This window comes from the organism of the source record quoted next, unplaced genomic scaffold (assembly GCF_019419815.1).
Source record: "Pyrus x bretschneideri cultivar Hongxiangsu unplaced genomic scaffold, Pyrus_bretschneideri_v1 Contig54, whole genome shotgun sequence".
NCBI lineage: Eukaryota > Viridiplantae > Streptophyta > Magnoliopsida > Rosales > Rosaceae > Pyrus > Pyrus x bretschneideri.
In genome coordinates this window covers 223377-367555 of record NW_025999792.1, presented here as the reverse complement: position 1 = coordinate 367555, position 144179 = coordinate 223377, and the positions used below count along the sequence as shown (strand labels likewise).

The 144179-nt window shown below is 39.3% G+C and overlaps 2 protein-coding genes and 1 non-coding gene across 4 annotated transcripts in view; 1 reads left to right on the top strand and 2 right to left on the bottom strand.

Annotated features, from left to right (window-relative positions):
• Positions 1–60170: 60170 nt before the first annotated feature.
• On the bottom strand, positions 60171–85659 carry LOC125470887 (protein REDUCED CHLOROPLAST COVERAGE 2-like). Of its 2 annotated transcripts, XM_048570643.1 has the most exons (23): positions 85320–85659; positions 85011–85221; positions 84612–84673; positions 84033–84125; positions 83501–83573; positions 67499–67810; positions 67344–67408; positions 67130–67261; positions 66978–67019; positions 66356–66880; positions 66112–66269; positions 65404–65917; positions 65256–65318; positions 65057–65158; positions 64433–64753; positions 64221–64313; positions 64038–64139; positions 63706–63944; positions 63440–63623; positions 63221–63352; positions 63011–63123; positions 62774–62849; positions 60171–62679 (listed from the first exon to the last, which is right to left on the bottom strand). In XM_048570643.1, exons 2-23 carry the CDS (start codon positions 85078–85080, stop codon positions 60586–60588), a joined length of 5565 nt encoding a protein of 1854 aa, XP_048426600.1. In that variant the 5' UTR covers positions 85081–85221; positions 85320–85659; the 3' UTR covers positions 60171–60585. The 2 variants fall into 2 exon arrangements, with proteins under 2 accessions (XP_048426600.1, XP_048426599.1); XM_048570642.1 differs by having other exon boundaries at positions 85011–85659.
• Positions 85660–104189: 18530 nt separating this feature from the next.
• On the bottom strand, positions 104190–104296 carry LOC125470911. The gene has a single exon (XR_007253281.1). It is a non-coding gene; the product is annotated as a small nucleolar RNA R71 (small nucleolar RNA).
• Positions 104297–143666: 39370 nt separating this feature from the next.
• Positions 143667–144179, top strand: part of LOC125470890 — a 2647-nt gene continuing 2134 nt past the window's right edge. The window contains exon 1 of the mRNA XM_048570646.1: positions 143667–143820. Coding sequence (XP_048426603.1) covers positions 143667–143820 — 154 coding nt within the window. The remainder of the gene's footprint in view (positions 143821–144179) is intronic.

Below are 144179 nucleotides of genomic sequence, written 5' to 3'. Positions count from 1 at the left end.
TGTTGAACTATTGCCCATTGTCCGTGATTATCGCATTAGGAATGCCAAATCTGCAAAGGATGTTTTTCCATACAAAGTCTTCTATTTTTGCCTCAGTAATGGTTGCCAAGGGTTCTACTTCGGCCCACTTTATGAAGTAGTCAACTGCAACGATTGCATAGCGGACCTTGCCCTTTCCTGCAGGCATTGGGCCGATCAAATCAAGTCCCCATTGGGCGAAGGGCCAAGGGCTGATCATAGGAGTAAAAGGCTCGGGAGGGGAGTGATGAATAGTTGCGTAGCGTTGACACTTATCATATGAGCGGGATATTCTGATGGCATCTTGGTGGAGTGTTGGCCAGTAATATCCTTGGCGAAAAGCCTTATGTGCTAGGGATCAAGATCCAGCATGATCTCCGCAGATTCTTTCATGTATTTCTCGAAGGACAATTTCCGCTTCCGCAGGTGTGAGGCACCGTAAGTATGGTAGGTTGAAACCTCGCTTGTAGAGTTGGTCATTAATGATCAAGTAACGAGTAAACTTGTATCGAATCTATTTAACTTGTACTTTATCATTTGGTAGAGTGCCATGAACAAGGAATTTGTAAATTGGGGTGATCCAACTATCCCCTTGTTGCAAGTTGCACACTTCTGTGACCATGGTGCTTGGTGTTGCCAACAATTCAACATGAATTTTTCTCCCAATCTTGTCTTCCACTGCTGAGGCGAGGCGAGCCAAAGCGTTTGCATGACTGTTTGCCGCTTGAGGGACTTGGGTGATCTGGTAGTGGAAGTGCTTGAGCAAAAGCTGCGTTTGTGCAAGATACGCTTCCATGAAGTTATCCTTAGCATCAAAGTTGTTTGTGACCTGGTTAACCACCAATTGGGAGTCACTGAAGATATTAATTTGTTTAACTCCAAGGTGTTTGGCCAAACGTAAGCCTGCTAAAAGGGCCTCATACTCAGCTTCATTGTTTGACGCCTTGAATTTGAAGCGGAGAGCATACTTCATTGCCACTTTGTCGGAGGTAGTTAGGACTAGTCCTGGTCCACAACCCTGTTGGTCGGATGAGCCATCAACATATAGAGTCCATACTAGGAGTGTTGGTTCTACCTTCCAGGTTTCCAGGGGTAATGAAGCCGCTACCTCAGGTGTTGGAGAAATGTCAACGGGATAAGTGAATTCAGCAATGAAATCTGCAATTGCTTGGCCCTTTTCAGCTAGCTTTGGGTTGTAGGAGATGTCAAACTCTCCCAGTGCTATGGCCCATTTGATCATTCGCCCTAAAGTGTCAGGACTCTGAAGTATTTGTCGAAGGGGGTGATTGGTAAGCACGATGATGGAGTGTGCTTGGAAGTAGAGGCGAAGTTTCCGAGTAGACATGATTAATGCTAGAGCTAATTTCTCAATGTTGGAGTATCATGTCTCCGCATCTTGTAGAGCTTTGCTAGCGTAGTAGATAAGTCGTTCAATACTACTATCCCTACGAATGAGGACTGAACTAACTGCTGAAGCTGACATAGATAGATAGACAATTAGGGTGTTGCCAACTTCAGGTTTGGAAAGCAGAGGGGCTTTACTCATGTACTCCTTGAGGTTCGTAAATGCTTCGGCACATTCATCGATCCACGTAATGTACTTCTTACTTCCCGTAAATGCTTTGAAAAAAGGAGCGCATTTGTCTATGGCCTTAGAGATGAACCTGGTCAAGGCTGCCACCTTGCCAGTAAGGCTCTAGATGTCTTTTGAGGTTACTGGTTCTTTCATGTCCATGATTGTTTTGATCTTCTCGGGGTTAGCTTCAATGCCTCGTTGGCTAATCATGAAGCCCAAGAATTTTCCAGAGCCCACACCGAAAGCGCATTTGTTGGGGTTCAACCTCATTCGATACTTCTTCAGGATGGAGAAGGTTTCAGACAAGTTGGCAATGTGTTGGTCAGCATGTTTGCTTTTGACTAACATATCATCAACATAAACTTCCATGATTTTTCCAATCTGTTCAGCGAACATTAAATTGACTAATCTTTGATAAGTCACCCCTGCATTCTTTAGGCCGAATGGCATGACTTTCTAGCAATATAATCCTTTATCAATAGTGAAGACCGTGTGTTCTTGGTCCGAAGGGTTCATGAGGATTTGATTATACCCTGAGTAAGCATCAATAAAGCTTAAGAGTTCACACCCTGCTATAGAGTCTACAAGTCTATCAATGAGAAGAAGGGGAAAGCTATCCTTCGGGCATTCTTTGTTTAAGTCGGTGTAGTCAACACACATTCTCCACAAGATCTTTTGAAGTAAGAGACTTTCCTTGTTCGAATTTGTAACATCCCACATCACCCAGGGGAGTGATCCTTATATGTATATTCCCATCCCTACCTAGCACAAAGCCTTTTGGGAGCTCACTGGCTTCGGGTTCCATCGGAACTCCGAAGTTAAACGAGTAGCGCACGAGAGCATTCCCAGAATGGGTGACCTATCGGGAAGTTCTCGTGTGAGTTTCCAGAAAAAAAACCGTGAGGGCGTGGTCGAGGCCCAAAGCGGACAATATCGTACTACGGTCGTGGAGCAGGCCCGGGAAGTTTTCCCCCCCGGGTCGGGATGTGACAATTGATATCAAAGCCTAACCCTGGCTGCGTGCGTGCCGACGAGGACGTCGAGCCCCTAACGGGGGTGGATTGTAACATCCCACATTGCCCAGGGGAGTGATCCTTATATGTATATTCCCATCCCTACCTAGCACGAGGCCTTTTGGGAGCTCACTGGCTTCGGGTTCCATCGGAACTCCGAAGTTAAGCGAGTAGCGCGCGAGAGCATTCCTAGGATGGTTGACCCATCGAGAAGTTCTCGTGTGAGTTTCCAAAAACAAAATCGTGAGGGCGTGGTCGGTGCCCAAAGCGGACAATATCGTGCTACGGTGGTGGAGCTGGCCCGGGAAGTGGTCCCCCCCGGGCTGGGATGTGACAGGATTTTTCTTAACAAGGACCACATTTGCTACCCACGTTGGATAATTGACTTCATGGATAAAGCCTATGCTTTTAAGTTTTTTAACTTCTACCTTCATTGCTTCATATCGTTCAGCATCATAAGATCTTCGCTTCTGTCTCACCGGCTTGGTCTTGGGATCAATACTCAAGCGATGATAGATGATATCGGGAGAGATGCCTAGCATGTCCTCGTATGACCAGGCGAAGACTTCAGTGTTCTCTTGCAAAAAAGAGATCAATGCCAACCGAATGGGTGGTGACAAAGTGGTGCCAATCTTCACTATGCGATCTGGATAATCTTTTGAGATAGAGACCTTCTCCAACTCTTCAGCAGGTTGTGCTTGCTGGGTGAAACAGTCATCTCGAGGATCGTCGGGTTGACTGTTACCACCGTGAATATTCAAGTTGGCTTTGTCCGAGCTGGTATTGATGACTTGGTCATATATAGAAAGTGTTTCTTTGGGTACATGCAAGTGTTGTAACATGATCGTGCACTAAGTTGATCTCCTCTGATGTAACCATTGCCATAGAGGGTTAGAAATTTCATCAACAACATATACGTGGATACCATGGCCTTGAGATCATTAATGCCTGTGCGCCCAAAGATGACATTGTATGCCGTTGGGCAGTCGACCACCAAGAAGTTAGTGGTGATGGTAGCTGTGTACGGGCCTGTACCGATGGTGAAGGGTAAATGTACACTCCCTAAAGGTTGCACGACATCACCAGAGAAGCTTATCAGAGGAAAAACCGAGAGATTGAGCAAGTGTTCAGCTACATTAAGTGTTTTGAAAGCTTCAGCAAACATGATATTGACCGACGCCCCCGTGTCTACCAGGATTCGTCATACATCAAAGTTGGCTATGTGAGCCTCCACAATCAGTGGGTGGTTGTGAGGATAGATGATACCTCTTTCTTCTTCAGGGTAGAAACATATTGGATCCCAGTTAGGCTTTTGATACTTGTTTCCCTTGATGTTTTCCACGTGAAACACTTGGTGGCCAAGCTTCAACGTTCGTTCATTGTTTTTCATGGCCCTGTTGGAAGATTCAGATATAGGTGTGCCACCGTTTATGGAATATATCACATTCACTTGGCGTTGGTTGCGATTATCCTTTAGAGGGTGAAGGAGGAACTGGTCAATTTTTCCTTCACATGCCAAAGCTTCAATATGATCATGGAGAATGATACATTTCTCGCCGTCATGGCCATTATACTCGTGGTAACCACAAAACATGCCTGTGTTCTTTGTGGACTTGAAATTTGGCTCCCTCGGCCTTGGCTTTGGTATCAAGTGAGCTATACTAGGGTAGATGGTCGTGCATGTGGCATTTAAAGGTGTGTATGTCTCATACCTCGGGGTAAGACCATTCTTGACACATGTTTGGCCCACTGCATTGACCGCCTGGGGGCGGGTATTATCGTGGTGATACCTTTGGTTATCGCGATAGTGCCCCTTACTTTTTTTATTAAAGTGAGACTGGTGAGGATGGAAGTCTTTCCTCTTGCCCTGAGAATGATACGCATGTTGACTTGGCAAGATATTAGGTAAGGCAGGGGGAAGCATCGCTGCTGTTTGGAAGGTTGAGGTCTTCTCATTTGGTTGGATTTGGCTTCCACTCCCCATTTGCTGATAAGGGATGGCTGTATGAGGTTTCCCTTGATATGTCCTTGCCTCGGTGGAGGCATGGTTATAAGCCTGTGCCATTACCTCAGAGTAAGTCTTCCAAGTGTTAGCATTGATCATGTACTTGAAGAAACAGTCGCGTAGGCCTGCCGTGAAGGCTTTAAGAGCGGTCTTGTCATCTGCCTCAGTGCAATGAGAATACTCATGGCTGAAGCAGTCGGCATACTTTCGTAGTGACTCATCCGGCTTCTGGCAAATAGTGTACAAGTCATCTGCGGAATGCAAGCGATCTGTCTGGAAGATGTGTTGAGAGACAAATAATTTCCTCAGTTCCTCAAATGAGTCTATTGTCTCAGGTGGAAGACGACAATACCAATTCAGAGCTCCGCCAGAAAGGGTAAAGGAGAAATGAAGACATCGTTCTTCGTCAGTGTGCATCCGGTATGCCATGGTGGACTCAAAGAGGTTAAAGTGTTCAATCGGGTCCTCCCTTCCAGTGTAGAGTTATAAGCCAAACTTCTGCTTTGTCTTTGCTTGGAGGGGTGTCGAGGATCCTCCTTGTAAGAGGGTCAGGCCTAGGTTGGTTCCAGTCAGGTATTTCGGCCTGACGTTCGGCCTTCAACTTGTTTACTTCCTCAAGGAGTTGTAGGACAATGAGGTCCTGAGTGGAGTCAGGTACCGCTGGATCCTTCTTTCGTAAGTCTCCATCTCCTTTTGGAAGTAGGAAAGCTTAGTCAAGGGCATGGGATTTTTCTTTGGACTCACCGTACTAACTTCCAGGGCAAGCCTGTTGAAACGCCCCCAAGTCCCTCGTACCTTCATATTCCTCTAGGACATGTTGCTCATTCCCTAGATTGGCAATTGGCTTGGGGCATGGAAGAGGACCGAACCTTTTAGAAACCCTTGGATCATTGACCTTCAAACGTATGTGGATGGGGTTCTCTCGACGTTTCCTCAGGAAGTCCCGACAGTCACGATACACGGCTTTTGATCCTTCTACCCCTTCTGCAAAAAGGTGCCTTCCTCTACTTCTCCCGCTTCGGGTTGAAGCAGCTGGATCGAGAGAGGTCTTATGTTGATCAAGACCTTGATGAGTAACTCGCTCCCTATTAAGGATATCCATGTTGAAGGCAGGTGATCCCCCGTGTTGGGGGACACCCAGGTGGTGGTTGACTTCCCCGGGGGCGAAGAGTTTGTGTGTTTGAGTATGCCTAGCTTCATGAAGCATTCCAAAAAGCTTCTCATACTGCTCCTGGAGGATCTCATTCTTTATCGTTATCTTGTAGTTCTGAGCCTCTAGCTCATCGACTTTAGCCTGAAGAGCAAACCTTTTTCATTCCTTCTTTCGTTGCTTTGCACTAAGTGCGAGAACCAGCTTGACAAAGCTGGAGAGGGTAGGAATAAGTGCGATTCCCACAGACGGCGCCAAATGTTGATGCACAAAATCGACGAGGACTTTAGTACAACAGAAAGTGTCAAATTTGTGACCTTCGCTAGGTTGCTCTGGTCATTAGTATGGATAAGTATGTAAATGAATAGAGACAGGGAAGCAAACAACACAAGATGTACGTGGTTCACCCAGATTGGCTACGTCCATGGAGTAAAGGAGTTCTTATTAGTTGTGAAGGATTTACACAAATACATAGGTTCAAGCTCTCTTTTAGTGAGTTCTAGTGAATAGTTTAGTACAAATGACATTAGGGATTATTGTGGGAGAATGATCCCCTTTTATGGAAGAGAGTTTTTAGCTTTGTTTTGACATTGACACGTGTCGTGTTGTGATTGGCCTCTGATATCGACACGTGTCGCGCTATGATTAGCCTCTGATATCGACATGTGTCGTGTTGTGATTGGCCTCCTGGTTGGAGGAAAAGTCTTGTGGATCCTTGACGGTATGTTGTTGACCAGTGCTTAGTAGTTTTAGGATTGGTCAAGCCTGCAGGAGCTGGAACATTCGTTTTGACACTGAAATCAAATCATTTGGTTTTACTCAAAGTGAAGACGATAATTGTGTTTATCAAAAGGTGGTTAGGGTTGCAGTTGTATTCCTAGTATTATATGTAGATGACATATTACTATTCCGGAATGACACTGCAGTACTTTCTTTTGTAAAAGTGTGGTTGTCCAAAACCTTCCTCATGAAAGATTTGGGAGATGCATCTTATGTGCTTGGGATAAAGCTTTATCGTGATAGATCTAGAAAATTAATTGGATTATCCTGATCTATGTACATAGATAAGGTGCTAAGTAAGTTCCAGATAGAACAATCTAAGAAAGGTTTTCTTCCTATGAGACATGGAATTCACCTTTCTATGTCCATGGGACCTAAGACTTCTGAAGAAATACGGCAAATAAGTGTTGTTCCTTATGCTTCTGCCATAGGAAGTCTCATGTATGCCATGATATGCACAAGGCCAGATATTGCATATGTTGTGAGCATTACTAGCCAATATTGATCTAACCCAGGATCAGAACACTGGGCAGCTGTCAAGACGATCCTTAAGTACATAAGAAGAACTAAGGACATGTCCCTCGTTTATGGAGGAGCGACGGAGTTGTGAGTGGAAGCTTATACAGTTGTAGATTTCCAATCTAACGTCGATGATAGAAGTTCCAACTCCGGATATGTGTTCACTCTAAATGGTGGGGCTGTCAGCTGGAAAAGCATGAAACAAGATGTAATTGTTGATTCCACGATGGAGGCTGAATATGTCATTGCAGCTGAAGCCGGCAACAAAGCGTTCTGGATGAAGAAGTTCATTACTGAACTTTGAGTGGTTCCAACCATTACATCACCAATAACTTGGTACTGTGATAATAGTGGGGCGATAACTTAAGCCAAGGAACCCAGGGCTCATCAAAAGAACAAGCATTTTGATAGATGCTTTAACATCATTAGAAGATATGATGCCGAGGGGAAGGTCAACATCCTTAAGGTTGCCTCAGCCGATAACATAGCAGATCCACTAACGAAGCCAATATCTCAAATCCAACTTAACCGCCATATGGAAAAGATGGGTATTAGATACATGGGAAGGTGGCTTTGCGTGCAAGTGGGTGATTGTTGAAAGTATGCCCACAAAGCCACTCATTTGATGTAATAGCTTTTGGAATACTTATTGTGTTAAACTATCATATGTTTAATGAAGGGCAAAGCTTATTGTTAATCACTATTTATTCTATTATGTGTTTAAGCAATAAGGGAATCCAAGGAATGTATTTAATATAAGAGAGAAGTGATCTAAGTAAGTTAGATTAACGAGACCTTTCTCTTATGTTCATTCCTAAAACGTTCCTAGCCATAGGATTGTCAATTGAGCATTGACAATCCGCTAAGGTTAGTATGCCTTATGTTAACTCAAGCGTGAGTATGACTAGTCTCAACTCATTTAGTGTTGGACATTGAGACAAATACATTGGTGCTCAAAATGGTAATCAAGTATACTGAACTACGATCAAAAGAGAGTTCGAACATACATGTCATGTAAGAACTCGTAAGTTCCAATATGCAAAGTAGTCCTTTGAGCTGAGGCATCATAGATGTCTAATGGTTAGGTCCTTGATCTTTGATCATGTCAAAGGCATTCCATCGAGAGTGTCCACGACATTGTTGGGGTCAAGCTATCTAGTCATGTAGGCATATGAATGCACAACAAGGGATCTCTAACCTTCCATGGTGGAGGGAGAATACTCTGAGATATGATTCGGGAGTCTTTGGCAAAAGCATACGAATATGACTTAGGAAGTTTTTTCCAAATCATATTCAATTGAATCATATAGAATAGTATCACATTGGATAGTAGACATGAAACAAACTATCACTCAAACAATGTGATTAAGAGTATTGTATTAGAGAAGGACCGTATTGCATTGTAATTGTAACTGGATAGGTTCTCCAACCACTTCTACTTAGCTTGGGTAGCCATGACATACTTCTAGATGTCACTCATGGTTTGTGGAAGCCCTGAAGATTAGCAAACACTAATCTTCATCAAAGGGAGAATTGAAATGTAGCTTCAATTCACGATCGATCATTAAGAGTAACAATCGCTCATTGCCTCACTAATTGGACCCTAATGGATCGTACATCGAGAAGGGATGAAAGTGAAGAAATATAAATTAGATGGATAAGGAATTAAATGGTTTAATTGAGAATGGTCAGGATTAATTAATTATACAAAAGGTTCGTATTGGGCTTTCAAGTTTGTTTTGCGTCTCAGGATCCAAAAGGATTTTGGTCCACAAGGCGCATTATGTTTAAGTTGTATGACAACCAAAAAAAAAAGGGAAAATAGCCCAACCCAATGAAGGTGCTTTATTGGAATATTAGGGGCATTGGCAATCGTCCAACACGCCGAGGTCTTCGTAGTATTTTCAGTAAATATTCTCCAGATATTATTTGTATTGCCGAACCATTTGTTACTCTCAATCGAGTTCGTCCTTACTTTTGGAGGTCAATTGGTATGACCTTACTAGGGGTTAATGATCGTGGCCTTCAGCAGCCTAACTTACGGATTTTTCATTCAGTGCAAGTCTCTTCTTCTAAGGTAGTTTGTGCCTTAAATCAACATGCTTTTGTTCATTTTAATGTGAATGGTATTACTCATGGTATTTCCTTTGTTTATGCCGCTACTACTATGGTGGAATGCCATTCTCTTTGGCTTTCACTTACTTATGATTGTTCTATTTTTGCTGGACCTCACCTTATTTTGGGAGATGTTAATGCTGTTTTGGGTGCACGTGAAAAAATTGGTGGCATTCTACCATGACGTTCTTCTTGCGAGGAATTTCAAGCAATGGTAGATACGTGTGGTCTTTTATCAGTTGACACTAAAGGCTCCCCTTTCACATGGACTGATGGTCGTGGTATTTCTTTGCACATTGAAATGCTTCTTGATCGTTGTTTTTGTTCTTCCTCTTGGTATGACACTTGGCCAGTTACTAGTTGCTCAACTCTAGCACGTCATTCTTCGGACCATAATCCACTTTTAGTCTCTTTTCAACAATACGTTGCGCAATTTCCCACACCTTTTTGGTTTCAGCGTGTTGGGTTGGACCACCCGGATTTTATCAATTTTGTAAAGGAGGCTTGGGGTTCTTTCCAGGTTTTTGGGCGTCCAATGTATGTTTTGTAGGCAAAGCTTAAATTATTGAAGCCTCTTCTCAAAGCTTGGAATTCTAATGTTTTCGGTAATGTTAATACCGCAGTCGACTTTGCTCGGAATGCATTAGAATCCATTCAGCTTGATATTTCAACTTTGGGGTTTTCCGAGATCCGAGATTCGGCATGAGGCTGAGTTACTAGCGCATTCCCATCTCTCTCATGCTTTAATTGTTCAGGAAAAATTTTGGAGTGACAAGGCTCGTTTAAAATGGTTACAGGATGGGGATCGAAATAGGAGTTAAGATTGCTTAAATTCGTAACGCTCGTAATTTTATTTTGTCTCTGCAAATTGGATCGGACTAGGTGGAAAATGTTGATTCTTTACGATTTCTCCTATGGTTTCTGCCTCTGAAAATTAGTCATTACTAGCAGCCCCTACCTTTGATGAAGTTCGTTCCATAGTATTTTCTATGGATCCTAATAGTGCTCCTGGTCTGGATGGTTTTGGCGGGCATTTTTTTCGTGCCGCTTGGGATTTTGTTGGTGTTGATGTTGTGAGTGCAGTTCGCTCATTTTTTCTGTCTGCTTATATTCTCCCTAATCTCAATTCTAATTTTGTGGCTTTGATTCCGAAATCACCAGAGGCTAATAATATCTCCCAGTTCCGCCTAATCGCTTTGGCAAATTTTTCTTTTAAATTATTACCAAGATACTTGCTAGTCGTCATGCTCCTATTGCTGCCAGAATTATTTGCCAAACTAGTTTGCTTTTCTCAAGGGCAGAAATATTTCAGATTGTATCTTATTAGCTTCCGAAGGTATTAATTTGCTTGATAATAGGAATTATTGATGTGATATAAACTAACACACAAATTAAACCCTTTTTATGTAGTTGTAGTACATGAAAGTAGGGATTGTTCTAGGCCAGAGATTGAAAGGGATGCTAATCTACTCAAATTAGACTCAAAAAAACTAAACTAGACTCTAATGACTTAAAACAAATTAGAATGACTCAAAACAGCACAAAACAAGCAAATTGACTCAAAACAAAAACTAAGGATTACTTTGGACGAATTCTAACTTAACTTTGACTCAAAACACTAAAAGAAACAAATTAAAACAGGTTCTAACTAAGTAAACACGAAATATTAAAGGGGGGATTGGTTTTGACAAAATTAAAGTAAAAACAAACAGATTTAAAGGCTCTAAACAATTTGGACGAAATTGGGTGTTTAAATGGGTGAATGGCTAGCTAGAGGGTTCATCTCCACACATGACACATATGCATATAAATCGATTTCCAGTTATTATTCCTATAAACCATGAATGACAATGCCCCAAATTAATCGTGAATTGCACAAATTAACTCTTAGATTTTCCGAAATTCATTGAATTGGACTCAGCGACGCAATCAAATTATTCTTATCAAGTTCCCTATATGAACTGCATAATAGAGATACATATCAAAGATCATTAAGTTTTAAGAAAATCATAAGCATTGACATAACATTCGTAACTATGAACTGCATGATACTCCTACCATAGATTTACTTAACGCGATTGTGACTAGGAACCTCCACTACTTCTAAATAAGTTCATAACGATTAGGTGAAATTCCCTTATATTTTAGCATCAAATTCATGCATGCAAAGTAGGCCTCCTTAATGAACATACAAGAATAAGCTATCAATCAAACAGATAAGTAAATCGCATTCATGTTTTATGAAACAATAACTGGAGGAAATCAATTCATATCACAAATATATTCATGGCTTTGAATCCACCTCTATCTAAAACGAGATTAGTTCCTCATGTTCGCACTTAAACAAAGATAACTTAAATTAAACATTGAAAGTAAAAGATAGAATACACCTAAGAACGTTCCAGCACTCCAAGCTTGAATGGAAGAGCACGGCTCCAAGGTTCTCGTCTTCTTTCTCCTTGCAAGGCTACGGCACAATGAGAGATTTATGTGTATGATGGATGTGTGGTGTGAATTATGGTGAGAGATGAGTCTTTATAGGGCTAAGGGGACACGGCAAGGTTGTTTTGGAGAAGGATTACACACCCCAAAGGTTGTGTTGGAAAAGGATTGCATAGCACAAACTAAAAGGGACAAGGATCCAAGGTGTGGCAGATTCTTAGGGGAAATGGGTTGGTTGTTTGCATGATTTTAGGACTCCTTAAATCAGATGGGAAGTGGTTTAATGTGATAAGGAATCCCCCTTGCAGTTGGAATTAAGGTAGGAAAAGATTAGGATAGGATAAGATAAGATAAGGTTGGATAAGTTTTGGATAAGATAAGGTTGTTTGGATAATGTTTCCTTCTTTATAGCTCATTCCTTATCTTCAATGTCTTGAATTAATTCGTCTAGATGTTAAGCACATTCCTAGCCTCTTTTGATCTACAAAAACATCCATCCACCTTGCTCCATGCATGTGCTATCCATTCTAAGCCCAAAACTGTTTTAAAATGCTCCAAATTGCCTTTTCTTGCCAACTTTGCCATTTGGACCTGCAAACACATGAAAATAGCTTAAATCACTATAATAAATAGAAACTAACTAAGTAAAAGCAAGGAAATAGGCTAACAAAGTTGCATAAATATGCTCCTATCAAATTCCCCACACTTAGCTTTTGCTAGTCCCTAAGCAAAACGAACAAAACAAAACACAACCTAAACCTTCCAACAATTGCCTTAGGGATTTCCAATGAAACACAACATGTTAAAAATCACTACTCCCAAAGATTTTAGCTATCCTTATCCTCGAGTATACACTTAATCGCAGTCAACACTCACTAGCTCGCATTTAATCAATTAAAAGAACATTTTGAATGTAGTAACATGCCTTAGACAATCTCTCAAATCCTCACCAGATATACTCTATATTTTCACACAGATTTTCTGACTACACTCCCTACACTAGGTATATGTGAGAAGATTGATGTAAACATGTAGACTAGCACTCACATAAGTATAATCAAAGACGGCACTTTCTGGAATTATTAACATGTATATGATCTCATGAACGGAATGCCACTACTTAGACACGAGAACCAGGGATACTGTATGCTCGTACCAATTTCAAACTCCACATATTGAAACACATAACATTCAAGATAGAAGTCTAAGGGTTGTAACGGGGCTAAGGTATTGGCTAACAAAGAAAGGTAAAGGATAAAGAAGGGTTCTTAAAGCGATAGTAAGCAAAGTAATGAAATAAACACTTAGAATTCACTCTTGAATGCAGAAATCAACTTTAATCACAAGGGGAAGATTTAAATAACTTTTAGGGCCAGATTCAAACTTTTGGACCCTTTCTTCAACAACCAATACTTGTGAGTTCATTCTCACTTATTTCTCAACTCTTTTCCTTTTCTTTTCTTTTTTTCAACATTTTCTTCTTTTTTCTTTCCTTTTCACGTTTTTTTTTTTTTTTTTCAAGGTCAGATTTCCAACGAAAACCTCCCCCACACTTGTTTTTCTGCAAAATGTAGATCAAAAGGAATTCCCTCTAAGTCATGCTTCACTATCTTGTAAGAACAAGGGTATGGATAGTCCTATTATAGGCTAGGTAAGGATAATGTGGCTAACAAAGGAAATTGGCTAACTAAGGCTCAACGGGGTTAAACCTACAATACAATGTGGCTAACAAAGGAAATTGGCTAATTAAGGCTCAACGGGGTTAAACCTACAATACATATGCAAAAGGGTAAGGCTTTTTAGCTCTGGTTTAACTAAACAGCTTCATCTTGTTGTATGTTATGCACTCAATATCGTGCTTTGAATGAAACGGGCATGAGTTCTAGTATTTGCATCTATAATGATGAAAACGCATTCTAAGTAGCAACCAAGCAAAGAAATAATGAGATCATGCAACGACTTTAGAAAACAAGAAATCATAGATTAATAACTGTCCAAACAATGTTTAGGCTCAAGTCTCTCAAGGTTGTAGCGTTAGTTTGAGTTCCTTCCTTCAAGCATGTTACAAAAAACTGATTTTTTCCTTTGTGATTACATGTGAATTCCTAAACGACAACTACAACTAAGCATAAATCAAAGAGCAAATCAAACTTCCATCCATGTTTGTAACTTTCTTTAACAGTCATGCAATTAAAAACCAAATCCTCATCATTGTGTTGGAAGGTACCCTAAGACAAAAACAAACATAAAAATGACTCTTTTGGGTTTTTTCAAAACTTTTCAAACTTTTTTTTCAAAATTTTCGGATTTTTAGTTATAGGACACATTAAAACACTTCAAAATACAATAAAAACACTTAAAAACAGTGAGTAACAACTTTTAGAAGTAATAGGTGACACACCCCGACCGCGATCAGGGCATGCTGGCCGTCACGTGGAAGTGACGTAGCCATGTGCACAGTGCGGAAGCTAAAAGAAGTAATATAAAAGTACGAATAATTTAAAAACTAGCATATGTAATGTGATAAAACAAGTGCTAGCGTAAGTAAGACACTGAATTCAGAGCATAAAGACTACAGCAGTCCAAAGAAAATGATACGACAGTAGTACACCCGAAGGTGACCCTACACTGGTGAGTGTCTGTCAGAAATGCCGAGACGCCCTCTGGGAAAACCACCGAACCCGCTAAGCTACTAGAACCTGGAGGGGCGCAAAACAAAAGCGTGAGTGGGCAAAAACAAAGCTCTTTGAAAACCATTTAATAAAATACATTCTAACCCCTCACCGTAAAACCTGTATACTTCCCAGAAATAAATATATATACGTAGGTATAAATATGCCAATCATGCTCAAGGGTATGCCATGTCAAAGCCTTATAATGGTATGCAAGTGCTCAGGTATAAATCACATCAATAGCATAACATCTGGCAGCCGGAGTCCCCTAAGTGACCTGCATGGCTGAATCTAGAGCTCAAATCTCAATCTCAATCACTAAACCTGCCCACGAGTCGGAACCACCTATAGTGGTCTGTACGACAGGCCTGGGTGTAATACATATAAACGCTCTAGTGCTACGATCACGTGAAGGCTGTGCGAATAATCGCGGGTCACCTACGAGTCGGAACCACCTAATGTGGTCTGTATGACAGGACTGTGCACCTAACTTGGATCCAAGCTGAGTGTGTGGTGCGGGAGGTGAACATCACGTGAAGGACTGTGCCCTACTCTGGGCGGGAGCACTAACACCGGGGGTGCAGGTTATGAGCTCTCTAAGCACCTCTAATCACCATTTAATGCAAAGGTCAAATAACACTTACCTGGCACTTACCTGCGCCTCCACAGCACCAAATATAAATATGTATATGTATGCCACTACTAATGCATATGATAATGCATAAACAATAAAGATATGGTGCATGGCATAAAACAAATGACCCTTTTTAAATAATTTTTGGGAATAAAAATGTATATAGGTATATACGGAAAACCAAAAGCCCACTCACTGGTATGTGGAAGGGTCGTAGCCCCCCTGCCTCGCGTGAGCACGCTCGTCCTCGGGATACGTGTCACCTATATGCGAAAATACTATAAAAACGTTAATTTTAAAGCACATAACCTTCCGTTCAAAATAACTTCTCATACATTGCTCAAAATGGACAATTGAATATACCAACGTGCTCTACACAACCTCAGGATCACAACCATATTTTTAGAAAAATTTTCCATCGCCGCACGGGCTGCCACGCGCCGGCCACGCGCAGGCACGTGTGGTGCACACGGACGGCGTCAACTGATGCCATTAGGAATATTCCGTCAACACTGACAGATTCCGTTAACGGCGTCAGGAATATTCCGTCAGAATTCTGACGGAATATTCCGTTACCTTCTCCTGCGAGACTCCGGCGCCGTCGCCGGAAAACCTGCAAATCGTGTTTTCTCGTTCGTTTTTCCACCATTTTTCATGAATCTTGCACCAAATTGAAGCCCTAAGCTAGTAGAACACGTCCATACAAGTTTCAAAGGCTAAAACCTACGAAAACTCACCTGTCCACAAACTTCCAAAACCGGTCAAGCTCGAACCAGGTGATTCCTACGTCCAAACACTTCCAACGAAGCACTCCGAGGCTCTTTGGGACCTCACTAAGACACCTATGAGGTTCAAAATCCCAAAAACGTGGTGAAATAAGTTTGCATGAATAGTGCTCAAATCGGAGCTTGTGAAATCGACGTGAAAATGACTGGTTTCTCACCTGAAAATGATATGATCGTGCTCCCCTCGACCTCACGATCACGACTGTGCCCTTGGTTTCCTCGATCTGTGATGATTTAGTGTAGTTGTGTGTGTGTCCGTACGAGTTTGAAGGAAGAAGAAGAAGGATAGAGGACTCGGGAGAGAGAGAGAGAGACAGGGAAAGGGACAGGGAGGGGTGGAGTGTGTGGCTGCGTGTGTGTGATTCCAAACATGCCAACAAGGCACACAAACAACCAATAACGTAAACGAACTAGCTAGGGGCAAAGTGGTCATTTCACATGTACGTTTCGATAGTTTCGGGACGGGATATCACAATAGGTGATAAAATTCGAAAATAAGTCATGAAAAGCATCTATTTACCCCCCCCCCAACCCCCCACAATTAAACCAAACATTGTCCTCAATGTTTGAAACAAAGACTCACACTCAAACCATCAAAATAACTCAACTAACAAATACAACTATCATGGCAAAGTAAAAGCAATAAAGAGTAAGGTTTAGGAACGCAAATCTGGTTGTGGATTGTTGGAGATTCCTAGGTCTCTTTATTTGAATGCATGGGTTGCCTTCCAAGAAGCGCTTACTTTAACGTCTTCCAGCCGGACAATACATCCTTTTAAGCTCCATTAGGGTCCACGACATGGAATTGATCTTTGAATGGAAGGTGATACTTGAAATGATTTGACAATGGTTTAAATTCTAGAGTGGGTGCTCGAAGGTGGCTTACCTGTGTGCTCCGACAAGAACTCAAGGACAAATACCACTTCTTTGAAAGTTCCAAGAACTTTGCACTCGGTCAGGTTTGGTATTTTGAGGGTAGTGGTGTTTTCCTTATGCTCTACTCCAATTCCTTCGTTGATGGTGGTTCGAATTACATCCTTCTTAATAGGTGCTGAACGTTCCTGCCCTAAATTTTTAATCACATCTATGGCAAAACAAGAATGAAAATCATTAGGATTCTTAACAGATTCAAGGACTTTGAATTTAATAATATCACCACAAAACTCCATTGTTAACGCTCCCTTAGCCACATCAATCTTGGTTTGGGCTGTTTTCATGAAAGGTCGTCCAAGTAAGATTCGCAATGGTGTAGAGTGGGCTGAATCTTCCATCTCAAGCACATAGAAATTGGCGGAAAGATAAAATGATTAACCTGCACCAAAACATCTTTCATCATTTCTTTTGGATATGCATTAGCACGATCGGCTAATTGAATAATAACACCATCATTTTTAAGCTCTTCTAGATTCATAGATGCATAAACAGAATATGGCATGACATTAATGGAAGCACCTAAACCTAGCATAGCCTGTTCAAACCTTGTATTACCAATTACACAAGGGATAGTGAAACTACTTGGATCTTTGCATTTAGGTGGCAGCTTCCTTTGCAACATTGCAGAGACATTTTCACTTACATGTACCACCTCTTTCTCCCGAATTCGTTTCTTTGTTGTACAAAGCTTCTTCAAAAACTTAGCGTACTTTGGACTTTGCTTTATTGCATCAAGAAGTAGGATATTGACTTGTTCCTAAATGTCTTTAGAATGTCTTTTTCAATCTCTTCATTCCTAGATTGCGTAAACCTACTAGGAAAAGGCACATTTGGTGGAATAACATTAGAATTAAGTGAATTTGGACCTAACTTACCTGTGTTAGATGGCTTAGGGGCATTGAGTGGTTGCAGCAAGGGTTATTCTACCCTTGTCGTGGCTTTGGCATCCTCCTCTTCCTTGATCAGCAGCTTTTCGTCCTCCTTTTGACTTGATTTGGACGTTTGTAGGGTGGTTCCCACTTCTTTGCCACTTCTCAAAGTGATGGCATTGGCGGTTTCAAATCCTCCCCTTGGATTCACAATGGTTGAACTAGGGAGTTTGCCTTATTCTCTAAATTGTCCCATGAACTCCACTACTTGCCCCATTTTCTTCTTCAATTTGTCCACCTCTTTAGCTTGATTTTGCATCTCTTTGGTGTGATTTTGCATCTCTTTGGTTTGATTTTGTACTCCATGTGTCAAAGAGGTGAGTAATTGAATAACTTTATCATTATCTAAGGACATACCTGAATTGATTGGAATTGTTGTGGGGGAGGCTGTGGTGGCTGCATAGGGCTTGAATAGAACTCCTCAAAATGCTACCAATATCCGTCTTGTTCAAATTGTTGAGGTTCCTTCCACATAAAATTTGAATAATCTGTCCAATCTAAATTGTCATTGTTGGAAAACAGGTTGTTCCTTGATTGATTATGGCCTTGATAACCCCAGGCACCTCCATTCTTCGTTAATTGAAGACGTTGATGAGTTTGATATCCTTGCCTATAGGACACACCAAATGTAGGGACACTTTGCATTGTGGTCCTTTTGATATACTGCGACAACTGAGAAGTAAGATTCGCAATTTGAGCTTGCAAACTAGCAATTGCCATGTCTTACTTCTCTAGTACCTAAAATCAAAGAAAGAAAACTAAATCAAATATCGAAAGTAAAATAAACAAAAAACAAAGGGATTAGAAATTTTACTAATCCCCGGCAACGGCGCCAAAAATTTGATGTGATATAAACTAACACACAAATTAAACCCTTTTTATGTAGTTGTAGTACGTGAAAGTAGGGATCGTTCTAGGCCGGGGATTAGAAGGGATGCTAATTTACTCAAATTAGACTCACAAACACTAAACTAGACTCTAATGACTTAAAACAAACTAGAATGACTCAAAACGGCACAAAACAAGCAAACTGAGTCAAAACAGAAACTAAGGATTACTTTGGACGAATTCTAACTTAACTTTGACTCAAAACACTAAAAGAAACAAATTAAAACAGGTTCTGACTAAGTAAACACGAAATATTAAAAGGGGGAATTGGTTTTGACGAAATTAAAGTAAAAACAAACAGATTTAAAGACTCTAAACAATTTGGACGAAATTGGGTGTTTAAATGGGTGAATGGCTAGCTAGAGGGTTCATCTCCACACATGACACATATGCATATAAATCAATTTCCTGTTATTATCCTATAAATCATGAATGACAATGCCCCAAATTAATCGTGAACTGCACAAATTAACTCTCAGATTTTCCTAAATTCATTGAATTGGACTCAGCGTAGCAATCAAATTATTCTCATCAAGTTCCCTATATGAACTGCATAATAGAGATACATATAAAAGATCATTAAGTTCTATGAAAATCATATGCATTGACATGACATTCGTAACTATGAACTACATGATACTCCTGTCATGGATTTACTTAACAAGATTGTGACTAGCAACCTCCACTACTTATAAATATAAGTTCACAGCGAATAGGTGAAATTCCCTTATATTTTAGCATCAAATTCATGCGTGCAAACTAAGTAGACCTCCTTAATCAACATACAAGAATAAGTTATCAATCAAACAGATTAGTAAATCACATTCATGTTTTATGAAACAATAACTGGAGGAAATCAATTCATATCACATATATATTCATGGCTTTGAATCCACCTCTAGCTAAAATGAGTTTAGCTCCTCATGTTCGCACTTAAAGAAAGATAACTTAAATTAAACATTGAAAGCAAAAGATAGAATACACCAAAGAACATTCCAACACTCCAAGCTTGAATGGAAAGGCACGGCTCCAAGGTTCTCCTCTCCTTTCTCCTTGCAAGGCTGTGGCACAATGAGAGATTTCTGTGTATGATGGATGTGTGGTGTGAATTGTGGTGAGAGATGGGTGTGGTGTGAATTGTAGTGAGAGATGGGTCTTTATAGGGCAAAGGGGACACGGCAGGGTTGTTTTGGAGAAGGATTACACACTCCAAAGGTTGTGTTGGAAAAGGATTGCACAACACAAACCAACATGGACAAGGATCCAAGGTGTGGCAGATTCCTAGGGGAAAAGGGTTAGTTGTTTGCATGATTTCAAGACTCCTTAAATCAGATGGGAAGTGGTTTAATGTGATAAGGAATCCCCCTTGCAGCTGGAATTAAGGTAGGAAAAGATTAGGACAGGATAAGATAAGATAAGGTTGGATAAGGTTGGGATAAGATAAGGTTGTTTGGATAATGTTTCCCTCTTTATAGTTGATTCCTTATCCTCAATATCTTGAATTAATACTTCCAGATATTAAGCACATTCCTAGCCTCTTTTGATGTTCAAAAACATCTATTGCCTTTTCTTGCCAACTTTGCCATTTCGACCTACAAACACACGAAAATAGCTTAAATCACTATAATAAATAGAAACTAACTGAGTAAATGCAGGGAAATAGGCTAACAAAGTTGCATAAATATGCTCCTATGAATTATGGTGGGAATGTGGCAATTAAATTTGATGTGGCTAAGGCCTTTGATACATTAAGCTGGAGCTTTCTCACAAATGTTTTATCAGCTTTTGGGTTTCATGCAATGTTTGTCAAGTGGATTGGTGCTATTCTTGCCTCAGTACGTTTGTCTATTATTTTTAATGGATCTCGAGTTGGTTTCTTTGGTTGTTCACGAGGGATTCGTCAGGGGGATCTGATTTCTCCTCTTCTTTTTTGTCTTGCTGAAGAGGTTCTTAGTAGAGGAATCCTTGAACTTCGTAATTCAGGCCGTATTAATTTTATTTCTTTTCCTCGCGGGGTAGTGGCTCCATCACATGTTCTTTTTGCTGATGATATCCTTGTGTTTTGTAGCGGTGATAAGAGAAGTTTACAAAATCTCATGGCCTTCATGGATGAGTATGGTGTTAACTCTGGTCAATTTATTAGCAAGCCAAAGTCTCGTGTTTACATCGGAAAATATGCTCCGCCACATCGTTCTTTAATTGTTTCTTGGTTGGGGATTTCTCGTGGTGAGTTGTCTTTCACTTATTTAGGTGTTCCTCTTTTTCGTGGGATACCCAAGCGTTCTTTTTTCCAGCCTCTAGCTGATAAGGTGCGGCAACGTAAGTCAAATTGGAATGGTCACTCTCTATCTATGGCGGGTCGTCTCACACTGGTTAAATCGGTGGTAGTCAGTATGTTATCACATAGTTTTTTCAATTTATTCGTGGCCTGCTTCTGTTCTAACTCAAGTACGGTCTTGGGCCTGTAATTTCATTTGGACTGGTTCTGCGGGTTCGTGAGGGTTTTCAACAGCCTCTTGGAAAAAGTGTTGTGTTTCTTATAGTGAAGGGGGTCTTGTTATTCATAATTTTGCTTCTTTAAACAAATCATTTCTTCTTAAGAAGTTTTGGGACATTTTGACCACCTCCTCTATGGCTGTAATTTTTTTTCAAGGCCACTTTATTAATTGCTCGGGATTGCCTTGTTTGACTTATAAATGTTCCTCCATATGGCCTGGGTTGCACCCTCTTTTTGGGGATATTGTTTCTAGATCTCATTGGATTATTGGTATCGGTCACAAAGTTTCTTTTTGGCATGCAGTTTAGTTAACTGAGCCCATTGCGGATGCTTTGGATATTCCCATGTCTATGCGAAAGTCATTGAAATCTGAAGTTTATGATTTTATATATAATGGCCACTGGTGTCAACCTGCTTTCCTCCATAATCGGATGCACTCAATATGGAATCAATTGCTCTCTATTACTTTGCCTATGGATCCTGGAGTGGATGACCTATTGGTTTGGAATGATGCTACTGATGGTCATTTAACACTTACTCGGGTTTATGATTTTAAAAGAAGTAAACAACCTCTGGTTACTTGGGGCAATTGGGTTTGGCGTTCTTGCTACCGTCCTCGTAATTCAATTATTTTATGGAAGTATATGCATGGTAAGCTTGTCACAGATATTCTTTTGCAAGATCGAGGATTGTCTTTGGCGTCTATATGCTCATTCTGTCGCTTGGCAATTGAAACACCTTCTTACCTCTTTTTCGGTTGTAATTATTCTCGACAAATTTGTTCTTCATGTTTGCGTTGGTTTCAGGTGGACATAATTTTTTATGACATTTTAAGTTTTCCCTATCCTCTTGTGTCACATCCCGGCCCGGGGCGGATCACTTCCTGGGCCCGCTCCACCATCGTAGCACGATATTGTCCGCTTTGGGCCCCGACCACGCCCTCACGGTTTTGTTTCTGGGAACTCAGACAAGAACTTCCCAATGGGTCGCCCATCCTGGGAGTGCTCTCGTGCGGTACTCGCTTAACTTCGGAGTTCGGATGGAACCAAAAGCCAATGAACTCCCAAAAGGCCTCATGCTAGGTAGGAATGGGAATATACATTTAAGGATCACTCCCCCAGGCGATGTGCGATGTCACATCTTGACCATGGTTTTGGCTCTCAAGTTCAAGTTTTGTGCTGGGTTTGTTATTCTATTTGGGCGGCCTGGAATGCAATGCGTTTTGAGGAATTATCTCCTCAGGTTTCCAATATCGTTCGTGATATTAAGTTGCAGCTGATTGAGATTGATTCTTTGAGCACTGGTACCATGCGATACTCTGTGTCTGATCTTTGTATTCTTCGTGCCATTGGAGTTAAGGGTCGTCTAGCTAAAGCTCCTCGTATTCATGATGTTCTATGGCTGCCACCTCCTATTTCTTGGATTAAAGTGAACACTGATGGTGTGGCTCGTGGTGCTCCTGGTTTAGCGGGTATTGGGGGTATTTTTTGAGATCATTTTGGCAGTTGTTTAGGTTGTTTTGTAGCTTCCATTGGAATTGCTTATTCTTTAGAAGCAAAGTTGCATGCGGTTATTCATGTCATGGATTTGGCTTGGGTTAACAATTGGAATTATTTGTGGATCAAATGTGATTCTTCTTTAGTGGTCATTTTTCTTTCTTCTACTTCTCACAAGATTCCTTGGCGTCTACGTGTTTGTTGGATTAATTGCCTTGCTCTTCTCTCTCATATGTACGTTCGTGTCACTCATATTTTTCGAGAGGGTAATGCAATTGCTAATTGTTTGGCTAACTTCGGTGTGGATCATTCTGGGAACTTATATTGGGACTCTTGTCCTCCTTGTGCAACTTCTGCTTACATTCATAACCTTTCTTCAAGACCTAATTTTAGGTTTTGCTAGTTTGGTCCTTGATGGTTACAGAAGTTTTAAGTTTCATTGAGGCGGTTCATGCTGGATTTTGTGCCTGCGGCCATGCTCGTGACTTTTAGTTTCATCTTGTTGATTGTTTTCGTGGATGTTTCTTTGTTTTTCCCTTATCGGGTTTTGGCTTCGTCCCCCCGCTTGTATTGTTTACTTTCACACAAATTTTCTAACTACACTCCCTACACAAGGTATATGTGAGAAGATTGATGTAAACATGTAAACTAGCACTCACATATGTTATAACAAAGAAGGCACGTTTTGGAATTATTAACATGTATATGATTATGATCTCATGAACGGAATGCCACTACTTAGACGCGAGAACCAGGGATACCATATGCTCGTACCAATTTTAGACTCCACATATCGAAACACACAACAATCAAGATAGAAGTCTAAGGGTTGTAACAGGGCTAATGTATTGGCTAACAAAGAAAAGTAAAGATAAACAAAAGTTCTTAAAGCGATACTAAGCAAAGTAATGAAATAAACACTTAGAATTCACTTTTGAATCCAGAAATCAACTTTAAACGCCCATGGGAGATTCACATAACACTTGGGCCGAATTCAACTTTTTTTCTTTCTTTTCTTCATGTTTTTTTTTTTTTTTTCATGCCCTTGTCGTTTTTTTTTTGGCACACTAAACGTACAACCTCATAGAATTCCAACGAAAAACCTTCCCCCACACTTGTTTTTCTGTCTAATTGTAGATCAAATTCCCTCTAAGTCATGCTCCACTATTCTTTAAGAACAAGGGTATGGATAGTCCTATTCTAGGCTAGGTAAGGATAATGTGGGCTAACAAATAAAATAGGCTAAATAAGGCTCAAAAGGGTTAAACCTACAATACATATGCAAAGGTAAAGGCTTTTTGGCTCTGGTTTAACTAAACAACTTCATCTTGTTATATGTTATGCACTCAATTGTATGCTTTGAATGAAATGGGCATGAGTTCTAGTATTTGGAACTAAAATGATGGAAATGCATTCTCAGTAGCAAGCAAGCAAAGAAATAATGAGATCATGCAACGACTTTAGAAAACAAAAACATCAAGCTTAATAATTCTCCAAACAAAGTTTAGGCTCAACTCTCTCAGGGTTGTAGCATTAGTTTGAGTTCCTTCCTTCAAGCATGTTACAAAAACTAATTTTTTTTCCTTTTGTGATTACATGTGAATTCGTAAACGACAACTACAACTAAGCATAAACCAAAGTGCATATCAAACTTCCATCCATGTTTGTAACTTTCTTTAACAATCATGCAATTAAAAACCAAATCCTCATCATGGTGTTGGAAGGTACACTAAGACACAAACAAACAAAAACAACTCTTTTTTTTGGTATTTTCTCAAACTTTTTTGAATCTTTCTCAAAATTTTCGGATTTTCTGTTATAGGACACATAAAACCACTTCAAAACACAATAAAAACACTTAAAAACAATGAGTAACAACTTTTAGAAGTGATAGGTAATAAAATTCAAAAATAAGTCATGAAAAGCATCTATTTACCCCCCCCCCCCCCAAACACTTAAACCAAACATTGTCCTCAATGTTTCAAACATAGACTTGCACACAAACAATCAAATAACACAACTAACAAACATGACAATTATGGCAAAGTAAAAGCAATAAAGAGAAGGGTAAAAGAGAGCAAATCTGGTTGTAGGAGCCGGATAGTCCTAGGTCTTCTTTATTTGAATGCATGCGTTGCCTCCCAAGAAGCGCTTGCTTTAACGTCTTCCAGCCGAACGATACCTCCATTCAAGCTCCATTAGTGCCCACGGCATGGAGGGGTATATCCTCCACGACATACTCCTCAAAATACTCACAATAAGGCTTCAAACGATGTCCATTCACTTTGAATTCATGTCCTGTTTTTAAACTTTGAATTTGGACTGCGCCATAAGGAAAGACATTAGTAACAACAAAAGGACCAACCCACTTAGAATGCAACTTACCTGGAAACAATCGAAGGTGGGAGTTGGAAAGCAACATTTTCTGCCCTATAGGGAACGTCTTACTACGAATCATCTTGTCATGGAATGCCTTCGTTTTCTCCTTGTAAATATGAGCGTTCTCATAAGCCTCGTTCTGAATCTCCTCAAGCTCATTCAATTGAAGCATCCTATGAAGTCCAACCGCATCTATGTCCATATTGAATGCCTTGACTGCCCACGACGCTCGGTGTTCCAATTCAACCGGAAGATGGCAAGGTTTCCCATAGATGAGCCGAAATGGGGACATCCCAAATGGTGTTTTGTAGGCTATATGATATGCCCACAATGCATCATTTAAACGCAAGCTCCAATTCTTCTGAGTTGGCCTAACTGTCTTCTCCAAAATCTGCTTGATTTCTCGATTAGAAACCTCGACTTGCCCACTTGTTTGAGGATAATAAGGTGTTGAAACCTTATGCGTGACGTTATACTTCTTGAGCAGCGTCTCAATGGTTTGATTACAAAAATGGGAACCCCCATCACTTATAAGTACTCTTGGCATTCCAAACCTAGCAAATATGTTAGTTTTGACAAAATTTGCAACCACTTTGGAATCATTATTACGGGTGGCTTTTGCTTCCTCCCATTTCGATACATAATCAACCACAAGCAAAATATAATTAAAACCATGAGATGAAGGAAAAGGACCCATGAAATCAATACCCCAAACATCAAAAATTTCGACAGAAAAGATAGGGGTTTGCGGCATTTGATCTTTTGCACCTATATTGCCCGTTCTTTGACAACGATCACAAGTCATACAAAAAGTTCTAGCATCTTTAAAGATAGTAGGCTAATCAAATCCACATTCTAAAACCTTAAGTGTTGTTCTTTGAGTGCCAAAATGACCCCCACATGCATAAGTGTGACAGAAAGTTAAAATTGAATTAAACTCAGATTCATGCACACACCTACGAAGAATCTGATCAGGGCAATATTTCCATAAGTACGGGTCATCCCACGCATAAAACCATGCATCCTTTTAAGTTTATCACGTTGGTACTTGTTTAGGGTGCTTGGAACTTGTTTAGACACCAAATAATTCACTAAATCGGCATACCATGGCTCACTTACCTTAATGGACAACAGCTGCTCATCTGGGAATGCTTCTAAGATGGGTAATGGCTCCTCATCATGTACCAAATGGCTCAAGTGGTCAGCCACCACGTTTTCACTTCCTTTATTGTCCCAGATTTTGATATCGAGCTCTTAGAGGAGAAGCATCCAACGAATAAGCCTTGGTTTGGCCTCTTTCTTTGTGAGTAAATACTTCAAAGCTGCATGATCAGAATAAATGATAACTTTAGTTCCAAGTAAATAAGAACGAAACTTATCTAAAGCAAACACAACAACAAGTAGTTCTTTTTTAGTGGTGGAGTAGTTCAATTGAGCATCATTCAAGGTCCAGGAAGTGTAGTAGATGACATGCAGCTGCTTGTCCTTCCTTTGTCCCAAAACAACCCCTAATGCATAATCTGAGGCATCACACATAAGCTCAAAATGAAGACTCTAATCTGGTGGAACTATGATGGGCGCTGAAGTAAGCATTTACTTGAGGTGTTTGTAGGCCTTTTCACATGCTTCATCGAACACAAATGGCACATCCTTTTGTAGGAGTCGGCATAGAGGTGTAGACATCTTCGAGAAATCCTTGATAAAACGTCTATAGAATCTTGCATGTCCAAGGAAAAAATGAACCTCTCTCACCAAAGTGGGATAGGGTAAGAAGCGTACAAGATCTATTTTTGATTTATCAACTTCAATTCCCTTCTCTGAAACGATATGACCTAAAACTATGCCTTGTTTTAACATGAAGTGACATTTTTCCCAATTTAAAACAAGATTAGTTTCAATGCATCGTTTCAAGATTAATGTGAGATTAGTCAAACAATCATCAAACGAATCACCAAAAACACTAAAATCATCCATGAAAACTTCAATAATCTTCTAAACAAAATCTAAAAAGATACTTACCATGCATCTTTGAAAGGTGGCCGGTGCATTACATAAACCAAATGGAATTCGACGATAAGCAAAAGTACCAAATGGACAAGTAAAAGTGGTATTTTCTTGATCATCTGGAGCTATAACAATCTGATTATATCCCGAATAACCATCAAGAAAGCAATAAAAAGAATGACCAGCTAACTTTTCAAGTATTTGATCAATGAACGGCAAGGGGAAATGATCTTTCCTTGTGGTGGCGTTGAGCTTCTTATAGTCAATGCAAACTCTCCAAGTTGTTTGGATGCCAGTGGGCATAAGTTCATTCTTTGCATTCTTTACCACGGTGACTCCAAATTTCTTTGGAACAACTTGAACTGATGAAACCCAACGACTATTCGAAATTGGATAAATCACTCCACAATTAAGAAGCTTGATAATCTCCTTTTTCACAGCTTCCATCATTGGAGGGTTGAGTCGACGTTAAGCCTCTCAAGTTGGTTTAGCCCCCTCCTCTAGAAGTATGCGATGCATGCATGTTGTAGGACTAATTCCCTTGATGTCGGCTAAAGTCCATCCAATGGCCGTTTTGTATTCCTTCAACACCTGAACTAGTTTTTCCTCCTCCAATGTCGTGAGTGATGAAGTGACTATGATGGGCAAAGTCTCTTTATCTCCCAAGAAGACATACTTCAAATGATTTGGTAATGGTTTAAGCTCGAGGGAGGGTGCCTGAATCACTAAGGGTAACAACTTATTAGTAGAAACGAGAATTGGAATTGGGATTGGGATTAGAGGCTTACCAATATGTTGTGGCAAGGACTTGAGGGCAGCCACCATCTCCACTTCTTCACAATTGGGCACGGCAAGGGAATCCTCATTCTTGGCATGAGTGCATAGGTTCTGTCCCTTGGTCTTTGAGTCTCATTCCTCTTGTAATGGTTGTTTCAAGGGCATCCTCATTTAGGCCGTCAAGGTATTCCTGTGCCAATGAATCAAATACATCAATAGAAAAACAAGAATGATTGTCTTTAGATACCTTATAGTTTCATAAATGTTAAAATCAATAATCTCGCCATCAAATTCCATTGTTAACGTCCCATTGAACACATCTATCTTGGTACGGGCTGTTTTCATGAAAGGTCTCCCAAGTAGGATCGGCAATGATGTAGAATGGGCCAAATCTTCCATGTCAAGCACATAAAAATCTACTGGAAATATCAAGTGGTTAACCTGCACCAAAACATCTTCCAAAACTCCTTTCGGATATGCATTAGAATGATCAGCTAATTGAATAATAACACCATCATTTTTAAGCTCTCCTAGGTTCATAGATGCATAGATAGAGTATGGTATGACATTAATGGAAGCACCTAAATCTAGCATAGCATGTCCAAACTTAGTATTGCCAATAACATAAGGGATTGTGAAACTACCTAGACCTTTGCATTTAGGAGGCAATTTCCTTTGTAAAACCGCTGAAACATTCTCACTTACTCATACCACTTCCTTGTTCGAAATCCTTTTCCTTGTTGTACAAAGCTCTTTCAAGAATTTAGCATACTTTGGACCTTGCTTGATTGCATCAAGGAGCGGGATATTGACTTGCACCTTTCTAAACGTCTCAAGAATGTCCTTGTCACTCTTTTCTTTCTTAGATTGCATAAATATACAAGGGAAGGGCACATTTGGTGGAATAGGGTTAGAATTAATTGCACTTGGACCTAACTTACTTAAATTGGACGATTTAAGATCCCTAGGTGGTTACGGCAAGGGTTGTTCTACCCTTGTCGTGGCCTTGTCCTTTTCCTCCTCCTTGAGTTGTAGCTTCTCGTCCTCCTTTTAGCTTGATTTGGATCGTTGTGGGTTGGTTCCACTTCTCAACATGATGGCCTTGGCGGTTTCAAAACCTCCCTTCAGATTCACAACGGTTGAACTAGGTAGTTTGCCTTGTTCCCTAAATTGTCCCATGAATTCCACCATCTGCCCCATTTGATTCTTCAATTCGTCCATCTCCTTGGCTTGGTTTTGTAAGCCCTACGTCAAAGAAGTTAGTACTTGAAGAATTTTATCATTATCCAATAGCGAACCTGAATTTGTTTGGGCAGATTGTGGTGAAAGTTGTGGTGGTGTGAATGGCCTTTGATAGAGTCCCAGAGGTGGTTGTCTATATCCGCCTTGTTAATGAGTTTGTTGAGGTTCCCTCTACTTCATATTGGGATGATATTTCCATCCTGAATTGTAGGTTTTAGAGAATAGGTCATGCCTTGGTTGATTTTGGCCTTGATATCCTATTGCATTAGCATTTTCCCATCCTCTATTCTCTATCAATTGAGGACATTGATCATTGGAATGTCCTTGCATAGTGCACACGCCACAAACACTTGCTCCTTGCACTTTGGATCCATCAACGACCAGTGACACAAGAATAGTGAGATTAGCCAATTGAGATTGAATTTTGGAAATTGCACTTACCTCATTCACTTGGGTTTGCCGTGGGGGGGTCTCTTTGTCCAACTCCCTCGTATTGTTGTGCATTCAAGGCTCAATTAGCTATGAGGATCTTGGCAGCAACTGAGGTTTTGTCAACCAAAGCACCACCTGCCAAAGCATCTAGCATTTGTCTTTCAATTGGAAGGAGTCTTTCGTAGAAATATCAAATTAAAAGCTCTTACTTCTTTTGATGTTGTGGGCAAGATGCAACTAAAGTCTTGAAACGCTCATAATACGCTAGAAGGGATTCTCCTTGGCCTTGTTGAATTCCACTAATTCTCTTCCTCAAAAGAATGACTCTTGAAGTTGGGAAGAATTTCTCTAAGAATGCTTTCTTCATACTTTCCCAAGAAGTAACGGTTCCAGGTGCTAATTCAAAGAGCCAATCCTTAGCCTTTTCCAAAAGAGAGAATGGAAAGCTTTCATCTTCAAAATATTGCCATCCACATTGATTGGTGTCATGCTCGAACATACCACTTCAAATTCCTTCAAATGCTTGTTTGAATCTTCCATGGACAGCCCATGGTATTTGGGAATATGATGCAGCAAGCTAGACTTCAATTCAAACTCATCGGTCTTGCCTTGAGCTGCTCTAGGGTATTGAATGCCAATAGGCACGGCATTGTCCAATCCCGAGGCTGAAAGTTCCTTGATTGTTCGATTGTCCACCACCATATCTTGTTCTTCCTCCTCTTCTTCTTCAAATTTGGATTCAAAGCTAGAACTAGGTGGATTGGGTTCTGGTTGCATCCTCTTCCTTTTCAAAGTTCATTCAAAATCATCGTCAAACTCCAATATGTGTGCACGAACAAGTTGAGAACGTCGAGTCATAAACTAGTACCCAAAACAAAGAAAACAAAACAAAAAGAATCAAAAACACAAGAAAAACAAAAACAAAAACAAAGGGGAGATTAGCAATTTTGCTAATCCTCGGCAACGGTGCCAAAATTTGATGTGATATAAACTAGCACACAAATTAAACCCTCTTTTTGATAGTTGTAGTATGGATAAATAAGGATCGTTCTAGGCCAAGGATTAGGAGGGATTGCTAATCTACTCAAATTAGACTCAACTACACTTAACTAAACTCTTACGACTTAAGACTAACTCAAACTACTCATAACTACACAAAGCAAACAAATTGACTCAAAACAATGTGTATGGACAAATTCTAACTTATGTTGACTCAAAACACTAAAAAGAAACCAGTTTGAATAGATTCTAACTAAAAGACACGAAATATAAAGGGGGAAGTGATTTTTAAAAAATTTAAAGTAAAAGCAAACAGATTTAAAGACTCTAAACAACTTTTGACAAAATTGGGTGTTTTAATGTGTGAATGGCTAGCTAGAGGGTTCATCACCACACACGACACATATGCATACAAATCGATTTCCAATTATTATTCCAATAAACCATGAATGACAATGCCCCAAATTAATTGTGAACTGCACAAATTAACTCTTAGATTTTCCTAATTCCATTGAATTCGACTCAGCGACGAAATCAAATTATTCTTATCAAGTTCCCTATATGAACTGCATCATAGAGATACATATCAAAGATCATTAAGTTCTATGAAAATCATAAGCATTGACACGACATTCGTAACTATGAACTGCATGATACTCCTGCCATGGATTTACTTAACACAATCATGACTACTGACTTCCACTGCTTATAAATATAAGTTCATAACGATTAGGTGAAATTCCCTTATATTTTAGCATCAAATTCATGCATGCAAACTAAGTATGCATCCTTAATCAACATACAAGAATAAGTTATCAATCAAACAGATAAGTATATCGCATTCATGTTTTATGAAACAATAATTAGAGGAAATCAATTCATATCACATATATGTTCATGGCTTTGAATCCACCTCTAGCTAAAACGAGTTTAGCTCCTCATGTTCGCACTTAAACAAAGATAACTTAAATTAAACATTGAAAACAAAAAATAGAATACACCTAAGAACATTCCAACAATCCAAGCTTGAATGGCAGGGCACGGCTCCAAGGGTCTCCTCTCTTTTCTCCTTGCAAGGTTGCGGCACTAGAGAGATTTCTGTAAATGATGGATGTGTGGTGTGAATTATGGTGAGAGATGGATGATGTATGATTGCTGCGGCACAATGTATTTATAAGGAGAAGGGAAGGCACGACATAGGCTGAGAAGGAGGGGAATCAAGACTCTAAATCAATAAGGAAAAAGGACACTTGTCATTCAGATTCCAGGGAGGAAAAGGAATGATCCTTGCGGCAGGAAACATAACTTCTAGAAGGGGTAGATGTGGCATAGATTTAGGGATACGGCTTGGTTCTAGAAACCTAATTTGTAGGTATTCTAATGTCATTTAGATGTCCTCCTTGCAGCTGGAATTAAGGTAGATTAGGATAAGGTTAGGATAGTGTTGAGATAAAACAGGAACGGATAAGGTTTTGGTAATGTTCCTTCCTTTTAGCTGATTCCTTATCTTTTTTTATCTTGAATTAATTTCTTTAACTCTTTAGCATATTCGCAACCCTTCTTGAACTTCAAATTCGTCCATCCATATTGCTCCATGCATGTGCTATCCATTCCAAGCCCAAAACTGCTCTAAAATGTTTCCAAATTGCACTTTCTTGCCAACTTTGTCATTTGAAACTAAAAACACACGAAAATAGTTTAAAACACTCTAATAAGTAGAAATTAGCTATGTAAACGCAAGAAAAACAAGCTAACTAAGTCGCATAAATATGCTCCTATCATCATTCATGGTTTATAGAGAGAATAACTGGAAATCAATTTGTATGCATATGATTCATGTGTGGAGAAGAATCCTTTAGCTATCCTTTCATCCATATTTCATTCACAACTTAATTTACTTGCTGCCATTTACTTTTGTTTTTATTAAATTCATCCAAAATCCCCCAGTCATTGTTTTGTTGTTAGTTTAACTTAGTTTTCAGTTTTATAAGTTTAATTTGTGTTGATTAGCATCCCTTCTAATCCCCAGAATAAAATGAACCCTACTTACTCATACTACGATTGCATAATTTATAGGGTTTAATTCGTGTGTTAGTTTCTACCACATCGATCCACCGACTTCGTTTGAGCATCTGGGTGATCATATCCATAACGGAGCTATAACTTGGAATAACACCTTGTCGACTATTGGAGAAGCCGTCTTTGTTTTTCTACTCATTTTGTAATACGACTTTGTAGCCGAATTCTTCCTTTAAAGAAATACAGTATTCACATTTTTGAATTTGCTCTTTATTCTTCAAAGTGTTGTTTTTTTTTGTTAATGGTGTGACTGTACTTGAAGTTTTGAAGTTTCAAGTTGCCTACGTACCCTGGATTAATGAAGGATCAAGTCATGACGTAGTTCAAATGAGTGATGGATTGTTTCTTTTTATGGTTTTGGTGGTGATTTTGATGATGATTTTGATTTTTGATTTTACTGTACACAGTTTATGTTCTTACGAGCCCAGAGCGTTAAGTGTCGCCTTTTAAGCTCATGTAAACAAGGAGGGTTGAATGTCACCTTTTAAGCTCGTGCGAACAAGGAGCGTTGAATGTGGCCTTTTAAGCTCGTGCAAACAATGAGCATTGTGTCGTGTGTAGTTTAGGCTCATACAGGGGAGGAGCATTGGGTGTTTCCTTTTAAGCTCGTGCGAACAAGGAGCATTGAGTGTCACCTTTTAGCTCGTGCAGACAATGAGCATTGGTTGTCGCCTTTTATGCTCGTGCGAACAAGGAGCATTGAGTGTCGCCTTTTAAACTAGTGCGAGCAAGGAGCATTGTGTTGTGTATAGTTTAGGCTCATGCAGGTGAGGAGCTCTGTGTCGTGTACAATTTAGGCTGGCGAGGAGCATTGCTTGTTTGGTTTAACGGTAGTAGCACTTCAAGAATCTGTCGTTAATGGGGCGGATCTTTAAGCCATCTTCTACCATGATTAGGTAAGCGCTGTTGGTGTAAACCTCTTGTATTACATACAGTCCATCCCACTTTGATGTGAACTTGCTTTTTGTTTTGTGAGTTATGATGATGGGCCTTCGTAATGCCAAAACAAGATCTCTAGTTTGGAAAGACCTTGGGAGGACCTTCTTGTTGAATGCCTTGGATAGCCATGCTTGGTAGCATTCCAAGTGTTGTTGAGCTTAAAACCTCCTTTCGTCGAGTGCTTCCAACTCTTGAAGTCGTAGCTTTGTATTTTCCTCTTCAGTCAAACCTTCTTGTATAGCCATCCTTAGTGAGGGGATTTGACTTTCAAGCGGCATAACAGCTTTCATGCCATATAGGAGAGAATAAGGTGTTGCTTGGGTAGGAGTTATATGTATCATCCTATATGCCCAAAGTGCTTCACTTATTCTTTCGTGCTAGTCTCTCGTTGTTCAGCCGATTACCTTCTTCAGAAGGTTGCACATCATTTTGTTGAATGCTTTTGCTAGACCGTTGTTAGGAATGTGCCCTAAAGCCAATCATATGATGATATTGTATAGATATTTCACATGTTAAACTAATCTAGTTTAATATAAAAGGCAAACATTATTGTCTAAAGCCGTCCAATATAAATGTTATATGCTTAAACAATAAGTCCAAGGAATATGTAATTGGGAGAATGTGACCTAAAGAAGTTAGATTCATGAGACCATTCTCTTTTGTATACATATCCTAGACGTTCCTGATCATAGGATTGCCAATTGGGCATTGATAGTCCGTTAAGATCAGTACGTGTTATGTCTTCTCTTAGGGAGAATTACTGCTTTCGAGTCATTGGTGTGACTAACACCAAGACAAGCATGTAAGTGCTCAATAGAGAATGAGTCCATTGAACATGATCAACAAGGAGTTCTCATACTCATGTCACATGAGAACTCATGGTTGGGATAATACAAGGTAGTCATTTGACCTGAGGCATCTAGTTGTCTTGTGGTTAGGTCCTTGATCTTTGACTAAGTCAAAGTCACTCCGTTAAAGGGTGTCCATGGCATAGTTGGGGTTAAGCCACTTAGCCATGGAGGCAAGTGAATGCACAACAAGGGATCTCTAACCTTCAAACCATTTAAGGAAGAATACTCTATGATATGATTAAGAATCTCTAGCTAGAGTATGAATGAGATTTAGGAAGTCATTCCAAATCACATTCAAGGTAATCATATAAGTAAAAGAATCACATTCAATAGTAGACATGAATAAACTATTAAACCAAACAAAGTGGTTAAGAGTATTGTATTAGAGAAAGACCGTATTGCATTGTAATCCTAAACTGAGTAGGTTCTCCACCTCTTTTAATTAGCTTGGCTAGCCATGATATACTGCTATGTGTAACTCATGGCCTGTGGAAGCCCTAAAGGTGTATAATCACTAAAGGCAAACTTGAAAGTACGTTTCAATTCACAATCGATTTGAAGAGTTCTAATCGCCCACTGCCTCGCTAAAAGGAACCTAATGGATCGTAATCTGTGTAAGGTAGAGATTGAAGAAACAACGGAGATGAGTAAGGATGATTAAATGGTTTAATTATTTATGGCTAAGATTAATTAATATGTTAATTAATCAAACAAATAAGTTCATATTAGACCTCGAGTTAGTTTTGGGCCTCAAGGTCCAATGGGATTTGAATGTCAAGTCCAATAACTCAAGTTGTATGACAACTTGAAAACACAAAGGACTTGAAAGCCCAACAAACCCATCAAGGCCGGCTATAAGAGTGAGGGGTAGTGAACTTGGCTTAATTGCAAGTTTGTCACTCAAATGTAAGGTGGTATAAATGCATCTTTATAGTCATTTCATCATGAGGGTTTTCTTTGAGGAAATTGGAGATAACACAAGCTCTCATTTTCTCTTTAAGAGGCCGGCCACCCTAGAGGAAAATAGCTAGCAATCTTTCTTCCTCTAGGTCACACATCTCTTCCTTAATGATCTCCTTAGTGTGGAGACTTGGAGGTTCCTTATTTTGGGAACTTGGAGAATCCATTCCTTCATCCATCCAAAAAGTCATGGAGCCAAGAAGCAAAGTTCCTCCATCCACATCCATGGAGTCAAGGAGCAAGGAGACTAGGTAAATATCCTTTGCTAAGCAAAGAAATGCTTCAAAGGTATAAAAGTTTCTCAACTCTTTTCTTTAAGATTTGAGTTGAGTCTTGGTTCACCATAATTACTTTGCCTTGAATTTCATGGGTAAAGTTTTGTTTTTGAGTGCATACAAACATGATTCCACCTTTTAATTGTTAATTGCATGCATAGACGTCGCTCAAATGAACTTGTTTTCACAAATATTTCCTTCAACCGTTGGCCGAAACATGATACATGAAAGACTTGTGCTGCTTGAACTTGTATTTCTCGCAAAGCTCGTCCATGAGTCAGTTGGAGAACTGTTTTCTATTGTCGATGATGATGTACTGAGGCACACCATATCAGTGGATGATATGTTTCTTGATGAAACGGACGACAGTTTCCTTCTTGACTTCCCTTAGGGGTACGGCTTCAACCCAATTGAAGAAGTAGTTTGTTGCGGCTAGGATGTAGTGATAACTCATATATTTCATACATTTATGCCATCCATTCCTAGTCCCTTTGTGATATTTTTGAGTTAAACTAGTTGCATTTTACCCTCTATTGTGTTAGTGTGCAGCTAATCGTATTTTGGAGTTCAGTTGAGGACAAATAAGGCAAAATGGTGCTAAAAGTGGAGAATTGAATAAGGATGCTAATGTAGACAAAGAACTAAAAGTGGAAACTGAATATGGTGATGAATATGGCTCTTTATAAGACCAATAACAGCAAAAAAATGTGGGAATTAAATGCCCAATTACTAGGATATATTGGCAATCTGTAACAGCTCTTTAACATCATAAAACCTAGCCTTTCAGCCACTTTTACACACACCTTTCATTCTGAGCAAATTTCACAACTCTAGTCATTATTTTTCTCTCTTTTCATCCACACTCAAAACTCCACCCATTCTATACACTCCAACATCACCAAAGACTCATCCCGACAGGCTGTTCTTGGAAAAGTTCAACATTAGAATTGCTTCCAGGGTTTCCTCTCTCTTTGATTTATTTTCACTCATGTTGTGTATTTCCAATTTTATCTCTGTGAACATTATGTGTAACCAAATTCATACCTAGGGATTTCGATGTAGCCTTGCACAATTGATCCATTGTTTTATGTTAAAATATTCAATTCATCAATCTGTCTCTTGTTTTATTCACTGAATCATTTGTTAAATTTGACTATTAAATGATTGATTACCATTAGGATTTCTTGTAGATCATTTGACCAAGATTATAGTAAACATCATGCTTAATCTTAATAAACATGTGAATGAATGAAGAGAATGATATGCAAACATCCTGCCATGTATTTTCTTTGGTTCTTTAACATTTTCTTGCATGCTAAAGACTTTTAATTTGGAACCAAAGTTGAACATCCCAATTAGGTTGTAGATTAGGAGAATTTGATCAAAACCACACATCATATGGCTGATCATATATATGTAAAACGAACTCTGGAAACAGGTTGGTAATTGAATATGGTTTAACTTTATAAACATGGAATTGGTTTTGTAATGGTGAACTCGAAATCCCTAGACCCATCCTTATCGTTTCTCAATCAACTTACCATTCGTTGTTACATTTTTCTTGCATTTTTAGTATTCTCATTAACAGCACACAACCTACATTTAATTTGTTATTTTCATTGTTTAGTTAGGGTTCTTTCAAGGCTAATTTATAGAGGTCTAATCAGTCCCAGTGGTTCGACACCCTTACTTGTGCCATTATACCAACCATATTTTTGCACTAGGAATAAATGATTTTGGTGTGATTGGTCCCACGACATCCAATCCCCATGCATCAAATGGCCATAAAGCAATCGTAGGCTGTAATGGCTTAGATGGTTGATGTATGAAGTTGGTGTGGAATTGGCAGGCTTGGCACTTTTTTGGCTTACTTTAGGCAATCCTTCACCATGCTTGGTCAACCATTCTTTTAAGTTAGAAGTGTAGCTTCGGTCCAGGCTGATACGCTCCGTATACGCCTGAGTGTGCTTCTTTTATAGCTTGATTGGCTTCTTCCTTACTTAAGCATCTTAGAAGTACTCCTTCAAAAAAACGTTGGTAAAGTATTTCTTTGTAGTAGAGGAAGTGAGATGCTCGTCGACGTATTTCAAAGCGATGTCTAGGATCGTCAAGAAGTTTTTCATGCTTCAAGTAGTCAATCAGCAGTTGTCTTCATTCTTCAGTGTCAACCGAAAGTACTCAGATGATGTTTGTCTCATATAGTAGGATTTCAGTGACGAGTGGGATCACCCATCTTCGGCAAACTAGCACATCCGCAGCTTCGTCTTCTCCTAGTGCCATACTTGAGGCTAGGTTAACGAGAGCGTTCGCCATTTGATTTTCTTTTCTTGGCACATGTTCTAGCGTTACGGCCTCAAACTTTTGTAGCAGTTGAGTTGCTAGCCAAAAGTATGGGACAAGATCATTTTTCCTCACTTCAAATTCAGTCAAGAGTTGATTGATTATGAGCTTGCAGTCACCGTACACTTCTAGCGTTGTGATTTCCATGTCGATCGCCATTTGGAGTCTAATAATCAGTGCTTGGTACTGAGCGACGTTGTTGGAGTATAGCTCGCTTAGTCGGAAGAAATAGGGTAGTACTTATCGTTATGGTTACATGAATACTACACTTGCCCCCACTTTGTCTGTTCGTGTGGATCAGTCGAAGAACATTGTCCGTGTCAAGAAGACGTCAATGTAGAACAGCTTCTTGTTGGGCAAGTGGTATGAGATTTTCCAATCAATTGGGATTAGATGATCGGCAATGAAGTCTGCTAGTGCTTGTCCCTTGATGGCATTAGCTGGGACATAGTGTTGGAAATGTGCCCTAAAACCAATCATATGATGATACTTTACGGACATTTCACAAAGTTAAACTAATGTAGTTTAAATGTAAAGGGCAAAGATTATTGTTTGAGCCGTCTCATATAAATGTTATATGCTTAAACAATAAGTCCAAGGAATATGTGATTGGAAGAATGCGATCTAAAGAAGTTAGATTCATGAGACCATTCTTTCGTTGACACATCCTAAACGTTCTGATAGGAGCATATTCATGCGACTTAATTAGCTTGTTCTCGTGCATTTATGTTGTGTTTACTTAGTTGTTTTAGTGTTTAAGGCCACTTTTGTGTATTTTCAGATTATAAGGCCAAAGTGTGCAAGAAGATGCAAATTGGAGCTTTTTGGAGCAAAAGAGGAATGAATGAGTTGAAGACGTGAAGAAACGACGAATTCCTACTCCAACGATGAATTCTCACCAAAACGAGGAATCCTACTCAAACAAGGTTTCCTATTTTAGGAAAGTTAACCCTAAGTTTCCTGTTTTGGTAACCTTTCCTAATCTTAAACGTCCGTATTTTCTAGCCACTTTGAAGTCCTTGTAGGCGCTTTAGGACACAAAACGAAGGCCCTAGGGCCCTTAACACCCTTTGCCGTGGGCTTTAGCCCAATTCCCTTCCCTTGCCGTGCAAGGGGGGGCATTTTAGGCCCATTCCATGCTTCTAAACCCTAATCCTTAATTCTAGCAGCCTTTAATTTTATTTTAGTTAATTATAATAAGCTAGGGTTTATTTTCTGAAACCCTACATATTTTACAACTTAGCCGCAAGTCCCCATTCATTTTTTTCACCCTAAGCATTCTAAATCCCATATCAGCCTTACCTAATATTGACCCTAAAGGCTATTCATTCATATCATTCAACAGAAAAACCTAATTACCTTAAAAAAGCCGTGGCCCCCCCATTTGATTATTCACCCTAAAAAGCCTAGCCGTCACTTCCCATTAGCCCATTCTTTTCCATTTAGCCGTCACTTCCCATTATCCCATTCTTTCCCATTTAGCCGTCATGCATTCTAATTGATGCATCCTAATTCTCATTAATCCCACCATTCCATTTTTCTCTCCTAATTCACTCCATCAATCCGTGCATTTTTCCATTAACCCTAATACAATAATCAGCCACACATCCACCATATCTCATAATTCTATGCCGTGGGATCCCATATTGATTCCAGCCGCATATTTTCCCAAAACCGTGCAGCACCATCCCATATTTTTCCCCAACCGCCGCAGCCTTCCTCCATTATTCCAGCCACCATACCAACCTTCCTCCATCACTCCACCACCTTGCCGCACCACCACACTTCCCTAAACCCATCCCTAAACCAGAAAATCACCCAAAAACACAATAAACCTTCTCTGCCGCAGCAAGAAGAAAGGAGGAAGAGGACTTTAAATCGCGCAGAAATTCAAGTGGATTCGTTGGGCGTTTTAGGTGTAATCAATCCTTTGTTCTTTATGTTTAAATTCAATTGTATTTCTCTTTTTGCAAACATGAGAGGCTAAATCCCCCTAGTTAGCTAGGGGGTGATTCGAAACCATGTTTATGCTTGCAATATGAATTGATTATATTTGGTTGGAATTTCATAAGTTGTGGATTCAATTTGTTTAACTGCTTGATCGATAACTTATTTATGTATGTTGATTGAGAGTGCACGCTTAATTTTCATGCATGAATATGATGCTAGAATATAAGTGAATTTCACCTAATAGTTATGAACTTATTTTCACAAGTAGTGGAGGTTGCTTATAAACAATCGCGTTAAATAAATTCTTGGCATAAGTTTCATGCAATCATAGTAACGAATGCCTCGTCAATACTTATAGTTTTCATGATGCTTAATGATTCTTGCTTGTATCTCTATTATGCAATTCATGTAGGGAACTTGTGGGGAATGCTTTGGGTTGTCGCATGCAATCATCCAATTCATTAACTTAAGGAAAACTTGACGGTTAATTTAAGCGGACCTAATTAACCCGGGGTGTTGAGTTTCATAATTTATCGAAAGACCAACTGAAAATCATTTTGTATGCAAGTGTAACATGTGTGGAGAAGAACCTTCTAGCTAGCATTCATCCATATTTTCATCACATTCATATTTACATTCTGCCTTAAATTTACAATCTGTACATTTAATTTATTTTCGTCAAAACCACAATCCCCCTTTACCTTAGTGTCTAATTTAGTTAGAAAGTGTCTTAATTTGTGTTTATAAGTGTTTTGTATTCTTTGAGTCTTTTGGTTTGTTTTAGTGTTTTATTGTTTAGTTTTGCATTCTTTGAGTCTAGTTTAGTGTTTTTAACGTTTGTTTTACATTTTTGAGTCAGTGTCCAAGTGATTTAGTAATCCCTCCTAATCCCCGGTCTAGAACGATCCCTACTTGCATCTTTACTACAATTGTCACAAGAGGGTTTTAAATTTGTGTGCTTACTTAGTTCGCATCACGTTCCTGATCATAGGATTGTCAATTGGGCATTGACAGTCCGTTAAGATCAGTACGTGCTATGTCTTCTCTCAGAGAGAGTGACTAGTCTCGAGTCATTGGTGTGTGTGACATCAAGACAAGTACGTAGGTGCTCAATAGAGAATGAGTTCACTGAACACGATCAACGAAGAGTTCTCATATTCATGTCACATGAGAACTCATGGTTGGGATAATGCAAATTAGTCTTTTGACCTGAGGCATCACAGTTGTCTTGTGGTTAGGTCCTTAATCTTTGATTATGTCAAAGTCACTCCATCAGGAGGGTGTCCACGGCATCGTTGGGGTTAAGCCACTTAGCCATGGAGGCAAGTGAATGCGCAACAAGGGATCTCTAACCTTCAAACTGTTTGAGGGAGAATACTCTATGATATGATTAAGAATCTTTGGCCAAAGTATGAATGAGATTTAGGAATGTGTTCCAAATCACATTCAAGGTAATCATATAAGCACAAGACTCACATTGGATAGTAGACATGAATAAACTATCAAACCAAACAATGTGGTCAAGAGTATTGTATTAGAGAAAGACCGTATTGCATTTGTAATCCTAAAACTGAATAGGTTCTCCACCTCTTCTGATTAGCTTGGGTAACCATGACATGCTGCTAGGCGTCAACCATGGTTTGTGGAAGCCCTAAAAGTGTATTATCACTAACGGGAGAATTGAAAGTAAGTTTCAATTCACAATCGATTAGAAAGAGTTTTAATCGCCCACTGCCTCGCTAAAAGGAACCTAATGGATCGTTCACCGAGTAAGGTAGAGTTTGAAGAAACAACGGAGATGAGTAAGAATAATTAAATGGTTTAATTATTTATCTAAGGCTAGGATTAATTAATATGTTAATTAATCAAACGAATAAGTTCGTTAAAGACCTCGGGTTAGTTTTGGGCCGCAAGGCCCAATGGGATTTGAATGTCAAGCCCATTAACTCAAGTTGTATGACAACTTGAATAAACAAAGGGCTTGAAAGCCCAATAAACCCTATAGGCCGGCCATGTTAGAAGAATAGGGCTTTTGGTCCATTAGGTCACTTATTTGAAGGGACTATATAAAGGACTTTATAGCCTAAAATTCATTAAGGGTTGTTTTTGGGGAAAGGATGAGAACACAAGCTCTCCTTTCTCTCTAAAATTTCGGTCACCTTGGAGGGATCATCTAGCAATCAAACTCCTCCAAGGTCACTCATTTCTTCTTCATTATGCCTTGGTGATGAATCATTAGAGGTTCTCAATTTTGGGAACTTTGGAGAAACCTTTTTTTTTTTTTTTTTTTTTTTATCCATCCAAATCCATAGATCTAAGATGCAAGGAATGAAGGCCCTCTCTTTGGGTGATTAGCCTTTGTTTAAATACAAAGAGGAATCTACAAAGGTATATATTTCAACTCACTTTGTTTTGAGTTGATTATTGGTTCACCATTTTACTAGGCTTTGAACATTCATGGGTAATGTTTTGTTTTTAAGTGCATGCTAGCATGATTCCGCCTTTAATTTGTTAATTGCATGCTAATGATGTTGCTTAAATGAACATGTCATCTTCCAAAATAATCCTTCACATAGATGATCTCGTATTGATTGAGAAGCAACGCCTATTTTTCTAGTTGCCCTGTCAAAACTGGTTTGGACAGGGCAGTATTTGACCAGGTCAGCTTTAGCAACCACGTGGATGGTGTAAACATGCATGTAGTGTCTTAGCGTTTGGATGGCACAGACTAAGGCAAGGCACATCTTCTCGATCGATGAGTAGTTGAGCTCGGCACTAGTGAGAGTTCTACTTAGGTAGTATAGTGCTTTTTCCTTTTGGTCTTCATTTTCTTGCTCCCAAAGTGCTCCAAACGAACCCTCTTGTGCGACAATGTATAGGATGAACAGTTTTCTAGGAACGGGTGCTCCTAAAATAGGTGGGCTTGTTAGGTACCTTTTTATTCTCTCGAAGGCATTGCGATAGGCGTCATCCCATATGAATGGAGCGTCCTTCTTCATGAGTTGACTGAAGGGTTAGCAGCATCCAGCAAGGTTAGAGATGAAGAACCTAATAAAGGCTAGCTGTCCTTGGCTCGGGCATGCTTTGAATGGCCTTAATCTTCGATTGGTCCACTTCAATGCCACAGTGCTTGACAATGAAGTCGAGGAACTTCCCAGAAGTGATGCCAAATGCACACTTCAACGAGTTCATCTTAAGGTTGTAGTTTCATAGTTTGTCAAAACCTTTCGTAAATCCTTCAAGTGATCGAATATCTTCTTGGTCTTGAGGGAGTCACATTCCCTTTGGTTGTTGTAGGTTTGGTAGGCTTATCATCGTCTTTGCTTGAAGATGGCACAACTTCCCACTTTTGCTCCTTGGGCATGGTTTTCCACTCCTGCTTTTTAAGTGCGGCTTTGCCTGTGGATTTGATCTCTTTTGGAAGAGCTTTAGGTACCATGTCTTCATCCATGTAGAACTTGGTGTCCGCGAAGTGTGATTTGGCTTCGGTGAATGGTTTTGTGTCGCCTTATGTCACCTTTACTCATTCTCGATAGAATTTTAAGCATTGATAAAGGGTGGACGACACTATTCCTTTCTCGTGGATCCAAGGCCTTCCTAAGAGCAAGCTGTAGGAAGCTCTTACATCAATCACATGGAATAGCGTGCTTGATTTGAGTTCACCAATGGTCATCTCCACTCAAATCATACCCATCGGTCCTTGTCCTCCTTGGTTAAAACCTTGGATTAGGAGGTGACTTTGGGATAGTTCATCCACCTTGATGCTGATTATGATCATTGTTGACTTTGGCATGATGTTTATGGCCAACCTACCATCCACAAGCATGCAGTTGATTTTGTTCTCTTTCACGTACCCAGAGACGAAGAGATGATGGTTATGAGGCTTTGACCTTAGCAGCAAGTCTTCGTTAGTGAAGTTGATTGCTTCATAGGTGGCACAGCATGTGGCATATTCATGTGGCTGAAACTTCAAGCCTTTGCCCTTGTTTTCTTATACCTCATGGTCATCGAGACTCGCCAAGACCACTACTAGTGCTTTTTGCATCTCCTTGGGCAATCGTAGTGCTTCCTTGATGCTAAAGTGTGCCAACAGGCTTTCTTTGGGTGTGAGGGCCTTCTTTTCCTCGATGGCGATAGCTTTGCCTTTTAAGAGCTCTTCTATCTCCACTTCAACCATGTGACAGGCAGCGGTAGTGCACTATTAGAAAAAGCCCTTTGGGAAGTACTCGTGCAAAGAGACAGGAATGGGTGGCTCCTGCTCCATAGGTTCCCTTACGTACATTGGCTTAACAGCTCTTACGCTCATTTTGTGGCTTGTCGTCTTGGCTTCTATGTCTTTTCGTATGTCACCAGTGTCCACCCTTCTTCATCGTCGGTAAGTACATTTTGGTCGTTTGCCCCCAACGATGGTTGTGCAAAAGGTGTCGTGTAGCTTAAGTAGGGACATGAGTGGTCATGCGTCACTTAAAGAGGCACGGGATCAAAGGACCCAAACACAATCGTGGTATGTGTTACGGTCGTGTCTTCAAGGTTGAATTCGATTTGCCCTTGTTATGCTAGCTTCATGATGAGTTTCTTAAGGACAAAGTACTTGTCGACTGGATGACTTATAATACGATGGTATTTGCAGTACTTAGGATCGTTAACGTAATTTATCTCTTCAGGGAGCTTTCATTCAAGTAACTCGATCGCCTTCTTTTTCAGCAAGTTGTCTAACATTGCAGCCACGTCAGAGTCAGGAAAAGCGTATGTCTTTTGCTCCAGCTCCCTCAAGGTGTTTTTATACCTATCTTGGGTGCGAGAAGGGTAACCTCTCTTTATCTCCTTCGCTTTGTTCTTGGAGGAGGTCTTAAAAGGGGTAGTATTGACGATAAAAGCTTCATTAGCAGGCTTCTTCCCAACCTTGTCTACCTTTAGGGTGAACACTTTATCCTTCTTAAAGTCGGTGATCGGTTTATTCTTCCTATGATTGGCGATACTAAACTCTATGTCGTAGGAATGAGTTGCCAACTCCTCAAATGTTCTCGGTTTTATGCCTTGGAGGATGTAATGTAACCCCGGGTGCATGCCTTAAACACACATCTTAATAGCAGAGGTTTCAGAAAGCCGATATTTGCAATCCAGACTTAATGAACACCATCTATTGATGTAGTCGACGACAGGTTCATCATTCCACTGCTATGTACTTGTCAGCTCTAGCATGTTTACGGTGCGGCGAATGCTATAGAAGTGGTTAAGGAATTCCCTTTCAAGTTGATCCCAGCTGTTGATGGATTCGGGCTCAAGGTCGGTATACCAGTCAATGATGTTATAACATTGTTGTAGGTTTCAATGAAATGGGTAATATGTTGTTTGGGATTTGCCTTTACCATCGAATTGCATGAATTTTGGTGACTAATAACCCATTCGCATCCTCAAGGCGTCAATCTTTTTAAAGTAAGGCTTTGAATACAGGATGGAGTCATGTGAGCTTCATTCGTATTGTGCCTTGATGGTTGATAGGAGCATATTTATGCGACTTAATTGGCTTGTTCTCGTGCATTTACGTTGTGTTTCTTTAGTTATTTTAGTCCTTTATGCCATTTTCGTGTGTTTCTAGGTTAATATGGCTAAGGAGGCAAAAAGGTGCATGTCGGAGCATTTTGGAGCAAAATTGGGCTTAGAATGGAAAGCTTATGCTTGGAGCCAAAGTGTTGGACGAATTTGAAGGCCTTGTATGCTCTTTGGGACATAAAACAAAGGGCCTAGCCCAATCAAACAAACCTTTGAGCCATGCAAAACCTCTAGCCCAATCAAACAATTCATCAAAACCATGCAAAACCACCATTCACACACACATGCACCCAAAACACATCTTTGTCGTGAGTTTCCCCTTGCCTTTCCAGCTTTCCCCTTCATTTCCAGCATTTCACTTCATCATTGCACCACATTCTCCCTCTTTAATCCACATGCATTCATCATCATTCACCCTAGATGCCACTCACATGCCTTCACATTCATTTCCAACAACAATCACTTCAAATGCCATGCATTCACATGCATTTCCAGCAAGAAAACACCCTTGTCGTGGCCTTCACATGCACTTCCAGCCTTCCCACTGCATTATTGCAGCTGCATCCCCTCACCCTTTAATCATTAAGCACATGCAACTCTTCATCATTCATCACACATCCCTTGGCATGCAAAACAGCACCCATTTCAGCACCAAAGAAGCATTGCCGTGCACATCAACAATTCCAGCACCATTAACCCCTTTTTGCCGTGCATTTCATACCCTTTCCAGCTCTCACTCTTCATCATTGCAGCCACCTACATGCATTATTTATTAACTCTTCATCATGCAGCCAGAAAATCATCAAAAACTTCCCAAACCCGTGCATACACACACCATTCCAGCACATACACACACCTTGCCACATGCTTTCCAGCTTTCCACCAACTTTCCTAGCTGTTTTTCCACCACATTCCAGCCACATGCATGCTTAAACAAACAGCCATATACACCTCCATTCCTCCTATAAAAACCCTTGCATTCCCATTACCTAAAGAGACCTCCATTCACCACACACAACAACAAACACAAAAACAGCATCCTGATGCCGTGAGTCCCCCTTCCATTTTCCAGCATCCCCCTTCCATTTCCACCACTCCCCATCCCTCCAAAACACTATCCAACCATTCCTCCATACAAACACCAATCCAAAACCTATCCTTAGACCTTATGCCACAACAAAGAGGAGGAGAAGAGTGCCTAAACGTTCATACAATTCAAGTTTGAGTTGTTGGAATTTTTAGGTGTTGCTTTTCCTCGATTTCAATGTTTAATTTCAATTCTCTTTGTCTTGTACGTATGAGGAACTAAACCCCCCCTTGGCTAGGGGGGGATTCGAAATACATGTTTATGCTTGCAATATGATTTGATTACTTCTAATTGCGTTTCATAAGTTGTGGATTCAATTTGTTTAACCATTTGATTGATAACCTATTTATGTATGTTTATTGAGAGTGCACACTTAATTTTCATGCATGAATATGACGCTAGAATATAAGTGAGTTTCACCTAATAGTTATGAACTTATATTCACAAGTAGTGGAGGTTGCTTATAAACAATCGCGTTAAGTAAATTCTTGGCATAAGTTTCATGCAATTCATAGTAACGAATGCCTCGTCAATGCTTATGGTTTTCAAAGAACTTAATGATTCTTGCTTGTATCTCTATTATGCAATTCATGTAGGGAACTTGTGGGGAATGCTTTGGGTTGTCGTATGCAATCATCCAATTCATTAACTTAAGGAAAACTTGACGGTTAATTTAAGCGGACCTAATTAACCCGGGGTGTTGAGAATTCATGGTTTATTGAAAAGCAATTAGAAATCGTTTTGTGTGCAAGTATAACATGTGTGGAGATGAACCCCTTAGCTAGCTTCCCATCCATTCAATTCCATCAAAGTCATATTTACAATTTGTTTTCTTTACAATCTATCCATTTTAGTTTAAATTCGTCCAAAACCAATCCCCCCATATTTTGTTTAATCTTAGTCATTAGAAATCAATTTAGTTTGTGTTTTTACGTTTTTGAGTCAAATCCAAGTGATTAACAATCCCTCCTAATCCCCGGTCCAGAACGATCCCTACTTACATTCTTCACTACAATTGACAAAAAGAGGGTTTAATTTGTGTGCGAAAAATTCACGCATCAAAATTTGGCGCCGTTGCCGGGGATTAGCAACTTTGCTAATCTCTTGGATTGTTTTATTTTCGTTTGTGTGTATATATTTTTAGTTTTATTTTGTTGATTTTAGAAGCAAGACATGGCACTTGATAGTGCTTCTCTTTTGTCACAGCTTATGGAAGAGTACCAAATGCCAAGAGTTGGTACATTTGATCATAATCAATCAAGGAATGACGTGTTTTCCAATACTTACAATTCAGATTGGAGTGATCATTCAAACTCTATGTGGTGGGAACCTCAACATATTCAACAAGAAGGATATTGGCAGCCCTATGAGGAGTTCTATTCAACGTCTATACATCCACCACAACCTCATATACAATATGCCCAACCAAACTCAGGTGTGTCAATAGATTATAATCAAGCTCTTGATGAATTAATTTCTTTGGTGCAGGGCTCACAAAACCAAGTCGAGGAGGCTCAACAAGGAGAATATTGGCAACCATATGAGGAGTTCTATACAACACCTATGCAGCCACCACAACCTGCCCAAACAAATTCAAGTAAGTCTTTGTATAATGATACGGTTAGTGAGTTACTCACCAATTTGTCTCAGGGGCAAGAAGATCAAAACAAAGCAAGGCAAAATCAAGACAAAAGGTTGGACAACTTGGAAAAGCAAATTGGGCAGATAGCGGAGTTCGTAGGACAATTTCAAGACCAAGGCAAACTCCCTATTTCAACCATTGCAAATCCGAAGGAAGGATTTGAAACTGCCAATGCTATCACGTTAAGAAGTGGCAAGGAGGTTGGAACGGACCCTCAACCATCAAAATCAAATCACAAGGAAGATGCAAGATTGCAATTTGAGGAAGAGGAACACACCTAACACACGGCAAGGGTGGAAACACCTTTGTTGCAGGCACCTATTGCCCCTACGCCATCCAATTCAGGTAAGGTTGTTCCAAATTTAATTATTTCTAACCCCGTTCCACTGAATGTCCCTATTCCTTGCAGGATCATGCAATCCAAGGAAGAAGAGGGTGAGAAAGGCATCTTCGAATCCTTTCCAAAGAATCAAGAGCAAGATGTGACTGGGGAATGTCTAGAATTCATCAAAGAGGATATACTTGAGACAACAATTCGCAAAGAAGTTGAATTTCATAACACAGGACAAGTCATAACTCTCAAAACACCAAATCTAGCTGAATTTTCTAGTCCTACAACTTTCGAAGGGGTGTTTATTCTTGAGTTTATGTCGGAGCACACAGGTAAGCCACCTCCCCGAATTTTAATTTTGTTTTATACTAATATGTTGTTAATGATCCAGGCACCCACTCTAGAATTTAAACCATTACCGGATCATCTCAAGTATCACCCCCCATTCAAAGATCAATTCCATGTCATGGGTCCTAAGTGAGCCTAAGAAGTTCTTCGTCCGGCTGCAAGACGTAAAAGAAAGCGCTACTTGGGAGGCAACCCAATGCACTGAATAAAACAAAGCATGTTCATTTATTTTCGAGAATTACAAGTGCGGAGAAAAAAAAAAAAAAAAAAAAGTTTGTATCTAAAGAAAGAGAAAGATGGAGCCTTCACAAAGGTTGTTTTTGTTTACGTGAAACCCCACTACGTGGCAAAACTCTAGGAGCAAGAGGCATCGGAGGAGGAGGCATCGGAGCAAGAGGCATCGGAGTGAGAGGCATAGGAGCGGGAGGCACCAAAGATAGATCATTCGAGGCCCCAATACTTGGTGGAACGCTAGATGACGCAGGAAAAAGGTGCCTCTGGAAGAAAGACGCAAGCCTTTGACGATCACTTTGCATTCGACCTTGAGATTCTTGCATCTCATCAAGCTTCCTCTTCATGCCTGTCGAATAATTATTGGCAAGCACGTGCAAAGTTCTATTCTCGTACTTAAGCTGTTTGATCTCTTGCTTAAGACTTTCCACCTCCGCCATCAATGATTCAACCTGACGGGAGCGAGCAAGTAGGCGTTGGCCCATGTTGGACACAGAGCCCGCGCACTGAACACTGAGAGCTAGGGACTCTTGAACGGCCAACTCATCGGACCGTCCTGAAAGCAGCTGACTATCTTTGGGAGTGAGGAGGTTCCGAGCTACTATCGTAGCTGTTGTTGCATCCGTCATGACGGAGTCTTCACCTGTCAGAGGGCCATTAGAAGATAAGAAAGACGGGCACCATACCTTACCCTGACGAGGCGCAACCGGATCACTGTTGAGACTCAAATCTAAGCAAAGGTTAAATGGGTTAGAAGAGTTAGCCATTTTTCAAGAAGTTAAAAGAGAAGGGTTGGATGGAGTAAAATCTCAACGAGCCGGAGACGATTTTTGGGAAATCTTCAAAGTGTGCATGTTAGAGGTGATCGATCACCTCTATTAAAGGAGAGGCGACACAATCACCGATTCAGAAATGAAGAGACACCACTCTTCAAAGCCGGATTTTCCGGCGTAAAGTTCGCCAGCTCTTCAGACGCAACCCCGGCTTTTCAGATAAAGCGTGCAACTTTGTCAAAAGATTTCTGAAAAAGTTGAAGACGCGTGGAGGCCGAGAAAGCAGCTACACACTTTTGCCGACAAGCGTGGGTGACAAAGCCGAAAGCCCGGCTTTTCAGAAAACGCGTGCCACTTTGTCAAAAGCTCTCTGACAAAGCTGAAGACGCGTGGAGGTCATTTCCGCATCCGCACTGCCACTTGCCATTACAATTCCTATATACATCAACATTCATGGCAAGGCATACACCCAAAAACGCATGACTTCCCTTCTCGGCCGAGAATGTAACTGCAACCAACCCTCTCAACATGCTTTCTTCTTCTCTTGAGACCACAAATTCAACCATTGATGTATCCCCCAAAGAAGATACCAAATGCCTGGAGTACAGATGAGGCAAGAGGAAACAGTGGATCAAAGCATGTGGAGACAAGCGCAACAAATATATGTGCTGATTCATTCGCTGCTTCTGCAAAAGCAAAAGTATCTCATATCATCAAGGGCGAAAGTAAAGGTATCTCATATCATGATCTTTCCCTGTCCTTTCCTTTGTCCTTGTTATTACTCGCATGGCAAAGTAAAGTGAGCAATCAGCCGGCACTTGGAGTCAGTCTTCTGATCTGGAACCAACTACCTGGAATCTATTCCCTGGTTGCTTACCTAGCGTTGCTCTCGAGTAGTCATCTTCAAAGGTTGATACACTTCCAGAGAAGGGACCACATCGGCCTGGAGAATAACTAAGACGAGTGACGAGGAAACATCAATCTTGTGGATAGTCAGCAAACGCAACAACTGCATATGCTGAGTTATCCTCTAACCCTCTTCAATACGAATTGGAAAGATTGAACAAAGAAACAGGTCATCACCTCCACCTCGTGCTTGCCTGCCATGTGTCAGAATCCTCCAGCTCAGTTCAAGAGTAGCCTGTGGAAAAACTCAAGATCAAGCCTCACTGCAATCACCAAGGAGAAGATGGAATTTACACTCCATAACCAGATTTGCATCCCTAAATTCTTCTCTTTGTTAGATACATTCTGCCATGTTGAGTATGTTTAGTTGCTGTTTATATGTTTACTTTTGTTTGGTGTGAATTTAGGCTTAAAACATTAAGGACAATGTTTGATTGAAGTGTGGGGGGGTAACTAAGTATGTTGATGCAAATTCGTTGGATTTTATCACCCATAACTTCAAGTGTTGTTCCTTGCTGTTTTAAAATGTCTTTAAGCTGATTTGGAGTGTTTTAGTGTGTTTTGTTTTATAACTCCGAAAATCACTTAAAAATTTGAAAAACGTGTTTTGAAAAGCCTAAAAAGAGTGTTTTGAGTCGTTTTTGTGTGTTTGTGTCTTAGGGTACCTTCCAACACTTGCCTCAGGATTTGGTTTGTAATTGCATGACTGTTAAAAAGAGTTATAGACATGGAGAAAAGTTTGATTTACTCTTGGTATACGCTTGGTTATGGTTATAATGTATGACTTCACATGCAATCATAAAAAAATTAGTTTTTGTAACATGCTTGAAGGAAGGAACTCAAACAAACGCTACAACCTTGTGAGACTTGAGCCTAAACGTTATTTGGAGAGTTAAAATCTGTGCATTATTGTTTTCTAAAGTCGTTGCATGATCTCATTATTCTTTGCTTGGTTACTACTTAGAAGGCGTTTCATCATAAAGTTCCAAATGCTAGAACTCATGCCCATTTCATTCAAAGCATGCTATTGATTTGCATAACACATATTCAAGAAGAAGTTGTGTAGTGACCACCACCAAAGCCAAATTGCCGTGTATCCTACTTCATTATATGTTTAAGTTAACCCCGTTGAGCCTTGTTAAGCCTTTATTCCTTGTTAACCCACATTATCCTCACCTAGCCTAGTTTAGGACAGTCCACACCCTTGTTCTTAAAAGATAGTGAGCATGACTTAAATGAATTCCTTTTGAGTTACATTATGCAAGAAAATGAGTGTGGGGGAGGGAATGTTTGTTCTTAAGTCTATATGTATGTTTTGAGATTCAAAAGAAAAGAAAAGCAGAAAAGAAAGAAAGAAAGAAAAAAGAGCTTGAAAAAAATGAAAGAATGAGTGATTGAAGAAAGGGTCCAAAACACCAATTCTGGCCCTAAATTGTCTAAATTCTCCCTTTTTGTTCAAAAGTTGAGTTTTCATTCAAAAGTGAATTCTAAGTTGATTCAAGTGCTTTGCTCACTATTTCTTTAAGAACCTTTGTTTTCCATATCCCTTCTTTGTTATCCACACGCCCCAAGCCCCATTACAACCCGTGACTTCAATCTTGAGTGTTATGTGTTTCAATTTGTGGAGTTTGAACTTGGTATGAGCATATGGTGTCACTGGTTCTCGCGTCTAAGTAGTAGCATTCCATTCATGAGATCATATCTAAACATGCTTATTAACTCCAGAAATTGCTTTCTTTGTGATACATATATGTGAGTGTTCGTTTTCATGTTTACATCAATCTTCTCACATATGACTAGATTAGGGTGTGTAGTTAGAAAATCTGAGTAAAAATTGAGTGCATATCTTGTAAGGAATTGAGCAAATTCTCTAAAAGCATGTTACTACATTCAAAACATGGTTTTAAATGCCTAATTGTGAACTAGTATGTGGTGACTATGAGTAAGAATGTACTTAAGTGTGAAGATGACTAAAATCTGTGGAGATAACGAATTTTAACATGTCATGTGCATTAGAAATCCCGGAGGCAACGTTGGAAGGTTTAGATTGTCTTTTGTTTGTTTTGTTTTGTTTCGTTTTGTTTTCTGTTTCTGTTTTGCTCGAGGACTAGCAAAAACTAAGTGTGGGGGAATTTGATAGGAGCATATTTATGCGACTTAATTGGCTTGTTCTCGTGCATTTAAGTTGTGTTTCTTTAGTTATTTTAGTCCTTTATGCCATTTTCGTGTGTTTCTAGGTTAATATGGCTAAGGAGGCAAAAAGGTGCATGTTGGAGCATTTTGGAGCAAAATTGGGCTTAGAATGGAAAGCTTATGCTTGGAGCCAAAGTGTTGGACGAATTTGAAGGCCTTGTATGCTCTTTGGGACATAAAACAAAGGGCCTAGCCCAATCAAACAAACCTTTGAGCCATGCAAAACCTCTAGCCCAATCAAACAATTCATCAAAACCATGCAAAACCACCATTCACACACACATGCACCCAAAACACATCTTTGCCGTGAGTTTCCCCTTGCCTTTCCAGCTTTCCCCTTCATTTCCAGCATTTCACTTCATCATTGCACCACATTCTCCCTCTTTAATCCACATGCATTCATCATCATTCACCCTAGATGCCACTCACATGCCTTCACATTCATTTCCAACAACAATCACTTCAAATGCCATGCATTCACATGCATTTCCAGCAAGAAAACACCCTTGTCGTGGCCTTCACATGCACTTCCAGCCTTCCCACTGCATTATTGCAGCTGCATCCCCTCACCCTTTAATCATTAAGCACATGCAACTCTTCATCATTCATCACACATCCCTTGGCATGCAAAACAGCACCCATTTCAGCACCAAAGAAGCATTGCCGTGCACATCAACAATTCCAGCACCATTAACCCCTTTTTGCCGTGCATTTCATACCCTTTCCAGCTCTCACTCTTCATCATTGCAGCCACCTACATGCATTATTTATTAACTCTTCATCATGCAGCCAGAAAATCATCAAAAACTTCCCAAACCCGTGCATACACACACCATTCCAGCACATACACACACCTTGCCACATGCTTTCCAGCTTTCCACCAACTTTCCTAGCTGTTTTTCCACCACATTCCAGCCACATGCATGCTTAAACAAACAGCCATATACACCTCCATTCCTCCTATAAAAACCCTTGCATTCCCATTACCTAAAGAGACCTCCATTCACCACACACAACAACAAACACAAAAACAGCATCCTGATGCCGTGAGTCCCCCTTCCATTTTCCAGCATCCCCCTTCCATTTCCACCACTCCCCATCCCTCCAAAACACTATCCAACCATTCCTCCATACAAACACCAATCCAAAACCTATCCTTAGACCTTATGCCACAACAAAGAGGAGGAGAAGAGTGCCTAAACGTTCATACAATTCAAGTTTGAGTTGTTGGAATTTTTAGGTGTTGCTTTTCCTCGATTTCAATGTTTAATTTCAATTCTCTTTGTCTTGTACGTATGAGGAACTAAACCCCCCCCTTGGCTAGGGGGGATTCGAAATACATGTTTATGCTTGCAATATGATTTGATTACTTCTAATTGCGTTTCATAAGTTGTGGATTCAATTTGTTTAACCATTTGATTGATAACCTATTTATGTATGTTTATTGAGAGTGCACGCTTAATTTTCATGCATGAATATGACGCTAGAATATAAGTGAGTTTCACCTAATAGTTATGAACTTATATTCACAAGTAGTGGAGGTTGCTTATAAACAATCGCGTTAAGTAAATTCTTGGCATAAGTTTCATGCAATACATAGTAACGAATGCCTCGTCAATGCTTATGGTTTTCAAAGAACTTAATGATTCTTGCTTGTATCTCTATTATGCAATTCATGTAGGGAACTTGTGGGGAATGCTTTGGGTTGTCGTATGCAATCATCCAATTCATTAACTTAAGGAAAACTTGACGGTTAATTTAAGCGGACCTAATTAACCCGGGGTGTTGAGAATTCATGGTTTATTGAAAAGCAATTAGAAATCGTTTTGTGTGCAAGTATAACATGTGTGGAGATGAACCCCTTAGCTAGCTTCCCATCCATTCAATTCCATCAAAGTCATATTTACAATTTGTTTTCTTTACAATCTATCCATTTTAGTTTAAATTCGTCCAAAACCAATCCCCCCATATTTTGTTTAATCTTAGTCATTAGAAATCAATTTAGTTTGTGTTTTTACGTTTTTGAGTCAAATCCAAGTGATTAACAATCCCTCCTAATCCCCGGTCCAGAACGTTCCCTACTTACATTCTTCACTACAATTGACAAAAAGAGGGTTTAATTTGTGTGCGAAAAATTCACGCATCAATGGTGCTTGTGATCATCTCTTGCAGCTGTTGGATAGAGAGGGATAGAGAGAGATCCCATGAACGTCGCAGCTCGGTCCACCTCTAGCTTCTCCTCAACTTTGTACATCAGAGGCTTTTTCTTTTCATCAGTTTCCTTTTTTGGTGGATCAACCTTCGGGGCAACTTTCTCGTCATGCTGCGCTTCGAGTGCTCTTACTCTTTTGGCAGAGTTTATGTAGGGGTGGAAGGCACGGTAGAGAGAGTTTTTGCCTTGCTTTGGGTTGTGACACCCAAAGTGCCACCACTTGCGGCAAGGATGTTCTTGTTCTTCGTGTTAGTTGCAGGAATAGCTTGATCCTTTCTTAATGCCATGTGTGTTTCTTGGGGATTTGAAGATAGAGAAGAAAGGCAGAGGGGTCCCACTAAGCGTGCCAAATTTGTAAACCCGAAAATTCTGTATCAAATGAAACGAGAACACATGTATAAAGTAGATTTGTATTAATTTGAATTTGTAGGTTACAATCTTTGTTTACAATTTTTTTTTCCCTTGATCTAGTCTTCAAATTTGATGTAAATGGTTGATTGTTGATCCAAGGGGCTCGATGACTTGATCTCGGACGAACGATTGAACGATTGCTTCAAGTTTTGAGCTTGCAACAATGCATGGATAGTCTTCAACTCTAGGTTTTTGTACGACCTGCAGCAAAGGTGATGTTGATGTGGGATTTTGTTGATTCAAGGGTCTTGGTGACTTGATCTTGAATCAAACGTCGTTACAAGTTTTAAGCTTGCAACAAAGTCTTGAAGGAATCGGCACGAGTGCTTATTGATTCTTCAAGGGAATGCTTCAGCTCTGGTCGAAAGAAAGCTTAGGCTTTGGTTGTGCGTTCTTCGAAGTGAGCTTTGGTGACATATTAGTCTTCAAAGATTTGGCAGAGGTTTTCCTTTTGAGAATTTCTGCCTTTCAATGTAGAAATTGTTGACCCTTTGTTTGTCCTGGGACCTTGTATTTGTAGACTTCCAAAGCTTAATTTCAGCCACTTTCCCTTTCTTGGCCAAAATCTATAGGGCTTGTTGCCTATTTTGTGAGCAATCTTCAATTCTTGCTTGTTTTGTGAAGATGCTTTAGCTTAATTTCCAGTTTTGAGAGATTTTGGACCCCTTGCCGATTTTAAGGAGATTTCTTCCCTTTTGCCGAATTTTAGGAATGCTTTTGAGCTTCCTTTGCTTGATTTGTGCCACATGTCATTGATGACTTGTCCATTTGTGATGAGTCATATGCCACGTGGAGCTTTGTGATGCATCATTTGTATGCAACAAAATTTACGTGTCTACAGTATGACTTTCTGGAAACTATACATGTTTTACAGCGAGGGGTTAGCATGTTCAAAAAATAAATGGATTTTATAAACTTTTGTTTTTTCCCACTCACCCTTCTATTTTTTGCCCCTCCAGGTCCAAGTTAGCTGATTTACTTTGTTGTGTACTAAGTACTTTAACTAGTTTCATTGAATATGTATATATGATTGATAGTTTCCATTTATATATTTGGTGTGGTAAAAACTAACACACAAATTAAACCCTTTGTAGACAATTGTAGTATGAGTAAGTAGGGATCGTTCTAAGCCGGGGATTAGAAAGGATGCTAATCAACACAAACTGGACTTAAAAACTGTAAACTAGACGAAACTAACACAAATAAGAACTAAGGGGGGGGGGTTTGGATGAATTTAAGAAACTAAAGTAAATTGCATCAAACAAAGTAAAGTATGAATGAAAATTGGGTGAAAGGCTAGCTAAAGGATTCTTCTCCACACATGAACCATATGCATACAAATCGATTTCCAGTTATTATTCCTATAAACCATGAATGACAATGCCCCAAATTAATCGTGAATAGCACTAATTAACTCTCAAATTTTCCTAATTTCATTGAATTGGACTCAGTGATGCAATCAAATTATTCTTATCAAGTTCCCTATATGAACAGCAGGATAGAGATACATATCAAAGATCATTAAGTTCTGTGAAAATCATAAGCATTGACAAGGCATTCGTAACTATGAACTGCATGATACTCCTTCTAGGAATTTACTTAACACAATCATGACTAGTGACCTTTACTACTTGTAAATATAAGTTCATACCGATTAGGTGAAATTCCCTTATATTCTAGCATCAAATCCCTGCATGCAAACTAAGTGTGCACCCTTAATCAACACACAAGAACAAGTTCTTAATAAAACAAATAAGTAAATCGCATTCATGTTTTATGAAACAATAACTGGATGTAATCAATTCATATAAAACATATGTTCATGGCTTCGAATTCACCTCTAACTAAAAAGAAATTTAGTTACACATGTTCATCATAGTTGAAAAGCAATCTAAAATAAACATTGAAACTAAAATAAGGATAGAAAGAACTCTGGAATTCCCTAGCACTCCAATGGCAGATTCGACACAATCCTTAGGTGCAGGTGCACGGCACTCCTCCTTCTCTCCTTCCTTGCAAGCACAAATCACTCTTTTGCTCTCAGAAATGCGGCACTCTCTGTATTTTTCTCCTCTCCCCCCCTTGAAAGTTGCGGCAATAAGTAGTATTAATGGGCAGGGGGCACGGCCCAATTTGTGGAGGAAAAGGATTAGGTTGTTTGCATTATTTTAGGACTCCTTAAATCAGATAGGAAATGGTTTAATGTGATAAGGAATCCCCCTTGCAGCTGGAGATAAGGTAAAGTAGGATTAGGATAGGATAAGATAAGGTTTGTTAAGGATAAGGTTGGATAAGATAAGATTGGATAAGGTTTCCCTTTATTTTTGATTCCTTATCTTCCAAGCCTCAATCCTAATTCTTACAGATTGTAGCACATTCCTAGCCTCATTTGACCACCAAAAACGTCCATCCCAAGTGCTCCCCACGCATGTTATCCAATCCAAGTCCAAAACTGCTCCAAATTGCTCCATTTCGCCCTTTTTTGTCACCTTTGCCAATTGGACCTACAAACACATGAAAATAGCTTAAATTACTATAATAAATAGAAACTAACTAAGTAAATGCAAAGAAATAAGCTAACAAAATCGCATAAATATGCTCCTATCAATATTTGACAAAGAATCTTCTTCGTATGCCTGGATCAAACTAAAGTTTATAAGAATTAGCGAAGTAACGGAATTTATGAAATATGCTACATTCTACGGGATGCACAGGTATGCTTATAATCTTTGATTCCATAATTATATCCACGGCTATGAATGTTAGTATGATGATTAGAACTATCGAATCACTATGGCATGCTTATATTTATGTAGTATGCTCATCATTGCTGCACCCCAGTGTTAGTGCTCACCTAGGGCCAAGGCCAGTCTTTCACGTGTATGTTCACCTCCACACCGCATGCTCGCCTTGGATCCAATTAGGTGCCAATCTTGTCATACAGGTTGTATTAGGCAACTCCGACTCAAAGGTGACCGCGAATAATGCCAATCTTCACGTGATTGTAGCACTAGAGTGTATATTATGATTACACCCAGTCCTGTTGTACAGGTCGCATTAGGCAACTCCGACTCATGTGCTAGCATAGATTGATGAGCTATGTTCTGTCGTACAGGTCGCATTAGGTGACTGCGACTTATGTGTTAGTATAGATTGATTGAACACTTGATTTTACTTATATTACTGTTGAGATATTGTGATGTGGCATACTTCTGGATTTACTATTGTTTTGCATTTGATTTCTTACCTATACGTAGTATCTGGAAACTATACGTGTTTTATGGCTAGGGGTTATATCGTTTTCAAAAGGTTTTTATAAAACTTTATTTTCAGGCCCACTCACCCTTGTTTTTCGCCCCTCTAAGTTTTAATAGTTGAGCTTTCTTATCGACGAGGATTTGTGGCAAATCTTGATATTGGAGATTACCTTCGATGGTATGATTCTCAATCTACCGTACTGTACTTTACTTATCCTCTGTCGTCATGTGTGAAATGGGTTCATTCCCGCTCACAGTGCACTCTTATACTTAGGCACTTTTAGGTTTAAATTTACTCAGATTTTTCCACATCATTACACTTTATGGCTTCGTCACTTTCCAGGTGTCAGCCAACATAGCTCGATTCAAAGTCCTAGTGGACATTTCGGGTCGGGGTGTGTCACTATATCCCATTAGATTCGACCCCTTGAGACGAGTTCAAAGGTGTAAACAATATCCCCGTATATCTAGCGGTACCGGTGTACTCGCCTAGGCCGAGAGTCGAAGAGAACAAACCATTGTTCGTCTTCTTCCTCATGAAATCTAGAACTTCCAGATTTCGTGTTCTCATGAAGTCTGTTCACAGAGGCCATAACTTTGTCAATATGAATATTCTATGTCGTTAGAAAGTTCTGATTATTGTCTACAATTAAGTCTTATTGGGTGAATTCCAAAAACAACTCTAAGTGCATAAAAAAAAGCTCGCAAAAACCTTGGAAAAATTTGTTTTTCATGCTAATCCGAGACTAAAGTTTCAATTTTCTCTCTAACCGCTTGGTTTTTCTTTGCCAAATTTTAAACATAATTTCAAATGAATGTAAAGAACATATCCCTAGCATCCATGGTTTTTCAACATTCCTAACATGGCATATTCATAAATATCTCATGTAATCATGCGAGGAGTGTGTGAGTGGCTCTAATACCATTGTAGGAAGAACGTACGTACCTTTATGCGGAAGCTTGAATCTTGACACGCTCCTACAAATACGAACAAGTGCTTTGGTGCACGTCTAGAACCTCAAAGGTTGTCGGGTTGGCTACATAAGTATTAGGAGGTTAATATTCTCACATGGGTGGACTCTTCACCTTATGCATGGTATTTATCATAGGAGATAAATCCTACACTGGGAAAACTTCCCAGTTTTTCCAGCGTCTCCCGTGATCTTCTAGGCCATTTCCGGCCATCTCCGACCACGGTTTGACTCCTTGTAGGTATATTTCGACCCCTCTAGTCCTGAGATTTATTTTGATAGGTAGATTGTGGTTTTTGGTTGAGGATTGAGATTAAAAAACGCTCTGAAAAAATGGCCAAGAAATCGGTCATGCACAGACCTCGGGAAGAAGGCAAATGCTATATGATGACCCTCACATGACTTTTTTCTTTCATACCAGACGACGGTACACATTTACTACCTTTTTTATACTAGACTACTAGTGACTACTTGTTTTCCAATTTTGTTGCTGGCATACAATTTCAAGAGAAGAAGCATAAAAAACAAACTCATGGAATGTAAATTCATATAATACATGAGATTGAAAACAAATAATTGAGTACAAAACGAAAAATTTGGAATATCTGGAAAATCTTAATACATGAGAGAATTTGAACTTTATTGTCTTACAAGTTGAAAGCAATCATCACCCAAGGAATACACGATCATGAGGATTCACATTCGATGGGTTGATTCCATTGAAAACAGACAACGGTTAAATCAAAAGAAAAAGAAATTATTGAATGAACTGGAAGATTAATATGATCTACTACTGAATTACGTACTCAACAAACACTTCCGTAGTCATGTCATGTTTCTTTCACCTTTCAGCTTACGAACTCAGTTCCATTTAAATTTATCCTTCAACTTTGTAGAAAGAAAACTGTATCACAAGTATTCACAGTCGACAGGTTTCAGTCAGTTATACCACATGCTTCGTGGGAAAAATCTCTTCAGACGATCCATCTCTTCAACTAGAAATTTGTATGACCTCAGCTTCATTGTCACTATAATCTCCCCAACATTTACTTGGATTTTCCTCAACCACTAATTTGCTGCTGATCTCTTTTGCTACATCAATATCAACAACCGTATATGTTTCAATAGGCTTTTCTTCAAGATTAGAATGCGAGACTACATTATCAACATACTCTTCTTTCTGCAACTCTTCTTCAATTTTTTGCATCTCGCATCCAACTTCTAATGAAGACATATCATTATTCTCTTTTGCTTCACCTTTAATATTTGTTTCAACACCAAGTGGAGCATTTATAATTGTTAACGACTCTTCTGAACCAATTGGAGATGTTGGGAACGCATTTTGAGTCACTGGAATATCATTAGGCGACAATGGATATCCATTTGGGGACATGGGATAACCACTTGGGGAAGGCAAAAAATCACTAGGAGATACTGGATAGCCATTGGGAATCCAAGGTTGCCCAGGTACAAACTCTGCCGCATGTGGGTTCATGACTCTAGGTGGACTAAAGTGATTTCCATCCCCTGTGTTCTCACCATTGTGGAAGACATGTTTATTACGTGAAGCCCGACTTCCAGATCTATTATATCCACCAGCCAATCGTGGACCATACGGAACCCTTGCTGTTGCTGACTGATGAGGTGATCTACGAACAGAACTGATCGTAAGCATAGGAGGAATATTTACTGGTGGGGGCAAAATCCCTCCATGATCTTTGGAACCTGCCACTGGAACTGAACCAAAAACTGGTATTAGGGATGGATTGAATGGTGGTGCGGCTGCAGAAAGTTTCTTGGTGGTCTCTTTTCTAGTTTCTGGTTCATCTAACTTTTCTCCATCAGTTGGCCCTTGCTTAACTATCCCACCCTCAGAGAAATCATGTGGACTTCCATCTTCTTCAACCTTTGCTTCCGAAAGGGAAGAATTTTCTTCCATAAAGTGAGTTGTGCTTTCAGTTAAAACAAATGAAGGTTCTGAATCAGGGCAAACCTTGGTCGAACTGTCCAGCGCTTGAGTTTGCAATTGTCCATTTTGAGTAGCGTTTGGGGGTTGGGAAGTAATAGAAATCTCAACGTTTGAAACCATGACTTCAGCATTTTCAACTTGTCCTTCTTCATATGCAGTGGTTTTCAGTTCTATGATCTCAGTTTCCACTTGTACTCCAGCACTAGCATGCTTTACAACTCCCAGAGATTTCTTTGCCACAGAGTTCTGCACTTTTGTATGTTTTACATCAATACTATTTTCCTCAAGAGCCAAATCCACTTTCTCTCCCACAAGTTTTTGCTTTTCCTCTTCCTCGACATCTTTAACTAGTATCACTTCACCGGTAACATCTGTTGCAGTTTTCTCCTGGCCAACCTTAGAAAGTTGTACAATGGGAACATTTCCTTTTGGTAATTGCTCTGCCACTGCCTTCACAATTGTTCCAGGAGGAGCCAACGCAACTTCTTTATAAGAGAAAAGTTTTCCAGCTGACTGAACACTGGTTGGATTTGTCAAAGAAGATGACTTGGTAACTTTATCAATAGAAGCTGGAGTAGAAGGTGCTGACCTTGGGTTTGAGAGCTTCTCTGTCCCTCCACTAACTGACATGCTAGAGTTGCTTGGCTTAGGACTGAAGCTTGCACTCTTAACAAACTTTTTTGAGACGGGAAGAGCAGGTCCAGGAAAAGCAGCAGGCTCAATTGGGCTTGTTTTTGGAGATGTCAACCTATTAGGCTTTCCATGGTATCGTGACAATTGGGATGCATGCACAAAATTAGTATTCAGTTTTTCGAGGCTTGGTCTCCTTGACAGAAAGGATTTGCGACCCATGGGTGAACGACCTTTAGGAACTGCTTCGTGCCAACCTTCATCTGAGGCGTCATCTTGTGCTGCATCATCTTTTTTTTCGAATATTATTGATTGATCCAGTAGACTTGAATCAACTTTCTCATGCTTAGGCTCTGCAAATGGAGGTGCAGACTGGTTCTCTTTATCACCTGAATTCTCGGCAACAAGCTGACTTGGTAACAAAATTTCATCCTTCTGGTATCCATCTGAGACTATTGCCTCGTTTTTTCCTGGTTTTCCTTTAACCTGAATTGAAAGAGAGCTTGTCATATATTTCATGCAAACAACCACTAAATGAGCAAGACTAAATTAAACTACAAGTAGATAAAATGTTTATAACCTTTGCACGAGCTTTTCTTGCATCCCTCGCTTTCGTATCAGCATCTGGTGTTATATAATCCAAAAGGTCTGACACACTGATTGATGTGATCAAAATATGAGGATATTTTCGATAAGAAGTACAAGTAGAAAGCATTAGATGGCTAATAGGAGAAGGGTGACGGTTTGAAGAGAAATGTGGATCGAGCATTGGTCCGTCAATTAACTAAATTTTATTCTGATATTTGTTATTAATTACCTTAAATGTCCTTTGCTGGAGATAGAGGCATCTGGCTTTGGAGTACCATTGCGTGCAGCTTCTTGCTGCTCCAAAGCCTTAGACTCGAAATACTCAAGCCATGCAGCCGCATCCTACAATATTATTCAATGTATGAATTATGAAGTGTTTGTAGGTGGGAGAAAGATTTGCTAAATAAATAATATGAGATGAATTATGAAGTGTTGTTACCTGTGTGCGTAGATCCTCAGAGCCAAGTTTTGCTTGAAGTATCTGTAAGGTAGTTTGTTCATGCTGAACACTTAATGTGTAAGCTTCCATCAAAGAGAGTGCTATAGCAATGGCATGATAGCTAGCAGCGGTCTGAAGTAACCAGAAATGCGTGCTACCAATTAGTATAAAGCAGAAGAATAATGCAATAATAATGTGAGAGAGAGAGAGAGAGAGAACCTGTATATGATCAGGTCCAAGTAGCCTTTGATTGCACTTTAGAGCTTCATGGAGATACCTAAGAGCAACATGGACATTCCCCAAACCTTCTTCCATCATTGCCACGTTAATATAGGTGGCAGCCGTATTTGGATGAGACGGCCCACATGTTAGATGCAAAAGATACAAAGCACGATTGACGTACCTAAAACAAATCACAAGTTAATCCATAACTAGGATGAGATCTGATGACATTGAATAATAAGAGCACTGCATACAATACATACTTGAGGGCCAACTCTGTATGTTGAAGTCTGTAATAGAAAACAGCCAAATCCCCATAACTTTTCATCGTATCAGGATGATCAAGTCCAAGCTCCCTCTCGTTGATATCCAATGCCTTTTGCTGATAGATGGTCGCCTGGTTGAAATCCCCAGTGTGGTACAATACTACAGCAAGAAGACTATATGCTCCCGCTGTCATTCGATGATAAGGCCCACATACTGACACTAGTTTTGAGAGTGCCTTCCAGAATTCATATCAAAGTTTGGGTCAATTCTTTCTTACCTTCCGAAAATTAATAGATATGTATACAACATAATATGCTTTCCTCCGTACCTTAGTGCCAAAATTAACCGCTTCCTCCAGTTTACCTTTATCCAACAAAGTCTTGGACGATTCTAAGAGTGTACGCCCATCCGCGGATGAACATGCAACGTGCTGCCCAAAGAAGCAACAATTTCATACAAACAGAAAACTCCTAATGGAACTTGAGAGTCCAATTTCCAATCAAGTGTTTACCTTATATACAGGGACCATGCTTACTATATCTGATTTCCGAAAAGGAGATACATTGTCCATATCGTAGTCCCTAGGAACAAGCTCAAGTCCAACCTGATGAATGGTGATTGTGTTTCAATAATTCAAAATGCAGGGATTCAAGCAGCTAAGATTAAGACATGAAATATATATATATATATATATAGAGTAGCCAATGGTCAGCTCATATTTACCTTGTGGGACAATCCACGGAGAATGGCAAACTTCCTTAGATCCTTAACAGTTTCGTGTTTCCATTGCCACCCAAACCTCTTCAAAAGGAAACTTTCCACCCATTTCCATTTTAATGCATCATCATAAGTAATATCTACATCCCCATTTTCAGTTGATGGTGTTCCTAGCAATATATTTAAACATGCCGCTATTGATGCAGCCAAGTCTGCAATATTATCAACTGCTGCTACAACTGCTTGGAGTATGTGTTTGTAGGCTCGCACAACCATCTCATGGATACAAAGTGATTGTACATGAGGAAGCTTATCTGCAAGTTCAACCTAAAATGACACGGATAAAATAAGACAAGTTGCACACTATCTGATCTAGGATGAACAAAGATATGTACATAGAACTACTTACATATTATCTTTATTCGCTCAATCACTTTTATAATTAAACATAAAGAAGATGAGAGCTATTATCGACACTCTGAAAAGGTCATCCATCACTACTCATTTACTAAAACATAAGGGAGAGGATATACATGGTGATGCGCAAAATGACATTCTTGGGGTAACATACTGTTATAGTAGAAGAAGTAACAAATCAAATATGTACAAGAAACTTCGAAAAATAATTACCACACGTCCTAGGGAAGACATTTGCAAACCCCTAGTATGCATAAAATCTGTCAATGTCCTTCCATCGACTGGTGAAAGTTCAAGGGAGCCAAAATCTGCAACCTAACACAACGACAAAAATTACTAAGATGAAGACATCTGAAGGCAAACAAAATAAAGTGAGAAAGGGGAGTTTGAGAAGTAGAGTTTAGAAACAAACCAGTTTTGGAAGTGCAGTGTCAACATAGTATTTATGTGCCATTTCAATCAACTCATCGGGTGACTGCAAATATGAGCACAATTTATCGCATTTGCAACATGAAAACTACATAGCATAACGCCAATAGGAGGGAAAGCATCTAGAAAACCTGAAGGTGAAGACCAGTTTCTGATTCTTTGAGGCGCAAATATGACGATTCAGGAAGCATCTTTCTCCAAATAGTTTCCTTTTCTACATCTCGCTTTTCTAATTCCTCCTGAGTAGTGGTATCAAAATTCTGATTCATATCAAGGTTGTTAACCCCAACAACATCCTTCAGCTGGTCAGTTTTGTTGCTCCTGACATCCATTTTCTTTTTAATTTCCTTTAGTAACCCCCCTTGCTTTCCAAGACCCTTAACAACTGGCTCAATCTTAGCTTGTTCAGTTTTTTTAGATTCAGTTTTTCCCGAAGCTTGATTTTGCAAATGTTGTACCCAACATGCTCCTAGCTCCCATCTAATGGACTTAGTATTATTAGTGGGTCCATCCTGCAATCTTGACAGACTGTCTTCAAGTACTTTCTTCACGAGAGATCTAGTAGTAAGTATACTTTCAAAATCTGTACGTATAACCGCATTTGATGATTGAGGCAGGGAGGACTGTTGCAATAACAGCCTCAAGCTGAAATAGTGCAATGTAAATGTTAGAGGAAACATATAGTTGTAATTGTTAGTATTTAGTGGTTTAGTTGTGCACAAAGTAATGTTGGCCTACATCCTACTACCTTAAGTTTTTGTGGTTTGGATGTACATATACACACTCTTCCAAAAGGCATTCCACCAATCACTTAGCAAGCCCAAAATATAAAGCATTACCTATTAACATTCAAAGCATTAGCACCACCTTCAAGCTGGTCCTCAATTTCAACGTCCTTAGGAACAGGTTTTCCTTCCCAATTCACCTCACTTGAAACCCTCACAACAGCCGTAAACCCACAAAGTCTGACAACCACAACACCTAGTGTAGCAGTATCCTACAAGACCAAAAGTCAGTATTCGATATTTTTCGTCTTGACTTTATTATAGAAGTAGGACTATAAAATACTATCAGTATACTCACATGAACAGTTGCACTTTCGTCAGCTGTTATTCCTTTGAGTAGGTTTCTCTGAGTAACTTGTTCTTGCGGAATTCCAAGAACTTGGCTGCCATCGTTTTTACAGTCTACCTTTATACTTGCATCGGGCATATTTCTGGTCACCTTAATGATTAAATCTCCAACACTTTCCTCGTGAACAAGTGAAAAAGTGGGATCATTTAAGGCACAATGGTTAGTCTCAACTAGACGCTTAATTGCTGTAACAGCTTTAAGAACAGAGACGTCCACAAATAAACTGTGAAGCAAAAAAGCCTTGCGGTCTCGCACTTGCCTCTCCTCTGATGTTGAGCAAGGCATTACTTTTAGAATGGCAAACTCCTTTGCCCATGGCCTGTAATCATGTTTACCGTCTCTTCCCTGACCACCTCCGCTTCCTCCCCAGTTTTCGTCTTCCAAAGGAAGTGATGGGAAAACTGACGGTTTATCAGCAGCAATTGGAGGGACAACCCATGTGTTTGCCCGAAAACCGTAGGGAAGGTTTCCAAACTGCGATCAAAAATAATAAACAAGCTCTGGTAAAATATTCTTCTCCTATTCATCGTATGTAAGTTTGAATTGATATATGGTCACACTAAAAACCTACTTTATTGTGCTCAATGAAAGCCTTCATAACAGCGTTGTATGCCTGCAACCAACAACCACACAAAAATTAATTTTAAACTAACAACAAAACAGTAAAATACAATAATAAAAAATAAACACCTAATTAAAAACATGAAATAGTTTCGAACATACAACATCAAATGGCCTACTAATTTGCTGAAGAAGAACAACCAAAGAGTGAACTATTAGAGCTCGTTTTCCAGCAGGGTAGAATCCTTTCCTGGAAGCCACGATTGTCGTCGGCTTCCCGCTACAAACCCGAATCTGCAATTCACCAAATACTATACTATTATCAACTCAACCCAAGTTTAAAATAAAAATACACATATAGTTGCAAAACGCGTACGTCCATTTGAAACAAGTCGTCTTCTGTCTTATCCTCAAGGAACGGACGCGTAGATCTTCTTATGTCTGCAAAACAAGCACCAACTTCATTAAGTATAAACATTCAACAAAACCATCATATTCTAGAGGGAGGGAGAGAGAGGAAGGAAAGCATACAGTGGAGAGGAGGCGTAAGGTGAGACAAGGAAAAGAAGTCGTAGAACTGCCCGAGCTTTGGAGGAGGATACATTGACACGGTTGAGGCAGCAGCTGACTCGGCATCAACGATCGAAATTGAACCCGAAACTTTGGCTCTTGCATCTGCATTGGGCCCGTCGTCGTTTTGGTGCTGCGGTACGTCGCCCTTTGAGTTTGATCGGCCAGGCGTTTTAGGTGAAGAAGCGGATGACGAACCAAAAGATGTCGTGCAAGCGACGATGTCCATCAGTCGCCGGATGTGTGCCACGGCTTGCTCTTCTGTGTAGTCATCTGTGGCCATCACCAAAGTAACAAAAAATTAAAAAATAATTATTAGAAAGTTATATAATTAATTACAAACTTGCCTTCTAAATTTTACTGGTGTTCCACTTTGCTTCTCAAATGGCAACAACGAGTAATATGAGTTACAAAATTCTATAGAGTTAATGGTGGAGTGCCCTTGAGTCTAATGGAAATCAGAGTCTATTCTTATAGCATATATAAATGCAGGGACCATTAAAAAAAAATTTTACGGACTAAACAAAAACATATCTACGAATTAAAGTAATGGTTTTTTTTTTTTTTTGGGTGAAAGTGATGGTTTGATAATTATCTCAATTTTAGTTTATTCCATTTAAAAACAAAATAAATTGTTGAGAATAAATTCCACACAAGCATATATAGAATTGCTTTGGTTTCCTGCAACCAAGATAGAAAAGATAAGTAAGACATTGTCACACGATATTGTGTGAGCCAAATTCCCTCTGATTTCTAGGTTAAGGAATAGTCACCTTCTCATAGAAATTTACATGCTTTTATATGTTTAGCACATCTACCTTGATAGGTAGGATGGCCAACCCTTGATTAATGTGAGTCCATCAATTGAGGCGTGACGAGCATGTGGGACCGTGTCAAGGCCATTCTCAACAGCATGTTGGTCGTCCATGACTTTGGAGAAGATGAGAGTCAGAATAAAATGAGGAATAAGAAGTTCCAATGTTGGATAAAAGGCGCTAGAGGCACTCTAGTAACAACACCCTCACATGCACAACTTGAAAACAAAGATTGAGAATGATGGTCGTGACAACTCTTCTTTTGCAAGATCCCACAACCAGACAAAGGTTGGTCCTCAGGCAAACTGACGAATCTTACTCTGCAAGATCACGTGGATAGACGGAGGCTGGTCCTTATTCAAACTGGAGCCCTAAAATGCCCATGGGTTCACCTCCGTCTAGAAGCCACTCTCCTCTAGCTCATGACAATGTCAATGAGCTATAAAATTCTCTGGCTAGCTTCATCTGCCCTAAGCTTGCTCAACTATGTAGGTTCATTCCTAGTTAGGTCCCAACTTTTCTTTATCTTTTGTTGAGTCGTGGTGACTCATAACTAAGAGCCCAGCTACCGTACTGGACTTGCCTGACCAGAGCTGTATCTCTGTTCTCATCCAAAAGGTTTAGGTTAGTAGCCATTTTGGGTACTAAAGTCCACATCTGTCACGCTATTGTGGATAATGCGGATGACATGCTGTATGAGGACCTCGACTTATGTTCCAAATGCCACGGGAAAGGTGCCACCCCTATAGGTCCTCTTTTGGTTGAGCATTGTTGCTATGCTAGTAAGACTTTGAATCTCCTTTTTCGTTGAAGGGGAATTCATCTATAAGATTGCCTTTATTTGGTTTGGGTGTGCTTTGATACCTCTCTATGAAACTAGGCATCCAAGGAATTTGATAAAAGACACTCCAAAAGTACATTTCTAAGGGTTGAGTTTCATATAGTACTTTCTGAGGATAAGGTGAGTAATATGGTCTCTACTCTTTTTTCTCTTGACAAGCATGTCGTACACTTACTATTAAGCATAGTTTAGGTCTCATACGTTTGTGTATATATAATTCATTTATCATTGTACTGGGTTTGAGAGAGCTAGTTGTTTTAATTTACCTGTTCTTTTCCTTTTCATGTTGTAAACAAATCCCTATCTGAAATACATAAAGATGAATACCATTACTTCATTTCAGTTTTCTATCATACACTTCCAAACTCTTTCCAATGAGGTTTTAAAAATTCGATTCACCAACCTCTTGCATGTGGCACCAACATTTTTTAGATCGAATGATACGACTTTGTAGCAGTATGTACCCCTTTCAAATATAAAAGAGGTCTTCTCTTTATCCTTCTCATGCATCTTGATTTGGTTGTACCCAGAATATGCGTCTATAAAGCTTAGGAGGTGATTCCCAAACGTAGAATTCACAAGTTGTTTTTATCCTTGGCTAAGGAAAGTTGTCCTTTGGGCAATGCTTGTTCAAGTTTGTGAAATCTACGTAGTGTCTCCACTTGTCCCCCTTTCTTGCTGACAAATACTACGTTAGCCAACCACTCCAGATGCATCACTTCTTCGCTAAACCTTACTGTGAGAAGTTTATTGATCATAATTTGAATGATCTTCGTCCTGTCTGGGGTGAATTTGATCTCTTCTACACAACAACGATGTGGCAGATTATTAATCATAATATTAATGATCTTAGTCCTATCAAGTCTATCTGGCAAGGACAATAAGAGGTATGTCCTCTTCTAGTTAGGTGTTGAAAAGATGATGACCAGTAGGTAACCTCAATTTGAAGGCTCAATCTATAATGCAACAATCATAGTTCTTAATATTAGCCTTTTAGGCTTTGAACCTCTAAGTGTAACTACTTAGGCTCTCTCCTGCATTGAGCCTCAATGTAGAGACGATTTGGCTTCTCCTTTATGTCCTTATAGAACATAATTTTGAGTCAAGAACTTGATCTCAGCTCTTGTTAACTGTCAATGGTTCAAAAAGGCAGGTCATTGAACGACTGCATAGCCATTCCCTCTAGAGTAGTAGGGATTATCTTACACATCAATGCATATTTATGTTGGTACAGCAACAGCATTGCAATTCTATAATGCGTTAGATGCACCATTGGTTCATCATTCCCAGAGAACATCCTGAAGTGAGGGAGAGAAAACTTCTTGGAATGCCTAGTCAACAAGTCCTAAGAATCCTGTTAGTAAACATAGAGGAGGACTACGTACGCATGTCCCTTCTCTATTCTTTTTCATGTTGATTAGAAAAAGTAGGCATCTGTCTATGGTGTTGCTCAATCAGCCTTTCTACCTTTTTGGGTGTTGATCACGTTGCATTCTTCCTCTACATCTTTTGTAGAGAAGCCTTCTGAGTCCTATGGGAAAGAAGCTAACCCTCTTGTTAGACTTGTCATCTTCACTAACTCCACTAAAGGCTGACACCGGAATAAGACCTTATTGCTGCGAATGGCCCCTACATCACTGCCACTACAGCTCCTCATTGAGTTACCCATATGTTGAAAAAGCTCTGGAAAGAGCTGTGGTGCGAGGTTCCATGGGTCCCCTACAACTTTTCTACTATTGGGATCATTTCATGCCCCCTTACTTTTCCCCATTGAGGGAGTAAGGCACCTTTGTTGCAGCTCTGCTATCTTGCGGCCCGTCCAGAGGGGGAACCTACGCAGATCCCAACGTTATGAGCAAGTTCTTTTCATAACCTCAAGTTAAGGTCCTAATTTGCCTCTCCTTGGACCGGGCCTTCGCAAAGGAGGTTTGAGTAGATTCACCTTCTCAGGAATACCATTGTTTTCGTTTTGATTAAGCTCCTACCTCTGCATGCAGGAGGCGGTGATGAGAAGTTCTATCCGAACATCAAATCCCATCAGCACTTTCGACCCCCAAACCACTAAACCATGGTTGTGGGAAACCTCTGGCCTTGGAATCGACCCAATTCTCCACAGTAGAGGTGGATCCTAATTGATATATAACATGTACTTCCAAAATGGGAACATGATTTGGAAGAGGGGTTTGGTTGTATTCTTTTTGCTAGGTAGGACCATAGGAAGTTGAGAGCTTTTCCCTAAATCGTTATTAATCCGAGTACGTACCATAACGATAGTGCTAGGGTTGGAAATTGTTTTCCCTGAAGTTTTCTATACTCAGAATTGAGAGATGGCTATGAGTATGAACAAGCTCCCAATGAAACAACCAATTTTGACAAAATAATTCCCCACAAGTGGAAGAAATATCTCCAGTGTCTTAGTAACCAAGGAAGAAATGACAAGACCTTGTCACACCGATATGGTGTGAGCAAAGGCGAGATGCCTAACTTAGACTTAATTGAGTAGAATGAATCACAACCAACGCGTTCTTTGTCTAGGCACAGTTACCTTCTCATAGAAATGAACATGTCTTTATATAGAGACTACCATGGGCTTGAAGATGATTCATTAGGGTACATGTGGCGCTCCCTAAGTTGTTGGTTTAAACCCAATGTTATCTTGCTGATTTAGTGAACAACGGTTGACTATGTTAGACGTGATAAGGGGCACCAACTGAAAGTCCTATTAGGGATGACCGTCGGTGATCATGGCCTGTATGCGGACCATGATTATTGGGATCATTATATTATGAAAATCATGTTGGACTTCTTGCCTTTTCAACCATTTCTAGGCTAACCTCACCTGTGAGCCTTTCTGGGATCGTGGAGAACATCTTGGACCTTACTCGGCCAACCGAGCACATCCACGATCTTCTGGGTAGGATGGCCCAGTACCTTGGAGTAAAGTGAGTCCATCCTGTGAGACATGGAGAGCACGCTTGCTCAACAGAGGTGTCTCCTCTGTCAGGCGTGATTTATAGGCGGCGTCCCCTCTTGCAATTACTACCTATTCCACGTAAGGGTTAAGAGCAAACGAAACCCTAGGGGCGGTTGCCAACTATTTTCACTTTAGTGCATGTGTCGTCATTTCTTGGGCCGATGAAATTTGTTTAGGATTTGAGGTTATATAGAAGAGTGGAAGAAATATGTAAAGAAATGTATATAGGCACGCATTAAAAAATTAAAACCCCAAAACCAACAATCATTCATGTTTTTACTTTTAAACTTTTGTTTTCAATTTTCTATATTTCTTCTTCCCTCTTTCATATTTTTATTAGTCTCCCCCACCCAATATTTTTTTCTCTTATCTCAATTATAAAAAGTGTAAAATAAAAACCAAAGAGTACTGATAGGCAATTACATATTTGTAAGACATTTTAAGACGACCTGGTGTGACATGCAATATATTCAATAACATCCAATGAGATAAAATAAATAATTAATGTGGTATTGAATATAATATGTAACATCATTTAGTGTTCTAGATTTTTTAATTTTTTCAAAGCACCATAATTTCAAACCAACCCTTAATATAAAAATGCAGTTAGACTTCATTATTTAAAATAGTTATCAAGAAGACCCTAAGGGATCAAACTGAAATAAACCCAAGAATCATGTATCTTCTAATTAAATCCTTAACCAACATTTCACGTAAGTAAACCTTCCTTTTGTAAGGTGATGAGTTAAGAGTGGAGCTAATTCAAAATTTGAGTGAATTTTACAACCTATTTAATCCTCTCCACAACTAGTAAGCACATAATTTGCTCATGATTTATTATATGAATTTAATTCCCCTATTGTATTGTTTTCATGGACGGAGGGAGGTAAGGCCCAGTCGGGGCACATGCCCCCTCCCATCCCTATTTTTTTTCATTACAAATTATTCAATTAATCATTGCCATTTTTTTTTACTTTGCAGATTAATTAATCATATTAAAATAATGAAAATCCTCTTTTAGTTTTTAAATGCTTCTCTGTCTTATATATTTTTATCACGCACTAATGTCTAAACCTTGTTAAGTTGCACGTATTTAGTTAATTAGTACAAATGAGCATTAAATTGTCAACAATTAAAGACAAAAATTAGACAATAGAGTAATAAAATTAGACATTTTATAATTAATGTTTTCAGCATTTGTAAAAGAACTAGCTTTATTTATCCAAAAAAAAAGCTCAAATTTTTTAAGGTGCCCCCCTTAGTTAAATTTCTGGCTTCATCCCTGATTGTTTTGTTTATCTTTTTTTTGCACATTTTACTAATGTCGACAAATGCCATTCATGCATAGTTCCATAAGTGGGTTTTTGTTTGTACATTTTATTAATGTTGTTTTCTTTAGTTATTGGCAGATTTTAATGGGCACATGTTAATGCTTTGATTTTTTATATATTGAATTTATGTAGTTGATGTGGCAGCCCGTCCCGAATTAATTGTACAATAGGTGTGAAATGGTGATAATGTCCTTGGTGGATATTTGCATTTTGGTGTGTTGTTTTGTTGTTTTGGTGGTTAACTTTATAGAACACACACATACACCCATACTATACACTCCCGTGACTCCCTCTCTCTTCTTTCTCTCGGATTTTCTTCCATTTCCTTTGCAAGTGTACGGATGAACTTCAAAACCAACCTTTCACGCACGGATCGACATCTAGAAGGTAAGATTCGAACTCCTTGCAAGCTCCTGAGTTCATCCATACCACTATTAGAACTTGAAACCCTCGAAAACCCTAGAACCCGAGAACCCAATTTTCATGCATTGTTCATGCACTAATCATTGCAAAGGTTTCAGTGGATTTTAAGGTCTTAGGGAGCTTTAGAATACTTTCACGAAGCTCAGGGAACAACTTTGAAGGATTTTGGACATCAGGATAGCAAGTTCTAAGGTTGGCCAGATTTTGCGAAGTTTCTCCAGCGAGATTCCATGAATTTTAGGGCTTGAAAGTGGTAAGGTTTTGTTCTACTTGTTGTAAGCTTCATTTTGGTACCAATTTCATGGAATTTGGTTGAGAAATGAAGAAGATATGAAGTTTTGAAAATTTTCCAGTTTCCAGCGAGAATTCGAGTTGCAGACAGTGGGGCTGACGGTGGCGGATAGCGACGGCTAGCGAGACTGACCAAAGAAGACAAGAAATATTCCATCAATTTTGACGGAATATACTAACAGCGTCAAGTATATATAACGGTATATTCCATTTTTGGATGGAATATTCCCTAATGCCGTTAGGGTTACCACACGTGTGCCAAGCACGTGCCCGTGCGTGGCCGGCGCGTCTAGCCGTGCCTTGGCAGGCGCGTGGCGGCGCATGGGAGGTCAAAAAATTATTTTAAAAATATGGGGATGTTTGTGAGGTTGAGTAGATCATGTTGGTGTATCCAAACACCCCATTTGAGCATTGTATGAGAAGTTATTACCTAGTTTTGGTTATGTGCTTTAAATTGACGTTTTTATAGTTGTTTCGCATATAGGTGAGACCTATCCTGAGGATGAGCGTAGTCACTCGAGGCAAAGGGGTTACGACCCTTCCACATATCAGTGAGTGGGCTTTTGGTTTTCTGTATATACCTATATATTTGTGGTTTTTCCCAGAAAATGAAATGGAATGTTTATATGTTTTAAATGCCATGCATAGCGTTTGCCTATTTATTTATGCATTAATAGTTGCATATATGTATGTTTGGTGCTGCGGACGCATAGGTAAGTGCCAGGTAAGTTTATGGTTTATGATTGTGAATTAATGGTTATGTGAGATGCATAAAGAGCTCATAACCTGCACCACCAATGTTAGTGCTCCTGCCCAAAGTAGGGCACAGTCCTTCACGTGATGTTCACCTCCTGCACCACACGCTCATCTTGGATCCAAGTTAGGTGCACAGTCCTGTCGTACAGACCACTATAGGTGGTTCCGACTCATAGGTGACCCGTGATTATTGGCCCGGTCTTCATATAATCGTAGCACTTTAGCGTATTTATTTACACCCAGTTCTATCGTACAAATCACTTTAGGTGGTTCTGACTCGTGTGCAGGTATAGTTAGTGAGTTGGGGATTTGAGCTCTAGATTTAGCCATACAGGTCACGTTAGGTGACTCCGGCTGACATGTTACTTGCATTGATTGACATTACCTGGGTTACATACATTTTATGTGGAGGCATTCGACATGGCATATTTCTGAACATGTTTTCTATATATGTGTATATTCTATTTTTTGGGAAATTATACAGGTTTTACGGAGAGGGGTTAGAATTTTGATAATGAAATGATTTTGAAAAGCTTTGTTTTTGCCCACTCACACTTTCTGTTTTGCGCCCCTCCATGTTCTAGTTAGAAACAGCTTTGGTGGTTCACGAGGACTTGACGGTGGTTTTGATAGAACATCCCAAATGTAGGATCACCTTTGGGTGTGGTGTAATTAGTTTTCCTTCTTTTGGACTGCACTTAGGTTTTTTGTGCTTTGATTATGTTTATCACACTTAGTTTCACACTAGTGTGTTACTTTAACTAGTTTATTTAGTAGTTTGGGTTTTATTTATTCGTACTTTAATTATTATCTTTTGCTTCCGCACTGTGCACATGGCTACGTCATCCTCACGTGACGGCCAACGTGCCTTGATTTAGGTCGGGGTGTGTCAGTTGACAAATTCTATTCATAAAGAAATTATTATTTGTTTCATTCATTGTATTGGCTACTTTATTTGGATAATACTTAGGTACTCACTAGTAAGCGTTTTATATGCTCACATTTTTATTTTAGCCCAATGATATTTTAACACATATTTCGTTGTATAAAAGGAATAGACAAGTTAATTAATTTTTCATAGAAAAGCAAGGAAAGCGTGACATCTTTTGATTGGACCAAATTAAAAAACCAGTAAATAAGGTACTCACTAAGGATGAATGTTCTTGTACAATCTTATACATGTGTTTTTATGTAGTTAATCTATGTGATATTTGATATTTTATGTTATCAATTTTCTGTATCTCTGGTATAGTTACCAATCAATTTGTGTATCATTTGTAGTTGTATACATGAGCTTTTGTGGGTTAAAACATAGTCCGACTTGGAATGTTTAATTGGACTCTGAATCAAGTTATGCTGGTTAGCACCTGGAAGGTGAAGATGCCATAAAGTAAAGGTGATGTGGAAAAGTGCAAATTAAAACCTAAAGTAATTAAAGTAAGAGTGCGTAGTTTGGGGGTCTCAGATGTCCTTGAGCTATGTTTCACCTAAATACGAAACTACTAAAGTAAATATTAAACGGACAAAAGTAATTTCATGTATTTGTACGAAACGCGACTATTGGAAAAACTATATTCTCCACACGCCGCCACAAATACGAAACTACCAAAGTAATTTCATGTGTGCCACTGAGGTCGACGCCGGCACCGGAGAATTATCTTGGTCGTGAATGGTAGAAATTCGCCGGAGAATTCTGGTTTTGAAAAGGAGGTCGTGATCCCTCAGGTTTGGACTCTAGCTCGATATTTTGTCTTTGCTTCTAGGTTCGGGAAAAAGAGAAGGAATGGAGGATGGTGGTGAAGTTTGCCAATGTGAGCGTGGTAGAGGTGGTGGTTGTTTTGTTTTTGTCTTTTCATCTTTTCACAGAGTATAGAGGGTTAGATCATTGAGAGAGAAAGAGAAAGAGAAAGAGAAATAGAAACAGAAAGAGAAAGATAAGGGAAGTGAGAAAGAGAGAGAATGAGAGTGAGGAAGTGGAGAGGGTACGCGGCAAAGGTGTGGACCCCACTTGGCACACACTCAACCTTCAAAGCAAATGACAATAAGATAATTTCACATTTATTGAAATTACCAATTTGCCCTTACACTGTGTTTCGTAAAATCTTCATCATAAGTCTGAATTACATTCCGCTAGTGCCCACGCGTTTGTAGTGAAGAACGATACAAGAATGTGTGTATGTGTGTGTTTGGTTCAAGCCCAAACAATGTCCATTAGGTACTAGCCTAATTAGGTACTAAAATAAATGGCTATACTTGACGACGTGTTTAACAAGTCCAACGAGTAAGCCAACAGTATCACAATCTGCAGCCTACAACACTGACAGTCCACGGTTGTCTTAAAAAAAAAGTTGTCGACTTCCAAGAGTGCAAAATTACTAGTTTTCTCTCATTGTCAAATGTGCGTATATCATTCACTACACGTCGGATTTACGTCTAGTTCTTTGTACATTCGATTTACATCTCACTCACGCTCACTTATTTGTAAAGACATGTACTATCTAGAAATACAAGAAAATGGACAAAGAGTGAAAACAACTTAGATGTACACGTAGGATTTTCACTTAGCCTGCCACGGGCATTTTCGTAATCTCCCAACCTCTCCAACTTGCTTGGAAATCTAGTAAGGACCGAAAAACAGGGATTTAATTTTATAGCTCTTACTGATATGCAGAATCACCATGATGATAGCTTCAAAAACACCTATTCACCAACTTCGTAGACTCGCTCGGTAGAGTGTGTGTCTACACATTGAAGAACTGAAGGTCTCAGTATATCCTCTAGTGTCTGGATAACTTTCTCAGATTGTCCGTCCGTCTGAGAATGGTCAGCTATGTTGTAGAGTAGATGTGTGCCAAGGCTGACTAGAATGTGTATATCTTCTAAAATTTAGAGGTGAAACTGCAGACATAGTAAAAAAAGATGTTGACTGGTCTAGAATGTAGCTCTCACGAACTGGCATAAAGTGTGTTGACTTAGTGAGTCAGTCGACAATCATCAAAATACCATCTCTCAATGTGTACGAGGCAATTTGTATAGGAAGTTTATGGTGATATTCTCCCATTTCCATTCAGATATAGGAAGTGACTGCAAAAACTTGTACGGTTTCTTTCTTTCTGCTTCTATCTGGTGACAAATCAAGCAATTGCTTACATACTAAGAAATTTTCTTTTTCATCATAGGCCAAAAGTTGAAAGGCCTGACTTGAAAATTGGCTAACAAAACTCCCTGATCATCAATATCTAACATCCAACTAATGCTCCTAAGTTCTGCAAGAAGTGGAATATGACAGGCCTAAAGAGTATTAAACCATCTATAAGATTTTCTATCGAGGATGTCAACCATTCCATTAGTATGACTGGGGCGGTACTCGATGGTGCAATCGTAGTCCCCGATTAGCTTCATCCATCGATTCTGCCTAGGGTTAATCTATTTCTTGGTGAAGATATACTTGAGATGTTTATGATTGGTTAAGATTCAACACATTTTTTCATAGAGATTGTGCCACAAGATTTTCAGGGCAAAGACAACAGTTATTAACTCCAGATTGTGGGTAGGGTAGATCACTTCATGCGGCTTTAGCTAACGGAAGCATAAGCGCTTACCCCACTATGTTGTGTCAGCACGCAGCCTTAACTATTTGGCTAACCATTAGTGTAGAATTCAAAGTTACCACTATTGTTAGGAAGTGTAAGGATAGGGGTTTGAGTGAGACAATACTTTACCTGCTAAAAAAATCTACTCACATTCATTGTCCCATTCGAATTTGACTCCTTTCTTGGCCAACTTTGTGAACATAAGGCTATGGGCGAGAAATCCTTAACAAAACACCAATAATAGCCAGCAAGACCAAGAAAATTTTGTATCTCGGTAACATTTCGTGGACACTCCAAATTTTCCATTGTTGCTACCGTCTGAGGATTAACAAGAATACCATATGTTGAGAGCCCGTGTCCCAAGAAAGACACTTGATTGAACCAGGATTAGCACTTGCTAAAATTGGTGTATAGTTGATCCTCCTTGAGTTTGCTTAGAACCCATCATAGGTGTTTGGCATGTTTGGTTTCACTCTTAGAGTAGACAAGAATGTTGTTGATAAATACTATCACAAACCTGCCGAGCTAGAGAGGAATAATCGGTCCATCATGTCCATGAAAGCAATTGAAGCATTTGTAAACCTGAACGACATCATAAGGAACTTATAACGACCAGATCAAGTCTTGAATGTAACCTTAGGAACATCAAATTTGATCTTCGGTTAATAAACATCAGACCTTAGATCGATTTTTGAGAATCGGGCTCCACAGTGTTGGTCGAAAAGATCATTAATTCAAGGCAAAGGATAACGGTTTTTAATCGTTACCTGTAATCGATGCACAACCTCACAATTCTGTCTTTCTTCTTCACAAATAGGACTGGAGCTCCCCATAATGAAGTGATAGGTTGGATGAGTCCCTTATCTATGAGTTCTTGCAACTGAGCCTTTAGTTCTCACAATTCTACATGAGCCATATGATAAGGTGATAAGAGGGATATGTATTGTACCTAGAAGTAGATCGAGGTGAACACTACTCCTTGATCTAGAGGTATCTCAGATATATCTTTGAGAAGGACGTCAGGAATGTATGTCTTCGAGTCGTATCAGATTGTTTTCTTCTACTATGACATGAGCTAAGAAGCCTTCACAGCTTTCTCTTAGTATTCGTTTTACGTTTATGGCAAATAATAATTTATGCTTTAGTTTCCTATGTTCGTCTGTGAAAGTGACCACAATCATGCTTATCCGTTCGAAAGTCATTGTCAACAATCCACCAAAACATAATTCTGATGTAGCCAATCCATCCTTAGGATCACGTCAAAGCCTACAATCTCTAATGGAATGAGATTAACTGGCATCATTTGGTTGGCAATTAGAATGGTGAATCATTTGGATTCCTATTGGACATAGCAGACTTTCCCTTGTGGCATTGCGATTCTCATGTCTTACCTGATAGGAGTACCTTGAGTTAGAGTCATTTGAATAAATAAGAGTGATATGGCTAAGTGGGCTACACCCAGAGCAATCAAAACTCCAGGACAATGGCCAAGAATTTTTAACGTACTCGTGATTACGTCGAGATTATTCTGAGCATCCTAGTAAGTGACATCGTTGACATGGTCATGAGTTTGCTATCCTCCTGCATGACCTTCTCATCTATTTCCACGATTTTGATTTCCTCGACCCTAATTGCCTCTATTAGCCTACCTGTCGAATGCATTGCTACCTAACGTTTCCTTGGTATTATAGTATTATCCATCTTCATACCACTATGAACCAGAATTATGGCACCGAGACATGACTACCTAGTACTGCCTTGTGTTTCCATTATAAGGAATCATACCGCTTGGACAATGGTTGACAGCTTTTGGATATTGAATAGTGTTGTACTTATAGTGTATAGTACCATTATAAGTTAGCTAGTGATAAGGGTCGGATCCTATAAGGTTGCTGGTAGGGAATTGCTTTGATGAGTTGATTCTATTGTTTATGATGACACTAGTTAGCCAGATATTCCTGCTAACCATAGGTGTAATAACTTGTACTTTCTTGCCTACACTCAATATACTGACGAGTGTTGCATCAGAAGTAATTCTAGGCATTGGTGTTGTTGGAACTGCCTTGAGGACGGAAACAGGAATTGTCGTTGGATTTACCCCACAAAAGGATTTTCTGGAATCCAATCCCCATTTAGAAGATATGGAATTATAGTCGCTTTTTTTGAAAGACAAGTTCTGTCGGTGACCAAAAAAAGATCGCTTCCCGATTTTTTCGTTGAGTCCTACTACCTTCAACACCAATATTGTCACTCAGGCCATTTTCAGAATTCTCGACAAGAAGTAAAGCCTCGTAGAATTCCTTGTATGTGGTACATAGTGTAGATGCTACCAAGGAGCGAAGTTGCTTGTGAGTCCCTTTCTTAAACTGGTGGAGTATTTTTGAAGGGTTGGTACTGATGGCTTGACAATAACGGACAGATCATTAGACTTCTGGTGGTACTTAGCTGCCAAAATCTGCCTGCTTCTTGTTCATGAACTCATCCCTCTTCTAGGTCTTGTACTAAAGAGGCAAGAACTTACTCACAAACTGTTGCTTCAATTTATCCTAGTCTTATCTTTTGTTTTCCGGGATTTGTTCCTTCTCATACCTCTGCCACGACTTTGCTAGTCCTTGTAGGAACTATGATGTTGTCATGATCCATTGATCAACTGGGGAAGTTTGCCTGCTTTTGCATGGTGCATAACATCTTCTCAACTACTTGGGGTCTTCATAAAAGCGATTCACTTGAAGACCAGAGGTAGTCTCCAAAACATTGTTTCGAGATTGGTGGAAAGTCGTCTGAATAGCATTAGCAATAGTCACTCTGAATTGGCCAAAATTAGGAAAAACTTGTGCGGTCTATGCTCGACGAGGAGGCATAATTCTGGCATTAAAGATCAAGAATTAAGAGTGTTTACAAGTGTGTGATGAATGCAAGACTGGCTGAACCTATGCTCTGATACCAAACTGACACACCCCGACCTGGAATGTCTACTTGGACACTTGAATCGAGTTGTGATGGTCGATACCTAGAAGGTGATGAAGCCATAAAGTGAAGGTGATGCGGAAAAGTTTGAATAAAATAAAATCTAAGGTAACTAAAGTAAGTGTGTGCAATGTGTGGGTCTCAGAGGTCCTTGAGATATGTTTCACCTAAATACAAAACCACTAAAGTAAATAAAAAAGACAAAAGTAATTTCACGTATTTGTACAAAACACGACAATTGGAGAAACTATATTAAAATAGTCAAATTTGGGAAAGCAGAAGGTAGATTTGGATTCTGCACATTGAGAAACCTAAGGAGGGACCCCAAGTTCTCCCACGTGCTAGTTGGGCAGCCAAAAGGTCGCCGACTATAGAACATTATACCTCCGAGTTACGTTACCGCCACATGCCGAGCTACAACTATATGAGTTCTTTGAAAACCTGAGAATGGCTGGAATTTGGGCAGATTTTCCATGGCTCATTCCAAGCTCAAATCTTGAAGTCAACAATTTATATATCAAATTGAAGCTTGGAACAACAGGAATACGATTATACTTATTGGGAGTTCAATTGGTGGCTAGAGGCGGTCTGAAAAAGGTCAATAATCTACAGTCTCACCGAAAAGCTGTGGGTTTTCCATTTCTTCATCTGCGCCAAGACACATCTATTTCACATCCAATAAACAAATCTTTATCTACACAACGAGAGGAAGAGAAAAATGGTTACCCGGAGGCTTATCTTGGCCGGGAATGGTAGAAAGTAACCGGAGAATTCTGAGTTTGAATTGGAAATCATGATCCCTCAGGTTTGGACTCTAGCTCGAGGTTTTTGTCCTTGTTTCTCAGTTTGGGAGAAGAGAAGAAACAAGGGATGTTGGTGACGATTGCCGGAGTGAGCGAGTTCGAGGTGGTGGTTGTTTCCCTTTTTCTATGTTTTCATAGGGAGGAGTGGGTTAGAGAGTGCTGAGAAAGAAAGAGAAAGATGAGGGAAGTCAGAGAGAGTGTCGGAATTGGAAAGGGTACACGGGCAATGTTGTGGGCCCCCACTTGGCACCACTCCAACCAAAGAAAATGACAATAAGATAATTTCAATAAATGTAAATGACCAATTTACCCTTGCTTGCGTTGTGTGTTTCGTAAAATCATAAGTTCAAATTTTGTTTTGCTTGCACCCACTTGGTCATAGTTATGAGAACTATGAGAATATATATGTGCGTGGGTCAAACAATAAGTCCATTAGGCACTAGCCTAATTAGGAACTAAAATAAACGGGTCCACTTGCCCATTTGTTAATAAGTCCAACAAGTAAGGCAATAATATCACAGTTTGTAGCCTGCAACATTAAGAGCTTGTTGTTATCTCGAAAAACAAGTTGTTGATTTATGAGTGTAAAATTATCATTTTGCCCTCCTGATTGTGAATTGTGTTTAAATAATTCGTTGCATATCAAATTTACGTCTTGTTTGCGCTCACGTGGTCGTAAGGACACGTACTCTCTAGAAAGACGAGAAAGAGATAGGTGAAAAGTATTTAGATATCCACGAAGAGTTTCCACTTAGCCCACCAAAAGAATTTTCGTAATATTTTGATATCAGGAAATAAAATACGATGTTTTGGACGGGTGTGACATTTTATATCTTGATTTTAGATTATAAATTTTATCTACACACATTAATTTGTGTATCTGTGGCATAGGTACCAACTTTATAAGCGTACAAGTTGGTTCTTTTACCTCAATAAGAGGTGAATTAGCAAAACCTAGCGTCATATCTAAACCAAATATGCATTAAAAGAATTAAACTTGGTATGTGATTTATGGTTTGTAACATGGTTTTCTTCTATTTTGGCAAGAATTTCTTCTGTTTAATTGATACACAATTTAATTTTCAAATTTAGGAACTTACTAGTTTTGATAAAATATAGGGAGGTCTTGTATAATAGGCTAGCAATGGAGAGCGGTTGGATGGACCTACCTTCGACGATGGTGAGGTGGCAGGGCTTGAGGGAGAGGATGTCGACCGAATCTTTGAGTTTGGGTCCTCGCACCTGATTAGGATTTCGTCACAATCGATGTCAATTTCGAACGGTGGCGATCGGAAATGGAGGAGCACGTCCCATCCATCCCACGGTCACAATAGAATAAAAACTTGGAAAGAGATCCTCTTTGCAATCCGCATCCCTTCCACCTGAGCTAATTGATCACAAAATTTGGACTATTGAAATTTGATTCAACGGTTAAAATTATTATAATTTTTAATAAAATCTTTTATTTATAATCGTTGAATCAAATTTTAAAAATTTAAATTTTGTGCTCAGTTGACTCAGATGAAAAGGAACATGAAAGTCGTGATGGGTGAGATGGGAATTAAATGATATGCTTGCCTATATCACACCAATCACCAATCACCAATCACTATAAATGAAAGGTGGGACCCGGTGGCACAAGGTACTTTACGCAGTGCAAGTGAAAAGGATGCAAAATGGAACTCAGGAGGGAGAGGCTACCTCGTGTGATAAGGAGAAATTGGTCAAATGACATGTCTCCACGTGGACTCCCAACAGCTTTCTCACGTCCAGGATCCTGTCCGTAGAGATGCCCTATGTATGCATATACAGTCTTATTACAATTACCAAACACATAAAAAAACTTTACAAAAATAATAATTAGAAGATCAAATTATTCCAACCCAAATTACTTACTTTGTTACACAAAGGCTGCTTATGTTGTCTAATTAAATTTACTTTTTTACATTTTTCATGAAAATATATTGTTTAGATTATGAAGACGTATGACATCATCTTCCGTTATAACATTTTGTTGAAATGTTTGTGATATTATATTTTGTCGAACAGTCTATCATTGTTTACCTAAATATAAAATAAACAAAAAATGTTTAAAAACAGGTGGATGCATTACATTGCAGATTTAAAACGAGGTTGTGTTTTATAATATTAGCAACCAACTAATATAACTTTGTGCATATATGCAAACTACCATATACCTAAAATGCAATGGCCAGCAGGTGATGAAATGCAATCAAGGTAGATTATGTATTTACAAGTCCAAAATACCTATTTACGTACCTTGAGAGTTACTTGTAACTCATCTGGTGTTTCGATGCTAATCTCTATTACGGTAGGCAAAACTGCAAGAATTAGTAAGCAATGGAGTTAAATAACATTAAGAGAGAACACGTACATAATCTCTATTTGAAAAATGAAAAGAATAGTGTATTTGCGTTTCTTAATTACTGTCAACTACTTGTATGCATACATACATACATACATACATACATCCATACATGCATGCATATATGTATATATACACACACAGCAAAGAACACCAACAAAATTAAAGTGATACTGTTAGACCAAAAACATACAAACAAAGAAAAAGAGTTACAGAAGAGATAACATATGGTATCAAATGAAGAGAAGAAATTGAAAGTAATAATACAAAGAAAAGGAAAAAAAAGGAGGAACCTTTCTCCTCCTTTTTCTTCTTGTCTCCCTTGGGTTTATGGGGCTTGGCCTTGCCAGTCTTGGGAGCCATTGTCCACCAAAACTAACTACTATACTGTGGCTGCTGCTGCTTTGTCTTCCTTCTAATTAATAACCTTAGCGATGCGATGATAACTATGACTTTGAAATTGAACGTATCGAACTGCAGTCTCTCTCTCTTGGAACCAAAACTCTTGAAAGAAAATGAAATCTCCGTCAGTCCGCCCACCCTTCAACTAATCAACCAGCAAAACCAAACAGAAATCCAAAGGGTTAGTGGCTCTAACGTACTTAGTTGAAAACCAGCTGGAAATTTGTATTTATGTTTTTCTCATATTTTTCTTTTTTAACAAATGAACAAGGATAGGATAGGATTGGATTGGGTTGTGTTGGATTTGAGGAGCTAGCTGAAAGAGGAGCTTTTACATGGCATGGCAGAGTGGGTGGGGATTGAAGAGCGTGAACAAGTACTGAAGTGGCATATTCTCCAGCGTAATTTAGTGATTTGATTAGAGAGTGCTGTGATGGGGACACAGAGAGTGAGTCTGTATGTTTGTCTCAGAGAGAGAGAGAGAGAGAGAGAGAGGAGAGAGAGAGAGAGAAGGATAGGATAAGGTAAGCAAAGCAGCGCCTTAGACACCCGCACACAGGGAGAACGTAAGGGTAAGCAATTAATTTCGGGCCTCTCGTTTTCCTTCTCCCTCATTTTATCACCTCATCACCTCTCTCTCTCTCTCTCTGTCTTCTTCCCCTTAGATTTGTTGGATTTTGTTGTACTTGTATTTTGAAACACGCAGTAGGATGTTCAAAGGCCCAAGACTAGTTTCCTAAGTCGGCAGAGATTTTTACATGTGGCAAAATATGAGACGGTATATCATATACTATTATACAAGTGGTTGCTCATTCGTTGATATAATGATATATAGCTTATGTGTCTGTGTTTTGGACATACTAAAAAACTCATCCTAAGTTGGACCTGTTGGATGAAATTTCAGACCAATTACTGTTTGACATATACATTAGTTAGTGATACTTTAGAGGTTACAAGTGATTGAGTTTTATGGTTAATCTAATAAATTTACAAATAGCTAATATCATTCTTATTCATGCATTTACTAATACTACTAAAAGAAGAAGAATCATTTTCAAAAGTCAAGAGAGACTAAAAAGTTGCTATAATAAATGTGTTTTCTTTTATCATTCTTATTTATCTAAGCTGAACTCCCTCAGAAAACTTGCTCGTTAATTACGAAAATGTAATATTTTCAACCAAACCGAATCGCCCATCATACAAATAAAGCTATAGAAGTAGAAACAATCAAAGAACTTTGCTAGGTGTGCACTCATAATAACAAAGTTAAAGCGAAGCCAAAAGAATGGAACCTAACAAAGAAAACGAAAATAAGAACACGATGACTAACAAGTGATAGAATGAAGTATATATTTATCTCTCAAAGATCGGCTGCACCTCCTCCCTTTTTATAACCTTTGGCTTTGTAACTTAATTCATATTCACAAAACATAGTATGAAATTCTAATAAAAGTATAACCCTAAGAAATGTAACAAATAGAAATGTACTTGTGACAGCCCGTCCTGGGAATTTCAAAAACGTACGCGTGAAAAGACGATTTTGCCCCTAGCGAGATTTTTCGTTGTGTGGTTGTTCTCTTGATTGGTGTGGCTGGTTGTGGACCACACACACACTCCCAAATCCCCCACACCCTTTCCCCCTATCCCTGCACCCTGTCCCGAGTCCCTTTCCCTTCCTCATTTTCCATACAACGTACGGACACACACCCAAACCCATCAAACCTTCACAGATAGAAGGAACAAAGTACATATTCATGCTCGTGAGGCTCGTGGGAGTCCAACCATACCCATTTCAGGTAAGGTTACCTTCGTTTTCACGTCGAACTCGTGATGTCCGATTTGAGGTACTGTTCATGCACACGTGATTTCTCACGTTTTAGGGAATTTCAAGCTTGTAGGAAGCTTGGTGAGGTCCCTAGGAGGCTCAGGGTGGTTCGTTTGAAGGTTTTGGACGTCGGGATTGTGAGTTTCGAAGTTGGCCGGAAATGGTGGAGTTTTTCAGGTGAGATTTCGTGGATTTTAGCACTTGAAAGTGGTATGATTGTGTTCCTTGTGTTGTAAGCTTTAATTTGGTACGAATTTTGTGAAATTTGGTTGAAAAACGAAGAAGACAGGACGATTTGAAATTTTCCCGATTTTCCGGCGCCGGAGGCTCGCCGTAGAAGACGACAGAATATTCTGTCAAATCTGACGGAATATTCCTGACGCCGTTGATGGTTACCGTTAGGGATAACGGAATATTCCTGACGGCGTCAACTGACGCCGTCAGCGTGCCAAGCACGTGCCGCGCGTGGCCGGCGCGTGTGGCCGTGCCTTGGCCTGCGCGTGGGGGCGCGTGTGACGGTGAAAAATTATTTTAAAAATATGTGGATGTTCCTGAGGTTGAGTAGATCACGATGGTGTATTCATACACCCCATTTGAGCAATGTATGAGAAGTTATTTCTAAAGTTTGGTTATGTGCTTTAAAATTAACGTTTTTATAGTTGTTTCGCATATAGGTGAGACGTATCCCGAGGACGAGCGTGGTCACTCGAGGCAAGGGGGTTACGACCCTTCTACTTATCAGTGAGTGGGCTTTTGGTTTTCCGTATATACCTATATACTTATACTTTTCCCAGAAATTGATTTTGAATCGTTTATTCGTTATATGCCATGCATTACATTGCCATTTGTTATGCATTATTAGTTATATATATATATATATATATATATATATATATATATGCATGTGTATTGGTGCCGCGGACGCACAGGTAAGTGTCAGGTGAGTATGACTTTATATTTACATTCAGTAGTGATTTTAGAGACTTAGTGAGCTCGTAACCTGCACCCCCGGTGTTAGTGCTCCCGCCCAGAGTAGGGCACAGTCCTTCACGTGATGTTCACCTCCCGCACCACACGCTCATCTTGGATCCAAGTTAGGTGCACAGTCCTGTCGTACAGACCACTTTAGGTGGTTCCGACTCGTAGGTGACCCGTGATTATTCGCCCAGCCTTCACGTGATCGTAGCACTAGAGCGTACTTATATTACACCCAGGCCTGTCGTACAAACCACTTTAGGTGGTTCCGACTCGTGTGAAGGTATAGTTAGTGAGATGGAGATTCGAGCTCTAGATTCAGCCGTACAGATCACGTTAGGTGACTCCGGCTGACAGTTACTTGTTATTGATTGATATTTCCTGAGCATTTGCATATTACTTCGAGGCATATTGCATGGCACGTTTTTCGAGCATGACTTATATATATATATTCTATTTTTCTAGGAAGTATACAGGTTTTACGGCGAGAGGTTAGAACTCATTTATTAAATTGGTTTTCGAAAAGCTTTGTTTTTGCCCACTCACGCTTTTGTTTTGCGCCCCTCCAAGTTCTAGTTGGCTAGCACGTTTGGTGGATTCCCTGAGGACTTTCTCGGCATATCTGACAGACCGTCACCAGTGTAGGACCACCTTCGGGTGTGCTTTTGTTGTGTCGTTCCTTTTGGACTGCTTTAGGCTTGTTTGCTCTGAACTTAGGATTTACACTCGTTGCACTTGTTTATTTTCACTTGGTGTAACGCTAGTTTTTAATTATTCGTACTATTTACATTATTATTATTCTATTAGCTTTCGCATTGTGCACATGGTTACGTCACTTCCACGTGACGGCCAGCATGCCTTGATCTTGATCGGGGTGTGTCAGTACTGTTCAAGGCTAGCCGTTGGGACAATAAAGATAAGACTTATAAATCAATATTGTAGTATAAATTTAGGGGTGTGATATCCACACACTCCTTTTTACTTCTCTCACATCTTTTGAGTTTTCGACTGTCAAATTAGATGAATTGAAGAAGATCAAATGACATAAATTAACAAGGGTTGTGTGAGAAGTAAAAAAAGGGTGTGTGGATAGCACACCCTTAAATTTAGTGACGGAGATTGACCAGAGAGAAGAGAAGGGAGAGAAGGATTTAAGGAATTTTGTATATGTCATTCCTCATGCCTTGTGCCTTTCTTTATACTAATAAGGGAGAGAAAAACTTGCTCTCTGAGTAATACAAGTTATACAAGGAAAGATCTTCTAGATCTAATTTACTAGAATTTACACAATCACACTCTTAATGAAATTGGACTGGAACACTCCCCTTGATTGTGTAAATACTCAAGTAAATGGTGTATCAGGTCTTAATGTGATTACATAGAAATATTTGATGAAGTTGTCTCGTTTAGTCGGCACAATAAGCAAATGTGAGTCTAAAAAATAAACAGAAGAATGCATAAGTAGTAAAACTCACAAAACTTGGCTAGGGTAAAATTCAAGATAGGACAAAAACCCATAGTTTAAGAAGAAACGTAGACCTGGCAATTTCTTACACGACCCATTAACACGACATGAAAATAACAGTTTTTGGATCAACACAATAACTAATTGAATCGTTATTAGGTCACACGATAAGAACCTGTTAATAATGGGTCCTTAACAAGTTTACACGCGAGTAACCCATTTCGACACGTTAAGAAAAAAGTTATTAAATCATTTTGAATTACTAAAAACACTTGCGCTCTAGGTGTAATAATGATTTACACTTTAGTACTACAATCACATGAAGATTGGTGCTATGCGCATCACATACGAGTCATAATTGCCTATAGCAATCTAAGACAAGACTAACACCTACAACAGATCCAAAGTGAGGGTATTGGTGTGATGTGAACATATACATGAAGGTTGGCCCTAGCCCGAGTGAGTACTAACACCAGTCTAGCATGCACAATAAGCAGTTAACATAAATATGATTATGCCATGGTAATTCGATAATTCTAGTCAATATAATACTATTCATGACCATAAATATAATTAAGGCATCCCATAATAGTACGCATACTTGTGCATCCCGTAGGATTTATGATAATTCATAAATTCTGTCAATACGCTAATTCTTATAGACTTCAGTTTAATCATGGTATAACATAAAAGATTCTTTTTTTATTATTATTATTGCCATGGTAATTCGATAATTCTAGTCAATATAATACTATTCATAGCCATAAATATAATTAAGGCATCCCATAATAGTACGCATACTTGTGCATCCCGTAGGATTTATGATAATTCATAAATTTTGTCAATACGCTAATTCTTATAGACTTTAGTTTAATCATGGTATAACGTAAAAGATTATTATTATTATTATTATTATTATTATTATTTGACACACCCCGACTGAGATCAGGGCATGCTGGCCGTCACGCGGAAGTGACGTAACCATGTGCATAGTGTGGAAGCTAATAAAATAATAATAAAAGTACGAATAAATAAAAACCAGCTATACACAACGTAAGAACATACATGTGCAAGCGTAAGTGTGAAAACAAAGTTCAGAGAACGAAGACCTAATGCAGTCCGGGAGAAACAACACTACATAAACACACCCAAAGGACGTCCTACACTGGTGATAATCTGTCAGATATGCCGGGAAATCCTCTGGGGAGCCACCAAAAGTGCTAGCCAACTAGAACCTGGAGGGACGCAAAACAGAAAGCGTAAGTGGGTAAAAAAAAAACTTTTCAAAAACCATTTCATAAACAAAGTTCTAACCCCTCGCCGTAAATCTTGTATACTTCCCAGAAAATAGAATATACATATATATATATATATAATTCATGCTCAGAAATATGCCATGTCAAATGCCTCTAAACAGAATGCAAATACTTAGGTAATGCCAAACAATGCCATGTAATCTGTCAACCGGAGTCACCTAATGTGACCTGTACGGCTGAATTAAAGCTCAAATCTCCATCTCACTAACTATACCTGCACACGAGTAAGAACCATCTAAAGTGGTCTGTACGACAGGACTAGGTGTATAATAAGTACGCTCAAGTGCTACGATCACGTGAAGGCTGGGCGAATAATCGCGGGTCACCTACGAGTCGGAACCACCTAAAGTGGTCTGTACGACAGGACTGTGCACCTAACTTGGATCCAAGATGAGTGTGTGGTGCGGGAGGTGAACATCACGTGAAGGACAGTGCCCAACTCTGGGCGGGAGCACTAACACCGGGGGTGCAGGTTATGAGCTCTTTATGCATCTCAAATCACTACTGAACATAAACATAAACCATAACTTAACTGGCACTTACCTGTGCGTCCGCAGCACCAACACACACACACACAGATATATATATATATATATATATATATATGCAACTAATAATGCATAAACAAACGGCAACCATAATGCCTGGCATATAAATGTATAAACGTTTCAATTCACTTTCTGGGAAAAACATAAGTATATAGGTATATACAGAAAACCAAAAGCCCACTCACTGATATGTAGAAGGGTCGTAACCCCCTTGCCTCGAATGACCGCGCTCGTCCTCGGGATAAGTCTTACCTATATGCGAAACAACTATAAAAACGTTAATTTTAAAGCACATAACCAACCTTACAAAATAACTTCTCATACAATGCTCAAATAGGGTGTATGAATACACCAACGTGATCTACTTAACCTCAGGAACATCCCTATATTTTTAGAAAAATTTTCCGACATTGCACGTGCCCCCACGCACCGGCCAAGGCACGGCCACACGTGCCGCCTACACGCAGGCACGTGCCTGGCACACTGACGGCGTCAGTTAACGCCGTCAGGAATATTCCGTTAAATCTAACTGATGCCGTTAACGCCGTTAGGAATATTTCGTCCAAACTGACGGAATATTCCGTCATCTTCTCCGACCAAACTCCGGCGCCGGAAAACCGGGAAATTTTTAAAACCTTGTAACTTCTTCGTTTTTCAACCAAAATTCACAAAATTGGTACCAAAATGAAGCTTACAACAAGAAGAACAAATCCATACCACTTTAAAGCATTAAAACTCACGGAATCTCGTCGGGAAAACACCACCAGCTCCGGCCAAACTTGTAACTCACGATCCCGACGTCCAAAACCTTCAAACGAACCACCCCGAGCCTCCTAAGGACCTCACCAAGCTTCCTACAAGCTTGAAATTCCCAAAAACACAAGAATTAACGTGTGCATGAACAGTGACCAAATTGGGGAATCTCGAGTTCAACGTGAAAACAATGGTATCCTTACCTGAAATGGGTATGGTTGAACTCCCAAGGACCTCACGAGCACGAATATGTAATTTGTTTCCTCGATCTGTGAAGGTTTCAATGGTTTTTGGGTGTGTCCATACATATGGGGATAGGAATGGGAGAGAGAGAGGGAAAGGGATAGTGATACGGGACAGGGAAAATGGTGAGGGAGTGTGGGAGTGTGTGTGTGGTCCAAAATCAGCCAAACAAAACCCAAAAACAACCACACAATGAAACAACATACTAGGGGCAAAACCGTCATTTCACCCCTACGGTACGAAAAGTCCGGGACGGGCTGTCACATTATTATTATTATTATTGTTAAATATATAATATAAAAGCAAAGAACTACTCACAAATCAAGTCGTCGAGTCGAACTCGCCACTCGGGCATTGAAGATCCTTGCAATGAGTTTCACCTAGAAACAAAACCATTTATGTAAATATATAATGTACTAACGTAAATACGTGTTTTCGTACAAAGTACGGTCAATATAGAAATTATTTTCAAACGGCCAAATTTCAAAAAAAGGAGGGCGAATTCAGATTCGCCATGCACTGCTACCACGCGTCACCACAAGGTGGTTGTCCAAATTGTCACATGCTACAAGCGTTGACACCCACGCGCCTTCTTTGCAAGTTTTCCAAATTTTTTCGTGTTTTTCCTCCAACTTTCAAAGCTCATTTCGAGCTCGATTCTCCACCAAAATCAACATAATTTATATGGAAAGCTTGGCATGAGAGGAACAAATCCATAACAAGGTAAGGTCAAGTCATGGTTGCCATTGGATCCAAGGCAAGTGCCAGCCTGTCGTACAAACCACTTTAGGTGGTTCCGACTTGTAGGTGACTTGCGATACTTCGCACAACCTTCACATGATCGTCGTACTAGAGCGTATTTGTTTACACCCAACCTGTCGTATAGACCACTATAGGTGGTTCCGACTCATGTGCAAGATAGTGGTTGAGGAGCTATAGTTTCAGCCGTACAGGTCACTTTAGGTGACTCCGGCTGGCGTGTTGATATTATCAGCATATTATGATTTGTGTTATATCACCTGCTTGATGCTTATATTATTGATCGAATATTTTGGCACGGCATATATCTGGCATGGCATATTTGAGCTTTATCGTTTTTAGCATGATTTTATGTACAATATTTTCTGGAAAGTATACAGGTTTTTCAGAGAGGGGTTATTACTTGATATTGAAATGGTTTGAAAATCAACTTTGTTTTTGCCCACTCACGTTTTCTGTTTTGCGCCCCTCCAGGTTTTAGGCAGCGAGGACGTGGGTGGGGACATAGGCATCGAGGCATTTCTGACAGAGCACCCTCCATGTAGGACTTTCTAGTTATCACTTGTATAGTGTTTGTTTATTCTGGACTGCACCTAGGATACTTAAGCTCCTACTTTGCATTTTCCTTCCCTGTTTGTCACTAGCACTCACTGATCTTTTATTGTAAATTATTTTGTTGACTTTATTTCCTTGTATTTTTTTACTCTCTTGCTTCCGCACTGTGCACTTAGCTACGTCACCCTCATGTGACGGCCAACACGCTCCATTTTGGGTCGGGGTGTGTCAACTAGGCTCGAACTAAGCAATATCCATAGTTAAGTTTGACTTGACAAAATTTGTATTTTTGGATGTCTAAATTATCCCTAATAACACTTACTTTGGGTCTCTCACATATTATCTACATTTTTCATTCAATTAAATGTCTTTAAATACCTTATGGGGATTTGGAAAAAAATTTAAATGTCATGATTACTATGCATTTAATAACAAAAATTTACATGATACCAATGTTCCTTGTATAGTTGTTTTCACATGATGCTACAAATATAAAAAAATGTTATTTTATTCAAAATTATCAATATTTTAAATATAACATGGTGAATTATTTTGCACAACATATATAATAACAATATAAGTTCCTAGTAAATTATGTAATGATACATGCAAAATAATTTACCTACAAAATAAATAAATATTTTTTATTCAAATTAATTAAATACCAATATTTTGCAAAAAAAAAAAAATATATATATAAAATAATTTACCTACAAAATAAAAGAATGTCGATTGATTCCACACTCTACATAATACTAACAAAATGTGGCTAGTATATATGTAATATCACATGAAAAATAATTTACCTACAGAATAAATAAATGTTTTTGGCCAATTGATTCAAAATTAATTAATTACATATTATTTTACATAAAAATATAGATAAATTATTTACATGCATATATATAATTTTAACAAAATATGCCTCATATGTGACAGCCCGTCCCAGATTTTTTGTACCATAGGGGTAAGATGACGGTTTTGCCCCTAGTGTTTTGTTTCGTTGTGTGGTCATTTTGGAGTTTTGGTGGGCTGATTTTGGACCACACACGCACCCACACACTTTCATCCTTATCATCTTCATGTCCCGAGTCTCTCTCTCTCTCTCTCTTTTCTTCTGCTTGTGTACGGACAAGACTAAAACACTCGAAAACGTGGTAGATTGAGGAAGAAAACTATACATTTGTTCTCGTGAGGTTCTTAGGAGTTCAACCATACCCATTTTAGGTAAGGGAACCTTCGTTTTCACGTTGAACCCAAGGGGTTCATTTCGGAGTACTGTTTATGCACACGTAAAATCATGTGTTTTTGGGAATTTCAGGCTTGTAGGAAGCTTGGTGAGGTCCTTAGGAAGCTCGGGGTAGTTCGTTTGAAGGTTTTGGACGTCGGGATCGTGAGTTGCAGGTTTGGCCGGATTTGGTGGAGTTTTTTCTGGTGAGATTCCGTTGGTTTTAGTGCTTGAAAGTGGTAAGGATTTTGTTCCTCTAGTTGTAAGCTTCATTTTGGTACCAATTTCATGAAATTTGGGTGAAAAATGAGTGAGATATTAAGTTTAGAAAATTTCCCGGTTTTCCAGCGACAGCGATGGCGCCAGAGGTTGGCCGGAGAAGACGACGGAATATTCCGTCAGTTTGGACAGAATATTCCTAATGGTGTTAGGTTAACTTTAATGGAATTTGTCAGAGTTAACCGAATATTCCTGACGGCGTTAACTGACATCGTCAGTGTGCCAGGCACGTGCCTGCACGTGGGCGGCGCATGTGGCCGTGCCTTGGCAGGTGCGTGGGGCGCCGGAAAATTATTTTAAAAATATGGGGATGTTTGTGAGGTTGAGTAGATCACGTTGGTGTATTCACACACCCTGTTTGAGCATTGTATGAGAAGTTATTACCTAGTTTGGGTTATGTGCTTTAAATTAACGTTTTTATAGTTGTTTCGCATATAGGTGAGACCTATCTTGAGGACGAGAGCAATCACTCGAGGTGAGGGGGTTACGACCCTTCTACATACCAGTGAGTGGGCTTTTGGTTTTCCGTATGTACCTATATACTTGTGATTTTCCCAGAAAATGAAATGAAATGTTTATATGTTTTAAATGTCATGCTTTGTGTTTGCCTAATTAATTATGCATTAGTAGTTGAATATATATATATGTATATGTATGTTTGGTGCTGCGGACGCACAGGTAAGTACCAGGTAAGTTATGGTTTATGTTTATGTTTACTAGTGAATTGAGATGCATAAAGAGCTCATAACCTACACCCCCGGTGTTAGTGCTCCCGCCCAGAGTAGGGCATAGTCCTTCACATGATGTTCACATCCGCCACCACACGCTCATCTTGGATCCAAGTTAGGTGCACAGTCCTGTCGTACAGACCACTATAGGTGGTTCCAACTCATAGGTGACCCGCGATTATTCGCTCAGTCTTCACGTGATCATAGCACTTGAGCGTATTTATTTACACCCAGTCTTGTCGTACAAACCACTTTAGGTGGTTCCGACTCGTGTGTAGGTATAGTTAGTGAGTTGGGGATTTGAGCTCTAGATTCCGCCGTACAGATCATGTTAGGTGACTCCGACTGGCAGATTATATGGCACTGATTGACATTACCTGAGTACTTGCATTTTGTTTAGAGGCATTTTACATGGCATATTTCTGAGCATGTTTTATATATATGTGTATATTCTATTTTCTAGGAAACTATACAGGTTTTACGGCAAGGGGTTAGAACTTTTGTTATTGAAATGATTTTGAAAAGCATTGTTTTTGCCCACTCACGCTTTCTGTTTTGCGCCCCTCCAGGTTCTAGTTTGGATAGCTCTATTGGTGGCTCTCGAGGGATTCACGGCATATCTGACAGATTATCACCAGAGTAGGACCATCTCTGGGTGTGTTTATTTAGTGTTTGTTCCCCCAGATTGCACTTGTATGTTATCTACTTAGTGTATAGCTTGGTTTTTATTTATTCGTACTTTTATTATTATTTCTTAGCTTCCGCACTGTGCACATGGTTACGTCATTCCCACGTGACGGCCAGCATGCCCTGACTTCGGTCGGGGTGTGTCATCATACATAAATGCAAAATAATTTACATACAATGATTGTCAAACAAATAAAAGAAATGAAACGTATGAATCTATGATGGTAAGACAAGTATAAAGTAGATAATTTTATAATAATAAGGCACTTATTTCCCACAATTATGGTGGATAATTAAATTCATTAACATAATTAGTGTTGTGGCACAATTGTAAATAGTTTGAAAATAATAGGTATTTATTTGTTTACATGGCAGTTTACTTAAAATTTGGGTTTTATTTAGATGTTTAAAATGAGATGGATTTTTGTCAAGGAAATAAGTGTTGCATAGACTTATATCTAAAGAACCCTATAATTTTTAATCTACAAATTGCTTACCTTATGTTATGTATTATAATATAGGTCAACATATAATAAAATCACATGATGGTGTTTGAGTATCTTAAAAAGTTACTTGATCAAAAGAAGGACAAGGAAAGAAAATGTGAATTTAGCCAAGTTGTCATTCAATCGGTGTTTTTGAGTATTATAAAAAGGGAATTATTATTGGTACTCTAAATTTTTCATTCTACATTCCAAACTTTCTATATTTAGAAAGAAAAATACACTTGTGAGGAGTGTAGAATGAGATTTTTGGAGTGCAAATAACACTTCCCTATAAAAAAAAAGTACCCGATCTATAAAAAGAAAAATGAAAGAAAATCAGAGTTTAGCCAAGTTGTCAGTGGCAGAACCACATAGAGCCTAGCATTGGCCTAGGCCTATCCTGGAATTGCAGTCCTTTGTATATTAATGTCTGCAAGTTTTAGCGGAAATGAGCATGTGGCTCATTGTTTATTGGGATTTTGCAAGTATAAGTGTCCATGGTTCGAGAGTTGCTGGTACGCCAACGTTTTTCAGATTTTTTTAAGCTAAAATAATAAAAATACCCTTATAATTTGTTTTTTTTTTAACCATATTAAAACTAAGGAAAAATTACACACAAAGTATACTTTTAATACTTAATTTTATATTGAGACAACACTTTTTAAACATTTCAAGAAAAGACAAAAGTTAATCATGTGATAGATGACATCATTGTCTTTTTTTTCTCATTACACAAATACCCTATACAAATTGATTATACTAAAAATTAGCAGTTGGAGGATATGAAAGTGAGTCTGCAGTTAAAGGTCTCTTGCGAGTCACCTGGCGATTTGGTCATCCCATCTCTGAGTACATTCTTCATTTCAAGATCAAACATTTTTTCTTTTGTTATCTCATCGAATTAGAATTTTATATGAATTTTGAAAACAACCCGTCAATAGGACCTCCACCCACCCACCCTACTTCGCTTCGCCGTCGGCAATCCGGCAATAAAACTTCCATCCACCCAATCCACCATTGGCACTCCCATATCTCCTTATCCCCTCTTTGTCTAAACTTCCACACTAGGTTCATATAAGAGGTTTTGATGCACACTGATAAAGAGGATGGCACACCACTAAGTGGAAGCTCCTTGACACCTCCCTTCCCACCATGCACATTAAGAATAGCACTAACTTGATACGCTGATGTTTTAACTTCTCCGAGAAAGTCTGCCTTGCTCGCTTTAGCTGCACATGCATCTGACTCAACCGAAGCTGATCGATTAAGACATCTTGCATCACCAGCTGGGAAGGTAGTATAATTTGTACTTTGATACTAAACAACAACTAAGTATCTTTTCTTGATAGTACTTCATCAATATCTAATTGTTAGATGTTTGTCTGTATGTAACATTGGCTGTAAACTTGTGCGGGACGAATATGCACAATGGGTGGTTGCAAGTCAAAGAAGCCTTCTTGAGGTGATGGCTGAATTTCCACCGGCCAAGCCTCCACTTGGTGTCTTCTTTGCAGCAGTTGGCCCAAGATTCCAGCCTAGATACTATTCAACCTCGTCCTCCCCAGGGTAAAAGTTTCTATCTTCTTGCTTCTCTCCTCTCCCATTGTCTCTTTTCCGTATTAGTAATTCAATTTGATATACCAAGGGTGTTTCCTTCCGACAAAAAGTGACTATCTACTAAAATGGAGGAAATGCTAACCCTTCATTTCCTTTCTGTGGACTGAATTTTTGGTTTTTTGTTTTAATCCTATTTAACATATTTGTGATCAAGTACTTGTTACAAATATTCAACAGGATGGCATCTTCTAGAATTCACGTTACTTGTGCATTAGTGCCTGACAAAACACCAGCTGGGAGGATTCACAAATGAGTGTATTCAACCTGGATGAAGGTAATTTGCATGTTTTCTTTTTGCATTCTCTTTCTTAAGAAGAGCTTAACAATTGTGGTGGACTTGTTATTGTATTAGAGCAGTCTTTAATTTAGAAACATGCGCCTTCTTTCTGGGACTTTTTATATGCCCATTGTTGGAATCAAAATTGTGCATTGCTGTGAGTGGTGGAGGCACATATTTAAGTAACCTAGAAAGTAAAAAAGAATTGTAAGCAAGCCTAGACCCAAGGGGGTGCCGGTCAAAGGCTTTTCAATGGTCAAGTTAGTTAACAATTTAAGACTCAAGTAATGGGTAAGAGAATAAGGGTATTGAGATTGATGTCTTTAAGATGAACTTTAGTTGGGGGTATTTATGTATTTATATTGAGCTGGAGAGACCTGTTATCATTTACAGCTCAAAATTAGGATAAAGCAGAAATTAGTTTGTGTTACCTATTTTGTTTTGGTCTCCTGTTTGGGGTTTGGATATGACTTTTTGGTTGGATTCCTTATTTGGTGGAGAGATTTTGTTAATTATCTATTTGATTATGATTTGGATTTCTTCTATTTAGGATTAGGATTCTCATTGTAACCTAAATCCTATGCACTACCTTAGGGATGGTTTATTTTGTGTGTCGTCACCAGGGGTTTAGAAAGTTCTCTAATTGGGTTCATGGGTGGAGGTCACCTTGTGGATTCAAGAGTGTGTGGCAAACTCATGGCTTATTCGTTTGGCAATTTGGTGGAAACTAGTTTGTGAGTTAGAGAACAGTTTGGGAGAATCTTCTTCGTTTGTTATGGGTTTCTACTCATTCGGTTTAGGGTTTGTAATTTGTAGGATTTGGGTTGTAAAAGTTTTGACCATAAAAACTACCAAGCCTACGTGGCGTGTAGGCCAAGTAATTAATAAGCTAATTACGTCATTCGGTTGTGTGCGAGGCGCGCCAATTCGTCTGCCCGGGAGTAAATAGGTTGATGCGGTGTTAGGCGTGCTGCTGACCTCTTGATCATACGACTGTGGCCAAGGAAGGAACATGTCTTAGCCTTTGGGTTCTAAAGCTTGAAGACAAGGTTGCTAGTTCTGCCAAGTTCAATTTCAAATTTAGCTTTCAATGTGCCGAATGTAGTAACCTGGTGATACCTCATTTCGCCGAAAAGGTTGATGAGATGACCTCTACCAACAAGGTCTCGGGAATCCTTGTTGAGCGAGACTTGGATAAATAACTAGTTAGTCTCGAAGCAGTGCTGTTTATCCAAACTGAAGGTGCTCCTCAGTCGGCTGATTCTACGGCTCTAGTGCTGTCTATTCAAACTGAAGATATGTTGGTGAGAAGAAAGGGGGAGAGGAAAAAATTTCAGGATTGTTGAGAAGCTTTGCGCAGGGCAATTTGTATGTTAATTTGAAGAGGCTTTCTCAATTGCCTACCGCTTTGTATTTATAGAGTTGCGGTACTTGCTTGGTGGCTAATACTTATTGTAGAATACAATTACATTTCAAACTCATGAAGTGATTTACGTTCTGTAGGGCAAAGCATTTTTAGTTGTTTGACTTTTCCAACATGGCTAAAACCTATCTTTATCTCATTATGATCCCTTTTATCAATCCAAAGCTTAACTCCAGATAATGATCTCTTGCAAACTGAGGCCACGTCTTTATTTGCAGCAACCTGATGCTTTTCCACTTTATCTCTAATCATCCGGTTGTTATCACTAAGCCAATAGCACATCAGGGACATGCACAACATTAATCAAACACCACTCACATTGCTAATTTCTTCAAATTGGACTCTTTATTGCATGGAATTAATCTCCAAATAGAAGTCTCCATGGCCTCACGCTGCATGCAAATGCAATCCCGTCTTTAATATCTTTGTGCCGATCTTCTACTCCAAGTTGTTCCAATCTACGTGTCCCATGTTAACTTGAACTCTGTTATTGCTTCCAGATTGGAGATAATTTGAATCCCATTTATCCCATATAAGAAAATGTCAAGATGAATCATATTAAAAGAAAATTATTATGATAAAAAGCATACTATTATTCTTCAATAATAACAAAATTATCTTCAGTTTTCCATCCGACGGTTGGGAGCTATGCTCACTCAACGACCTTGATTGCAGAGACCGATGATGTAGAGGCCTTGATTGGAAAAACGACATTTGATGCTATTGACGAAATTTGGATAAACCCTGTCTTTTACCAAATATCGTGAAATGGTGTCTAGATCGTCGTCGAACATGATATGGCGTCGGTCAAAATGATTCGTCGAACCGAAGAAACCACCGAATTAACTCCTCGAATCAGGGCTTTGGATTAGAGTTGATGGTTGAGGAAAATTTCGAATTCGACGCGCTCCACAGTAAGCGTTAAGATTGACATTGATGCTGCCGAATGGGTCAATACCACCGAACTCGGCTCATAGCCCAGCCAAGCTTAGAAAAGCATCTGCACTTGGCCTAAAAATCTTGAACCAATGTCGACAACAATGGCTTTGTAAAAATTGAGGCCATAAAATCTTGGCCTAATTCTTTTCTACCGAATGGCCTCTACTTGACTGTGCAAAGATGTTGATATATATATATATATATATCTCACAAATGCACCACTAACTCATTTTTGAATGGCCAACCAATCAATTGCTGAAGAGGTATTGGCCTTTTCATTGCTGAGCATTACTCCGACCGAACCTCTTCGGTGGTGGCCTTTCGTCGCTTGGCCTTGATTGTAAGACAACATTCGTGTTTAAGATCCTTGACAAACTCCAACTAATGACTGCTTCACCAAAGAAGGATATCCCACTTGAAAACCTACCACTTGAAATTGGTGGCTTTTCATTTATATCATGAACATATAATCTTTTGCATGCCATCTCTTTTGGCCGTAAAAAATATGATTCCACCAAATTTTTTCTTTACCTGACAAATTCCACCGAGTGGACCAAATGCTGATGAAAAGATCCTCGGTCGAGAGACAACAACTGGCCGAGACTCTACCTGAAAAACTTGTGAAATTGATGAGTACCACTTCACCACTGAACACCATTTATTGCCCTAGTTGGAACCACCGTTGGCTATTTAGCCGATCTAAAACACCATTAGCACCGGGATCATGGTGAAGCAGCACCTTCAGACTATCTACACCACTTGGTCGAAGCGGCTAAAGGAAACGATGAAGCTGAGAAAAATTGAAGCAACATAAATTTGAAGCCAAGACAATGAAGCTGAGAAAAAAAATAAGACTCTAACCGAGGAAATGAAACGGTGGACAAAGAAGCCAAGAAAAAGATAAGACTCTGGGCGTGGAAATGAAACGGTGGATAAATAAGTGAATGAAACAAGAAAACAGATTGATGAATCGAATACTTTAACTTAATAAACTAGAATAGTTTTGCAAGGCTACATTGAAATTCCCATCTATGAACTTAATTACACAACATGATTACATAATATATAAATATCAAGAACAACATGAGTGAAATTAAAGTTCATAGAAGAAACCCCCTTGAAGCAATTCTGATGTTGAAATCCTTCAAGAACAACGCGGCTGCGTGGTTTCTTCCGTGGTAGCGGATGGTGAAGAGAAATAGGGTTTTGTTTCTGGAAGAAAGGCCAAAGAAAGAGAAAAGAGAGAGCTCTGAGCGACCCCCAAGGGGAACTTGTGAAAAAGTGATATGAAACCCTAGTATTTATAGGCTAAATGGGGCTGTAGCTGATTGCAAGGTGATCCCCACCATTAAGCCAAAGTTTTGAACTTTTTTCCTTATTTGGCTCCTCCAAATTAGGCTAGATATTCCAATTCCTTTCCCATTCTGCTCCTGGTTTTCTAACAAGCTAGATTTGTCTTGGATTCTTTATTTGGGCTTCAAAACAGGCCACTAAACTTCTTTCCAAGTTTGAATAAGGGTTAACCCCAAAAATGGCATTTTTTCACTTCTTTTGTCTTCAAATTGATCCTAAAGTACATGTAACTACACTAACACAAAATAAGGTAAAATGCAACCAGTTTAACTCAAAAACATCACAAAGAGACTAGAAATGAATGGTATAAATGCATGAAATATATGAGTTATCAGGGTTTTATCACAAAAGCTCTCGGTGTTAGTTAAAGTGGTGTAATTCTATTTAAAGTACTATTCTCTTCTCCCTCTGTCCGATGTGGGACAAATGGGGGTTCCAACATATTTGCCGAAGCTAAGTTTGGGGATAAACACATTACGTGAGGGGTTTTTCGGACGCCTTCCCTTGTCAGCCTTGGAAGAGCAATTGGTCGCGTTGTGATTATAGCAAGTCTGTTCTGTGATTCTTTTTACCCTATGGTATTACCCAACATGTAGAATTTTTTGTTTCTGTAATATATATATATATATATATATAATATAACTGATATATTAACAATAACTAGGAATTAGTTTTTACTAGTGTGTAATACATACGCGTTGCTGCGGGCTTCAAGTTAAGATGAGATGTTAAAAATGAAAAAATTTCGGTTACAAAATAGGAACAACGATAACAACAATGAATTTGGAAAAGCGTAACTGGAAAAAGGTTAAATTTAGATAATATAAAGATACAAATTATAGTTATCCATTCTATTGTAGCAGTTCTATGTATTTTTGGTACAAGGATTACATTCAGTTACAAAACATAGAAATTTCTGGTACAAAGATACAAAAAACATTATAATAACTGAATTTCTTCTAATAACCCCATTTAATATACTTTGTGTTCCAGCTTTTGCATACAAAAAATGAGGAGATGCTGTTGTATGAGGATGCAAAAAATATTGTTGAGTTTTGGGCAAAAAAAGATATGTACAGGGTTTTAAACATGTTAAACATGATTTAATATAGATAAACAAAACACGGTAAACATTCTTGATTGGAGGGTAGGAGTGTAGGTGCTTTTGAGAACTTTTGAGAACTTTCTGTCAACTAGTGCTCAAATTAACCATGAAGAAGAGGACGATCAATCTTCTAGATCAACGAGTGTAGGTGCTTATTCTAAGCAGTGCAATTTTGAGCAAGAAGAAGAGATGGCAAACAATGACGATGACAATCGAGCTTTGAAAGACTATGCTCAGCCGGTTATACCAAATTCACCCTTGTGCATCTTGTTGCCTGTTGAAGCTATAAACTATGATCTCAAATCCTCACATTTTCATATGATTCCTTCATTTTATGGTTTACCTTTGCAGGGAGTGAATGAAGCAAATCTAAGGATGAAAGTTTTTCCTTACACATTGAAAGATAAGACTAAGGGTTGGCTAATGACTTTAGCACCTGGTTCGCTCACCACTTGGGATGCCGTAGCTAAGAAATTTTTAGAGAAGTTCTTTTCTACTAAAAAGACAGCCACTTTGAGAGGACAAATCTTTAACTTTAAACAAGATGATGGAGAACCTTTCAATGAATGTTGGGAGTGCTTTAAAGGCCTTTTGTTGCAATGTCCACATCATGGGTTACCTCCTTACTTACAAATGCAAAATTTTTATGGTGGATTAACCCAAACATGTCAATCTACTATTGACATTGCAGCAGGTGGGGCTTTGAAGAAAAAGAATGCTCAAGAGTCATGTAACATCTATCAGATGTTGGGATCTAATGCTTAACACAAAGATACAAGAGGTAAACGAGCTGGAGTGTATGAAATGAGTTCTAATAAAGATTTTGCATTGCAGGTGGCTGGTTTTGTAAGATCCCACATCACCCAGGGAAGTGATCCTTATATGTATATTCCCATCTCTACCTAGCAGAGGCCTTTTGGGAGCTCACTGGCTTTGGGTTCCATGGGAACTCTGAAGTTAAGCAAGTAGCGCGCGAGAGTACTCCTATGATGGGTGACCCACCAAGAAGTTCTCGTGTGAGTTCTCAGAAACAAAATCGTGAGGGCGTGGTCGGGGCCCAAAGCAGACAATATCATGCTATGGTGGTGGAGCGGGCCCGGGATATGGTGGACCTTGGGCTGGGATGTGACAATTTGGTATCAGAGCCTAACCCTGGTAGTGTGGTGTGCCGACGATGACGTTGGGCCCCTAAAGGGAGTGGATTGTAAGATCCCACATCACCTAAGGGAGTGATCCTTATATGTATATTCCCATCTCTACCTAGCACGAGGCCTTTTGGGAGCTCACTGGCTTTGGGTTCCATGAGAACTCTGAAGTTAAGCGAGTAGCGCGCGAGAGCACTCCTATGATGGGTGACCCACTAGGAAGTTCTCGTGTGAGTTCTCAGAAACAAAACCGTGAGGGCGTGGTCAGGGCCCAAAGCGGACAATATCGTGCTATGGTGGTGGAGCGAGCCCGGGATGTGGTGGACCCCGAGCCGGGATGTGATAGGTTTGGAAAAGAAGCTTGATTCCATGCTTAATATGGTGCCCAAGATAGCTGAGGTGTATGCCATTTGCAACATACCAGGTCATCCTACTTATCAATGCTCAGGTAGTGAGGCTTACCCCGAATTCATCCAAGAGCAAGTGAATTTCATGAACTCTTATAATCAAAGGCCACAAAATGACCCATTCTCTAATACATACAACCCTGGTTAGAGAGATCATCCGAATCTCTCATGGAAAAATAACAATCAGTTTCAAAATTTCCAACCAAAGCATGCTGCTACACTTGAAGATACAGTCAAAATGCTAGCTCAAAATACCGTTCAATTCCAACAAACTGCCAATAATACTCTCCAACAACATTCGGTTGCTCTAACCAAATGGAAACACAATTAGGTTAGACTGCAGATGCTTTGAGTCAAAGAAAGGCCGAAAAGTTTCCAAGCCAACCGGTGATACTTCAAAGGAACCAAGAATAGGCCAAAGCAATTGCTACACTTAGAAGTGGTAAGGTTATTAATAATGGAGTTGGAAATGAAGTTACTAATGAATCTGATCATGTGAATGCAGGTGTGACTCAAGAAGAGAATGAGAAACCAAATGACGAACCAAGCAATGTCACTTTTTCATTTGAAGTCCCAAATCTTCACAAGGCTGCAAAACCTTACACTCTTATCATCCCATTTCTTGCAAGACTTGCCAAAGGCAAGCAGGATAAGTCATTTAAAGAAATTTTTGATATTTTAAGTAAAGTGAATGTTAATTTACCTTTTCTTAATGTCATTAGGAATATGTTAGCGTATGGGAAATTCTTCAAGGAGCTAAACAACTATAAGAGAAAGTATAGACCTAATGAGAAGGTGATGATGCCTGAAAATCTGAGTGTTGTGCTTCAAAGAAAGCTTCCACCAAAACTCAAAGATCTGGGCAATTTTTCTATCAATGTCAGTATTGGAGACAAGTTAGTTGACAAGGCTATGCTCGATTTGGGTGCTAGCATCAATTTACTGCCCTATTCAGTGTACCTTCAACTAGGTTTGGGGGATTTGAAGGCAACAACTATTTCATTGCAACTTGCTGATCGATCAGTAAAATATCCAAGAGGTATAGTGGAAGATATCTTAGTTCAAGTTGACAAACTAATTTTGCCTGCTGATTTTGTAGTGTTGGATATGGAAGAAGCTCCTATACATGATTATGAGTTACCTATTTTGCTTGGGAGACCCTTTATGGCCACTGCAAAGACTATCATAGACGTGCAAAATGGTCTTCTCACCATGTTTGTGCTAGGAGAAACTGTATATTTCAAAGTGTTTGAATCTCTTTCTCACCCTTCTAGTTCATTTGATTTTTGTTCAATTGATGTGCTTGATTCACTTGTTTTCTCTAAGTTTTTGCAGACACAATCTAATGATCCGTTACAATTTGTTTTGAGTCAATCTCAAGATGAGTTTGACGAAGAATATGCACTCATGGAAGTGGTGGCTGCCTTGGAAGCATTAAAACCATATCCCTCCACTATTTCACCTTTTATAAAGCCATTACAACCATCTATCACACATCTGATCCCATCCATTGTTAAGCCTCCAAAACTTGAGCCTAAACCACTTCCACCACATCTAAAGTATGCTTACCTAACTGAACTTGAAACTCTTCCAGTTATCATAATATCGGACCTTACCCCAATGGAAGAAGACAAGCTAATTAGGGTGTTAAAAAAGTTCAAATCAGGCATTGGTTGGTCTATTGCAGATATCAAGGAAATAAGCCCTACCATGTGCATGCATCAAATTTTACTGGAGGAAAGAGCGAAACCAACCCGTGAACCACAACAAAGGCTCATTCCACACCTGAAAAAAGTAGTGAGAGCTAAAGTGTTGAAGTTGTAGATCTGGGTATCATATACCCAATTTCAGATAGCAAATGCGTAAGTGTCGTTCATGTAGTGCCTAAGAAGATTAGAATCACAGTGGTAAAGATGAGAACAAAAAGCTTGTACAAACAAGACCTGCAACTATTTGCACCAATTATAGGAAGTTGAATTCGAACACTAGAAAAGATTATTTTCCTATGCCTTTTATTGATCAAATGCTTGAGCGATTAGCTGGTCACTTATATTATTGTTTTCTTGATGGATATTCAGGTCATAATCAAATTGTGATTGCTTCGGAAGATCAAGAAAATACTACATTCACCTATCCCTTTGGCACTTTTGCATACAGAATGATGGCTTTTGGCCTTCGCAATGCCTCAACAACATTCCAAACATATATGTTGGTGATATTTTCAGACCTGATTGAGAGATTGATTGAGGTATTCATGGACGACTTTTCAGTTTTTGGTTCTTCTTTTGATGATTGCGTTAACCATATGTCTTTAATGCTTCAAAGATGTCAAGAAACAAATTTAGTTCTTAATTGGGAAAAGTGTCAATTCATGGTGAAACAAGGTGTTGTGGTGGGTCATGTAATATATAGCAAGGGAATTGAAGTTGACAAAGCCAAAATTGACAAAATCTCAAATATGGCTACCCCTACATCAGTGAAGGGAGTGAGAAGCTTTCTAGGACATGCTGGTTTTTATCATCGATTCATTAAAGATTTTTCCACGATCACTCGTCCATTATGCAATCTTTTGGCTAAACATGTTGTATTTCACTTTGCTAAAGATTGTATGATTACGTTTAACACCTTGAAACATGAACCAACCTCTGCTCTTATTATTATGACACCAGATTGATCTTTACCTTTTGAATTGATGCGTGATGCCTCTGACTATGCTATTGGTGTTGTGTTAGGTCAAAGAGTGAATAAGCTCCCATATGTGATTTACCATGCAAGCCAGACATTAAACGATGCTTAACTCAATTACTCCATAACCAAGAAAGAGTTACTTGCTGTTGTTTTTTCTTTAGAAAAGTTTCGTTCATATCTTGTTGGCTCTAGAATGATTGTTTACTCTGACCATGCAACTCTTAGGTACTTGTTGACAAAGAAGGATGCCAAACCATGCTTGATTATATGGGTACTCTTGTTACAAGAGTTTGACCTGGAAATTTGAGACAAGAAGGGGAGTGAAAATGTTGTTGCTGACTGCTTGGCACGCATTGTTGATGGAAACCATGGAGATGGAAAATTTTTGCCTCTCAACGAATCATTCCCGGATGAACAGCTTTTTGTCATTCAGGAAAAAAGAGCCATGGTATGCTGATTTTGTTAACTATCTTGCTTGTAGTGTAATTAGAGATGATTTCACTTTTCAGGAGAAAAAAAGTTCCTTTCAATGGTGAAACACTATGTTTGGGATGAGCCATATTTGTTCAAGTATTGCCCTGACCAAATCATCCGAAGATGTGTCCCGGAGAGTGAGCAGCAAAGCATATTAACATTTAGTCATGGATTGGCATGTGGAGGACATTTTGGTGCCAAAAAAGATAGGTTTAAAGGTTTTAGAATCTTGTTTCTTTTGGCCTACATTATTTAAAGATGCTTTTGATTTTTGTTCTAAGTGTGATAGGTGCCAGAAAATGGGGAACATGAGCCGCAGGAATGAAATGCCATTGAACAACATTTTGGTGGTGAAGTTGTTCAATGTGTGGGGATTCGACTTCATGGGACCATTTCCATATCATCCTCAAACCTCGGGCCAAGTGAACATCAACAATAGGGAAATAAAGAACATTTTGATAAAGACCTTTAGCCCTACACGGAAGGATTGGTCACATAGGTTGAATGATGCACTTTGGGCTTATCGAACAACATACAAGACCCCAATTGGAATGAGCCCTTGTCGACTTGTGTTCAGAAATCCATGTCACTTGCCAATGGAGCTCGAGCACCATGCATATTGGGCCATAAAAAAGTTTAATTTTGATCTCAAAGAAGTTGGTACAGTGAGCAAGCTTCAACTTAATGAGTTAGACGAGCCTAGAAATGAATCATATGAGAATGCTAAGATCTACAAAGAACAAACCAAGCTTTACCATGACAAAGCAATTCTTAGGAAAGGGTTTTAACCAGGTATGAAAGTACTTTTGTATGACTCACGTTTGCGACTTTTTCCAGGTAAATTGAAGTATAGATGGGTTGGACCTTTCAAAGTGATTCAAGTATTTCCCTATGGAGCTGTGGAGATAGAAAACATCAAGAATGACACTTGTTTTAAGGTCAATGGGCAGCGTTTGAAGGCTTATTTGGAGAATGTGGCACAAGAGTAGGTCTATCTAGTTGTGGATTCTCTCGAGTTTACAACTTAAACATGCTGTCATGTCTTGCCTAGACATTAAATAAAGTGCTTGCTAGGAGGCAACCTAGCTGGGTTGTGTTCTTTCCTTTTATTTGTGTGTTCTTTGTTTTTGTTTTATTTTCATTCCATGTGCACTCTACCTATTCACATTGCATGCATTCCATTCATTTTTAAGCATCGAAGACAATGCTCGATTTAGGTTTGGGGGTGTGGGATTGAAAGTTTTTCGTTTGTTTTTAGTTTTGGTTCAGTTTTCTTTTGCTTACTAATGTATTCATATGAGGGCTATGTTTACAAAAAAAACTACAGTGTTGTCATGAAAAAGTTTTGTGTCTTATTTTCTTTTACAAAGCTGTTACTCTTGAATTATGATGGTAAAAGTATCATGCTCAAATTCTGGAAGAAGAATAGTGGAGACTACCCTAGTGAGTTATTTTGAGCCTATTTGCTTCTTTGAGAGGGTTTTAAGTGTTTATTCTCCTATCTTTTTCTTTTAATTTCACTTTAAATGATCTCATTATTTTTCTTTGATTGAATGCTAAGAATAATCCTATGTTGCAGATACCATGTGTTTATTATCACCTATGAATGAACTCATTGAGACGATGTTAGGCTATGCATGTTTTAACCACTAAAAGGCCTAATTCCCATCCTTTTGTGTGTTCCAGTCATCCTTGTTGCAGCCAAACACTTTTAACTTGATTCTTTCATCACCCATACCAAACTATACCGATCTTACCCCATTACAGCCATACCTTATAGTTTGGAGAATACTAAAGTGATGAAGACAAAGATAGACTAAGCTCTAGATTAAGAATATGACGTGTACCGAGGTAACATGTGCTCGAATTGCAAAACTAGAAAAAAAAAAGAAAAAAGTTTCAAAAAAAAGAAAAGAAAAGAAAAAAAATGAATAAAGAAGATGCAATTTCCAAATCCTTCACTATCGCACGTGTGTCTTGGACGCCAAGAACAAACAACGAAGATCAATTCAAGAGGAGAGCTTGCTGGTTTCACAACAAAGACAATTTGGTATGTCCCAATCTCTAATATTTCCTATCCATTCTTTCGTAGCCCCTAGCCTAAGCCTTACATTACAACCTTGTGAAAGACCTAGCTAATCTTTGGGGATATATTGATGGGTGCTAGTAAGTATGTGTGCTATCCATATTCTTAGTGTTTGATTCCTTTCATGAGATATATGCAGAAATTGTGCTTTTTTTCCATATTTCATATGTGAGAATTTTGATTCCCGTTTACATAATTTCACTCATATATGTTTGATGAAAGACAAAACCTTAGGATCAAAGTGAAAATTTGAGTGACAATCTGTGAGAATTAAAGTTGAGGCGAATTCTATCTTCAGTCTTTGAGTATGGTGCTTTTGAAGTCATGAGTCATGGAGAAATATTTTTACACTACACACATGATATGATTCTTTGAAGTGGCAGTGTTTTGTTTGATGGTATGACTAAACAGTCATTGGTTCTTATTAGTTTGTTTCGAGTGAGTTTTAACCAATTTTTTTGTCGAGACTGTAGATGTTTGTGGGCGTCATTGTTGTAAACCCTCAGGAGACACAACTGCTCCTACTAGGGACACCTAGATGTTTAAAGGCTTGTTACACATGCTCAGTGCAATCATTTAGCCAACGAAAATGCTCTAGCTAGATTTTTCTTTGTTTTGTTTGTTTTAGCTTTAGTTTTGTTCGAGGACTAGCAAAAACCAGGTCTAGGGGTATTTGATAACTCATATATTTCATACATCTACACCATCCATTCCTAGTCTCTTTGTGATATTTTTGAGTTAAACTGGTTGTGTTTTACTCTCCTTTGTGTTAATGTGCAGTTAATTGTATTTTAGAGCCATTTGAGGATAAATAAGGCAAAAACAAAATCCTTTCTTCTCTTTAACCTTATAAAATTGAGAGTTTTAGCCACTTTTACACAAGCTTCCCCTTACGCCCATAGCTCTCTCTCTTCTCTTTCTTTGGCCTTTCTTCCAGAAACAAAATCCTTTCGCCATTCACCATCCGCATGTTGTTCTTGATATTAATATATTCTGTAATCACTTTTACACATGTTGTTCTTGATATTAATATATTCTGTAATCATGTTGTGTAATTAAGTTCATAGCTGGGGATTTCGATGTAGCCTTACAAACCTACTCTATGTTATTAAGTTAAGATATTCAAATTACCAATATGTGTTCTTGTTTCATGATGTTGTAAAAACTAACACACAAATTAAACCCTATAAATTATGCAATCGTAGTATGTGTAAGTAGGGATCATTCTATTCCGGGGATTAGAAGGGATGCTAATCAACACAAATTAAACTTGTTAAACTGAAAACTGAGTTAAACTAACAACAAAACAATGACTGGGGGGATTTTGGACGAATTTAATTAAAACAAAAGTAAATGGTAGCAAGTAAATTAAGTTGTGATTGAAATATGGATGAAAGGATAGCCAAAGGATTCTTCTCCACACATGAAACATATGCATACAAATCAATTTCTAGTTATTCTTTCTATAAACCACGATTGACAATGCCCCAAATTAATTGTGAACAACACTAATGAATTCTTAGATTTTCCTAAGTTCATTGAATTGGACTCAGCGAGGCAACCAAATTATTCTTCTCAAGTTCCCTAACTATGAAAAGCATGATAGAAATACATCTCAAAGATCATTAAGTTTTGCGAAAATCATAACCATTGACAAAAGCATTCGTAACTATGAAAAACATGATACTCCTACCAAGAATTTACTTAACTCAATCATGACTAGTGACTTTTACTACTTACAAATATAAGTTCATATCGATTAGGTGAAATTCCCTTATATTCTAGCATCAAATCCCTGCATACAAACTAAGTATGCATTCTTAATAAACATACAACAGTAAGTTCTCTATAAAGCAGATAAGTAAATTCACATTCATGTTTTATGAAACAATAACTGGATGTAATCAATTTATATAAAACATATGATCATGGCTTCGAATTCACGTCTAGCTAAAAAGAAATTTAGTTACACATATTCATCATAACTGAAACACAAACTAAAATAAACATTGAAACTAAAAACAAAGATAGAAAGAACTCTAAAAATTCTAGCAACTTCAATGGATGAATGGTAGGCATGGCACACCCTAAATCTCTACAGGAATTTCATATATATAGGGGAAAATGGCTGAATCAAAGGAGGAAGGGTTTTTGGCGTTTTAGAGTTATTTTAGGACTCTAAAAATTAGGTAGAAAGTTTTGGAATGTGATTAGGATTCCTCCTTGCAGCTGGAGATAAGATAAGATAGTGTTGGATAAGATAGGATAAGATAAGATAAGATATGATAAAATAAGATAATGTTCCTCTCCAATTAGGATTCCTCTTTCTTGTGTAATTCCTTACCTTCCAAGCCTCAACTTTGATTTCTTTGGATTTTAGCACATGTTTAACCCACTTAAACACAAAAAAAATCCAGCCAATATGCTATCCACGCATGCTATCCAATCCATGTCCAAAACTGATCCAAATTGCTCCATTTGGCTATTTATCGTCATCTTTACCAACTGGACCTACAATAATACGAAAATAACTTAAATTACTAAAATAAATAGAAATTAACTAAGTAAATGCAAAGAAATAAGATAACAAAGTCACCTAAATATGCTTCTATCATTTCATTCACTGATTTTATAATGTAATTTGTTCGTTAATCTTAATGTTTGATCACCATTAGGGTTGCTTATGAATTATTTGATCAGGGTTATAGTTCACATCATGCTTAATCTTGGTGGACAGGTGAATGAATAAAGAAATTGCTATGTATACATCCTGCCATGTGATTTCTTTGGTTCTTTGAAGTTTTCTTGTTCTTCATGGATTCTTAATTGGTAATCTAAGTTGAACATCACAACTAGGTTGTAGATTAGGAGTACTTGATCATAACCACACATTGAATGGATGATCGTAAATAAGTAAAACGAACCCTAGTTGCAGATTGAAGAGTTGAATGCATTTTGACTTAAAATTCATGGAATTGGCTTATAATGGTGAAATTGGTATCCTTAGTTCTATTCCCATCGTTTCTGAATCAATCTATCTTTCATCTTTATCTTGTCTTACATTTAAGTTACTTTAGCTTCAACAAAAATCCAAATTCAATTTTCATTTTCATTGTTAGTGAGGGTTCACATAAGGCTAGTAATTTGTAGAGTTCTACTTAGCCCCTATGGTTTGACACCCTTACTTGTGCCATTATACTATCCTTTGCACTTGAAAGGAACACAACATGCATGCATGATAACCTTCTGCTGCATCACGTCACTATTTTCTTATTTGATCTGTATGTTTAAGCCTACCATGACCATCATATCCAAGCCATGCCACGTGATAAGAGTCCTCAACTCAAACTGTATTGTTTACGTCCAGATCACAGATATAGTTTGCATCCTATTTATCTTCGATAAGAAAACATTAAGATAATTCCTAATTAAAAGATAACTATTATGATGAAAAATCATAATGTTATTATTTAACAATAACAAAATTATTCTCGCTTTTCCATCTGATAGTGTGGAGCTATACCCACTCAACGACCTTGATTGCATGGCCGATGGTGTAAATTTGGGTCAAAACAAAGCCCCCCAATTTCCTTGAGCTTCAGCCAGTATGTCGAATGGTTAAGGAAATTAGGTTTTACAACACTCTATAGTTCTACCGAATAGAATACTTGAAATGCTCATACTTCCATTGAACATGAAATGGCGCCTCGGCTGTCTCCATCCCACCAACTTGAGATGGTGTTCAGCCAAACATGAGATCCTCACTTAGCTCAAAAGCCCATAAACAAAACCAAGACTTGGAACACCAAACATGCATACATACTTACTAAATGGCAGGCAGACCTTTAACTAAACAACTTTTGCAACAATGCATCCCTGATAATCCAATTTGGCCAAGATCCTAATTCGATGGAATTTGGCTTGTTGCAAACAGTACTCCAATTTCATCTCTTTCCTCATTGAATTAACTAGAAAACTCTTGCACTTTGATCAACCATTTCACTGGATCGGAAGAGGAAGGCCTCAAGAAGGGAGAGCACAAGGCCTTCTTGCTCTACTAGTACAATAAATTAATTTTTTGTACTAAGTTGAACAAGTGCTTGGCTGAAAACATGCCGGTGGCCAAAGCCCTTGGCCAACAGCCATGTCTTAGCCCTCAGCCTGGCCATCCTTGATAACCTCACTTGATGCTTGGCTGAGGCCTCTGCTGGGAAGATTGATCTACACCAAAATGACCTGCTCTGGGTCTTTCAACTCTTGCTACAAATCTACTTCTGCACATTGAGGCCGAAGATCCCTAGCTTTAACTCCTCTGAAATGATGTGTCTTCAATTGGGCTTGTACCCTATTCCTGCTCACTCGGCTGTAGACATATTCTAATATTTCTCAGGCTTTAAAGATCTATCTGATGGGGAGTTTTTGGTCTGCCATCGCCAGAAATATCCATCTTCTATCAGGCTTCCTACATCGGCGTGGGGAGAAGCAGAGCAGGCCGACCTTCGATGGTCTTGGGGGTCATTTGTCTTGGCTCGTGACCTTCCTTTCGATTGCGATGCTTGACGGGCCAGTTGGGAGGTCTACAATCCTCACTTCGTGGCCTGTCAACTAGGCTACCTCCAGTGCTCTCCTCTGCTGCTCCTTACTTTTCACTCACTCTTGGGCCGAGATCGCCTCTCCGGCTCCTCAAAGATAGAATGCGAGGAGACCGAGAGAGACTTCCAAAAGTAGTATACTAAATTCCGCCTTCGATCGTATACCCTAGAAACTGACTGTACCAGCACCTTCGCAACTGGTGGGATACCTATGTCAAGGATTTCTTCGGTACCTTGGCCGAGGAAGTTTCAAATAAACTTTTTTGGCGATTGACCGAGGAAGACTTTCACCCCAAAATCCAAAGAAACGACTCAAGGTATTTATCTTTTACTTTTCTTGTTTATCTACTCAATTCAAACTTTGTTTTGACTTAAACTCAGTTTTGCCAGGTGGTCGTGCCATAAACGGGCTGACGTAGTTGCGATGGTCGCGACCAAAAAGAAACTCGTTCCTTCTCCCAAGAAGGCTGCAACCATTACTCCTCCCTTAACCGAACCAACTTCAGTAGCGATCCTTGTTGCACCGACCGTGTTGAGTAAACAGCCTCATCTGGAGGTCGAGATGACTTGCGGCATTGCCTGGCCCCAAAAATGCATCAAGAAGAAGGCAAAGAAAGGAGAACGGGAGATACATGTCATTTTGAGTCAAACCATGGACGCAACCACTCCTAGTGTCTCTCTTCCTCTTCCCGTTAACCAGATCTGCGCAGAAGTATTGCAAAACCAGTTGATCTTAACCATGGGCTAGGCAACCGTGGTTCGACCACCACGCAGGTCGCCGTTGAAGTCGAACCGATCGTCATCCCTATGGTTGAGGGACTTGCACCTCTGGAGCCGACCGTTGCTCCTGTTGATGTCGGCTCAGCAGCTACTACTTTGGAGGCGACGGCCATTACGGCCGAGAAAAACCCTCCCCCAAATCCAAAGAACACTCTAGTGATCGTCCCGGAAGAAAAGGTATGCCCATTTTCTTTAATGACTGTTCTCTTTTTATTTTAACTGGATTTCTCGACTAACGGACAATCTTCTATGACTAGGAGAACGAGAGCGAAGTACCCTTGGTAAGGCGCCCTGGACAAGATGAACTACCAACTACCAATCTTCAACCAATGGTTGAAGCGACCGACCAGGTTAACCCTTCTACGATTGAAGTAGGTACAAGACATGAAGCGATGCCTTCAGTCGAGCCAGAAGCGACAACAAAGACACCGATACATCCCCATGACCAAAATCTTGGCATTCCTCCCTAGGAGGCCACTTTAAATTTTGTAAAGCTCAATCCTTTTCTTTTATTAATTCCAACCTTAGAATTTTAAACCAAGAAAACATTAAATGCCAGGTGCCCAATCGCTCATTTCACCAAAAATTCTATGCATCAAAGGGCATTATTTATATTTCCTGGCCACCTTAGTGGCCATCAAACGTAGATAACCTTCATCAGCCATATGAATTAAAAAGTTATCTTAAAAACTGGGCTGGGCCATTAAGCTTTCTGGGTTCAAGCAACGAACCAGCATACATAGCTGACGTCTCCTCTCGACAGGTCTAACACAACTTCCTTTTTTGCCATTACTTTGAACTCTCATTTTCCTAACAAGCTCTTCTCTATACAGGCTTCTTGGGAGGTCAAGGGGACAGCTGGGCCTTCTGCTACCACAACCGAGCCCAAGTCTAGCGTCTTAGCCAAGCTATAAGAGCTTTTGTCTCTCTCAGCCTCGCAAATCCTTTAAAGCAAAGGCCTCGATTCTATAGGAGAATGTCTGAATGACCTTGTAACTGGCGGCTTTCTGAGCAATGAAAGTGTTGTCCACCTGTCTGCTATCTTAGAATGAACCTGGCAATATTTCACTATCTTCGAAAGGGCTCTTCAAGCAGAGGATGACCTTGAGGCTGCAATGGTCGCTCATGAAGCTATCTGACCAGAGCTTGAGGCCATAAAAGCAAAAAAAATGAAGGACTAGCTGATCTTGACCGTCAAATCGCTGAACTTCAACATTGAAGGTTGGTCGTTGCTTCTGATCTTGAAAAAGATTTTGAGTTGAATAAACCTCGACTAGCAGAGTATCCGGCGAGTGTGAAGCGGATACAGCAGCTACAACTCGACAAAAGAACAACACTGGCTGAGGTTACGATGGGTGAAGTAAGGTGGCTAGAACTGAAAGCCGCTCTTAAAGCTTTTCTTCCTTCGACTCCTTAGGATTTTGTCTTTAGTTGTAGGCCAGTTGACTATTTGTAACTTTACTTGTACGCCCTTTTTAAATCAATGAAATAAAATTTTTATTCTTGAATTTCCCATGTGACCGGATAATATTTATTTAAGAATTTCCCATTAATTGACAATTTATGAATTAAACCAGTTTGATCCTTAAGGTAGTATGCCCCCTTGCTGAGAACTTTGTGGATGACAAATGGTCCTTCCCAATTCAGCGACCATTTCCCAAATCTAAGGTCTTTAATCCCCACAGGCAACAAGGTTTACCATACTAATTCACCTTCGCTAAACGTCTTTTGCCTAACTCGTTGATTATAAGCTTGTTTGGCAATCTTTTTCTACACCACCAGTAAGTTATAGGTATCGAGCTAAGCTTCCTCCAAGTCCTCTAACTCTTGCCTTATGGCCTGATTATACTCGCCACAAAACAAACTACTTTGTTCGACAACTCGTAACGAGTTTATGCTTAGCTCAACCGATAGCATCACATCGTGTCCATAAGTCAAGACATATGGGGTCGTCCATAATGCCTCGTTTAACTTCAAATGCCACATACCATGCTTTGCTTTTATCAATTTCTCAAGGATACCGATTAAAGCTTTTTTACTAGCTTCAGCTTATCCGTTTTCTTATGGATAATATGGTGCAGACTGATTGAGCTGAATTTTTAGACTTGCCATGTATTCCTTAAACCTGTTGACTATAAAAATTGTGTCGTTTTTCGTTATAATTGTTTTCGGTACGCCGAATCCTGTCGTGATGTTTTCTACTACAAAATTACAGACTTCTTTATAAGTTAACTCGGCGTTTGACTTAACTTTGACTCACTTGGTGAAGTAGTCTGTCGCAACGAGTATCCATGCATGCTTTGCTGATTCGGAAGACGGTGTAATTTTGCCGATTACATTTATGGCCTATCCTTTGACCGGCCATGGTTTAGTGACTGAGTGAAGTAATTCAGTCGGGACTCTTTATACGGGTCCATGAATTTGACATTGTACACAAGTTTGCGCATATTTAATGCAATCTTTCAACATACTTGGCCAATAATAGCTGTGTCGGTGAAGCAACCACCGTATTTTGCGTCTGGATTGATGAGCTGCGCATATCCATTCGTGTACCTCTATAATAGCTTGGGCGGCCTCTTTCGGGCTGAGGCACAATAGTAACAGATCGTCTCCATTTTTTCAATATAGCTGTTTTTGGTATGTTACGTAATTTATAGCATGTACCCTTGTCTTGTGGTTGTGGTTGCCACTGGGATTATCAAGATATTACAAAATTGATTTTCTCCAGTCGTTTGGTAATGTCTTAACCGCACAAATATCTATATGATCCTCTCATTCCAACAACAAATGTAGGGACATAACTCGCACATCACGTGGTCATTTTGGAGGACTTGCTAATTAACCAAAGCTGGGTGTGGACGTTGCACTACTGGTATGACTCGGCCTAGCTCGCCCCCCAGGAGTTGTGCTCTGCATGCTATTTGAGCCAATTTTTCTGTGTCAATATTTCGAACTCGTGAGATGTGCTTGAATGTGATGCCTTCAAACGATTCGGCTAAATAGCTGGCAACCATGTGATAGTACACCACAGTACAACTCATGCAACGAAAAGTTCCATTGAGTTGGTTAATCACAAGTTCTGAATCGTCAAGGACAAGTATGGGGGCTGCCCTTAAGTCATGAAGGACATTAAAGCCGATGATAAGAACTTCGTATTCGGCCTGATTATTTGTACAATCGAAATCTAGCTCGAGAGAAAATTACAATCAGTAGTGATGAGGGGGCTAGATGACAATTCTAATGCCAGCCGAGGTCGAGGTACATCGTCCAATAATTATCACGTGCTTCCACCATGCCAATTTCGACGTCGTTGCCTCTAAAACCATATGGAGAGGGATGTTGAGCTAAGAAATAGACCAGTGCTTGTCCTTTTACAGCTTTTTATTGCAAACTAAATTTGGATAGTGCCATTGTCCACTTCCCAATTTGGTCTTTCACTATTGGCCAAGTGAGTATATAGTGCATAACATCTATTTGGGCGATGACTTGCGTAATAAAATGGAGCATGTAATGCTTGAGCTTAGATGCAATGAAAAACAAAGCCAAACAGAGTTTCTCGACGAGTGAATAATTTATGTTAGCTGGGTTAAGATTTTGGCTAAGCTAAAAAATAGCCTACTCCCGCCCTGTGTCGTTGTCTTGTGCAAAAAGACAGCCAATGGACTCCTCAGCTGCCAAGATATACAGTTTGAGGGGTCTTCCGTACCAAGGTAGCACGAGGACAAGTGGGGTAGTGAAGGAGACCTTGATTCACCTGAAAGCATCCTAGTGCTTATTGCGCCATTCAAATTTGTCAGAATCCTTAAGCTTCAAGAGTGTGGAGAAAGCTTTCATCTTCCCTGCCGAATTAGAAATGAAATGGCAGAAGAAATTGATTTTACCGAGTAACGATTGTAATTGCTTCTTGGTTGTCGGGGGTGGAGCATCAATGATCACTCAAACTTTATTCACATCCACCTCAATGCCATGATGATGTACAAGGAAACCTAAGAAGTTGCCTGTCAATACATCAAAGGTGCACTTGGCAAGGTTCATTTTAAGGTTATGTTGGCGTATACAAAGGAAAGCCTATCGAAGATCATCTAAATATGTTTGGTGGTGCTTCGATTTGACCTTAACATCATCAATATATATACCTCGACGATGGTGCTAAGTAGGTCATCAAATATAGTATTCATAGCACGTTGGTATGTGGCACCGGCATTTTTAGGCCGAACAATATAATGACCCATTCGTAAGTCCCAAGTGCCCTTGGGTAGTGTAAAACAGTTTTGTGAACTTCAGCCTCAGCAATAAATATCTGGTTGTAACCAGCATGGCCATCCATGAAGGATAACATCTCGTGGTTTACTGCTACATCGATTAACAAGTCTAAAATTGGCATTGTATATTCATCTTTAGGGGTTGGCAAATTCAAATTTTGAAAACCAATACAAATTCGTAGAGCACCGTTTTTCTTTAAAACTTGGACGATGTTTGCCAACCATTCGACGTATCGAGCTGTTCGAATAAACCCAACTTTTAAAAGTTGAATGAGTTCATCTTTTATGCCAAGTTGAACTTCGATCGAGAATTGTCGAAGGCATTGGCGGAAAGGTTTACAGCTAGCCTTGATGTGTAATTCATGCTTGACGAGTGTTCGATCTAAACCAGGCATCTCATGGTAACTCCAAGCAAAACAATCTTTAAATTCTTTGAGTAATTTACAACGCTCGGTTTTCATAGGTTGGGGTAACAAAGCACTAATAAATAAAGGCCAAGGATCTTTGGTCATTCCAACATTTATTTCCTCTAATGGATCTACCTGGGGTCGACTGTCTTCGAGCTCGGTTAAGGTAACTTAGATTTCTTCAAGTGGCAGGACTGGACCGTTGTTTCCTTTAGTAGGGAACTCTACTAAGTTCACGCTAGAACTCAATTGCTTAGAAATAGCATACCAATGGTCTAGTGGTCCAGCAGTCGTTCCATGGTAGATGAAACCGTGGCATGTCGTTTATGATGCGGGAGCCATGGCTTAAAAAAACAGAAAAAACAAATTGAAAGCTTCTTGTTGGCATTGGAAATTCAAATAATAAAGGCATTGTAATTTATTTTAATGACGTAGGAACTTGTTAAGTCATTTTTAGAGAGTTCCTTCGGAAGTTGTGGTCTATTTATGCTTCTTTATCTTTAGTTCCTTTAAATATTGATGTATTAGAAGCCAATGCTAGACTTGAATGAATTAAAATATATTTTTCTTTGGCAATTGAAGTGAGTGATTTCTCCTTCCCCAATCAAGCCTTTGGCTTGGTTGTGTAAGCGAATCCACGATTAGCAACGTGAGCTAGCTCCATTGCCCTTAGTTGAGCAAATCCCAGGTTATCTATTCCCCTTTCCTCGATACCCTTGGTTTTCTCCTGCATCAAGTGGCATTAGAGCAGGTTTTTCGCTGTAGTTTAAGATCATGGCTATGATTATCAATCCGTTTCTAGTTCACATTGTTGAAGAGAATAGTTTCGTCAATTGGAATTCACCACCAATTTACGATGAGTATGATAGAAGCATATTTATGCGACTTTGTTATCTTATTTCTTTGCATTTACTTAGTTAATTTTCATTTATTTTGGTAATTTTAGATATTTTCGTATTATTGTAGTTCTAGTTGGTAAAGATGACAACAAATAGCTAAATGGAGCAATATGGAGCAGTTTTGAACTTGGATTGGATAGGATGCGTGGATAGCATATAGGTTAGATGTTTTTGGTGTCTAAATGGTGTTAGACATGTGCTAAACTCTGGAGAAATTAAAGTTGAGGCTTGGAAGACAAGGAATTACACATGAAAGAGGAATCCTAGTTGGAGAGGAACATTATCTTATCATATCTTATCTTATCTTAACTCCAGCTGCAAGGTGGAATCCTAATCATATTCCAACACTCTCTACCTGTTTCTTAAAGTCCTAAAATAATTCAAAATGCCAAAACCCTTTCTCCTTGGATTCAGTCGTTCCCCTCCCTATATATATGAAATTCTTGCACATTTTAGGGTATGCCATGCCTACCATTCATCCATTGAAGTTGCTGGAATTTTCAGACTTCTTGCTATCTTTATTTTAAGTTTCAATGTTTCTTTTAGATTGTTTTTGTTTTTAGTTATGGTGAACATGTGTAACTAAGTTTCTTTTTAGCTAGAGGTGAATTCAAAGCCACGATCTTATGTTTTATATAAATTGATTATATCCAGTTATTGTTTTAGAAAACATATGTGATTTACTTATCTGCTTTATAAAGAACGTATTCTTGTATGTTTATTAAGGGTGCCCACTTAGTTTGTGACACACGCCGATCCAAAAATTGGGGCGTGCTGGCCGTGACATGAGGGTGATGTAGCCAAGTGCGCAATGCGGAAGTAAAAGAGTGAAAATACGAGGAAGTAAAGTCAACAGAATAATTTACAATAAAAAAAATCAGTGAGTACAAGTGACAAACATAGAAGGAAAAAATGCAAAGTAGAAGTTCAAGTATCCTAGGTGCAGTCTAGAATAAACAAACATTACACAAGCATTAACTAGAAAGTCCTACATGAAGGGTGCTCTGTCAGAAATGCCTCGATGTCTCTTTCGTCACCCACCGTCCTCGCTACCTAAAACTTGGAAGGGCGCAAAACAAAAAACTTGAGAGGGCAAAAACAAAGTTTGTTTTTCAAACCATTTCAATATCAAGTAATAACCCTTCTCTGTAAAACCCGTATACTTTCCAAAAAATATTATATGTACTCGTATATCAAATCATGCTAAAACGATAAAGCTCAAATATGCCATGCTAGAATATGCCATGTCAGAATATCCAAACAAATTGTATAAGCATCAAGCAGATGAGATAAAATAAATCATAATATGCCAGTAATATCAATACGTCAGCCGGAGTCACCTAAAGTGACTTGTACGGCTAAAACTATATCTCCTCAGCCACTATCCTGCACACGAGTCGGAACCACCTAAAGTGGTATGTACGACAGGCTGGTGTATATAAATATTCTTAGTGCTATGATTACGTGAAGGCTGTGCGATTTATCGCAAGTGACCTATAAGTCAGAACCACCTAAAGTGGTCTATACGACAGGCTGGCACCTGCCTTGGATCCAAGGTGAGCATACGGTGCGGGAGGTGAACAATCACATGAAGGCTAGGCTCTACTCTGGTGGAGCATAATCACCGAGGTGTAGGAATATAAGCTATAACTCAATCTCATCAACACCACATCTATCACTAACAACATACTCACCTGACTTACCTGAGCATTCACGGTACCAAAGCATAACCAACACAATCACAATAATAATATCGACAATATTTGACATGGCATTTCAATTATAAAACCATTAAAACGTAATTTCTGGAAAGATACCAATCAATATATATATGAACTAAAAACAAAAGCCCACTCGCTGATACGTAGAAGGATCGTAAACCCCGAGCCTCATGTGGCTGCGCTCGTCCTCCGGATAGTCCTTACCTATATGCGAAACAACTATATAAATGTCAAATTAACGCACATAACCAACCTTAGGTAATAACTTCTCATAAATTGCTCAAATGGGGGTTTGGATATACCAACAGGCTCTACTCAACCTCATGAACATCCTTATACTTTTAAAATAATTTTCTGACCTCTCATGCGCCGCCACACACAGGCCACGCGCAGCCACGGGTGTGGAAACCCTAACGCTGTTAGGGAATATTCTATGGAATATTTCGTTAAAACCCTAACAAAAGTTAACGGCCGTTACCTGACGCCATTAGAATATTCCGTTAACCGCCCTCAGCGCTGTAATCTGTAACTTGAAATTTTGCCAGTTTCTAGAATAACTTCAAACCTTAATATCTTCTTCATTTCTCAACCAAATTCCATGAAATTTGTACCAAAATGAAGCTTACAACCAGTAGAACAAAACCTGACCACTTTTTGAACTTAAATGTAATGGAATCTTACTGGAGGAACCTCGATAATCCTGCCAAACCTACAACTCGATGAACTCAAGCTTCTCGATGTCCAAAACACTTCAAAATTACTCCCCAAGCTTCGTGAAGAAGTCTTAAAGCTTCTTAGAACCTTAAAAACTCCATGAAACCTCTACGATCACGAGTGCATGAACAGTGCACCAAAACTGGGTTCTCGGGCTCTCGGGTTTTTGAAGGTTTCAAGTCTAGCCAACACCACCAATCGACTCCTAAGATCGAATGGAGTCCAAAAACACCAACAATAAACACGATCCATGCCAAAAATGATTGGATGGAGGTTGTCTGTACACTTGTAAAAGAAATGGAAGAAAATCCGAGAGAGAAAAGAGAGAGAGAGTCACGGGGGAAAGGATGATGTGTGGTCCAGATAGAAGCCCACCAACGAAAACAAAACAAACAACACTTTACAACGCCAATTAACATCCAGGGGCAAAATCGTCTTTTCACAATAATGTTACAAATAATTCGGGACGGACTGTCACAACCTACCCACCCTAAGAAAATTTCATCCCCGAAATTACATAACAAAAAAGAACCACTAGTAATCATAAAAACAAGGGAGGATACAAATCTCTCATCCGATCCTCTGTCTCCCAAGTAGCCTCCTCCATTGAGTGATTCCTCCACAAAATCTTCACCAAGCGCACTATCTTGTTGCTCAGAACCTTATCTTTCTAGTCTAAAATAGTCACCGGCTCCTCGTCGTAAGTCAAGTCAGGATTAATTTGCAACGGCTACGGAGGTATCCGAGACATAGTGACGAAACATCGAAACGTGAAATACATCGTGCACTTGAGACAACTCTGGATGTAACTCAAGTCTATAAGCTACTTCGTTAATCCGCTCAATGATCACGTACGGTCCGATATACTTGGGACTCAATTTCCCATTTTTCCCGAATCGGACAACACCCTTCCACGACGACAGCTTCAAGAATACCCAATCACCTACTTTATAGATCTGATTAGTGGCATGTCTGTCTGCTAAGCTCTTATGACGGTCCTAGGCCACTTTCAGGTTAAACTTGATTACTTGAATATTTTGGGTAGTCTCATCCATTATCTCTGGGCCCTCCAAAACTCTTTCGCCTACCTTTGACCAACACAACAGCGTACCACAGGATTTACCATACAATGCCTCGAAAGGTGACATACCAAGGCTTGAATGGTAACTGTTGTTGTAGGAAAACTCCATCAGATCTAGACGTTTATGCCATGTATCGCCAAACTGCAAAATAGAGGATCTTTTCATATCCTCCAGTGTCTGAATGGTCTTCTCAGATTGCCTGTCGGTTTAAGGATGATATGCCGTACTATACAGTAATCTCGAACCAAGAGCTTCTTGAAATGCTGTCTAGAATTTAGAAGTAAATCTTGGATCTTGATTAGAGATGATGCTAACTAGTACAACATGGTGTTTAACAATCTTTGACATAAAGAGCTCAGCTAACCGTTTCAGGGAAAACTTCTCTTGAATTGGAATAAAATGCGTGGACTTGGTGAGTCGATCAACCACTACCCAAGCACTATCATAACCATTTCGTGTACGGGGAAGCTTATACACGAAATCCATGGTAATATTTTCCCATTTCCATTCTAGAACGAGAAGTGGCTGCATCGGTCCAAACGGCTTCTTTCTCTCGGCTTTAACCTGTTGGCATACAATACATCTGCTAACATGCACCACAATCTCTCTTTTCATACCTGGCCAATAGTAAAATGGTTGTATGGTATGATACATTTTAGTGCAATCGGGATGCATAGCATATGCTAATACGTGTGCCTCATTCAAAATATCCTTCTTTAACTCCACGTTGTTCGGTACAAACATTCTACCTTCTAGCATGAGCATGCCATCTGATTCTCGAATCAGAAGATCTCTCTTTGTCCCCTCATTTCTTAGCCGAATCAGCTCTTGAGTTTCATCGTCATCCATCTGTGCCTTGAGTATATGGTCGATCAAAATTGACCTAACTTGAAAGTGAGCAAGTAAGGCTTCCTTTTGAGCTTCCACTTCTAACTTCACTCTGGTCGACCTTAAATCAGTAAGAAGAGGAACACGGCTTGCATGAAAGGCGTCAGTTCTGCCTTGAGATTTTCGATTAAGTGCATCATCCACCACATTTGCACGTCCCAGGTGATACTCGATCGTGCAGCCGTAATCATTTAGCAACTCTATCCACCTCCACTGGCGAAGGTTCAAATCTCGCTGAGTAAACAGGTACTAGAAACTCTTGTGGTCTGTGGAGATCCTACATCTGTCACCATAAAGATAGTGTCTCCAAATCTTTAGTGCAAACACGATCACCGCCAACTTATGATCGTGAGTAGGATAGTTTACCTCATGAGGCTTCAATTATCTCGAAGCATAAGCGATAACCCTGCCGTGTTGCATTAGTACGTAGCCCAAACCATTCAACGACGTATCACTATAGATCTCAAAGTTACCACTATTATTTGGAAGTGCTAACACCGGTGCATGAGTGAGACATTACTTCAATTGTTGAAAACTCTGCTCGAAACTATCATCCCACTCGAATCTAATGTTCTTCCTGGTTAACCTTGTAAGTCGTAATGCAATAACGGAAAAATCCTGAACAAACCGTCTATAATAGCATGCCAGACCAAGGAAACTCCGTACTTCAAAGACGGTTCGTGGCTGCTCCTAATTTTCCACCACTGCAATTTTCTGAGAATCCACCTGAATACCTTGAGCTGAGATAACATGTCCCAAGAACACTACTTGATCTAACCAAAACTGACATTTACTGGATTTAGCGTATAACCGATGCTCCCTCAGTTTCTTCAACACTAAAGTAAGATGTCTCACATGATCTGTTTTGGATTTGGAATAAATCAAAATGTCATCAATAAAAACAATGACAAACCTGTTCAAGTACTTCTTAAATACCCGGTTCATCAAATCCATAAAAGTAGCAGGTGCGTTAATTAACCCGAACGACATCACTAAAAACTCATAATTACCATAACGGGTTCTAAACGCTGTCTTAGGGACATCCTCATTCTTAATCTTCAGTTGATAGTAGCCAGACCTTAAATCAATCTTCGAAAACACGCAAGCTCCTCGTAGCTGATCGAACAAATCGTCGATACGTGGCAACGGATAACGGTTCTTAATCATCACCCGGTTCAGCTTCCGGTAGTTTATACACAGCCTTAAGGTACCATCATTCTTTCGCACAAACAAGACTGGAGCTCCCCAAGGTGAAGTACTGGGCTGTATAAAACCTTTATCTAATAACTCCTGCAACTGAATTTTCAGCTTTCTCAACTTAGCAGGAGCCATCTGATAAGGAGTTAAGGATATAGAGTCTGTACCTGGCAATAAGTTGATAGCAAACTCTACATCACGATCCATTGGCAATCCCGGTAGATCATCTGGAAACACGTCGGGAAAATGCCTGACCACTCTAATGTCCCCCACACGGCTAGAAACGTTATCGTTCAGTATAACATGTGCCAGATATCCCTGACAACCCTTTTGTAACAACTTCTTGGCTCTCACTACCGAAATAATGTCGTGTCTCACGCCACTACGCTCATTAACAAACGTAACCATAGGTAGTCCCGAGCGATGAAACGTAACTTTCTTCTCATAACGATCAATATTGGCTCAATTAAAATGTAGCCAATCGGTGCCCAAAATGACATCAAACTCAACAATATCCAACGGAATGAGGTTAGCTGGCATAACCTCATCCTCCTTTAACACTGGGCACCCAGGGTACATCCAGCCCACCTGACACGTCTCTCCTCGGCATCAAAAACTCTAACTCAAACCCGAGATGTGTGGGATTAGGTTTCGTCAATTGAGTAAATGTATGAAAAATAACTGAATGTGTAGCACTACAGTCAATCAACACTTTAGCAAAGTGACCAAGGATATTTAACGTACCCATGATTAAATTTGGGTGGTTCTGGGCATCCTGCACTATGAGGTTATGAATACGGCCTTGAGGCTACTGCCGACCACCTCGACCTCTACTCTACTGACCACTACATCCAAGTATGCTACGGCCCTGTCCAGTCTGACCAATCTGTCTCGATGACCCTACGCTGCTAGAAGCACCCTCTCTTTGCTGACGCTGTACTTCCAAATACCACTGCGATCCACCGGCTAGATAAGGAGGATATGGGGTATACCTTCTAGGGTACTGCTGATATCTGCTCTAGTAGCCACTCGGATAATATGGATCCTGAGGATACGGGTACGGCGCTACTGAATAAGGGACAACATCTCCCTGGTAATGGTAAGTACCCCCACGACCTGTTTGACCATAACTGCTAGGCGCTGGACCCTGCTGACTAAGAACTCGTGGTGGTAAGGAAGGCATTTGGGGCCTTTGCTGACCCTGTGGAAAATTTACTGCCCGATGTCCGACCTATCCATAAGTAAAATATCCTCGACCGCCTTGTCTACACTTGCCAAAGTGCCAGCTGTTACATCTTCGACAAAATAGAGCTCCTCAACCACCATTACCACCAGCATCTCGCTGCCTCTAAAAACGTGGACCTCCAGCAAACCTGCCACCTCTACGTTGGCCCGTACAACTCATGCCTCCACTGGACGAACTAGAGCTAGCCCCGCTTCTTTTAAAACTCTGAGTCTTCCGGGGTCCCTGAAATGCTTGACCTTTACCTCTATTGTCTTTCTTTTGATTACCATCCTTCTCTTCTTTTTCACTTTCAATAGGCATATTCTCAAAATCCTCAATCCTCAACAAAATCTCGTAGAACTCCTGATAAGTATCGCAAGGAGTAGTGATCGCCATAGAATGCCACTTCTTCTTTGTACCCAATCTGAAACGACGAAGCATCTCAACCGGATTAGCAATAACTTCCAGATGATAACGGGATAAATCAGTGAATCTTCTGTAGTACTCATTCGCCGTCAACTTCCCCTGCTTCAAATCAGTAAATTCTTGCTTCTTGCGATCAATATACTTAGGGGGAGCAAACCTTTTCCAAAATAACCGTTTAAACACTTCCCAGTCAGCAGCTTCCTCTGGGGTCAAATGTCGAACCTCCTATCCTCACCAGAACATCGATTCTTTACCTAAGAACCAAGAAGTTGTCTCTACCCACCTTTCAGAAGGAAGATTCCCTTGACTTTGCAACACTAGAAAAGTCTTTGCAATATGCTTAAGCCACCGCTCAGCTCCCTCATAACCTTCATGACCCTCAAACTTATCTAGCTTTAGATTATACAAAGTCTCCAGAGGAGTCCTCTGAGGAGGGCGGAGCGTAGACTGAATTGCATGAGTTATAGTTTCCCTCAACTGAGCTATATCGGGGAAACTAGGCTCAGCTGAGCGGCGTGGTTCACTACGAGGCGGCATAGTTCTGACAGAAAACACCAAGAATAATTAGAATACTCACAAATGATGCAGGACTGCCAAACCTAGGCTCTGATATCAAATTGACACACCCCAATCTAAAAATTGGGGCGTCCTGGCCGTCACATGAGGGTGACGTAGCCAAGTGCACAATGCAGAAGTAAAAGAGTGAAAATACAGGGAAGTAAAGTCAACAGAATAATTTACAATAAAAAAAAAAATCAATGAGTACTATAGACAAACATAGAAGGAAAAAATGCAAAGTAGAAGTTCAAGTATCCTAGGTGCAATCCAGAATAAACAAACACTACACAAACGTTAACTAGAAAGTCCTACATGGAGGGTGCTATGTCAGAAATGCCTCGATGCCTCTTTCGTCACCCACGTCCTCGCTACCTAAAACCTGGAGAGGTGCAAAACAAAAAACGTGAGTGGGCAAACACAAAGTTTGTTTTTCAAACCATTTCAATATCAAGTAATAACCCCTCTCTGTAAAACCCGTATACTTTCCAGAAAATATTATACGTACTCGTATATCAAATCATGCTAAAACAATAAAGCTCAAATATGCCATGCCAGAATATGCCGTGTCAGAATATCCAACCAAATAATATAAGCATCAAGCAGAAGAGATAAAACAAATCATAATATGCCAGTAATATTAGTACGTCAGCCAGAGTCACCTAAAGTGACTTGTACGGCTGAAACTATAGCTCCACAACCATTATCCTGCACACGAGTCAGAACCACCTAAAGTGGTTTGTATGACAGGTTTGTGTATATAAATACGCTCAGTGCTACGATCACGTGAAGACTGTGTGATGTATTGCAAGTCACCTACGAGTCGGAACCACCTAAAGTGGTTTGTACAATAGACTAGCACCTGCCTTGGATCCAAGTTGAGCGTACGGTATGGGAACTGAACGATCACGTGAAGGCTAGGCCCTACTCTGGCGGAGAACAATCACCGAGGTGCAGGAATAGAAGCTATAACTCAATCTCATCAACACCACATCTATCACTAACAACATACTCACCTGACTTACCTAAGCGTCTGTAGCACCGAAGCATAACCAACACAATCACAATAATAATATCGACAATATTCGACATGGCATTTCAATTATAAAACCATTAAAGCGTAATTTCTGGAAAGATACCAATCAATATATATATATATATATATATACTGAAAACAAAAGCCCACTCGATGATACGTAGAAGGATCGTAAGCCCCGAGCCTTGTGTGACTGCGCTCGTCCTCTGGATAGTCCTTACCTATATGCGAAACAACTATATAAACGTCAAATTAACGCACATAACCAACCTTAGGTAATAACTTCTCATACATTGCTCAAATGGGGTGTTTGAATATATCAACAAGCTCTACTCAACCTCATGAACATCCCCATATTTTTAAAATAATTTTCTGACCTCTCACGCATCGCCATGCGCCAGCCACCCGCGGGCACGTGCCTGGCACGCGTGTGGAAATCTTAACGCCGTTAAGGAATATTCCGTTAAAACCTTAACAGAAGTTAACAGCCGTTACCTGACGCCGTTAGAATATTTTGTTAACTCTAACGGAATATTCACCTCCTACAACGGTGAGCCTCGCCGGTCGCCGCCGTCCGCAACTTGAAATTTCGCCAGTTTCTGGAAAAACTTCAAACCTTAATATCTTCTTCATTTCTCAACCAAATTCCATGAAATTTGTACCACAATGAAGCTTACAACGAGTAGAACAAAACCTTACCACTTTTGGAACTTAAATCCAACAGAATCTCGCTAGAGGAACCTTGATAATCTGGCCAAATCTACAACTCGATGAACTCGAGCTTCTCGACGTCCAAAACACTTCAAAATTACTCCCCAAGCTTCGTGAAGACGTCCTAAAGCTTCCTAGAACCTTAAAAACTCGATGAAACCTCTGTGATCACGAGTGCATGAACAATGCATCAAAATTGGTTTCTCGGATTTTCGAAGGTTTCAAGTCCAACCAACACCACCAATTGACTCCTGAGGTCTAAAGAAGTCCAAAAACACCAACAATAAACACGATTCGTTCTAGAAATGGTTGGATTGAGGTTGCCCGTACATTTGCAAAGGAAATGGAAGAAAATCTGAGAGAGAAAAGAGAGAGAGAGAGAGTCACGGGGGAAAGGATAGGTGTGTGCTCCAGATGGCAGCCTACTAACCAAAGCAAAAAAACAACACTTTACAATGCCGATTAACGTCCAGGGGCAAAATCGCCTTTTCACACTAACGTTACAAATAATTCGGGACGGGCTGTCACAGTTTGCATGTAGGGATTTGATGCTAGAATATAAGGGAATTTCACCTAATCGTTATGAACTTATATTTGCATGTAGTAAAAGTCACTAGTCATGATTGAGTTAAGTAAATTCTTCGCAGGAGTATCATGCTTTTCATAGTTATGAATGCTTTGTTAATGTTTATGATTTTCACAAAACTTAATGATCTTTGAGATGTATCTCTATCATGCTTTTCATAGTTAGGGAACTTGAGAAGAATAATTTGGTTGGGTCGCTGAGTCCAATTCAATGAACTTAGGAAAATCTAAAGTTAATAGTACTGTTCATAATTAATTTGGGGCATTGTCATTCATGGTTTATAAGAAGAGTAACTGGAAATCGATTAGTATGCATATTATTCATTTATGGAGAAGAATCTTTTAGCCATCCCTTCATGCAAATTTCATTCACAACTTAATTTACTTGCAGCCTTTTACTTTTGTTTTAATTAAATTCGCCCAAAATCCCGCCAATCACTGCTTTGTTGTTAGTTTAACTTAGTTTTCAGTTTAATAAGTTTAATTTCTGTTGGTTAGCAACCCTTTTAATCCCAAGGATAGAACGATCCCTACTTACTCATACTACGATTGCATAATTTATAGGGTTTAATTTGTGTGTTAGTTTCTGCCATATCAAATTTTGGCACTGTTGCCAGGGATTAGTTGTCACACCCCGGCCCCGGGCGGATTGCTTCCTGGGCTCGCTCCACCACCGTAGCACAATATTGTCCCCTTTGGGCTTACCATTCCCTCACGGTTTTGTTTTTGGGAACTCACGAGCAACTTCCCAGTAGGTCACCCATCATGGGATTGCTTTAGCCCCATTCCCGCTTAACTTCGGAGTTCCTACAGAACCCGAAGCCAGTGAGCTCCCAAAAGGCCTTATGCTAGGCAGAGATGGGAATATACATATAAGGATCATTCCCTTAGGCGATGTGGGATGTCACGATCCACCCCTCTTAGGGGCCTGATGTCCTCGTCGGCACACCACGGCTAGGGTTAGGCTCTGATACCAAATTGTCACATCCCAGCCCGGGACGGATCGCTTCTCGGGCCCGCTCCACCACTGTAGCACGATATTGTCCACTTTGGGCTTACCATTCCCTCTCGGTTTTGTTTCTGGGAACTCACAAGCAACTTCCCAGTGGGTCACCCATCATGGGATTGCTCTAGCCCCTTCTCGCTTAACTTCGGAGTTTCTATGAAACCCGAAGCCAGTGAGCTCCCAAAAGGCTTCGTGCTAGGTAGAGATGGGAATATACATTTAAGGATCACTCCCCTGGGCGATGTGGGATGTTACGATCCACCCCACTTAGGGGCCCGACGTCCTCGTCGGCACATACGCGGCCAGGGTTAGGCTCTGATACCAATTTATCACATCTTGGCCCGGGGCGGATCACTTCTCGGGCCTGCTCCACCATCATAACACGATATTGTTCGCTTTGGGCTTACCATTCCCTAACGGTTTTGTTTTTGGGAACTCACAAGCAATTTCCCAGTGGGTCACCTATCATGGGATTGCTCTAGCCCCTTCTCGCTTAACTTCGGAGTTTCTACGAAACGCAAAGCCAGTGAGCTCCCAAAAGGCTTCGTGCTAGGTAGAGATGGGAATATACATTTAAGGATCACTCTCCTGGGTGATGTGGGATGTTACGATCCACCCCCCTTAGGGGCCCGACGTCCTCGTCGGCACACACGCGGCCAAGGTTAGGCTCTGATACCAATTTGTCACATCCCGGCCCGGGGCGGATCACTTCCCAGGTCCGGTCCACCACCGTAGCATGATATTGTCCACTTTGGGCTTACCATTCCCTCACGGTTTTGTTTTTGGGAACTCACGAGTAACTTCCCAATGGGTCACCCATCATAGGATTGCTCTAGCCCCTTTCTCACTTAACTTCGGAGTTTCTACGAAACCCGAAGTCAGTGAGCTCCCAAAAGGCCTCATGCTAGGTAGGGATGGGAATATACATATAAGGATCACTCCCCTGGGCGATGAGGATCACTCCCCTGGGTGATGTGGGATGTCACATTAGTAAAATTAGTAATCACTCTGTTTTTTTTTTTGGTTTTTTTTTTCTTTTGATATTTGATTTAGTTTTATTTCTTTGATTTTAGGTACTGGAGAAGCAAGACATGGCAATTGCTAATCTTCAAGCTCAAATGGTGAATCTTACTTCTCTTATGTTGCAGTATATCGAAAGGTCCATAATACAAAGTGTGGCTACATTTGATATGTTCTACAAGCAAGGATATCAAACTAATCAACATGCTCAATTAATTGAGAATGAAGGTTGGGATAATGTCAATGCTTGGGATTATCAGGGCCATAATCAATCATGGAATGACTTGTTTTCCAACACTTACAATCCATGTGGGAGAGATCATTCAAATTTTATGTGGAGGGAACCTCAACAAGTTCAACAAGAAGGATATTGGTAACAATCTGAGGAGTTTTATTCATGTCCTATCTAGCCACCGCAATCTTCCCCATAACAATTCCAACAAAATTCAAGTATGTCCATGGATTATGTTAAAATTCTTCAAACACTAAATATTCCTTATGCTTCTTTGACTTAGGATCTAGAAAACCAAGCTAAAGAGATGGTCGAATTGAAAAGTCAACTTGGACAGATTGCAGAATTCATGGGACAAATTCGAGAACACAACAAACTCTCCAACTCAACTATTTTCAATTCGATGGAAGATTTTGAAATCGTTGAAGCTATCACTTTGGTAAGTGTTATGCAAGTTGGAGCTGAACCAAAAACGTCCAAACATAGCCTAGATGTGGACAAAGAGCTATTGTCCAATGGGGAGGAGGAAGACTCAACCATGGCAAGCTTAGAAGAAGCCTTGCCACAACACCCAATCATCTCTAATCCTATTGTCGCAACTACCCTAGCTCCGCTACCATCCAATTCTAGTAAGGTTGTTTCGAATTCAATTCTTTCTAACCTTATTCTACCAACTGTACCTTGTCCTCGTAGGTTTATGAAATCCAAGAAAGAAGAGAGTGAAAAAGACACCTTCGAAACCTTTCCAAAGATTCAAGAGAAAGAAGTGGCTAGGGAATATCTAGAATTCATCAAAGAGGATGTACTTGAGACAACCATTCCCAAAGAAGTTAGATTTTATAACACAGGACAAGTTACTTCCCTCACACCAAACCTGGCCAAGAGCAACATTCCTGAAACTTTCGAAGTAGTCTTTGTCCTTGAGTTCTTGTTGCAGCACATAGATGAGTGATGTGAAAATTAACTTATCACACAAATTAACCCTCTTTTGACAATTGTAGCATATAAGTAAGTAGGGATCGTTCTTAAACCTGGGATTAGGAGGGATTGCTAAACACTTTAAACTGACTCAAATAAATAAAACAAAGCTTTTAAACAGTTAACTCAACTCAAAAGACTCAAAACAAGTTCACAAGACTCAAAATAAGCTAAAAACACTCAAAACTGCCTAAAAAACACAAGCTGGGCAGATTTGACTCTAAACACCAAATTGGACGAAAATTAGTTCTAACTTGATTCAAAACACTCAAAAACACAATCTAAAACATATTTGAACTAATTAGACACTCTAAATTAAATTGGGTTTTGGTTTTGGACGAAAATCAAACAAACAAAACAAGAAATTAAACTATGCAGATTTGGACGAAATTGGTGGAATTAAGTGGATGGTGGGATAGCTAGGAGGTTTTTCTCCACACATGGCATACTTGCATACAACACAATCTCCAGCTGCTTATTCAATGAATCATGAACCTCAACACCCCAAGTTAATTAGGTTTGCTTAAATTAACTCTCAGATTTCCCTTAGGTCATTAAATTGAATGGAATTAGCGCATTGCAATCAAATTATTCCTCAAAAGTTCTCTATATGAAAGCACATAATAGAAAAACAATCAAAGATCATTAGATTCTATGGAAATCATAAGTGTTGATTAGGCATTAACTATGAAAGCGCATGATACTTATGCCAAGAATTTACTTAACATGATTGTGACCAACAATCTTAACTACTCATGAATATAAGTTCCCAACGATTAGGTGAAGTTTCCTTATACCCTAGCATCAGATTTATGCATGCAAATTAAGTGTGCACCCTCAATTCATATACATAAACAAGTTTTAATTCAAACAGATAAGTAAATTGAATTCATCATTCATGAAATCACAACTGAACGTAATCAAATCATCATGCAAATATAGCCATGGTTTCAAAATTCCCCCTAGCCAAAAAGGGGATTAGTTCCTCATACTCGCAAAACAAAGATTATTGAATTTAAACATTGAAATCATAAGAAAGATTACACCTAAACATTTCAGCAATTCCAGGATGAATTTGATGCATGCCTGGGGCTTTTCTTCCTCCTCCTTGCTGCGACACAAGGTGTGGGTGGTGGATTTGGGGGTTTTGAATGATGTGTTCTTGTTTAGAGGGATGAAGGATGGCTGATTATGGTGGTAAGGTGCGGCAAGTGGTGTATGGAGGTGTAGGGAGTGAATGTATGAAGGAGAATGGAGAATAGGGGTTGCAGCAAGGTGCTTTCTGTATAGCATAAGGGGTGGTGCGAATTTGTGGTTGATTTTATGTTTATATAGTCCTAGGGTTACACTTAGCAGATTTAGTGGACTAGGGCCCTAGGGTTCGGCAATAGGTGATTAAATCCACCTAGGAGGGGGTTTGGCCCACTTAGTTTCATACAAGGATTTGTGTAACCCAAATCCATAAGGAATGAGGCCCTAGAAATCAGAATCCAAAAGGGATATGGCCTAATTTAGGTGCGGCACATATGGAGGGAAGGATGGAATGGCTTGCAAGGCAAGGCAAGGCCTTCTAGAAGGGATTAGGTGCCACCTTTGTAGGGTTTCTAGAAAGAATGAGCTTTGTGGCTGATTTGGGGCTTCTAGAAGAGAATGCTTCTAGAAATAGGTTCTAGAAATATCTATTTAGGTCCCCTTGCAACTAGGATTAAGACATGATAAGGTTAGGATAGGATAAGATGAGATAAGGTTTTGGATAATGTTTTGGATAATGTTGGATAAGGTTTTAGATAAGGTTTTGGATAGGGTTTCCTCTTTTGAGCTACTTCCTTATCCACTTTGTCTTGAGCTTAGTTCCTTCCTCTTCTCATCATATTTCTAGCCTCTTGAACTCCAAATTCGTCCATCCATGTTGGCCCATATGCAAGCTATCCACATAGTGTCCAAAATTGCTCCAAAATGCACCAAAATGCACTTTCTTGGTACTTTAACCCTTTAGACCTACAAACACACGAAAATGAGTTGTAATACGACATTAACTAAGAAATAATAGCACAAATGCACAAGAATAAGCTAGCTAAGTCGCCTAAATATACTCCTATCAGTGAGCCACCTCCTCAAATTTCAATTTCATTTTCTACTAACATGTTGATTTCAATGATTCAAGAACCCAATCTAAAATTTAAACCATTACCGGATCATTTCAAGTATCACCTTCCATTCAAGGATCAACTCTATGCCGATGGTCCTAGTGAGATTAAATGGAGGTGTCGTTCGGATGTAAGACGTTAAAGCAAGCATTTCTTGGGATGCAACCCATGTATTCAAACAAAGAGACATTGGAATTTCTAGCTCCTACAACCAAATTTATTTATTGTACCCCTCTCTTTATTGTTTTTACTTTGCTATGATTGTCTTGTTTGCTAGTTATCTTTTGTGCCTTTCTTGTTTAAGTTTATTTTTGAAACATTGAGGGCAATGTTTGGTTTAAGTGTGTGTGTGTGTGGGGGGGGGGGGGGAGGATAAACAAAATCCTTTTCATGACTTATCTTTGAATTTCACCACCTATCACTACTAATATTGGTATTCACTATTTTAAAGTCTTTATTATGTGCCATAAAAACAAAATCTGAAAAAAAAACAAATCGAAGAAGTTTGAAAAAACAAAAAAAAAAAAAGTCGTTTTTGTTCTTGTTTGTGTCTTAGGGTACCTTCCAACACAATAATGAGCATTTGGTTTTTAATTGCATGACTGTTAAAGAAAGTTACAAACATGGATAGAACTTTGATATACTCTTTGGTTAATACTTAGTTTTAGTTGTCATTTACGAATTCACATGTAATCACAAAGAGAAAAAAAGTTAGTTTTTGTAACATGCTTGAAGGAAGAAACTCAAACTAACACTACAACCCTGTAAGACTTAAGCCTATTCTTTATTTGGAGAGTTATTAATCTGTGATATTCTTGCTTTCTAAAGTTTTGCATGATCTCATTATCTCTTTGCTTGGTTGCTACATAGAATGCTTTTTTCATCATTTTAGTTCCAAATACTAGAACTCATGTTGCTTCATTCAAAGCATAAAATTGATTGAATAACAAATAACAAGATGAAGTTGTTTAGTTACCACCAGAGCCAAAAAGCCTTATCCCTTGCATATGTATTGTAGGTTTAACCCCTTTGAGCCTTATTTGGCCTATTTTCTTTGTTAGCTTGCATTATCCATACCCTTGTTCTTAAGGAATAGTGGAACATGACTTGTTGGGTGATCTACGATTTACAGAAAAACAAGTATGGGGGAAGAATTTGTTCTTTTGAATTCGATGAAGTGGTGTTCATGTCTTATATTGAAATAAAAAAATAAAAAAAAATAACAAAAAAAGAAGAAGAAGAAGAAGAAGAAGAAGAAGAAGAAAAGCGTTGAAAAAAAAAGGACAAAAGAAAAATAATAAAAAAAAGGTTGAAAAGAACAGAGAATGAGTTCATAAGTGCTGGTTGCTGAAGAAGGGTCCAAAAATGTGAATCTGACCCTAAAGTTGTACGAATCTTCCCTTTGTGTTTATAGTTTGGTGTTGCAATCAAAAGTTGAATTCTAAGTGTTGATTTCATTACTTTGCTTACTATCACTTTAAGAACCTTTGTTTATCCTTAACCTTTCTTTGTTAGCCAATACCTTAGCCCCATTACAACCCTTAGATTTTTATCTTGATTGTTATGTGATTCAATATGTGGAGTTTGAAATTGGTATGAGCATATGGAATCCCTGGTTCTCGCTTAGTGGCATTCCGTTCATGAGATCATATACATGTGTGTATTAGTAATGTTAGAAAGTGCTTTCTTTGTTATAGCATATGTGAGTGCTAGCCTACATGTTTACATCAATCTTCCCACATATACTTAGTATAGGGAGTGTAGTCAAAAAATCTGTGTGAAAATAGAGTATATCCGGTGAGGAATTGAGTGAATTCTCGAAGGCATGTTACTACTTTCAAATGTTTTTGTAATTGATTAAATGCGAGCTAGTGGGTGTTTACCGCAGTTAAGTATAAGCTGAAGAGTAAGGATTGCTAAAATCTATGTAAGTAATGATTTTTAACATGTCATATTGGAAATCCCTGAGGCAATTGTTGGAAGGTTTAGGTTTTGTTTTGCTCGGGGACTAGCAAAAGTTAAGTGTGGGGGAATTTGATAGGAGCATATTTATGTGACTTTGTTATCTTATTTCTTTGCATTTACGTAGTTAATTTTCATTTATTTTGGTAATTTAAGATATTTTCGTATTATTGTAGGTCTAGTTGGAAAAGATGACAATAAATAGCTAAATGGAGCAATATGGAGCAGTTTTGGACTTGAATTGGATAACATGCGTGGATAGCATATGGGTTGGACATTTTCGGTGTTTAAATGGTGTTAGACATGGGCTAAACTCTGGAGAAATTAAAGTTGAGGCTTGGAAGACAAGGAATTACACAAGAAAGAGGAATCCTAGTTGGAGAGGAACATTATCTTATCCTATTTATCCTATCCTATCTTATCTTATCCAACCTTATCATATCTTATCTCCAGCTGCAAGGAGGAATCCTAATCCAATTCCAACACTCTCTACCTGATTCTTAGAGTCCTAAAATAATTCAAAATGCCAAAACCCTTTTCCTCCTCGGATTCAGTCGTTCCCCTCCCTATATATATGAAATTCCTGCACATTCTAGGGTGTGCCATGCCCACCATTCATGCATTGAAGTTGCTGGAATTTTTAGAGTTCTTTCTATTTTTATTTTAAGTTTCAATGTTTATTTTAGATTGTTTTTTTTTTTTTAGTTATGATGAACATGTGTAACTAAGTTTCTTTTTAGCTAGTGGTGACTTTGAAGCCATGATCCTATGTTTTATATAAATTGATTACATCCAGTTATTGATTACATGAATGCGATTTACTTATCTGCTTTATAGAGAACTTATTCCTGTATGTTTATTAAGGGTGCACACTTAGTTTGCATGCAAGGATTTGATGTTAAAATATAAGGGAATTTCACCTAATCGTTATGAACTTATATTTGCAAGTAGTAAAAGTCACTAGTCATGATTGAGTTAAGTAAATTCTTGGCAGGAGTATCATGCTTTTCACAGTTACGAATGCTTTGTCAATGCTTATGATTTTCAACAAACTTGATGATCTGTGAGATGTATCTCTATCATGCTTTTTGATAGGAGCATATTTATGCTACTTAGCTATGTTGTTTCCTTGCATTTAGTTAGTTAATTACTACTTATTATAGTCTTTTAAGCTATTTTCGTATGTTTTTAGGTCCTAATGTCAAAAGGAGCAAGAAAGTGCATTTTGGAGCATTTGGAGTAGTTTTGGGCATGGATTGGATTACTTAACTATGGAGCAAAGTGGATGGATGAAATTGAAGTCAAGAGAGGCTAGGAAATGCTACAAATCTAGAGAAAGAAGTTCAAATACAAAGAAGATAAAGAAAGAGCAAGAAATAAGGAACATTATCCAACCTTGTCTTATCCTATCCTAACCAACCTTATCCTTTCCTAAATCTAGCATTATCCTATCTTATCCTATCCAAATCAGGTTGTGCCTTAATTCTAACTATTTAGAAGGGATTAGTTATACATTTAAACACATAATTCAGATTCTAAAAGCCTAATCCCTTTGTGTGCCGCATGTAGGCCATTCCTTGGAGGGTTAGGAGTTGTAATCCCTCTTCTATAACTATGCCGTGAGTCCTTGTCCATTTAGGTCCTAAAATCTGCCCTAAAACATCCTTTCTAGAAGCCTTATCTTCCTCCTACAAATGTGCCGCACCTATCCTTCTAGAAACCCCAAAAACCTTGCCGTGTATCCCCTATCCCATTCCCCTTTGAGTTCTGCCAAGCCTTAACCCTTTTCCCATTGGATTGTGCAATCCTTTTCCTTCAGAAATGTGTAAAACCTAGCCTATAAATTCAAGCTCTTGCCACACCATTCAAACTATCCATTCACTCATTCATTCATTCAAACTTTCAGCCATCAAACACCACAATTCACATCACATCACATAACCCTAGTGCCACAAGCAAGGAAGGAAGGAGAAGAGGACTTGTGCAATCTGCCATCCAAGGGAGTGCCGTGCATGCCATTGGAGTGCGGAGCGTTTCTTGGTTCTTTCTATCCTTAGTTTTAGTTTGATGTTTATATTAATTTGGTTTTCAATTATGATGAACATGCGGAACTAATTTTTTTTTAGTTAGAGGTGAATTCAAAGCCATGATTATATGTTTTATATGAATTGATTACATCCAGTTATTGTTTCTTAAGCCTTGAATGTGATTTGCTTATCTAAGTTATTAAAGCTTGTTGAATTGTGTTGGTTGAAGGTCGACACTTAATTTGCATGCATGAATTTGATGCTAGAGTATAAGGGGGTTTTACGTAATAGATATTCACTTATATTCACAAGTAGTGGAGGTTGCTAGTCACAATTGTGTTAAGTAAATTCTTGGTATGAGTCTCATGCGTTTCATAGTGATCAATGCCTTGTCAATGCTTATGATTTTCACAAAACTTAATGACTTTTGATATGTATCTTTATTATGCGTTTCATATAAAGAACTTGAGAAAGATAATTTGGTTGTAATGTGTCTTCATTCAATTCAATGGAATAAGAAAAATCTGATGGTTAGTTGTGCGATGCAACTAACTTGGGGCGTTGTCATTCATTGTCTAAAGGAATAATAACTGGAAATTGGTTTGTATGCATATATCATGTGTGGAGAAGGACCCTCTAACTAGCCTTTCACCCATTTAATTCACCCAAACTCGTTTTTACAAAGTGTTTTATACAAAGTTTTTGTTTTAAGTATTAATTTTGTCAAAAACAATCCCCCTTTCACTTAGCCTTGTTATTTGAGTCAAAACCTGTTTTCTTTTAGTCTTTTGAGTCAAGTTAAGTTTTATTTTCGTCAAAATCACTTGTTAGGTCTAAAATTGAGTTTTTTTTTATTGTTTGTTGCTGTTTTGAGTGTTTTAAGTGAGTTTTGAGTCTATAGAGCCTAGTTTAGTGTTTTTGAGTCGTATTTGTGTTGATTAGCATCCCTAGTTAATCCCCGGTCTAGAATGATCCGTACTTACATATATACTACAATTGTCACAAATAGGGTTTAATTTGTGTGTCAAGTTAATTTTCACATCAAATTTTGGTGCCGTTGCCGCGGATTAGCAAACTTGCTAATCCCTTTTGTTCGTATCGTGTCAAAGTGTCTTTTGTGTGTCTTTGTGTCTTTTGTTTATGGTTACCGTGCCCCTTTAAAGTGGTTGCTGATTTGTTTTTGTTCTTTGTTTCAAGTACTAGTTTATGACTCGTAGTTCTCAACCTATTCGTGCAACCATATTGGATTTTGACGACAATTTTGAACGAACTTTGAGAAGAAAGAGAAAGCAACCAGAACCTAATCCACCTAGTTCAAGTTCAGAGTCCGAATCTAAATTTGAAGAAGAAGAAAACATGGCGGCGGACAATCAAACAATCAAAGAACTTTCGGCCTCGGGATTAGACAATGCCGTGCCTTTATGCATTCAATATCCTATGGCAGCCCAGGGCAAGACCGATGAGTTCGAATTGAAGTCTAGCTTGTTGCATCACATTTCCAAATACCATAGGCTATCCATGGAAGATCCAAACAAGCATCTTAAGGAGTTTGAAGTGGTATGTTCAAGCATAACACCCATTAACGTGGATGGGAACATTTTGAAGATGAAGGCCTTTCCATTCTCTTTTTTTGGAAAAGGCTAAAGATTGGCTATACGAATTGGCACCCGGAACCATTACTTCTTACGAAAGCATGAAGCAAGCATTCTTAGAGAAATTCTTCCCAACTTCACGAGTGATTCTTTTGAGGAAGAAAATTAGTGGCATTCAACAAAACCATGGGGAGTCTTTTCCAGCATATTATGAACGTGCTATCCTAGACTTGTGTTATTGGCAATACTAAGTTTGAACATGCTATCCTAGACTTGGGAGCTTCAATTAATGTTATGCCTTACTCAGTTTATGCATCTATGAACTTAGGAGAGCTTAAAAACGATGATGTGATTATCCAATTGGCCGATCATTCTAATGCCTATCCAAAAGGAGTTTTGGAAGATGTTTTGGTGCAGGTTAACAATTTGATCTTTCCAGCAGACTTTTATGTACTTGACATGGAAGTTTCACCCCATTCTACACCATTGTTGATCCTACTTGGGAGACCTTTCATGAAAATAGCCCGCACCAGGATTGATGTGTTCAAAGGGACTTTAACGATGGAATTTGATGGGGAAGTTATTGATTTCAATCTTTCTGAAACTATTAAATATCCTAAAGATGATCATTCTTGTTTTTCTATTGATATATTTGATTCATTGGCGCAAGACTTTCTTGATTCGTTAGACAAAGATCCACTTGAAACAACAATTGTCGAGGAATTAGCCTTAAAACCCAATCTGGCTATGTATGATGATGAAGTTGGTGAGATGGTGGCTGCACTTGAATCATCACTACAATATCAAAGTAAGCCCCCAACCCCAATTTCAATTCCCGTTTCCACTAACAAGTTGTTACCTTCAGTGATTCAGGCACCCATTCTTGAACTTAAACCATTGCCAAGTCATTTGAAGTATGTCTATTTGGGAAACAAAGAAACGTTGCCCGTCATTGTTTCTTCATCACTCACGGCAATGGAGGAGGAGAAATTGGTTCGAGTGTTGAAAGAGCATAAAACAGCCATAGGATGGACCTTGTCCGACATTAAGGGAATTAGCTCTACATCATGCATGCATCACATACTTCTATAGGAGGGGGCTAAACCAACTCGAAAGGCTCAACGTCGACTCAAACCCCCAATGATGGAAGTTATGAAAAAGGAGATTATCAAATTACTTGACTGTGGAGTAATTTATCCTATCTCGGATAACCGTTGGGTTTCACCAGTTCAAGTTGTGCCAAAGAAATCTAGAGTGACGGTGATGAAGAATGCCAAGAATGAGCTTGTGCCAACATGTATCCAAACAGGTTGGAGAGTTTGCATTGATTATAGGAAGCTTAACGCCACCACTAGGAAAGATCACTTCCCTTTGCCGTTCATTGATCAAATGCTTGAAAGGTTAGCCGGTCATTCTTTTTATTGTTTTCTTGATGGTTATTCAAGATATAATCAAATTGTCATAACTCTGGATGACCAAGAAAAGACCATTTTCACGTGTCCCTTTGGTACTTTTGCTTATCGTCGCATGTCATTCGGTTTATGCAATGCACCTGCCACCTTTCAAAGATGCATGATAAGTATATTTTCAGATTTTGTGGAGAAGATCATTGAAGTGTTTATGGATGATTTTAGTGTATTTGGTGATTCGTTTGAT

Bases quoted from the DNA above. Each gene is read 5' to 3' on its own strand.
- LOC125470887 (XM_048570642.1), bottom strand. From the start codon at position 85,080: ATGGCTCCCAAGACTGGCAAGGCCAAGCCCCATAAACCCAAGGGAGAC. The intron at 67,020-67,129 runs GTATGTTCGAAA...TGTTGGTTGCAG, and splicing joins TTAGTAGGCCATTTGATGTT to GCATACAACGCTGTTATGAA. The intron at 63,945-64,037 runs GTACGGAGGAAA...GAATTCTGGAAG, and splicing joins CGGTTAATTTTGGCACTAAG to GCACTCTCAAAACTAGTGTC.